The 144179-nt window shown below is 40.5% G+C and overlaps 1 protein-coding gene across 1 annotated transcript; it reads left to right on the top strand.

The window, feature by feature from the left end:
* Positions 1-4908: 4908 nt before the first annotated feature.
* Positions 4909-74957, top strand: TMEM200A (transmembrane protein 200A). Its single transcript, XM_045843485.1, has 2 exons — positions 4909-5857; positions 72026-74957. Exon 2 carries the CDS (start codon positions 72042-72044, stop codon positions 73518-73520), a length of 1479 nt encoding a protein of 492 aa, XP_045699441.1. The 5' UTR covers positions 4909-5857; positions 72026-72041; the 3' UTR covers positions 73521-74957.
* Positions 74958-144179: the final 69222 nt, after the last annotated feature.

Here is a 144179-nt window from a genome sequence, read left to right on the forward strand (position 1 = left end):
ACTCATGTTCATAAAAAAAAATGAGGGAGCTAAAAGAAATGACATATATGATATTTTAAGATTATTTTCCAGGAACTTTAAAAACTGAATGTAGTACTTGAAAGAAAATTTGACTTATTCAAGTTCATTATAGCTCATTCCCTTAAAGAAACGAGTGTTTCAGATCAGCCGTGGTGTAATGAGCAATGATTCTAGTGTCAACTCTGGTCAGATAGCTCAGCTGGTTGGAGCATTGACTTGATAAGGCAAGGTTGCAGGTTCAGTCCCCAGTCAGGGCACATATAAGAATCAGCCAATGAATTACTAAATAAGTGGAACAAAAAATTGATGTTTCTCTCTCTCTCGCCCCTCTTTCTGTCTCTCTCTTCCTACCTCTCTTTCTCTAAAATCAATATAAATTTCACCATGGCTTTAAATAAATGCATTAAATGACTATTGTAATAGAAGAGATGATTGAATCTGATGTTTCCATGGAAAAGTGAAGATATCAATATTTCATTATGTCCTAAAATAAATATGTGGAATAGTATTGCCAGGGCTCCTTAAAAGCACAACTTAAACTGTATTGTATTTTACCAACATTGAGGCTTAGTTAGGGTCTCTACCTAAGTGTAAATAATTATTGTTTACAAAGTCATTTCTCTTGGCAGTAGAAGGCATGCATCCAGATATTTATACACATTTTACAGTTCAAAATACCACATCACCTAGTTCTAACTTAATGAAAAAAAGAGCTAATATAATTTTAAAGAAAGACCTTATCTTTTTTTACTTCACAACACCAAACTGAAAGATTTGGTGGATTTTAAGTTTTTATTGTATTAACTAATTTAATGTGAATGTACTGTTGACTAGATTGAGCACATAATTGGAGATTAAATTCTTTTAAGTGTTAGGTTGAGAGGGCACCTCTCCTTGGTAGAGGATGTAATACTCACACCGTGGTTGAGAGATGTATTGAACATCTGCTATGTGTCAGGTTAAGTGCTTTACAAATACTGTTTTATGATCACTGAATCTATAAAACAGTACTGCATTATAAAGATATATAATAATATTGACATTTATGGATGAGGACAGTGAAGCTCAGAGTGGTCAGTACAAGTTGAGATTTTACCCTAGTTGTTTGATTCAAAGGCTATGCTATGAACAGCACACTGCCATCAGCAAATTAAATGTAGCTAAAAAGGCAACATTGGGCCTGTGCCTCCAGAGGGAGCTAATATGAGGGGTGATATAAGTAGAGCACCAGGAAAGTTGCAAGGCAACATGAACTGTGTCCTAGTGCAGCACTTCTCAAATTTTAACAAGCAGACAAGTCGTATGAGGATGCTGTTAATTGCAGAGTGTGGTACAGGTCTGGGTCGCGTCCTGAGATCCTGCTATTCTAACAACTCCCCAGTGATGGCAATGTTGCCCATCCAGAGACCACGATTCTACTAATCAAGAGCTAAAGCCCAATGACCAATTCAGCACCACGGACAGAGGACCAGGTGCGCTACCACCATCACCTTCTCTGACATTTCTTTCAAATTTCTTAATATCTTCTGTGGTTGGATTATGGTAACAAAACACATAGATAAATTTTTTTTAAAAGTTACTTCTTGGATTTCTATCAGCTCTTTGGTGATCCTCCCCTTCATATAGGTACAAATCTGTCCGGAGAAGAGAACTGGGGCTTCAGAGAGGGCGGAAGGTGCCCCTTTTGCATTTTTAAAAGGTATGTTGCCAGTGCTCCTCGGGTAAAAAAGAATTTAATAAAGTTTATTATCAAGTAAGGAAGTTAATACAGAATTCATAAAATATTTAAGTAATATTACCAGCCTCAATATTATAAAATATTTACTTGAGAGGGGTAGCACTCTAACTTGCACATTTGACAAACAGAAATTAGCAACATCTTTTTGCTGCTAAATCTACTGAACTCTTTAGTCAATTGTACATAATAAGAGAGAAAATTTTAAAATATGTCAAAGTGCTAATCAAAATCAGAGTAAAAATGATTTTAATATTTTAAAATGTGTTTCTGCTCCCTTTTTTCCCTCTCTGTATTTGTTCCACCAAATTCTAAAGGATAGAATCAGACAGGTCATTTTCCTTGGTGGACATTGTTTTCATTTACACCCTACTTTGAAACAGCAACTATGGCTGCTAGCAGCAATACCACTGGGACTTTAAGACTATCAATCTAGTTCACAGCTGGAGCAAAATAATTCAGATAACAGTTTGGAAAACAATTCAACTTCTTTTCCTTTGAATATATTTTTGTTTTCTGGTTGAGGACCCCATTCTCAAGTCTGGACATGCTATGGGCTACACTTATGGCAAAAGAAAATGGGTATAATTTCACATAAATTTTCTAATAGGCCCTTCCTTAGCCTTGTTACATGACCTACTTAAGAATACTTACTGTTTTGCATTCCACTGTATGTTCAAAATTAATTCATTAAACTGTTGTTGCTATCCATTAGGTTTACATTTGTATTGTACCAAGAGTGAAAATGTTGATCTTCCTATTTCAACATTTTTCTCAAATTAATTCTTGATTCCAGAGAAGAGCCTTATGGCTTTTTTTTACTATGTTAACAGAATTAAAATAAGTGTGTGTGTGTGTGTCTACATGTTAAGGAGCTATGTCACAGGTAAAGAGTCTTACATGTATTATTTCATTCAATTTGCACAAAAATACCTTGCAATGGGTACTTAGTTCTGACTTAAGGGATGGAAGAAATAAGGTTTGAAGTCCCTCTGTAAGTAGGTAATTGAGCCTGAATCTCAGGGAGGAGTGCTCTCTTTCACTATGCACTCTTATAAGATGGGCTTGTTCTAATGGAAATTTATACATCTCAGAAGGATATGCAAAAAGTATTATGTGTGGAGTACAGTGCAGCTTGATGGTAAGAGGTCCCATCCATTACTTTAAAAGTGGGTATGGGGCTTTGTTCAAAATTTATTACTGGCATGGTATATTCACTGGGATTTTCTGAGATGAAGAGATACTAGCCATTAGCAGAGATTAAGTAATTTTCCTGAGTTTGTCTTGAGCATTCGATGCTTGAGAAGAATTTGTAACTAATATCTCAGGGGTTGCTAGGTCTACTGAACTGTAGATAATCCTCCATTTAGAAGACATGTTACCCTAGTGTTTTCTGAGGCTGATAGTCATTATTTTTAAAATAAATGTAAATAATTCCCTTTTGGTGGTCTTATGTATGTAGTCACCTTTCTGTTACTTCTTTTAGGGCTGAATCATTGAAATTTAAGTAAGTTCAGAAATGAGGAGTCATCAATATCTGTGGCCACTAGCATGTGCTAACTCTTTCATCAGTCTCTCTTTGAGGAAGGCTCAATTATTCAATGTCTAAGATGGTTAGATGACCGTTTTAAAATTTCACTGCTTGTCTTAGATAAGATGTCTTGCTTAATGATTTCTAAGGACACTCTGAGCCTGTTCCTCATTATTCCCTCGGAAGCTAGTGACCATAACCTGGAGGTGTCCACTGCCAGGAGCTTTGTAGAAAAGGTGACTTCAAGGTATTTCTTTATAAAATGTAGAGGTTGCAACTAGAAGCAAGACCTGGTAGAATCACACACCTTTGATGGGGTGCCTGGACAAATGTGTAAGAAAACCTAACAGAGTGAGCAGGTGGCTGTGGGCTAAAATGTACTATATGCAGGTGGGGTAAAAATAAAACTACAGATGCTTTATAGCCATGACTCATTCTCCACATCCCTCCCAACCTGTTTAGTTCATTAAAAAAAAACATTTTGATTGTGAAGTTTTTACTAAAAGTGTCAAATCTCCAAGTATTGGTAGTCAAGATAGAAAGATTGTACCACAAGCAATCCATTTCTACAGCCTCTTACCAAATTTCCAAGATTTTTTTTTAATGTGGAAAGTTTTGCATGGAATTCTCTCTCTTCCCCTGCACCTCCCCCCGTCCCTCTCCCACTCACACATTTTCTGCCTCCAGAAACAAACTCCTCTTGAAAAAGGAGTTCAGCAGACCACACATCGAAATACACAATGCACTGCACCAGAATGGTATACTTACCTTCTGGTCTAGCGATTGTCAACATTTTTCATCTCGAGACACACATGAACTAATTACTAAAATTCTGCGACAAAAAAAAAATTGAATCATTTACACTGGACGGCTATGGTGTTGGCTGTCGTCATTTAAAAAAAAATTATTTGACAATGTAAGGGAAAAGAAGTCAGCGTCCCTGACTAAAGAGTCAGGTATCGTACATTTTAAAAAGTTCTTACGGCACATCAGTTGCAAATCGCTGCTCTAGGCCATCACCTGAAATACATTCAGGAGACACACGGGCACACGCCACTCCCAAGCGCTGGGACCTGGGAGCCCTGGTGCTCTGACGTGCTCTGGGCTGTGGCTGGAATAGCCAGTATTCCAGTTTTACATGAAACTTTACTTGCTGAATTGACTTGGAATCATCACTTCTGCCTCTGCCCTCTTGGAGGTAACTGTCACATTGGTTCACCCTGTGAATAAGGCACAGCCTCCGCTCACTGAATGTTTGGGGGGAAGGAGGAGTAGTATTTCTCGTTGGCTTTGGTGTTTGGAGTTGAACCTCAGTACTGTTCTTCGTAGCTCTCAACGATCCACTTCATGCTCCTTGTCCCTGCCACTTTCCCAGAGCCCCTTTCCGGGCCAGACTCGCGGTTTCTCCGTGGGGCGCTCCAGAGCAGCGTGGACAGTGCGGGAGTTTGCGGTGTCGCTCGGAGCCGGTTTGGCTCCGCTCGCGCAGCGCCCGCGCAGCCCGCCAGGGGGACCCCGGCCCGCCCGGCGGCGTCTGATAAGAAAGACTCCTAGGGGCGTGGAAGCGAGGCGCCTGCTACAGGAAAACCGGATTCCGCCGGGACTGTGCCACAGCCCTGGGGACTGGCGGGTCGAGATCTCCCGCTCCGCTACCCGAGGTTCCACCCCAGAAAGGGCGCGCCCTGCGGTGGGTGTGTCCCTTTCCATCCTCCGGCCTTCCAGCCCCGAGAAGACCTCCTGCAAGCGAGTATTTTATTTCCAAATATAGGTCTGGTCTGGGTGACCCTGGCTCTAGAAGTGCAACTTTGCGGCTGGGGCGCGGGTCTGGGGGTGGGAGTCCTGGAGTGGGGAAGAACAGATCTTGTCTGCACGGATCACTAGGAGGCGGGACACGGCCGGGAGTTCCCACGGGTCGTGGGCGGTGGCGAGATTGGCTCCGGGCAGCTGTCGTGCGGCTACGCTCCTGGAAGCCAGCCTCGAACCCATACACAGCCCCCCACTGGCCTCTTAGGTACTTAGGGCGGGAGATTTCGTTGGGATCCGTCTGGAGCCGAGCGGAAAACTTTTCCTTTCCCAGTCCCACGGCCTCTTTTGTCTTTCTTGGCGGCGGCGACGCCAGAGCTGCGAGTCCCTGACCCGGCCCAGCGCGCCCCGCCTGCTGACCACCAAGGGCAGGAGCGCTGGGATTCCTTGCTCCCTATGGCGGCGGCCAGAGGGCCCCCGACTAGTGGGAGTCCCAGGCAGCTGAGCGCCCTCCCCTCAGAGGCCCAGGCTGATCCGAGGGTGCGGGAGTAGGGACGCCCCCGTCCCCCCACCACGGTCCTGCACCCCTCGCCACCCACCCCTTTGCCTGACTCATCCGCCCCCGGTGGCCGCGCGGCATCCGCTGCCCGAGCCCCGCCGGGATGGGGAGGAAGACAGCGGCTGCCTGCGGCAGCCGAGATTTCTGCTGATGCCCCCGACCCCAACGCCGCCTCCCTCGCTAGCCTCCGGAGGCGCCAGACGTCCCAACAGCTCTTGGGGTGAGAGCCCGGAGAAGCGACTGTACCTCCCAGTCCCCGCGCTCAGGACAGGTGAGGGGGAAGGAAAGGGTGCTGTCGGGGTGGGGAGATGGGTGGGCAACAGCGGCAGCCGAACCAAGGCGTATCTTCACCGCCCCCTTTCCCTTGCTCCAGCTTCCAGAGTTAGGGTAAACACTGTCTCCTGAAGTTTGGGAAATAAACTAAGTCCACCATCCTCAGTTCTAGACTCCCCGGTCCCTGGAGCGCAAGACCAGCCCTGCGGAGCAGTCTCCGAGCGCCCGGAGCCTTGGCGCGCCTGGCTGGGCTTCTCCAAGCTACACCCTCCTTTGTTTCCGTTCCAGAGTCAGCTTTCTCTGTAAAGGTGTTCACAGCGTTAATTTATAGTAGCCCTTGGCAGGAGCAAAGTGTGTTCAGGGGCTCCTAACGCATTATCTGTCTGTGGTAGTATCTACATAGGCAAAATGGAGAGGCGAAGCATTATTTGCCAAACTCAGCATTACTCTTCTCCCTGTACAGTCTGTCCTTAAGAGAAAGGGCTGAGGGTTTGCAAGATTGGCCTCATTAATCATTCTTTTGCTATAATTAATTGTCCAAGCCAGCATTTCATATTGGGTGGTTGTAAGCTCTCTACTGTGTATTTTCTGCCCTTAGGTTTACACTGAAAATTGTGTGTGTGTATTTGTGACAAAAGAAAACAACAACAATTCATTGTTCAGTACCAGGCGTTGGTAATGTCAGAAAGTCATATGCTTCACATCTGTGTAATTTACTGATTGTAGTCAACCGCGGAACACCATAGTCTGGTGTATGTAAGAAATAAGTATCCTGAACTAGTGTCTCTTACCTACCTTGCTTTTTCTTCCAAAGACCTTCAGAAGTAGTGTGGGCAGTTGTATATATTGAAAACATTTCAAGAGTCAACAACTGTTCTTACTTTTTGAGTAAGAATATTAAACTCTTTTGGTTTTGCAGTCAAACCAAGGTCTGGGGTACAGTAAAAGCTGTTGACTTTGATGGTTTGTCATGCCTTGCATTGCGGTAACACTTACTACCCAAAATGACCTTCAGTTTAGTATTTGGCTATTGATACTAGAATATAGAACCGTTTTGTGAAAAGTAGGCTAAATTTTTAATCTTCTTAAATCTTACTCTATTTTTCTGCTACTGTTTACCCACCCATACAGAAGCACTGGCTCGTAGTTTTATGCTTTTCAAACAGCTTACATGAAGAGAAAGTGTCCTTTTAAACAAAATATTTCCACTATGTGGAAATACAGTTAAATGCTTTAGCAATTTAGTGTTATGGGTTTTTTAACTCTTTTTTTCAAATTTTATTTTGATCATTGTTCAAGTACAGTTTTCTGTCCTTTACTCCCATCTCTTTTTACTCTTAAAAATATATTCTGAGGTGTTAGGAATGATTTTCTCTAAGGAAGTCCTAAATAGAGAGCCCACAACTGTGAGATGATTTAGCTGTAATGTGTAACCCTGGTTATATATAGCTTTGTGTCCCAGGCTGGGGAAGCTCAGGGAAGGAGAGTTGCCGCGTGGGGCGGCTCTGTGTGCAATTTCCAGGCAGTTGGTGCAGGAAGGTTTTACTTGTTGCTTCTGTGTCAGGTCCAGGTAAGTGCATGTAGAGTCCCAAAGACACCTGTAATCAGAACGGGTTCTGAAGGAAAGATCATTGTGAAGAAGGGTGACCTTACTTGTTATTTTAACTCGGAGACACTTTTAGTGAAGATTTTGAATGCACCAAGAGTTCGATTGTGGTAGCTGGACTGGTGTACTTTCCACATTTTGACAACAGCTTGTTGGGCAGAGGAAGGCAACTACTGATGTATAGGGGGAGTAAATCCGAATTGTTTGTTTAAATGTTCTCATTCTCACATTGACTCTTCTCTTAAAGGAGAAGAAATTCACCTTTAGCTTAGGGAAACAGGGAAGAAGAAAGATAAAAGCAGATGTCACTTTTTGTATTTCTGAAACTAAATAAGTAGAAGATAAAGTATGTCCTCATGGTGATGCATATTGCTTTTCTAATAGAATGTAGAGTTTAAAACAGGAGGTAGTTTAAAAATAAATTTCATTTAATGTTACTCTCTTTAAATAGGAGACAGCATGGGAAGTCTTCATCAAGGGAAACACAATTGGAATAGGAACTTGTGTGGAGACAAAACAAATCTGCAGTGATATGACCCTTTTATTTTATTGAAGAGTATATGAATTGCAGTTTTATCAAGTGTGCCCATTTCAGAACTTAAGGTCTGTTTTGTCTGCAAAGGTGTGACATGTACCCAGCACTGAGAAAGCACAGATGAACACTTGTAGGGTCAGACTCCCTGCTGCAAGACAAGGTAGCTACTCCTATGGGAGTTTACAGACTGCTGAAAAGGGGACAGGAAAATGTGCCCCAGTCACTAGGGTCCTGGGGTGGCCCTCGAGCGTTAGGGGTTGCCAAAGGCATTGGAGGGGGAATTAGAAAAACCAAGTTGTTGTCCTGGCCAAGCCACTGATCATGTGACCCTGAATACATTCCTCGGCCTTTCTGAGACTTCGCCATCATTGACAGATCAAAGCTTTTGGACTGTGATCTTTCCATCCTCTTTTTAAAATACTGCTTGACAGTCCTAGAGGAATTAAAGAGAGGGAGAAATCTGAATGGAGTGGAGAGGTGTTGGTGCCCTTAGTAGAGTTAGGGTGGGGAGAGGACACAGGGAATGGGTATTGTGATGATAGTAGGAGGTAAGGAGATCTGACCTGGGGCATCTGGCCCATCTGTGTTCACAATGCACAGTCAAGTAAATATAAATACCAGCCTTCGCTTAGTACTTGATGGTTTTCAGTGAGTTTTCACAAGTAATGGCAAGTGATTTTCACAACCCAAGAAGCAAGTAGAGCAGAAAGGTGATGAAACCGGGACTAATGCTGCACAGTAGCTCGGAGGAGCAAGCTCCGTTGCCTTTCTGCAGGATTTGTAGAGATAAGAGAAGCTAAATAGGACATGCTTTGGAAAGCTTGTGGAAATGGGAGAGAGTGATAAGGTTGGTGTCAGATTTTAGTGGAGGTTCAAACTTCTGAGTAAAAATTTAGGTTACATTCTGGAAGGGAAGGGTCTCTAGTTATGAAATAGAGACTTGAAAGTCTCTTGAGTTCTGATCGCTGTTGAAGTTTAGTCTGATGACTCCTGTCTGTGCTTCCTGTCAGCTCACCTCCCTCTCCTTCTCCAGCAGGAATTCTGGGGATTTGATTATTACAGAGTCATTGATAAGACTCTTCCAAGAGCTTTCAGTGCAACCGGTAAAGGGAAATACTCATATAAAGGTGTGGATTTTGGGGCCATTGTGTTGTGCATTAATGGGATATGTTCGAGTAACAGGTTATGCTTTGAAAACTTTATTGCTGGAGGTGAAATTACACAGAAGTCACAGAAATTCCTTCCTGCAGTGTCCTCGTTGTTTGCTCAAAGCATTAGGTATACCAAGGGGGACAAGCCCCTCCCCCACCACCCCACTCTGTGTTCCTGTGGAAGAGAGTTGGTCAGGATTCATCTGGTTATACACTCGAGCGTTAACTAGGTTAAGCAAAGAGGAAGATTTATTGGCTCATGTGACTGGAAAGTCCAAAGGTGGACTTTGCTTCAGTCACAACTGAATGCCAGAAACACACAATTTTGTCAGTGTTCTTTCTTTCCCTGCTTCTCAGCTCCTCTTCTGGGTGAGTTTCATTCTGAGGCCCTTTTCCACGTGCCAAGAAAGATGATTGTCAATGGTTCCAGGCCTGCATCTCTGGGTGTTAGATCCATAAGAAATAAGAGGTCCTGTTACTACTAGTTCCCATTTACAGAAATCTCCTGGAAGCACTTGGATTGACCCTGCTTTGATGTCATTAAATGAGACTCTGTGCCCATCAGAGAGGGGTACCATGGTAGCCTTGGACTGGGCCATGTGCCCAACACTGTGTATATGATGCTAGTGGTGGGGTGGAGTAGAGGAGACTATTAGGGGCACCATGACGGACAGTTCTGTCCACTCACATTGAGGTGTGGTTCTCCCAAGTTAATGATGTGGTCAATCAAAAACAACGGACTGCGGCTGTTAAAGAGAGTTGCCCACTCCTTCTTTGGGACAGTCACCTGCACTGTGATATCAAATTTGCACAGGGAGACAACTCAAATGCCATGCAAATTCCAGAAATGGGACCTTCCTCCCAGCCAAGGCAAAGCCTGGTGACGAAATAATGCCCCTCATGTCTTGACGTTGCCAAAAGGACTGCAGTTCACAGAATAGTATTGCATGAGGAACCCACCATTTATCTATATCTGTGTACTTTTAGCAAACACTTTGTGCCTTATTTCCAGCTTAGGAATTTCATTTCCAGAAGCCCTGGTCACTTAGAGATCATGAGATCGGAGGCTCCTACTTCAAGCATTATACATCAGTGCAAGTCTGAGCAGGGAAGTGAAGTGATGGACACAGAACTATTGTTTATATACATTCGTTGGGTTTGTGGGAGATGGGCAGAGGGGAAGCAGCAGGCTCAGATTAGGGTTATCACTTAGGAAATAGGTCCCAAATTAGAACACTGGTGTATGTGGACAACATTAGGAAAGTCTGGTGAGGCTGTATGTCAGGATGAAGGAGCATCTGTATTAACAGGAGCATTTTTGTGACGAACTGGATCAAGAGGGACTAGACCAAGTAGATGGGCGGGGCCAGTAGGTGAAATGGCTGCGTATTGTGGGCAGGTTCACAGCAACCAGACTGTGTAGAAAAGAGGCCTGTGGCCACCAGGAGTCCTAGGGACAAAACCTTTATATGTATAGCACTCACTTTTATTGAAGACCTACCTAACAGATTAGATCCCATGCTACTACATTCATTATGTTAAACCTCATAATAGTCCTCTAAGGTGAGAAAACTGAAAGTCAGGGAGGTAAGTAACTTTCTCAAGGTTATGTGGTCATTAAATGGTGGAGGTAAGACTCAAATCCTGGAGGTCTGAAACAAAAAGCTGTGCTTTAAGACCCTGTGCAACATAACCTCTCATGCCGAAGGTCAGAATACAGGGTGGCAGGCCGATTGAGGGACAGGTGCAATGTTGTGCCGTCTAATAGGCAACCAGAGTGCCAGAAGTTCAGTTCAGGCAGAGAGGGTGGGATAGAGGTTGTCAGGGTGAAGGTGCAGAGCAGCAATGCTCAGAGGCTAACTGGACAGGAATGCCAAGTTAAAATAGATTCTTGGTGTGGGATCTGGGATGAAGCAAGGAAAGTGGATGGGAGTGGTTTCAGGAACAGGTGGGCAGTTCTGTAGAACAACTAGGGCTTAATTGTTGATCTGACAACAAGAACTCTACCATCTGCTCTGACGTCAAATATTCATCCTAATATAAGTCACTAAGAATATGGAATGGGCGACTGACTCCTCCTGGGGAGACTGGGTTCTATTAGTAGTCAGTCCCTGTAAGGAAAAAATAGCTAGCAATTAGAGTATTTTCCATGCACCTTACATACATAATCTCACTAAATCTTCATGAGAGACCTAGGAGGGGAAATATTAGGGCTGTTTTTTAAAAAAACCAGGAAATGGTGGGGGCTTAGAGAGGTTGTTACTTACTCAGACTTCTGGAGCTAGACCAGAAGATGACCAAGTGGCCATGGATACGCAGCTCCATCTGAATCTAGACCTCTTCCTGGGTCTTCAGGGAGTCATTCTGGTCCTCGCAGGGCAAGGTCAGTTTCAAATTGGGCCATAGAAGTGGGGAAAGCAGCAGGGGCATATGTTTGTACAGGGAGACCATGAGCTAACTGTCGGACATCTGGATATAAAAGATGAAAGCAGGTCATCTGAAGACAATGGTCTGGCAGGGTTATATCCGGCATTGGCAGAAAACCTAATAATCTGGTACATTGTTTTCCGCCTCAATACAAGATCTCTGTCATTATGTAAGATCCATATGTCAGCAAGTCAGATGTTTGGACAACTTAATTTTACTTGCTGATTTCAGTTGAAGAGCAGGGACCTCCGCCAGCTGCTATGGCCTGGATTTACCTTTATATGTACAGGTACACATGATAAATAAGAAATAGAGAGGGAGAAAGAAAGAGAAAGAGAGTGAGGGAGAAGAAGAAAGAGAAGCACTAACACACACTGAATGTGTTATAAAGGTCTAAATGAAACTATTTACTAATGGAACACCGTTGTATCATTCCCCAACAAATGCAAGGTCAAATTTGTACCTGCTTAGATGTATGACTGGAGGTGGGTCTTCACTATGTGTAGTGGACTGTGTTTATATGAGATAAGAGGAAGGGGAATGAGAAGATATGTGAAAAACCGTATTTGAGGCATTTGTGAGAACTCATAGCCTATTTGGGGAGGTAAGCAACCATGCATGAGACTTTTAAAACAACACAATGGAATAATATGATTTTTAGAGTTGGAAGGATCCTTTAGAGACTAATCAAGATTATAGTACTAGCTAACATTATGAAATACAAACATAACAGTAGCAGCTGAATGTAAGTGTTATGGAGACTAAAAGAAATGGAGCCATCTGAAACCTGGAAGGTTTCCAGGAGGAGGAGGTGAGTTCTGCTGAATACACGTGGGCAGAGAGATGAAAGGAGAGCATTCCAGGTGGGACTGAGAACTTGGCGACAGTGTGCTGATTGGGGCAGGGGGGTGGTTAAGGGAAATAAATGGTAATGAAAAAATGCAATAAAAATAAATGGAAAAAAACAATAATAAAAAAAAGAACTTACCAGTGCTCTCCAGCCAGATACCACCAGGAAATTACATGTAGTAAAATAATGTTTGCTGCTTATTGTGGTGAGTGAGAATACACACTATAGGGAAAAGTGGGGCATCTCTGTAAGAGGGTGTTAGAAATTAGTTATTATGGGATTTGGGCTGTGTTAAGTGCTTTGGGAGAGAGATTAAAGAAGCAGGGCTTTGCTCTGGATTGGAGCAGGGATAATCCTATGATTTTATTTCTTACTAAATCTTACCTAAAAGGAGGCAAGGCCAGAGAAGCTAACACTATAATCGGCAAAGAAGCATCAGGCTCTCAGTAGCCAGATTAGGGAGACATTGGTCATTTTGGGGTTGGATGGTGTTTGTGTTTTTGTTTGTGTTCCAATATGAGTACTGGTGGTCTTGTTTCTGTCCTGATCCGTGATGGTCATGAAGCATCCTTGTCTGGTGTGGCTGTTCTGTGGTACCATTTCTGTCTAACAGGAGGACATCAGTCCGTAGCTGTGGGTGCCAGGCCAGTTCCCAGGTGTCAGGAGCTACCCTGCTCTTTCAAAAACTGGAAATGATACTCTAGAGTATATCACATTCCATGCACCAACCAAGATTTCTATTACAATAGGACTCTGTTGAAATGATTTTTTAGATAATGCTATATAGTACTGTGATCTTGATTACTCTTTAAAGATCCTCTCAACTCTAAAAATCATATTATTCCAAGTTGTGTTGTTTTAAAAGTCTCATGCATGGTTGTTTACCCCTCTACTCTAATAACTGATTTAACAGGATTTATTAAATGGCCACTGTTTACCCGGTGCTGTGTTAGATTCTGGGGATGTCAGGATGGCAGCGATCTCAGGAGTCTCATAATCTAATGGAAGAGCCAGATATAAACCAATGATCGCAGTACATTGAAATGAAGCCGGTAGAGGTAACAGAATAGGTAAAGAATGCGAGGGTCTCTTGGAATAAAAGTAATGCTGAGCAGGAGCAGGCTCTTTCGCAGATAATGAACTAATCACAGAGGTGCTGATAGGTTGGCAGCTGCTGTTCCTTTTTGAGAATCAATATTTTTGGGCTGAAATTCAGGGTGAATCCCCCCCAAAAATATCTCAGTACTGATTTTGGCATAGGAGAGGCACAAATTTTCACTCAGGGAATGTACATGTGCAAGTATTTGTAATATTGTAGAGTTAGCATTTCTGAAGTGATTTTATTATTTCTAGTCATGAAAGCAGTACATGCTCCCAATAAAAACTTTGGAAAATATATTAAGTATAAAATATCAAGGAGAATATTTTCCTATAATCCAATGACCCAAAGGCAACCATAGCATTTTGGCATTTTTCTTCCCTTTTATTTTTAATGAATTTTTCCATAGTCAATAACATATTACAACCTACTCTGTTTGCTTAACTTCATGTCCTAAATATTTTCCAACTTCCAGGCAAGCTTTATTAATGTCTGTATAATATTTGATTGTATGGATACACCATAATTTATTAGTCATTCCTTCAAAATTGGACCTTCAGGCTGTTTCCAAATACGTTATTATAAATGGCATTTTGATGAACTCTACAGATTTCTGATTACTTCTGTAATGAACAAGATCCATGGGAAGGGTAATTCCTGGGTCAAAGGTAATGAATGTCTTAAGATACTTGATGGTTTAATGCAAAACTGGTTTGTAGAATAGGGGAATTTGTGATTAACAGTATACAGAAATACCCCTTCACTATACACTAGGGGTTTATTTGTTTTTAAAATTAAAAAAAAAATGTACTACCCACCGTGGTTGGGTAGCTCGGTTGGTTGGAGCGTTGTCCTACACACCAAAAAGATTACAAGTTAGATTCACAGTCAGTGAACATGCCCTGGCTGGTGTGGCTCAGTGGATTGAGTGCCCGCCTGTGAACCAAAGGGTTCAATTCCCAGTGAGGGCACATGTCTGGGTTGTGGGCCACGGCTGCCGTGAGGGTTGTGTGAGAGGCAACCATGCGTTGATGGTTCTCTTCATCTCTTTCTGCTCCCTCCCCCTCTAACCAAAAACAAAAAGTTAAATCTTTAAAACATCAGTAAGCATGTCCTAGGGTGAGGATTCTTTTTGAAAAAAGTTATCACTTCAAAACAAGTAACAGTTTATGCTCCCAACTGATTTTGTTCCTTTGTTACCAAAAATTGTCTTTTAGAATGTATACCGGTAAAAGATTGTGACGAACCACTCAATTAAAAACATATTTACAAGTGTTCTTGACTATGCAGATCGGGGCCCCCAACAGAGAGAAGATCAATGCGTCTCAGAGTCAATGATATGCACGTTCTGGGCGGGCACTCGGCGGACCATAGTGCCGAGCACCTGCGAGGGACTTGTGCTGATCTTTCACATTTGAATGAAATATTGTTAAATATAGAAAAATGATGCAGGACAGGAGCCCCGCTCTGCGGAGCCAGCCCTCTGCTGGCCCCACGTCTGCAGCTGGGCGGCCAGGTCCTTGCAGTCCGGAAAGCCGTAACTGCTGTGCACGTGGTCCCTACGCTGTCCGGTGGGCTGTGACCCAAGTAAGGGCAGACCCGTGTCTGTTTTATTCCTGCGTGTGTCCCCAGAGGGTGGCCCGGGACCAGGCTGTGCCGGTAGGTAACACATATGGTAAGATGTGTTCTGATGTTTGATGTGAGAACGGTTGGGATTTCCCGCCCTCCCTCCCCTGACCCCACTGGGGGACCTCTCCTCCATTGGTCACTGATTCCCTCACCGCAGGCTGAAGATCTTGAATTTGAACCTTCTGATTGCCTTCCCTTTTCCAAAGAAGAGCCACCGCATCATAGCATCTAGTTTTCCCAGTGATGAACGTTGACTCCTTCCACAAGCTGGAGGAACTTGAATGTCATTTAAACTGCGAAAGAGTTTTGTTGTGGTGTGAAAATATTGCTTGAGACTACAAGGGAACTAGTAAACTTGCCCTAGTGGTCAATGTGAGGTGGATTTTGAGTGCCAGTGTTAATTTTTCCACAACTGCTATTCTCCTACAAAAGTAATTCACAACTAAAATGGAAATAATTTTGGTTTTCTTCGAAAAGTTGAAGGAGAATATTATGCCATTATGACTCCATTTTCTTTTATGGACCTCAGTCAGTAATTTGGAACAAAATGGTTTTCATTCATTTGTTCACCAAATCATTATTCAGTGAGAGTCTCTCAACAGCTGCTATTAAATGACACTAACTAACTGTAAGATGTGAGGCACATCTCACACAATGATAATATAGAAAACCATGTAGAAAAGCATGACCTATCCATCTATTATTTGCTTTCTAATAAGACATGTAAAAGTTCTCATAACATGCATGAAATAGAAAACACAAGCCCTGTGGGAGGTTCACTAGTTAATAATTGATTTAGTACATGTTCGGAGCCTGCAGCTCGGAGCAGGGTGGGGAGCCCGACACAGGTCGTGGTGCGCATACATTCTAGTCGGGGAGGACGGGCGGCAAAGGAGTGAGTGCGTTTCGGGGGTGGGAAGGGCTAGGAGGAGAGTGAAGGAACCTGATGTGGCAGACCGCCTGGGCTCCTCCAGGCAGTGGTTGGGGAGGGGCTGGTTGTGTTTGAGGCTCTGGAACTAAGGCCTTAAAATAATCAGGGGCCAGCCTTGCCTATTTGCGTGCAAAGGGGGTAGGCTTCGTTCTCAGTTGCAGTGGGAAGCCGTTAGCAGGCTTTCCTTTCGGAGTGTGACAGGTGAGGTCACTTACTAGAAAAGGAGTCCAGGTCAAGAATGGAAAGTGGTGCCTCTTCACTGTGATGATGGTCCTGGGGGTGGGGGCAGAAGCAGTATTCACGTTTGTCACTCCCTGTAGTGGTGCTCAAAATGTGCCGTGTGTCATGTGTGACCAGAGTCCTTCCATAAACAGTGTATCCACCTTCAAAGGGTTTTTTAATATAAATAAAATAAGAAATAGTATTATAAATACTGTCTTCTCGGTAAGATGTAAATACCTTAGTTCACGGCAAAGATTTTTGTTCTGTGAAGCATATATTTTTACTTTTCTAAAAAAGATTTTATTTATTTATTTTCAGACAGGGGAATGGAGGGAGTAGGTGAGGGAAAGAAACATCCATGTGTGGTTGCCTCTCGCACACCTCACTGGGGACCTGGCCCACAACCCAGGCGTGTGTTCTAGACTGGGAATCAACCCAGCGACCATTTGATTCTCAGGCCAGCGCTCAATCCACTGAGCCACACCAGCCAGGGTGAACCATATATTTTTGAATTGTACATTCTATACATTCAGTAAATGTTTGTTGAATTAATTATGTTGAATCTTCTCTAATGTCAGGAAAAAAACCACTTTAGCATATAAAGTCACATTTAAACACAGTGTTTTTATGAAAAGACCAAATAATTTTTTGAAAAAACTTAGATAAAATGTTAACTGTATTCTGATATTAATAATATTTTAAGATTATATTCAAAATGTTAAAAATTGAAATACTAAAAATTAAAATACACAGCTATAATTATTTTTATGTTTCTCCCCACCCCCACCCCTTCAACGTAGGGAGAACACTCTGAAAAATCCATCTGTTAGATCAAGGTTTCATTATCATCAGTTAGTCTTATCACACTTTACTTGGCATATGTGAAAATTCCTTATTTATTTTGTGAGTTTCCCAACCTTTGAACTAATCTCTATTCAGGAATCTTCTGCTAACACCTGCAGGGTTAGAGCAAAGCTGAGAGTTTTGAAATAAGAAAATCTATAAGCCTCCCTGATTCTGAGCTTAAGGAAAGGGGATGGTAGTGAGTGAAATTGTGGATTAATTCACAAGAGCTTCATATTCAAAATTTGGTTAAGTGAGTTCTAAGAGCCATTGCAAAAGGAAGACAAAGATGAAAAAGACAGCACACGCCATCCGTCTCCAGGTAACAAGGCCACCTGTGTCCTCGTTCTCATTTCTACTCGGGATTCCCTGCTCTCCTGCCCCAGCTACCAGAGGCCCACTGTTCATTTGGTAGGTGTTGGGGGACTCAACCCCACCTGCCACGCCACAAGCCCAGCCTTCCCTTCTTCAGCCTCCTGGAAGGAATGGGGGTTGGAGGGCTATCTTGTGGCTCTCCTGCTTTGTGGTCCAGGGAACTAAGCTGCTCTTCCCAGCCTTCTCCCTGGCCTTCATTTACTCCTGCATCATTGGATGCGAAGATTCTCAATCCTACTTCCTTTTTCGTTTCTTGTAGATCATCACTCATTCATTCATTCCTTTATTCATTCAAAAAATATTTTCTGAGTACCTACTATGTAGTATTTTAGGTACTGGATATACGTGTATAACAGGAAACAAAACAACGTTTCTCTCCTTATGATAAACATTGTTTCTATCCAAAGTTTCTCTACATACCAGTTGGAGGAGACAAGCAATGCACATATTAATTTTTTGTGACAAACAATAATAAGAAAAATGAAGCTGGGCTCAGGGACAGAGAGCACATGGGATGGGAAGTAGTAGGGTATAGTCTCAAAAGCCCCTCTGATGAGGTTTGACATTGGACAGAGACGTGAATGAAGGGAAGGTAAGAATCGTTAGAATGCCTGGGGAGGACAGTATCAGGCAGCAGGAATAGGAAGAGCAACGGCCTAGAGGAGTCAGCAGGTGAGGTAGGAGTTGGCTTGGAATGTTTGAATAACAAAGGGCCAAGGTGATTCAAATAAAGCAAGGGTTCATGGAGAACTTTGGACTTTATTCTGAGGAACAGGGGAAGCATCTGCTGGGATCCTAACCGACAGTGAGAGCTTTGCTGGGCTGCATCCTCAAGGTCATTACTAGTCTCAGAAGGAAACAGGCAGTGAGTGGAGGCCTGTGTGTCTGCATTCATCACCTGCTTGATGGGCCTGAACTCTAATTCAGGGTTCTCAGAAGCCGTGTAATCAAATAAAAATGACATTGATATAGACCTTGAAGCAAGCATAGCCCAGAGAATTCCAAAGCCAATGGGAGTTGTTTTACTTTGGGTGTGAACAAAATTTTGCTGTGATTTTGAAACAGGGTGCATTCACAGATTCAGAGCATGAGAGCTGAGAGGAGGCATTTTCCATCCAACAGTGAGAAATATGAGGCCCGAGAGGCCGTTTGCTTTTTCTAAAGCCCATTTACCAAATACTAAATGCAGGTACAGGATTAAAATCTGGCTTTTCACCACCTCATCTGGGCCCTTGAATAATTATGGCGAAACACATCCGTTAAGGAAAAGAAAACCTGGAAAATTCAGGTTGAAATTCAGGTTGAATTAGCTACTAATAAGAACCAGGGCTGCTGGGGTCAAAGACTTGGTGTATTTCCAGAAAACCTCCTTAAACGTCAGCATTCTTTTGGTCAGAAGATACTCACGGAGCACTTACTCTGATGTAGGCACCGGGTGTGTGTGATGCTGGGGGAAATGCTGTGAATGGGTCGGAGAGGGAGCTTATACTCTGATAGTAGGGGCAAAAACAATTACATCATGAGTAATGGGTGTAATTAGTGCCACAAAGGCATACAGGTTGCTAAGAGAGAGGGCTGAGTCACAGGGTTAGTGAATGCTTCCCCAGGAAATGTAAGATGAGATCAGAAACCAGAGGAGCTTGTCTGGAGAAGATGCGTGCCAGAGAGAGAAATCCATGCAGGCAGGTTGAAAAGGGAAAGAGTTTGTGTTTTGTGAGGAGCAGAAAGAAAGCCCTGTTACTGGATCATAGTGAGCAGGGGAGAGAGGGTAGAAGGACAGGTTACCAGCTGGGCAACAGTCCACCACGTAGTGCTGTGAGTAAAATGGGGAGGGTCTGACACTTGATCCAAAGTGCAGGCTTTGGAAGAAACAGGAAGGCCAGGAGCTGACCTACATTCACACAGAGCTCCAGCAGTTTCATGATGAAGGAGTTGGAGGAGGCAAGAATGCATGAGGGAAGAGAAAACAAGGCTTGGGCTTGGGTGGCAGCACTGAAGATGGAGAGGAGAGACAGTGAAGAGGTTTGTAAAGCAGCATCAGCAGACTTTGGTAACTGATAGCACGTGGGAAATTGTGGCCCAGGACACGCCAGGATTTTAGCATGAGCAAGTACGTGGATGGTGGAAGACTATACTCAAGTTCCATTCATGAGTTCAGGTTTGGACGTGCTACATCAGAGAGAGGTGCCTGTGAGACATCCCAAGGCAAAGCACAAGTAGACATTTCCACAGATGGGTCTGGAGCTCTGATGAGAAATTTGGAATGGAGACATAAATTTGAGAGTCATTAGCATGTAGTTGGTGATAAAGCTGGGGAGAGAACAGAGACTGAGCAGAGAAGGTGACTTAGGAGCCCACTTTGGGGATTTCCACATTTATGGGTGGCTATAGAAGCCTGTGGAGACATAGCAGCCCTGGAAATGGGAGAGGAGCCAGGGGTGGGGTGTCATTTGTGGGAGGTGTACATGACATTAGCATTGAAGTTTGGCACATGCCCCTCAGTGAGCCCTTTCTGAAGATTTGGGTTCCATTTCTTTCTCCAATTCCATCCACCAGTGAAACTCTAATGTTGTCTATAGCCTTCCAACTTTTGGGTGCAATGAGATTAGAAACTAGCTGAAAATTTTTTTTTATTTCATGTCATAGTTGTTGATACTGCATAAGGACAGACTAGATATACCAGTCATACTTTCACAAAAAAAAATAACAGAATAGCACATCTGAAGGTCAGTTGCATCATGCTGATTACTAATCTATTTTTACTATCAATTCTATTGCTGCCTTCCAATTTAGTAGGTCTTTATATATTTTAAAGGATTTGAATATACTTTAAAAAATGAGACATAATTGATATATAACACTATATTAGTTTCAGATGTACAACATGGTGATTTCATATATTATGTGTATATTGCAAAATGATTACCCCAATAAATCTAATTAACACCCATCACCAGAATAATTAATTTTTTTTGTAATGGGAATTGTTAAGATCTACTCTCTTACCAACTTTCAAATATACAATACAGTATTGTTAACTATGTCACCACGCTCTGCATAACATCCCTAGGGCTTGTCTTATACATTTATTTTAGAGCATTACTAGGTCACATATCATCTTTGTGACAGATGTTTTTAAAAACCACAAATAGAGTTTTAGGCTGTTTGCTTTTCCTGGACATTACAAGGGAAGTATGTAATTTAAAAGAGGAGTGCTTGAGCAGCTATCAGAAGACTCAGAGGATTACCCTGGCTCTGATCACAAAATCCATTTTAGCTCATTAAAATCACAGAGAAAAACACCTGTTACTGAGGGTGGTCTGTGATGGCCCCGGAGGGAGAATCACATCTTTGTTTCCGTTTCCCTGCAGAGAGAGACACACTGGAGAGCTGCTAGTAGTACAGGGAACTAACGCTCAGAAACAGACAATCCTTCTCATGTGAAGTATTGTCAAATTAGAGGTGATTAGCTACATTCACTTGACATTTTCTCTAATCTTCTGGTTTAGCCTTTTACTTTTCTATAGTTATTATATTTAATCATTACGATTCAGCAGTAACTTTGTTTATCAAAAGAAGTTATCAGAGTACTTAATGGTGCTTATTATGGCCCTAGGACCTTCTTAAGTTACGACCGAAAAGTGTGAAGTGAAAACTCTCCTGGACTGTCAGCCCTTTGGGAGTTAGCACCATGCCCACCAGAACCCGCTGCCATCTGGCCGCCTCGCTGACGTGGCTCTTCTTCAAAGATATTTTAAAACATATATAGTCAACTTTTGATTCTCTGGGCTATTTATGATTTAAGTGAGATTTTGTTTGACAGAGAGTCCCATTACCAGGGGTAGTTTGAAAATCATTGGGGAATTTGAGCTTTACCACCTAAAAGCTACACCAGGCTGGTCACATTACTTAACCCTGCTGGGCTCACTCGTCCTTAGCGGGGACGACCTGACCACCTTAGAAGGGTCGTTGAGGGTTACAAAAGGTCATGTCAGTGAAGGATCTGCACAGCGGGTGGCACGAACTCAACACTGCCCTGTGTGTTCACTTCTCTCCTGCTCCCTTCTCTCATTCACCCCCCAGGGTGCCCTTTGCACCCGTGCTCTGCTGGGTGAAACAGCTGTTACCTCTGCCTGTTATCTACGCTGAAATCCTTGCTAGGGGAAGCACTCTTTGTTTTTCTAGATCCACCTCTTCTGTCCTGTTTTCTCCTGCCTCTCCTGGGAGGGTAGGCTGTACCTCCCAGCCCTTTCTCGGTGCTTTGCCCACACCAGCAATTAAGCCTGATGCACTGAGAGTGATTCTCGCAGCTTCTGTCTCAATCTGATACCAGGAATGTAAGTCATGAAAGTGGACCTAATGTCTCCCTTGGAGCAGCGAAAAGAGTTGAATGGAGGTTGGAAGGAGGGTTTTCCATTAGCGGTGTCACCGCTGGCAGTGCTGCAAGAACAGAGCACACTCTGGCTCTAAGATGTGACCTTGAGCCTTTGGGACACCTGTGGATGGGGGTCTGGAGAAAGGCTGCAGCTCTCTAAGAAGTAGCCCTTCTTCACCTGCCCAGAGAAATTTTCTACCCGTCTTTTGGGGGAGGGGCCAAGGCAGCTGCACTAAGCAGGAACCTGTCTGCTGGTAAGTCTGCCAAGTTTCTGTTACTACGTTTCTTCTGTGGAGTCATTCTTCTGAGGCTGGGCTATCCAAGGCACCTGTGCTGGCCCCCTGGTGACTCCAGACCAGACGCAAACTCTCACCTGATGGATTGTGTGAGCTCCTCACAGTTGGGTGTGGGCTCCACTGTGCTCAGGACTCCTGTCCGTGGTTAGTGAACTGTTGAATTAGATTGAATTAGGGCAGCAGCTCTGAAGGGTTCATTAGGCACCTGTAGCATTGGGTACAGGAGAGTCACCTTGACCGCGAAGTTGGTCTTATCAAGTGAGGATCTTAACTAGTTCAGAGGAAGCGCTGTCCTGACCAGAATGAGGCAGCCAGGTCGGGCACGCTGGCACTCCCAGACTCCGCCAGATGGGGAGGATTAAATGGCAGTAGATAACCCAGTTCTTTTTTTGGCCTTATTCATTTTGATGTGTTGTAAGATCCATGAAGCCATTCTAATAAAATTTAAAGTTGAACGCTTGAATGCCTGGCGGCGGCAAATACCCTGGTTCCCATAACTCATAACTCAGCCCTGTCTTCTAGATATTGCTTTCCAGGTCTCTCTGAAAACGCCGATCGACGAATTCTGCCCTGTCATGCTCAAAACCCACTGTCTCCGTTTTTAAAAAAACCTTTAATGTTTTAATAAATCACATTTGGTAGATATAGAAATAAAAAGGAATATCAAAAAGTGGTGACTACTGTCTTTGGAATGAGTACAGAATTTTTTTTTCCTTTTAAAATTGCTTCTGATTAATTCTGACAGTTACCAAAACTTTGAAGGCCAATGAACCCAAAGAATAATTTACTTAAATAATACGAAAAAATCACTTTCTTAAGTACTTTCTCAACATTATAAGTTGATTTTACCTTTATTTTATATAAAATAAATTTCCCCTTTATGAATGTATTTTTTTAGTTTATTATAAACATTTGTCCTGGTATTGAAGTTTTTGTAAGCATGCCTTTCTAAAGGACACATGAATGTTCTGTTACCTATGTGTTTAAATTACAGTTTTTAATGAATAAGAAAGGGAATGTTAACTCGTGTGACATTTAGAACCATCCTTTGCAGTTTCCTTGATTTAGGAAAGAAAAGCATGTTTTTCAAATGTATCATTGGGTGTTTTGGCCTTTTCTGTCAATTTGAAGTGATGATCAAATCCCATTGCAGTTAAAGTTGTCAGAGGGCAGATAACTCTCCTGCAGACTTTTCTGACAATTTTTTCTCTTTTTTAAAAAAGATTTTATTTATTTATTTTTAGAGAGATGGGGAAGAGAGGGAGAAAGAGAGGGAGTGAAACATCAGTGTATGGTTGCCTCTAGCACACCTCATACTGGGGATATGGCCTGCAACCCAGGCGTGTGCCCTGACTGGGAACCAAACCAGCGATGCTTTGGCTGTCAGGCCTGTGCGCAATCCACTGAGCTACACCAGCCAGGGCAAGTTTTTTCTCTTTTTAGAAGTTTCATGGTGTCAGACAGTTTGGGATTGTTTTTCTTTGTCTTCAAATATTACAAAAGTTTACATTTGGAGTACATTTATTTACTACCTCTTTGCAAAAGAATTTATCTCTAGCACGGTGGTAGAGAGAAACACAAGAGACCATTCGGTCATTTTTAATACAATCTTTTGGATGTAAGTATGGAAGGAAGTAGTCAGAAGAAAAGTGTTTATCTAGAAAGGGAATTCGCTGGGTTAACATTGTGCGCCATGCATGTACTATACTTCTGGAGCATTACTAATTATGGAGATTACATAATAACACTTTACATTTCTTACCTCGTGGAGCCACCACAAGGCCTGGGGGTACCAGGGCTCCCACCTGGGATCACCTACCTGCAGGTGAGTGAGTGACCAGGGGGAATGACATCAGGGCTCTGGGGGCCTGATTGTCACCTGGAAGGTGGCTTTTTATGGTCATTTTTATAATCTGTTCTTCCAGTGATATAACGGAGTTCCTTTAAATTCTAAAGAGTTTATTGTCTGGGACTTGTCAGGCCATTCTTGTTGTTGTTGCTGCTAACCTTATTACATAAGGCAGTTGTCTGTTTTTGCCAAATCAAAGTTCCTCCAATAAATTCTTTTAATGCGCAATAAAGATAAGTCGCTGCCCTGGTAAAACATTCACTGTAAAAGTCGGTTCATAAATCATTTTGTAGAGGAGGCTGTTTAACAAGGTTGTTCATCCAAACACCCCAGAGGAAATGTCCTTATTGAGAAGCCGTTGTCTAAAGAAAACGTTATTTCTTTGCAGTTCTGTAATTTTATAATGACATCATGTTCTGCTTGGAGTAAAAGGAAGTTTATAACCTTTAACCAGCTATCCTTCACACCCTTTTCCATTTTCAAAACCTTTTCTAAGAGTCTGAGCATCAATCAACTCATAATGCTGTGTAATCTCACGTATTATAAATAAACCACAGGAAGAATTTTCAGAGGAGTTTTTACAGGTGACCTTTTTTTGCCCTTTGACCATGTTGTGAAAAGGAAATGAAACTCCCCTTTTCCTGAAATCATATTGATATTTTGGGGGAAATTGCTTACATATTTGTGAGAGGAGGGCTCTTAAACTTGAGCAATCTGGAATTTTCCTACGTTCTTTATTTCATTTGTGTGTATTTATCTGGGTTTACACAACAACTGACAAGCAGTCGTTGCTAAAAATATCTAAAGGATTGAAGGAGCTTTCTGGTTTCCCTTCTCTGAGGTGCTCCCAGCCCCCTCTCTGGAAGGTAAATGACGGCTAATGAAGTGAGACAGGAGCTGGAACAGGGGCAGGTCCTGTTCTCCGAACTCAGGGGAAGGGCGAGTGACACTGGTGTGACAGCATTTGCGTGTTTGGAAGTCTCTGCAGAAAGGGTAGCAGCCGCGTGTGCGTGGGGCAGAGCCGGCAGCTGCTCTGGACTGAGATTCTGCCCGTCAGAGCAAGTGAGGGCTGCCTAATAGTGCACCGTTCCCTGCCTGCTTTTAGGAGTTCCTGAAGGAAACCATGCTATTGTCAGCCATAGAAGCTGGCTCGTGGGAATCGATGGTCTTTTCAGACCAGTAGCGAGAATCTGAGAAGTTTAAAGAAGACTTCTAATCTCTTCATCTGAGATGTCATTGCAGCCTCCCCGCCGCCCCCCCGCCCCCCGCCCCGTGGATGCAGCATTGCACAATCTCTGTCCCTTTCCAACAATAAGGAAACCGTCTGGGTTTAAAAGCTACTCTAGGTGATTAACCCTGAAATACGTTTTCACACGCACCCACACAGGAAAAGAAAGAAAGAAAAAAAAAAACTAGTCAAAATATAATCTCAACAGATAGGACCTTGGACCATTTTCTCATATAGCAAATTTGTTTTGCATTACAATACTGCTGTTTTAAAACTGTGTTAAAAGGCAGTGTTTTTGTTTCTCCATCAGCATCTTGGAAGGCTAGGTCCCTGCAGGCCCTCCCTCACAGAGAACCTGTTTCTAAACCTTTCCATTGCGGCGGAGGCGGTCACGTAGCTTACTCCAAAGTGAGTGGGTGGAAGAGGGCTTCTTCTTCAGTTATCAATTCCAAGAGGAACTGACCTTTAAGGCTGTAGCTCTATTGTTTTGTGACCGAATGTCTCATGTGAAGGTGGTAGTGCAAGACGTGCTTGAAGAGAAAGAACGAGGAACCACCTGTCCACAACAGCCACCCAGACCTCTTGTGTTTATAATAAAAAATGATATTAACAACATTAAAGACCTTGGTTAAAATTCCCATAAATTCCTTTGTAGCAGAACATATGCTTTTGTTTGAATAGGGTTTTGAAAAGGTTAGGCAACCCTGGATTTTATGGACGTGACCACCTGACTTCTCAAGTTTGTTTACAGTTGTCTGGGCCAAGGGGACTTCAGTCTGTGGAGGGAATTCTGGACCAAAATCCCGGCACAGTTTCCACATCTGGAATAGTCATATTCCAGAAGCTGTCTGGCAAGTGCACTTGGGAATAGACAGGTTTAAACATTCTGTCTACAAGGGTTTCGAGCCCAGCCCAATGTCTGTTTATTTATTTATTTTCTTTTTGGAAGCTTTTGAAGTCCTGTTTGTTTGTGTTTTTTTTTTTTTTGTGAAGGAAGGAAAGAACATGTAAAATCTGAGGGTAGCTATTGTAATGTTTTAGAGAATTGGAAATATACAGTGAGTTTCTGCTTCTCAAAATGACTTTCTTTTCACAGATGGAGGTTTTCATGATGAGTAGTAGTGTGAGAGCGGAAGTGAGAATGGCAAGTACCACTCAGGAAAGAGGAGAGCAAAATTTTACAGTTCGCTAGCTTTATCATGCTGTACACTAGCGGAGGTCCTTTGGAGATCATTGTATCCACTTCAGTAATCCACATACCGGGGAAGTGGAGGAGGCGAAGTTTTAGGTGAATGATGAGGCTTGATTAAGAAGCTGGAAAATGTGAAAGGAAGTACGATTATTCTGGAAATGAGAAGGCTTGTATTAATGGTTTTCAGATGTAAGAATTAAATCTCCTTCTTTAAGGAAAAATAAGTTTAAAAGGAAATTTGCTTAAACTACAATATTAAGAAATTAGCTATTTATAGGTACTTCTAAAGTTGATAACTTCCAAAACAAATGCTCAAGAGAGGTGTTATATCTGTCCTCAGAGAAAGTGGGACCCAGTCCCTGGTGTGACAACTCATTGCTTAGGTAAGTTCTGTTTCTGTTGGTGTTCTATGTGCATTCTTGCTTATGTATATGTGTTTCACACATGTATAACATTTCATAATCTAAATTTATACATTCTTATTTTTTCTATTTATGATAAGGTAATTGATTCTTTTAGTGAGTGACATAATTAGATAATCATGCTTTCTCAATCTGGATATCAGAAATGATGGCTATTAATATTTTATATTTGTAAGTATATATTTGATTTTTAAAATAATTATGTTACTTAAAAAATTACATGCATCACTTGATTATAAACACTAAAACTACCAAGACTGGAAAAAGAAAGCATTTGAATATCCTTACTCAATGCATAATTATCACAATTTATGTGAATTATATCAACTAAAATCCATTGCATATAGTAGGTGCTTAATAAATCTGATAATGGATCGGGACTTCCCAGCAAGGAGCAGATGTCCACTAAGATCAGATGTCAGCAGAGTCCTTCTGGAGTCAGTGCTGAGATTTGTGAGGTTGCTCTGACCCTCCAAGGCAGCCTTGCGTGTTTGATTCCTCTGCCCTGGTCTTAGTTGGTTCTCCTTCGTTGTAGCAGGACTTCTCACCCTGCTCACTGTTTACAGTCTGGGCCATATAATTCTTTGTTGTGGGAGGCTGTCCCCTGCAGTGTAGGATGTCTAGCCACCTCTGTAGCCTCTAGATGTGTTACTAGATATCAGTAACACTCTGACTCAAGTTGTAACAATGAAAAATTTCAACAGACATAACCTCTTGTCCATTAGGAACAAAGTTGCCTTCATTTGGGAACCACTGTTCACAGCAGTCTTCCAGCATTTACACTTTGCCATGTACTAATCAGTTTGCTTGTGCCCTCTCCGCACCAGCCAGCCAGCCCCTGGAGGGCTTTGCTGTGTCTTTGAGCCAGAGCTCCCACACGTGGTAGGAGTACAATAAATACAGAAAGATGAAAAGGAACAAATACTTAACTAATCAGTTCTAGGGATTGTGTTGGTTCATTATATAGAGTGGATTTTTGTTTTCTTCTGGACCAAAAGGGTGAGGACTTGCCATAACCTCAAGTCTCTTTTCTGAGACCTTTAATGCCACCACATGCTCAGAGTTTTCTCTCCCACCATGCCCTGATCATTGACAGAATTATGCAGTGCACTCACTCCAAAGTAGAGGGTAACGTGGGCTTGGCTACCTGAGACTTTAGGCTTCAAGGTCCAGGCAGGTATGAAAGACACCTCTTTCTCTTCCTCCGTCAAACCCTGTAATACCTTCTGCACCCAGGTTCCAACTACCACCTGTGCCCTGAAGATCCCCAAATATGTGTGTCTGGCATAGCACCTTCCTACTAATTCCAGAATCACGCTTTCTAGCCCCATAAGAGACCTCCTCTTGTACAGTTTGTCATCCTAGACACAGAAGCCCCGTGTATCTAAAGCTGAACTCATCCTTGCGCTTCTTTTGCTCCTGTTAAACTTCCTTTGGGGTTCTTTATCCCAGAGACTGGTGCCGGGCTCTGGAGTCAGTCTTCTGTTGCCACAGAATGACTCAGTGTTACCGTGCAGATGATTTCCTTACTGCCTCTTCATCTGTCAGATGGATCCTGATCTCCCAGGGTGGTTGTGAGGCTTAAATAAGAAAGTATATGTAAATTAGTTATATGATGCATGTAAATTACTTACAAAAAAAAAAGTCTGTCCTGCTTAACAAATGGTAGGCGTTGTTAATTGTCTAAAACTTGCTTTAGCTGAATACCTGACAGCCATCTCTAACTCTGTCTGTCAACGGTTACCTGTTCACACAGGACAAAACCTTACATTTTGTTAACCCTACCTCCCATTTCAGTTCCACATGCCCTGTCCTTCCATTTCGAGTGCAATGGCTTCAGTGTAGGCCTGGCCTAGATTGGTACAGTAGCCTTTTAACCAGCCTTTCTTGCTTCCAGTTTCACCTTCGGTCTATCTGTGCATTGTCTTGCTGCCTGGGTGGAGATATTTCGTAGTGTCTCCTGTCGTCTTTGTAATGATGGTCAGCCTCTCCAGCACACGGCAGACGGCCCTCTGTGACCTGCCTGCTGCTTACTGTTCAGTCTCAACATCCATGTTTCCCGACACGCTTTAGCAATCTAACCCCATGCTTTCTTGCCTTCATACCGGCTGTTTCCTCTTCCTTGTTTTTCTCCCCTTTTCTTTGTGGGGTGAACATCTATTCATCTTTAAGACAAAGCTCCATCATCTCTAAATGTCAGAAGCAGTGCTTGGCCACCCTTCCCTGAGGTCCTTGCTCCACCCTGTGCTGACACTCAGTGTGTGTGTATCTTCTAGCAGCTAACTTGCATAGCTTTTGTTTCTTGATGGTGTCCTTCCCTAAATGGTGAATTTTTTTAGATTGAATTCATTTTGGTTTCTATACTGAATAGCTAATTTCCTAGCACATACTAGGTTTGTTTAATAACTATTCCTTGTTAAATACAGCTAGGATTTCAGAAGATTGAGTGAAGCAGAATAGACTGACAAAATTGCAGGAACACAATGGAATTGGAATAAGTTGACAGAATACCAAGCAGTTCTGGGTGTTACAGCTTGCTGCCTCCTTTTAAACAGTCCCTGACTTTAAGGAACTTGACTTCATAAGGGAGAAAGACCAGAGGAAAAATAAATCAATTCTCACAATAGAGGGCTATTTAAAAAGGTATGAACCTAGTATCACGGCATTAGAGACGAAGTCATTTTTCAACAAGTGGAGTCATGTCGTTGCCCGAGGGCCAGAAATGATCAGCTCAGACATCAAAGGCAGGTATGCAGTGCCATATGTTTCACATCAGTTTCAAGCCTCCAGTGGCTGTAACAGCTGCACCTCCAGGGCTTGATCAGAGGTCACGTTTAGCAGTCCAGACTGTCTTGGGATCACATGGCCTGAACCACAAAAGGTGCTCGTGTTTTGGCATTTTCGACTTGAGCGTTATTAGATTGGTTTGCCGCTAAGGGCAGTAGTCTTAAGAGTCCTTTTTTCAAGAAGATTATTTTCAGGCATTTCATGCAAAGCAGGGAAACACACTGTTCACTTTCTCAGCACTAAGGGGTGACTCAAACATCAGTTAGCGACATCGCTAACCATTTTAACCTACAATTTTTACAAAGGAACCATATTGGTCTCCTTGCTCCAGAGAACATGTTTTTACATTGCTTGAATGCGTGCTTTTATAAATTACATTTGAAAAATCTCCAGCTGCTCTTTAGCTTTTGGAATCTCCTCTCTTCTGAGAAAGGACTTCCTTTCTTGATTTTGCAAGTTGATTAGCACACATTGCTCTGAAATTAGAGTCATAAATGAATTTCCATCCCCATTATGTGTACACTGCATTGCTGTTGAGGTGAAATAGCAATGAACTATGTCCCCAGCTGTTGTTAGTGATTCAGTAAACTGCATTTGTGAATTGGTTGTTAGGATTTGAAGTCAGTATTCACCTTTTCTCAAATATCTTACACCAGCCTCAGAGGATTTGGTTCTTGACTGCTCTGTATCCAAGGAACCAATACCCTTCCGCACCCCAGGCTGGATGGAGTCTGTGAGCCTGAGACTGCTTAAAGAAAAGTGCTGAACTTATGCCCAAGTAAGACTTTTGATCAAGGCCAGGTACGATTCTGCCGTTTGACACCTGTCATATTGAAATTCCCTACAGGAAGGAATAGTACTTACTTCTGCCAGCAGGTTCCTGCAGGAACTGGAATGACTCCCTGTAAATACGCAGAGCAGCAGGGGTGGAAGAGCTTTCCTCTCTCCCCATGCTCCTTCTGCTTCTGGCACAGGCCTGGGGATCGGCAGGGGCATCCCACCTCCGCACAGTCTGCTCTGGGGGGTGAGGGATTCCTCTGATTTCCAATTACCGGTTTCTTTACATGTGGGAGGACATTTTTTGGCACAGTTTATCCTCTTCCCTTGATGTCTGGCTGATGCTGCCCTGCCTAATTTATTTTTTGGCATCCTTTATGCATTTGTTAAGATGTCAATGGTATGTACAAAGCATTGGAGTGAAGGTTGAATTTACATCCTGGAGCTTCTAGTAGGTCTGAGGTATTAGAAGCTTTCTCTTTAGAATAGTGGTCACAGTGCTGGCTAAATAGAGGGGAGTGGTTGTGATTTACTTCCCTTCTTGCAAAAGTCCCCAGGCCCTTTAGTGAATAGTGAATCATGGAATCTCAAATTTATAAGCAGGTTGGGATCTGAAAGTTTGTGTCATCTGTTGCCTTCATTTCCCAGCTGAAGAAATTGAGGCCAGGAACACTTAAGGGACTTGCCCAAGGCCACCTAGCAACCCAGTGCTGGACCCTGTGCCAGAATTCTGGTCTTTCTTTGCCTTGTATTATTCTTACTATATTACAATGTTTTGAAAGTAGTGGGCATTCAGTAAATTCCTTTAGGTGTATCAAATATCTATCTTCATAGATCTTTCTGCACATAGGATGGAAAAGAAGCACCTCTCCCCCTTCCCATTCAAAAAAATTCCTGTAGCTTCTTAGCCATACTAGATGCATTGGCTCTGATTCTTGCAGCTAGATTGATTGCCTGGAAAAGGAGTCACTTCCATAGCTTTCCCGCTTTCAAGTGGTTGGGGCCCTTCGTTGAAATGCCAGCGCACTGAAACATGTCAAAGTCAATCTGTGGTTTGGGAGGCTGTGGGAAAGCAGTTCCCATCGCCTGCCCGGGACAGTCTGTTCTGTTATACTATCTGAAACATTCATAGCAGATTTGTGAAGGCATACTCAGGAAGAACATCTCACGAACTCTTTCTTCAGAGGGGATGCTTATATAAACAACTAATTTGAGTGAAAGTAGCTCAGAAAATACTTCAGGTTCTAGTTGAGAATCTTAAGTGCTCCATACATTTTTAAAAAGTTCTTAGTAAACTTGATATGAGGAAGTGATTTTTTTAGAAAATAAAAGGTTAATAATAATTTAAGTTTCTGTTCATAATGATTGTTTTTATTTTTTACTTTTTCAATTCCAGCTGACATTCAACATGATCTTAGTTTTCAGGTTTTGCAGCAGAGTGGTTAGACATTTATATAACTTATGAAGTGATCCCCCTGGTAAGTGTGGTCCCCACCCGGCACTGTACATGGTTACTACAGTATTATTGACTATATTTCCTATGCTGTTCTTTGCATCCCCATGACTATTTAGTAACTGACAATTTGTGCTTCTTAGTCCTGTCTCCTTTTTCATCCAGCTCCTTAACTCCCTCCATCTGGCAACCATCACTTTGTTCTCCGTGTTTATGAGTCTGTTTCTGTTTTGTCAAAGGAATTGCTTTTAAACTCACTGGTCAAATGGAAGTTTTGTTGGTAATGATGCTAAAACAAGCACACCACACACTTCCTTGACTGTATTGTGTTACGTATCCAAAAAGTTAATTCGGGTGGCACCAAAGTCTGGTTGAATTTACGGCAAATGCTGCCCACAACAGCAGGTAAACTCTGGCAGCCGTAAGAGTGTGGTCACTGAAGATAAGAATCGTTTTTTGACAGCATTCTAAAACAGGCAGGGATATGAAGCTTGTGATGGCCCCATTAGAGGCTACAACTTCACCCTTCAGCATCCCATTTTCCTGGAGTAAGCGGGAAGATGACGAGAAGGGATATTTGGTGTTGCAATTATATTCAAAGAAAATTATCAGATCTATTTACTTATGAGCTTGTGTGCAAAATCAGTATAGTTTAATTATTTGGCTTAAAAATACCTACTAAAGTTTTTAGAAATTTCTCCTCTCAGACTTTTTGGGCTCATGTTCCTGATGTTTGTGTGCGTAAAGCCAGCAGCGTCTTGCACACAGTAGGTGTTCTGCAGACACTAGCAAGTGATGTGGGAGATGATGTGGGAGATGAAAACATTTAAAAAATCTTCTGCAACATTTATGTATGTATGTATTCTTGTTTAATTAATTTTTATTGGAATTTTGAGAAATTCCTCAGGTTTAGTTTGGATTTTTTTAAAACTAAGAATATTCCAAACTGGTGATGTAAAAGTTGTAAAGAATCAAATTTCTCAAGAGAAAATGAGGGAATTGGTTTTTTTGTGATTGTTATTGTTGTTGGATTTATAAAAATAATATTTATTTCTCTTTTTAAAAAACAAGTCATAATTTATTAAAGTGTAAAGAAGTAAATGAAAGTTGGCAGTAAGTTCTCACTCCAGAGAAATTGTCCATATTTTGTGCATAGCCTTCCTGACGTAAAAGATTCTATAAAATATACACGCATTAGATATACACATACACACTTATGTACTTTATGTATTTAACAAAAAGAGAATCATCCTATACCTGTTTTTAAACTCCCATGGAAAATGGGAATAGGGTGATTAAAAAAATGGTAACAAGTTTAAGAAACTCAGGAGACCTAAATGAAACCCACAATCACCTTTTCTATTTATATATTATTAGGGATTTACTAACTGGTTAGGATATACAATGGAACTTTTTATTATACTTACAAGAGTTATTTGGGCATCTATTAAATTTTAAAGAAGCTTGATTTTTGTGTTTATTATTCAATAAACCTGTATTGATTACCTGCTATGTTCCAGAAAATAATTTGTGGGTGACATTTTGGCTTATTAGATTGATCCATGTGAAATTGCTGATGTTTTTTGACCTTCTTTCCCTGCAGACTCAGCAGTTTTATCTGGTTCCACCTGATATCAACACAGCTTCATCCTTCTCCCCTCTTGCCTCCTTTCTCCTTCACCCCCAGTTGCTAGGAGGAAGCTTCAAGATTCAATAATTTACTTTCTCTTCTAGAATTTGATTCCATCCATTATTCCTATCTTTCTATATGTTTGATACTTTCCCTTTATTTTTGGCTCTTGTCCTTCGGCATATATAACATAGCTGAGATTTTTCAAAGTGTATATAGTTTATTGTGAAACACACTGTAGATGCAAAAAAGAAATTGACGTCTGTGCAGCTTAAACAACTCATAATGAACTCAAGGAGTTTTTATAAATCCTGTATTTACAATTTACTTAATTTTACAGAAAATTGATAGAAAGATTACTAAGCATGTATGTTAGTCCCTAGCTGGTATGGCTCAGTGGATTGAGCTCCAGTTGCAAACCAAATGGTCATCAGTTCAATTCCCAGACAGGGCACATGCCTGAGCTGCAGACCAGGTCCCCAGTAGAGGATGCACGAGAGGTGACCACACATTGATATTTCTCTTCCTCTCTCTTTCTCCTTCCCTTCTCTCTAAAGATAAATAAATAAAATCTTTAAAAAAGAGCCCTGGCTGGCGTAGCTCAGTGGATTGAGTGCAGGCTGCAAACCAAAGTGTCACAGGTTCGATTCCCAGCCAGGGCACATGCCTGGGTTGCAGGCCATGGCCCCCAGCAACCACACATTGATGTTTCTCTCCCTCCCCTCTCTCTCTCTCTCTCTCTCTCTCTCTCTCTCTCTCTCTCCCTCCCTCCCTTCCCTCTCTAAAAATAAATAAATAAGTCTTTAAAAAAGTATATGTTAGATGAAGCTAAATATCCCACCTGTTAGAAATGTTATTTGTATAATATCTTCTTAATTTACTGTTAAAATATTACCCATTGCACTTGTCTACTTGTATGTAAGAGCCATTCTTCATCTCTTCTCTATCCTTCTATATCACTTTTACTATAATTTTTGCATCCTGGTCCTGTTGACCACCCTCTATCTTCTGAACCTGCAGTGGTTTAATTTCATATTATTTCTGTCCCTGCTAGCTCTTCGTCTCTCCTTCTATCTCTGGGTGCAGCCTCATCAGGTAAAAACATTGGGAAAAGCACATTGATGGAAAGTTCTGTCTTGGATTCCTCACATGTGACTGCATTAGTGATCACTGGTGATTAATTTGAACTCTATTGATGACTGTAACAAAATATTCCTGAGAATTTTTTATAGTTAATTTTAGATAACATCAGATCACAGGTTTCCTTTTCAGTTGTTCAGAGTGTCTGACCAAAGATGATACCACTTTCATACCAAGTGAATTCTAGATACTCCAAAGATGAATTCTTCTTTGTTATTGTTATTATTTTGATAGATGGTCTCAAGAAATAGTTCTCTCTCTTTTTTTAACTTCAAGGAAATGTTTTCCTGCTCATTTACATTCAACAGTCAGAGTGTTATTTGAAAGAAGCAAATTATGTGTTTTAAAATTACAGAATTTTGAATGAGAAATGTGTAATCTGTATAAGTTGTATTTTTAAGTGAAAAAGCATGGGTCATTCTACCATTTTTTAGTGAACTCTTATATGAGAAACTTTGAAGAACTGCTCTTACCATGTACATCCACTACTGCCACAGTTGGTTTTAATTTCTTTTCTTTTCTTGCATTTTTTTCCTTTTTAGTGAAAAAGGAAAGGGGATGTTTATTTAAAGGTTATTCAGATTTAGAATAATGGCAGATTTCTGCTGTTTAGTCCCACTCCCTTCAAAAATACCCCAACACACATAGTCCTGCCTCCCTTTGCCAGCCCAGGCCAGCTTCAGAACACACCACTCAGGTACCATCTTTCAGAAGAGCAGAGGTCTGCAGATCAGCATTCTCCGTCACAGTTCAGCTCCAAGCATCTCTCATGGTTCTGGGTGCCCACACAGGTCCCTGCAGCTCCATCAGCTCTGCCACTGCCTTCTCCTGTCAGACCTTCCCTCCCTGCCCACCTAGTGGCTTGATCTCTTCTTACAGTCCCCTCTCCATTAGTTGACTTAATGTCACGGTAGGAGTCACTCTAACTGAGAATGAGGAATTGTGTGCATGTATATCCATGTGAGCAGTCACCCACCTCTGATAAGTGGATTGCTCAGTGTTGCTGGTGAGAAAGGCGCCACTCTGTGGATTAGTGCCATCACACAGTTGATTTGGTCTCCAGCCCCTCGAGCTTTCAGCGAGGCCCAGCTGCCCTCTGTGCGCCCCACATCCTCATGTGCCTCTCCCATGCTGCTCACCCCGCCCTCCTGGTCTCCTCGCCCGCTGAGTCCTAATCCAGATGACAGACCCCCACCAGGCAACACCTCACAGGACTGTTGCCACTCCACATAAGGGATGGACCCATGTTTGGTTCCAACTCACAAAATCCGCAGTTGTGCCTCCTTCAAGAGAGTGCATGCTTATCTTCATCCTTCTATCATTCCCTGACTTCCAGGAACAGACAGCCCTCTTCCCCACAGTTAATTCTTCCGCCTCAGGAACCTGCAATCCTTTCTCTTCCAGGACCTGCCTCCCTCGTTATCCTTGTCATTCCGGAGCTTTTGTTTCCAACTTCCGCCTTGGCTGCATTAGCATGTTGCCAAGTGGTGTCTGTCTTTATATTTGATTTTGAAAACTACCTACAACATACCACATGGATAAAAGAGAAATATAAATTATTTGGCAGTTTAAAGAATAATGGTGTAACAAACACTACCCAGCTTAAACCTAGGCCCTTTACAACATATCTGAAGGTATTATGTGATCAGATCCCTCCTCTCTCCCCCAAACACTACCCTGAATATTATATTATCCTCATCCTGTAGTTCTTTATAGTTTGATCAGGCGTGTTTGTATCCCTTAAAAATCTTTCCTTTAGTGCCACATGTATTTAACATCATAATATAAGTTGTCTTCTGAAACTAGTTCTTTTTTAAAAAAGATTTTATTTATTTATTTTTAGAGGAAAAGGAAGGAAGGGAGAAAGAGAGGGAGACAAACATTGATGTGAGAGAGAAACATTGATCGGCAAGAAACGTTGACTGGTTGCCTCTCGTTTGTGCCTTGGCTGGGCACCAAACCACCAGCCTAGACATGTACCCTGACTGGGAATTGAACCAGTGACCTTTCCCTTTGTGAGACAATGCCCGACCACCGCACACCAGTCAGGGCTGAAACTAACTTTTTCCAATCACAGTTACGTTAGTCAGATTCATCTCTGTTAACATGTGTTACAGGAGTTTCCTCTTACCTGATTGCCATTTTCCAGGTGCGCTGTTGTAGACTTTGTACCTGACCTGGTGCATAATGTCCTAAATTACAAATGAAATAACTTTACTTCTCGATTGTTATTCCCTGAAAAGAGCTTATTTTGTTTCACTTGGTCAGCCTTGTTGCCAGAGGCAAAGGTCTTCTGTCTTAAACAGAAACTGAGTCCCCTCTCCTTAAATGTCTGTCTCTAACTAATGCTCTGTCTCCTTTCCTTCAGGACTAGAATCTTAGAGTAGTTCATACTACTGACTCTCTGTGTCTTAGCCTTCCACCTAGCCTTTGTTTGCCATCTTGATGGTCCACCTCTCCATGATTTTTAAAACTTTCTCCTTTGGTTTTCTTGACAAAGCTTTTAATAGATTTAATAGGTTTTTTTTTCTTTTGCTAAATGTTAAACATAAGCTTCAAAGGATTTATACTTTGGTTGTCTTGGTTTTGAGCACACTGTATCTGATGTTAATGTAACATTTTATATTCAAATGGGTACAGTGAAGGCTTCCTTATACATTGTCAAAACTCCTGGAATTATAATTGTGTTCTGACAGTCTCATGATGCCCTGATTATCAAGTCTCTGTAGTTTAGGGGGTGGGAGGAGAAACTTGATCTTGCATCTAAAAATGCTTAAATGCATTTTAAGTTCCTTCTGAATAACAGTGATAGAATCAAAATCAATTAAAAAAATCTAACAATATTTCCTTTTATTCAGGTATTCAATTCATTTTGGATGTGGTTCAGGCATCAAGTTTGTGAAATATCACAATTACCTGGCAGCGGGATCAATAAGTTCTTTTCATTTGGGCAAAGCTTTTATTGTAGTGTGGTTGGTGATGTTCAGCAGATCTATTTTGTCTGCATTTGCAAAGTTTAGCCAAGAGAATTGAAATAATGATCTAAGTAATGCAAATCCAAAACCTTCTTTTGCCTCAGTTCTCTCTATTAAAATGATTACCCAAATAGTACAGCATCAATCACCCACTTCACTTTACACCTGTGCACATGAAGAGACTTCATTTGGACAACATCAGAAATGCCTGCTATGTTTGAAACACTGGTTGGTGCCGCAGGAAACTCAGAGCTGAATAGGAGATACAGCCCTCAAGTTGTCTCCAATCTGGAGGGGAGAAAACCCCGAGTAGACACATCATTTATACTGTAGATCAGACTGTAAATAGCATTTAAGGAACAGAAAAAGTATTAAAAGGCTCATGTGAAAAGGGAGCTCGACTTCTCACAAATTTTGGAATTTATTCTCTTTGAAGGATGTATAAGAGGCTACATCTCAGACCTGCTCTTGGAATTTTTTATTCTCTATCCTTTTTATTTTTATATAATGACTTGAATGATGTTATTTACGTACCACGTGTGTCCTGACATTGGTGATAAATGCAGTTCATTCATCAGACCTGTTTTGCGTACTTACTGTGCTCCACTAGAGTGTGTGGGCAGGCATACAGAGGTGGGTAAGATGCAGCTGGGAAGTTCTGAGAGTAAGGAGGCAAATGTGGAAACTGTATTCCCAGTACACAACAAAAAGCGCCCACTGCACACAATACTGTAACGGCGCAAAGCAGAGAGGTGTGAGCTCTGGTTAGGTGGAGCAGAGAGCACAGGCTTCAGGGCCCAGGGGGGGTCTCGAAGAAGGAATAGAAATTTACCAGAGAGACACAAAGGAGAGCATTCCAGCTTTTCCATGCACCTTTTGAGGATTTTTCTCCAACCATTCCTGGGGTCGAAGGAAGTATATGGTGAACCTTCCCAGGCTCTGTGACTAGTTCTGCAATTCCTTCTGTCTTCACCTTCTACCAAGTTCTACTTTTTACTTACTTTCCATGAATGGATTTGGCAGGTGTTGCAGCTTAGACTGAGTAGGGGAATCAGACACAAGCAAAGAAGGGAGCTTGTGAGAAGTTGGGGAGGCAGACAGGGCATGAGGCACGTGGGGAGCATGAGTAGATGTGTGTGGCTTGAGTATAGGTAGGGCGTCTATGGAAGAGAGGTAGGAAATGGAGTTGACCAGAAAGCACGGTCCACATACCCACTTTGCCAAGGAGTTTGGACGTTATTATGTGGATAATGGGTGGTTGGAGGGTGAGTTTGAAAGGTCTTCGAGTAGCAGAGTGATGTGAAAAGACTTGTGTGGTCAGTGCATATTGTTTAGCTAGTCTTATTGTTTCTGCATTAAAGCTATGATGAGGTGTGCCGCTCCTGTCTCTCTTCATGAGGCAACCTGATGCAGTAATTGGCCAACAGCTGGCAGGTGCCAGGTCTTCTGTTCACCATGGCATTCCCACAGGGCCACACCGTCTGTGGGCTGCTCCCAGGCGAGGACTGAGCATGGTGGGGTCCGTGGAGGGGCCGGTGCTGCCCAATGCAGGAGTCTTCTAGCGGGCAGTCTTGGACTGAGTTTGGGCTGCAGAGACTACATCGGAGCCTCAAACATCTTGAGGCTCCTCCTATGCGATCCTTCTTTCTCCCTTTCCATTCACTGGTGCCAAGAGTTTACGGTGAGCTGAAGTAGGATTTCTCCGCCTGTTTCTGCACTCTACCCCCTTTATCCATCACAGGTGTTTCCCCCAGTAACCTTTTATACTTCTAATTCTGTCTTGACATCTGCTTCCCATAGAACATGAACTGACACATGGTGCCTTAAAGTCTATTTTTAAATTTTAGTATATATTTAAACGGTTATTTATGCTTTACTCTGTGACCTGGCATACTTTCCTTTATAAGAAATAAACAGTTTTATGAAGTCAGTGGTAATCTTAAATAAATTAACTCAGATCGTATTGGACCTCTGGGCATACAAAGCTTCTTCGCACAAGTTTATCATTTCAACGACCTGGGATCCAACAGGCTTCTGGAGGCTGAGTGTAGAACTGCCAGCCTTGCTTAGTTCTACTGAAGTTCACATCGTGGCAGGATTGGCTCAAGTTCAAGGAGTTGATGGACAGGAAATGCTTCAGACAGATATGATTTTTCCCCTGCCATTCTTATAAAGTATTTTGATATCTCATGACTAGCAGGTGGTTAGATAAAAAAGGAAGATAATTCTGCATCTTAAAAGCCTGTGGCTTACAATTCAGGAGGACAGGATTAGTTATAGCCAAGTGCCGTGTGATTTTTAAGGCAGTTTTTCTCCATGGAATATTGTACCTTATGTATGAAAGGCACTTCTCTCTCTCTTTTTAATAAAAATTCACTGTGTAAGTAGAAACATTGAATCTCGTTCCTGAGCTAGGTTGTAATCTCCAAACATCAGAAAAGTGTGGAAGTTAATTTTTAGTTTTTAGAAGGTCTGTCATATTTACTGCAGTTTATATAATATGGCTGATAGCAAAATTGTACTCTACATTTATGTAAAATACATTGTGAGGTTAAGTATCATGTTTTTGAACTAAGACGAATGTGTTTGAGGTAAGCTGTGAAGTTGAGCCTTATCTAATCTCCTGGGCAGACCTCTGGGCATCCCTGTGACCTGGGCCCCTTTGTGAATTCTCCGTGAATGGGAGTTCCCTGTGTGGTCCAGGACTGAAGGAGAGGTTGAGGACCATCCTCTTGGTTTTGGCTGCACTGCTTTGCTTTTGTCTTACACATTAGAATCTGTTCTGTAGGAGATGATGAAATGGCTGACAAAAACACAAAATCTGGGGAGTGAGAAAATGTTAGATACCTTTACCATTAACTTTTACATTAAAATTTTTTTTTAACTCCAAATGACATCATTGTGATTGTGGGCATTTTCTAGTAAGTTTTCATTTAAAGAGAACACATAGTAGTTGCTTATATGAGAAAAGAACCATGTAAAGAAAAATATCTTATTTCCGTGAAGTTGTTTAATAGTGCTAGGAAGTCTGTTTGGTGAGAGGTCTCCTCTGCTACCGTAATTTTACAGTACTAGGAACCGTGTCCAAATGAGATGCTGCTCTTGTCCAGTTTAAACAAGGCTAAATGATAATAAAAAATGACAAAAATGACATGACAAAAATGGTCACTTCAAAAGCCCAATTGAAATGTTAAAAACTTATATGTTAATTCTGATTAAGATTGCATGTGGGCAGCATGACCTTCTTATTTAATTAAGAAGAAGCTTTCAGTGTTGTTGTCGTGCCAGGGAAACCACAGTGGGTGTACTCTTGGCTACAGTGAGGAGGCTGCCTGTGCCAGGTGGGAGTTTTGGAAAATCAATGTGGCATCTCAGTGGACACTGGAGATTGGTTGCAAACCAGTAATTGACTATGCTGGGATGAGTGGACGGGCACTAAGGAAAATCAATGCCATTTTTTCAGCTGTTTATTTTATTTTTTTAAAGATTTTATTTATTTATTTTTAGAGAGGGAAGGGAGAGAGAAAGAGAGAGAGACACACACATCAATATGCGGTTGCTGGGGGCCGTGGCCTGCAGCCCAGGCATGTGCCCTGACTGGGAATCGAACCTGTGACACTTTGGTTCACAGCCTGCTCCTCAATCCACTGAGCTACACCAGCCAGGCTTAGCTGTTTATTTTTAAAACTCATGCTTATAGTAATTTGCAAGTATAGCACACAAACCTTTTTTTCCTAAACCATTGGAAAACAACTTGTTGGCATGATATCCTCACCTTCAAGTACTCGAGTGCACATGTCTTACACACAAAGATATTCCCTACAAACTACAACATAAGCGCCAAGTTCAAAACATTAGTATCGATACATTACTACCATCTAATCCTCAGACCCCACTGGAGTTTCTCAAGTTGCTTCACTAATATTTTCTGTAATAAAAGGATGCAGTTCAGAATCACGTGTTGGCTTCGGTGGTCATTGTCTGTCTCCTTCAATCTGGTGTGTTTCCTTTGTGTTCTCTGGACTTGCATGACCTTGAAAGGCCAGATATGGTAGAATGTCTCTCAACGTGGTTTTGTCTGGTACTTCCTCCTTGTTTCAGATTTGGCAGGAGTTTCACAGAAGTGGTTTTTGGGGAGGAGAATAACTTTTCCTCTGCCTTCTTTGGTTTAGTGTTTGGAAGTTGGCCAATTAAACCAACAAAAGACAGATTAGCAAGAGGAAAGAAAAATATTTAATTATGTATGCACAGGAGTTCCCAAAGGAATGGGACTCAAAGAGCCACCTAGGATTTGGGGTTTACATTACCATCTTAATGGGGAATGAATGGGAGAGCTGGAGGAGCACTTCTGGGAGAACAAATGACTTCTTAGCAGCGAAGTGGTGGGGTAAAGGGCACTTACAGATAAACATGATTTTTTTTTGGAAAGATGAGTGGACCCTTAGAGAATAGATGGGAGATACGATAGTATCTGAAAGAGGAGATTGGAATTGTTCCCCTGGATGGTATTTATGATGAATTTTTCTGAGTTCTTTTGGGAGGTTCTGCTTTAAGGCGAGTAACAGATTTCAAGAACTCAAAAGCCTTTGGATGAAAACAATTTTTAGTCCACAACAGCTTATTCTGGACCCCACCACGGTGTTGTGTCTCACCGTGTCAGTTAGTGGCCGAAGTCAGGTCATCTCATGGTGATGATGGTCACTTTGATCACTTCGTTCAGGGGTGTCTGCCACTGTCAAGTTGCACACTGCTTTCCATTTTTAATTAGTGAATACTTTGTGAGGGGGTACTTTGAATTTATGCAAGTATCTTGTTCTTAAATTTTCGATTTATTTGTTAGTTTACATTATTATGGTCTCATGGTTTAATGGGATTGTTACTATCACTTGTTTTGTTGTCCAGTTGTCACCTATTTGTCCAGTGGCAGATAATTCAAGCTGGATTCTGTGTCCTTTGATATACCTTCATTATTCTTTGAGCATTTCCTTGCTTTTTGGAGGGGTAGGGGCACACGTTGTTCTGACATCGATTTATACTTTCCCTGCCCTAGCTCTAAAATTAGCCTTTTCTCCCAGATGCCCTGATTCCTTATAGTGGAGAATGGTATTTAGAAACCTAGATCTGGAAGACAGATGTGTTCATCGCCATCAGGGTGCTGCTGCTGCTGCTCAAGAGACCTGCTCAGCACATAATCAGCCTCTCATCACTGCTGCCCGCATCCCACCCCACGGGGACTCCCTCCTCGGAGTTAGTGCCCTGATCCCCTGTGCTTGGCCATTGTGCAATATCATCCCTTCCTCACACTGCTGAGAGGTCAACACCCGTGTCAGGCCACCCTGTCCTTTTCACAGGAGTCCCGTCTCACTTGGCTCAGGCTCTGACACCCTGTGCCTGCCCCAGTCCCACATGGAAGTATCTCTTGCTCTGCTTGGGCTCTGAGATGCTGCCTGGGCATCCCCACCCCCTCTCTGTGAGGATGCCTTCTTTGCCTTGCCCAGATTTGGACACCCTGGCTGGGACTGCCACCCTTCTGAGCAAACACCTTCCTCATACTAGCCAATTTCTGACATCCCGTTCTCCGCCACCATGGCTCTCCCACTCCTGTGTGGCTTTCTGCCTTGCTCAGTCCCACCAAATGGCCTTAGGAATGAATTATTCATGAAGGGGAATGGGGCTTGATGTCATTTTAAAACATTGATATAGAAGTTACCAAGTAATTTTCTACACTCAAAAGGTCTATGGTCGTATTTTTCCACCAAGACTGTGGAACATATAATTGAAGAAAAATTATTGCTTAAGTCTTCTCATGCCAATTTATTTTTTAAGATATATTTTTAATGTGAAGATATGTATTTTAATAAGGGCAATGTCTGATGTTTAATTAATCGTGCTTTCAATCACATATTTATAGCATGTCTTCTCCAAAATAGACTTGTGCTCTAATTACTTAGGAGTAAGTTGTCTGCAGAGGATTTTGTGTCTAAAGAACTCTATGGTGAAAACTTTAGAATCAGGTACCAGCAAGTCCTCATTTACGCTCCATCAGATCTGTGATTTTTTTTTTTAAGAAAGCAGAAACCCTGATTTTATTTATTTATTTTTAGAGAGGGAAGGGAGGGAGAAAGAGAGAGAGAGAGAAACATTAATGTGTGGTTGCTGGGGGCCATGGCCTGCAACCCAGGCATGTGCCCTGACTGGGAATCGAACCTGCGATGCTTTGGTTTGCAGCCCGCGCTCAACCCATTGAGCTACACCAGCCAGGGCAGACCTGTGATCTTTTAAATTAAACAAAGGGTCAAAGGCACTTCCCATTGTACACAAGGGGATGTATATTCATGACTGCAGATTTATATTTCCAGCCCAGATCTTGGCCCTGGAATTGCTTACAAAGTCCTGTACTTTGGACTTCCCTTGTTATTGAGATGCTTGTGAAATGTCAAAATGGACATGTCAAGCAGGCATCCCCTGGGCTCCATGCTCCTATAGCCAATGCCTCTGTGACATCTTCATTTTGATGTCTCACAGGCTGCTCAAACTGAGCATGCTTACACCTGAACTCTTGATTTCCAATACCACCCTCCCCACACAGATTTTCTTCTCAGTCTTCCCTATCCTCATGAATGGCACAACCATTCTTTAAGCCAGAAATCTGGAGATGTCCTTGGTTCTCCTCTTTGTCTCTTATGTAGAATAGGTCAGTGCCACAGAACAGTCTGTGGTCTGTTCTGTCCTCAGCACCTCCTGTCCCATCCATTATCCAACCCACCATCACTTCTCACCTGGGCTCCTTCTTCCTTCATTCTTGTCATCTTGTGATTCATTATTCTCACAACTGCCAAAGTGATGTCTGCGTATCAGATTATGTCATTGACCTGCCTCCACACACTTCACCACCCTATGTACAGCCACATGAGCAGTCCCTGTCCATCCCCCAGTCCCACCTTGTGCTGGTCACCCCTCACTATGCCCTGAGCACTTGACCTTCTTTCTAAATAGAACCTTTAATCGTCACACTAGAACCTAATGCTTGCTGATGACTATGATTTGAGGACGGTTTTCTGTTCTCTTACAATGTTATTTATTTTGTACTTGAAGGAGAATTTCAATAGCAATTAGTATGAAATAGTTGTTAAACTTAATTCACTATTAAGAAAACAATAAGAAAGAGTCTGCTTCTGACTGCTTCTAAAATAAATGTCTTAATAAAAATCAATGTAATTATAACATTTAAAATATAAAAAGTAAAAAAGCAACAGTGTTTATAAAATATTCAGTATATGAAACACTTTGAAACCCAAAATAAAATGGAATTCAAAGTATTATTGTTATCAAATTGTTACTAGTTTAATTTTCACATAACTCATTTCAGAAAAGATGATAAATTTTTATTAATGGTGTTTGTAAATACTTTAATAATTCCTTATATGTACATAACAGTTGCAGTGTACAAAAATGTCATTCTTGAATTTCCAACCTCATGAGTACAGAGAATTGACTTGTGTAGCATCTCTTGGCAAAGACTCTACTTGTATTCAATAAATATTGTTTGAGAGTATGCTGTGCATGATGCCCTATGCTAGGAATTTGTGAACAAAACGTTTTCTTAGAGCTCATGATCTAATGGAAGAAACACATAACAAACAAATACAAACAGGGTTGGAGGGTTAATTTTCTCTTGCTCATACATGGTGTTTTCCTGGAGCCAGGAATATACTGAGCTTCCAAACCAACCTCTGGAAATGAAATACAAAGGAAAAGGTGAGTCAGAGACTCTTAGCATACTAACGCATAGGAGATAAATTACTTGAGCCAATACACACGATTTTTATTGTTCTATAGATCTTCTGTCCACTATCACTTCATCCAGAGGCGAATTCATTAGCATGGGAGGACTTGGAAATTTATCATCTAAAGAAGCAGGATAAAGGGGGGAAGTGAGCCAGGAGGTAGGGACCATGACAGATGGAAAGAACTGAGGTTTGGCCCAAAGGAGAAGGTTTTTTCTTCTCCTACCAAGTGTGTGATAAGGTGCCCAGGCAGGAAGATGAGCAGAAGAGAGGAAGGGCACCTCTCCCACCCACAGTTTGTTATGTACTCTGGAGACACTAAAAGAGAACATTGGAACCTGGAGAGAAGAATTGTTCTATATGTCCTCCTCAGTGCTGTGGGCTTGACTTGCCAACATCATGCTTTGTTATTAATGAAGTGTACCATTCTTTGGTGAAGAAATCAGCTCTTTATAATTTATAATTTAAAGAGAACTACATGTCAGAAGTTAGGAAAAAGAAAAAGTCTCCATAACATGATAGATACTTAAATTTTGAGAGGATACTGGGACTTCTTTGAGTCCCATATGCAGTTTATTAAATTACAAAAATTTGTCCACCCTTCCCCCGTTTATAAGATCTGCTTTCCTCTACTTAAGTGTCATTGGGTGCCTCCTTCCCTGACACCCACAAGACAATTCCTAAGGGTGTCTCAAGTTGTATCATTATGTAAAAACAAACAAACAACAACAGAAAACCCAATTGCCATTTGATATATATAGAGATTCAAGGATGTGAAGATCAAGTTTGAATTGTTCATCATTTTATCCCTGGCACCCAGCAAGGTGCTTTAGACATTGCAAATGCTCAGTCACTATTTCTTAGGTGGATAAAAGTGAATAAATGAATCGAATGAGTAAATGAATGAAAGGCTGGTATGAGGATTACTCAGATACTTATTTTTGGTGTTGAGTTACTGTGACAGCTGGAGTTCAAAGAAACCAAATAATGAAAATTTGAGCACAAGTGGGTGGTACTTTTTAAAAGTTTGTTTGAAAGTATCATCAACAGTTTTGTCTACTCATAATAAGTGGACTTGGCGATGTATAGATATATATAGAAAAAGTCTTTCAGGTGAAGAAATTTAAACATGTTGATAAGCTCTGAACTAGAGGAAAAGGTTTTTTATGTGAATGTATATAGAATGTAAAGTCTAGAAAAGATTTTTCTTCTTTTATTCATATTTAAACAGCTCTTTACATAAAGGCTAATCCAGCATACAACTTTATACTCATTGGAAATTTGCAGACCTACTAAGAATGCAGCAAAACTAGGAAGTAGACATGCACCAAAAATATAAACAGAAAAATTAAGTTAAATAGATATAAAGTCCCCCAAATATGTATACCCAAAGTCTTCATCCCAACTTTGCCTGTTCTTAGTTTGCACACAGTATCAGTAAATGTATTCACTTGGCTCTCTCATTTCTAAGGCCAACCCCCCAAACAAGAGCTGGAAGGGAAAGTTGTAGTAACCACTTTCCCAATGGCAGCACTGGTTGTCAGCAGTGTCATCTTGCCTCCTCCTGACTTTCCTGGACCCCTACTTGTGTGGCAGCACTAATCACCTTTGCCTAGTGGCACAAATTATGCCTTTAAAAAGTCATTTCCCATTCTTGATCTTGAGCTTCTTAAGAAAGCACCTTGATTTTCACAGGTTTTCAGTGTATTGCACAAAACCATGTCCTAGTTGGTATTCAAATCAAAATGAAGCAAAACAACTCTGACTCATCAAGACAAAATTAAATCATGTTTAGTATTGTTTGAGCAGCCTGGAATGAAGTATTACATTTTAGAAATGTTTTCTTCTGTAATAATGAAAGTAAAAATTATCTTTGAGGAATTGGCTAATGAATTTCCTTTGGCTCCTGAAGCCAAAGGACCAGGCATTAAACAATACATTTACCTGGTGACCCTGCCCCTCTCTGTTTTACTAAGTTATTTTTTATCCTCTTAGGCTCTCGGTTTATTTATGTATAACACTGGAATAATAATAGCACCCACATGTATCAATCAGAACATGTGCCATGACAAACAACCCCCAGATCCCAGTGATTTAAAATAACAAAATGTATTTCTCATTCATGCGTGTCCATTGTGGGTTGACCCATAGCCCTTCCGCCTCATCATTATATGAGAACCTAGGGCGATTGATTTTTTTATTATCTAGAAGTCATCATGTCAAGGGGAAGGAATCAATGCAAATCACATGCAGCCTCTTAAAGATTTTTGCTGAGAAGGGACACATATCTCTTCACTCACACTTCACTGATCAAAGTAATCTGCCTTTCTTGTCCACTTCATGCAGTCAGGAAAATGCAGCCCAACAGTGGGTCTCTGGCCTGAAAGGAGAACAGGCCATATGTTGGTAAAAGAGCTCTAATGAGCACCACTTGGTCCCATTCGGATTGTCAGGAGGCTTCTAGTCAAGATGGAGGCGTAGTTAGACACAGCTCACCTCTTTGCACAACCACAGCAAAAATTACAACTAGACTACAAGACAAATATCATTCAGAATCCTCAGAAAATCAAGCTGTTTGCAAGTCCAACAACCAAGGAATTAAAGAAGTCACATTCACCCAGTTGGGTAGGAGGGGTGGAGATGGGGAATGAGCAGTCCCACACCCATATGTGGTGGATAAAAATTAGAAGGGATACCTCAGGAATGATGATCCCAACCCCACAGCAGACCACCCAGCCCAGGGTTCCAGTGCCAGGAAGATGAATCCTCATACTTCTGGCTATAAAAACCACTGGGTATTGGGGTGGCAAAAGAAACTGCAGGATTCTCAGGAGTCTTCTCTTACAGGGCCCACAATGGACTTAGGACTTACACTCACTCCCTCTGGGCTTTAGCACTGGGGCAGCAGCTGGCAGTGGCATATGGGAAGAAACCGAACTATCCGGCATCAGGGTGAGTGCCAGGGGATGTCTTCCTCCCAGATAAAACTCCAGAGGCCAGGCAGTGGCCATTGTTCTCTTTCTGAGCCCTCCCCCACACAGAGCCACAGAACAGCAACACCATGTTGGAGACTCCATCAGCCTGACTCATATGGTTGCCCTGCCCTGGCGATTACCTAAGGCTCCACCCCATCCAACTTACCAGTGTGCTTTTCTGCAATAGGCCACACTACTAAGACAGGGAGTCAAAGCAGCTTTACCTAATACATAGAAACAAACACTAAAATGAAGAGACAAAGAAATATGATCCAAATGAAAGAACAGAACAAAATTCCAGAAAAAGAACTAAACAAAATGGAGATAGGCAATCTATCAGGTGCAGAGTTCAAAGCGCCAGTTACTAGGATGCCCAAGGAACTTCATTGGGCACTTCAACAGCATAAAAAAGACCCAGGAAGAAATGAAGTTTATACTAAGTGAAATAAAGAAAAATTTACAGGGAATTGACAGTGGAGTAGATGAAACCGAGAATCAAATCAATGATTTGGAACATAAGGAAGAAAAAAAAACACTCAATGAGAATAGCGAGAAGAAAAAAGAATCCAAAAAACAAACTAACAAACTAACAAACAAAAAACAACAGGCTAAGGAACCTCTGGGACAACTTCAGATATACCAATGTGTTAATCATAGGGGTGTGGGAAGGAGAAGAGGAAGAGCAAGAAATTGAAAACTTATTTGAAACAATAATGAAAAAAAAAACTTCCTTAATTTGGCAAAGGAAATGGACATACAAGTTGAGGAAGCACAGACAGTCCCAAACCAGGTGGACACAAAGAGGACCGCTCCAAGAAACATCATAATTAAAATGCCAAAGGTTAAAGATAAACAAAGAATCTTAAAAGCAGCAAGAGAAAAGCAGAGAGTTATCTTGAAAGGAGTTCCCATAAGGCTGTCAGCCAATTTCTCAAAAGAAACTTTGCAGGTTACATGTAACAGGCAAGAAGTATTCAAAGTGATGAAAAGGAAAAGCCTATACCCTCAATTACTCTACCCAGTAAAGCTATCATTTAGAGTTGAAGGGCAGATAAAGTGCTTCCCAGACAAGGTAAAACTAAAGGAGTTCATCATCATCAAACCATTATTATATAAAATGTTAAAAGGACTTATTTAAGAGAAATAAGAAGATCAAAACAATTAAAATGGCAATAAATTCATAGCTATCAACAATGGAATTTTTTAAAAAACAGGAAACAGGCAGAACAGAAACAGAATCATAGATATGGAGATCATTCAGAGGGCTATCAGTTGGGAGAGGGCAGAGGAAGAATGGGGGAAAGGTACAGGGATTAAGAAGTTCAAATTATAGGTACAAAATAGACAGAGGTTTGTTAAGAAAAGCCTAGGAAATGGACTAGCCAAAGAATTTATATGAGTGACCCATGAACATGAACTTAGGGGGGATTGCCAGAGAGAATGGGTGCTACTGGGTGGAGGGTGCAGTGGGGGAAAAATTGGGACAACTCTAATAGCATAATGAATAAAATATATTAAAAGAAAAGGATTGACACACTATGACTTCCTGCCAAGATGGAAGTATAGGTAGACACACTGTGCCTCCTTGCACAACCAAAATAAGGACAACAATTTAGAAACAAAATAACAACAGAACGGACAGAAAATTGAACTGTATGGAAGTCTGACAACTAAGAAGTTAAAATAGACACATTCATCCAAACCAGTAGGCAGGGTGGAGTCAGGTGGCGAGGCGGAGAGGGGTCAAGGCACAAACAGGTGGCACCAGGCGGGACGGCAGCAGGCAGATCCTGGGCAAGGGGTGGCAATGGGCAGACCCAGCGAGGTGGCAACTGTGAAGTGAGGCACTGCGTGCCAAGTAGCTGGCTGACCAGGTGGTCCCACATTCACACACAGATAAACCAGGCGAAACTGGGGGGCGAGACAGACCGCACAACCCAGGGTCCCAGTGCCGGGAAATAAAGCCTGAAAACACTGATTGAAAACACCTATGGGGGTTGAGGCCCAAGGAGAGACTCCCAGCCTCACTAGAGAGTTTGTTGGAGAGACCCACAGGGTCCTAGAACATGCACAAGCCCACGCACATGGGAATTAGCACCAGAAAGGCCCAGTTTGCTTGGGGGAAGCGGCGGAAGGGACTGAAATCCAAGTGCCATTGTTTCCTCTTGGACCCTGCCCCCACATACAGTGTCACAACCCAGCAATTGGGGCGCCCCACCCTGGAGAACACCTAAGGCTCTGCCCCTCATACATAACAGGTGCATCAAGACAAAAAAAAAATGGTCCAAACAGAAGAACAGATGAAAGCTCCACAGCAAATACAACTAAGTAACAGAGAGATAGCCAACTTATCAGATGCACAGTTCAAAGTACTGGTGATCAGGATGCTCATAGAATTGGTTGAATCTGGTCACAAATTAGATGAAAAAATGAAGGCTACACTAAGTGAAATGAAGGAAAATGCACAGGGAACCAATAGTGATGGGAAGAAAACTGGGTTTCAAATCAATGGAAGGGACCAAAAGGAGGAAAGGAACAACCAAGCAGAAAAGAATGAAGAAACAAGATGAAAAAAAATGAGGAGAGGCTTAGGAACCTCCAAGACATCTTGAAACATTCCAACATCCAAATTATAGGGGTACCAGAAGGGGAGGAGGAAGAGTAACAAGTGAAAAAGTTATTTGAACAAATAATAAAGGAGAACTTTCCCAATCTGGCAAAGGAAATAGACTTCCGGGAAGTCCAGGAAGCTCAGAGAGTCCCAAAGAATTTGGATCCAAGGAGGAACACACCAAGGCACATCATAATTACATTACCCAAGATTAAAATGAAGGAGAAAATCCTAGAAGCAGCAAGAGCTAAGGAGACAGTAACCTATCAAGGAGTTCCCATCAGACTGTCAGCTGATTTCTCAAAAGAGATCTTGAAGGCAAGAAGGGTCTGGAAAGAAGTATTCCAAGTCATGCAAGGCAAGGACCTATATCCCAGATTGTTCTATCCAGCAAAGCTTTCATTTAGAATGGAAGGGCAGATAAAGTGCTTCCCAGAGAAGGTCAAGTTAAAGCAGTTCATCATAACCAAGCCCTTATTTTATGAAATGTTAAAGGGACTTATCTAAGAAAAAGAAGATTAAAAAGCATGTATAGTAAAATGACAGCAAATTCACAATTATTAACAACCACACCTAAAACAAAACCAAAAACAAACTAAGCAAACAACTAGAACAGGAACAGAACCACAGAAATGGAGATCACATGGAGGGTTAGCAACAGGGGAGTGGGAAGAGGAGAGAGGGGGAAAAGGTATAGAGAATAAGCAGCATAGGTGGTAGGTAGAAAATAGACGGGGAGGGCAAGAATAGTATGGGAAATGTAAAAGCTAAAGAATTTATGACACATGGACATGAACTGAAGGGAAGAGTGTGGGTGGGAGAGGGTGTGCAGGGTGGAGGGGAATGAAAGGGGGAAATGGAACAACTGTAATAGCATAATCAATAAAATATATTTAAAAAAAGAAAAGGATTGTCAGGAAGACTAAGTTAGTGACTTAACACTAAGCGCAAAGCTTGGCACCTTACAAGAACTAGGTAAATATTAGGGATAGTTATGACTTACATTGGTTACAAACTTTATTAATAATGATGACTTGAAACCTTGTTCAGCTTGTTGCATGCAGTATCTCTTAAGAAAATGAAACGCATGAAATAAAACCTGTCTGAAAAAATGTGGGGCTGCATTACTTAACCTTGTGTGACGGAAATGTCTCTGTGCTACACAGACAGAACATAATGACTTGGATGACTTACGTGTAACAGTGGCCAGTTATTCTTTTCTACCCAGATGGGAAATTTGTGATTTATAAACTGCTGAAGAACAAAGAGGATTGGAATGCTGCATTTCGTTTTATAGAGCTTTGAGTGTCCAGCCTTGTTTCTGCACATTCCATGGCACCATGTTAAGCTACAAAACACACAGACCTGCTTAAGGTTCACAGATTCTTCCAGGTTGACAGGAACCAGGCCAGACTGTAGTCAAAACATTTCAGGCAAAAACAGATCCTTTTGGTTGTTAGAGTCCTGTAGATGGTGACCCCTCCTGGAGCAAGAAGCCTCCCTAATCCCAGCAGCACAGCTGGACGTTGTGTCTCCAGCCACATTTCTTTCTCTAATGGCATTCCCTTTCTCTGACTGGCTTATTCACTCAACATAATGTTCTCCAGGTCCATCCATGCTGTTGCAAAGGGTAACATTTGCTTCTGTTTTTTGGTCAAGTAGTATTCCATTGTGTAAAGCTCCCATAGTTGTTTTATCCACTCATCCACTGATGGACACCTGGGCTGCTTCCAAATCTTTTTTTTTTAAGATTTTATTTATTTACTTTTAGAGAGGGAAGGGAGGGAGAAAGAGAGAGAGAGAAACATCAATGTGCGGTTGCTGGGGGCCGTGGCCTGCAACTGAGGCATGTGCCCTGACTGGGAATTGAACCTGCGACACTTTGGTTCACATCCCGCGCTCAATCCACTGAGCTGTGCCAGCCAGGGCTTCCAAATCTTGGGTATTGTAAATAATGCTGCAGTGAACATGAAGGTGCTTATATTCTTCCAAACTAGGTTTTCGGATATCTTTGGATAAATTCCCAGAAATGGAATTGCTGGGTCATTAGGCAGTTCCATTTTTAATTTTTTGAGGTAACTCCATACTGCTTTCCACAGTGGCTGCATCTACTCATATGTGGAATCTAATGAGCAAACTGGACTAACAAGTAAAATAACAACAGGCTCATAGATAGAGAAATGGGCTGACAGCTCTGGTGGGGTAGAGTTGGGGGTAGAGGAATGGAGCAAAAAAGAAAAAGGACTCGTGGACATGGACATAGTGTGGTGATTACAAAAGGGGAGTGGGGAGGGAGAGGTGGTTCAGGGTATAAAGCAGATAAGTGGTAATGGAAAAATACAATAAAAGTAAACTATTAAAAAAACCAAAATAATATTCCCTCCCCCACCTCATTTCACCCCAGAAAAAGAGTCCTGTTTTAGAAGAAATGCAGTCAGTAGTTCCATCCTCCCATTTCATCTGAGCCGAGTCTGAGCCTGTTGAGGAAACTCGTGCATCTCAGTGGCCCTCAAACTTGACCAGGCCTCAGAATGACCTTGAGGGCTTGTTAGAACAGAAGTGTGGGTGCACCCCGCATTTCTGATTCCACGGGTGGCAGTGGGCCCGTGAGCTTGCATTTCCAACAAGCCCCCGTGTTACACCCACGTTGCCACATTTTGAGCAGCACTGCTCCATCTGCACGAACGATCTGGGCGCCCCTTCCTCCCCTTGCTCCCAGTCTTCGGTGTTCTTTCTTTTTCTGGTACTTAGTCTGTCATGTCACTTTTGAACTGTTGGAATGATCTTATTTCTCTCCTTTTATGATGTCATAATACCAGTGTTCCCTTTTATGCATCTGCCAAAATGTTTTGATTGTTACGGATCATGAACTCTTAGACATTGGAACTGTCTCGTCCCTGAAGACCTCATGGAGAGAGAAAGGGGAGGGAGCGCCTGCCCAGCAGTTCTGAAAGCTCTGCTTGGTTTCAGTGAGTGTAAAACACTACACACAATGAACGCACAGCACCTTACAAGGGTAAGATGGTTTTCTCGTAGCAGAGACATTTGGACCTTGTAACCAACTGTTTAAAAAAATCTATGAGTGTTTTTGTTATACTCTTCATAAATAGCTTGTTAGCTGGTTAGCCTTTTTGAAATCATTTTAAAAAGATTTACTTTAGCTCTATTGGTGAGAGAGAAAATTAGGGTGTCTGCAATTTTTCACAAGGAATTTTATCAATTAGTTGACTTATTTGAACTATGAATTCATAGTTGCTCATAGTATAACAACAAAGTAATTTGACTTTTGAAAATAAAGGCATACATTAGCCTAAAGAAAAGTCCAGAATTTAAGCTATCTCCTGTTTGCGATGTTTATTAATAGACAAGCAAATAAAATTTCTATTTAGTTGGACCACGGAGCGAGCTCTTCTCAAATGGCTAATCAGGACTTTTCCTTCATGTGTGTTCTTCCTCAGTGTGCCTCCAGCCTTCAGTGAGCAGAGCCGTGGGTGCAGCTCAGTCCGAGGGAGACTGGGGGCCCCTGTGCCCCTTTCAGGATCTGTTCTCCAGCTCCTTGTTCATGTGGGCAAAACATATTTTTCAGACAGAATTGCTTACCCAACTGTGGTTTTTATAGTCAATTAACTTATTTTTTGAACATTTCTTCCTGTCAGTAAATGATTTTCTGCATTTTTAAGTGACTACATAGTACTTCTTTACTTGAATGTACCATAAGTAGTTGATCACACCACTGTGTTAATATAACTGAAATAAAAAAATACAGGTTGTCAGATTACCCTTTGGAAAGACAGAGGAAACTTTTATATAAACATTGCTAAAAATAAAAAAGCTTTTGCTGATATTTCCTCAGTTTATATTTCTCATATGATATATTAGGGGGAAAATGAAATCTTTAAACTGGGTTTTGAAGTATTATCAATCAATTTAGGGTGATAGGAGCAATTTTTTAATATCCTTTTAATTTTGGAGACAGATGACCAAATCTGTAGCAATAAAGAGATAAAATGCCAAAACTTATGACCCAAAGTAGTATGATACTTAGGAAACTAAGTAGACTATCTCCACTGTAAACCTCCTTTTGTGAACATTTGATTTTTATGTTATTTGTGCATTGGTTTGGTTTTGGGGTTTGTTTTTTATTATTTCTCACACCCAGCCTTGTTCATTTTTATAGAAGTGGGTTCTTTCTTTTTTTTTTTTTTAAAGATTTTATTCATCCATTTTTAGGGAGGGAAGGGCGGGGAGAGAGAGAGATACACACACACACACACACACACACACACACACATCAATGTGCGGTTGCTGGGGGTTCTGGCCTGCAACCCAGGAATGTACCCTGGCTGGGAATCGAACCTGGGACACTTTAGTTCCCAGCCTGTGCTCAATCCACTGAGCTACGCCAGCCAGGTTAGAAGTGGGTTCTTATAAAGGTTAGAAGTTGAACTCATTTTGCCCTACCTAGCACTTTCAAGTTATTGAGGGCATAGCATGATGCTATGCAGTTCGGAGATGCATTTGATGTCTTTTCTTAAATGACATACTTTGTTCTTATCTAAATAACATTTTTCTCACTGCATTCTAAATTCATAATCATGAACTCTTCCCTCTCACCCTCACCTGCTTGTTTTCTCTCAACATTTCCAATATGCCTCTGCCTGCCCCATTCCTGTTTCTGATAATGTACAGTATGATGAAGGAGAAATTACATATTCTTTCATTTGAAACATTGTTCTTCTAATTCCTGGTTGTGTGGCATTGAGCAAATTACTAACCCTCTCTGAGCCTCAATGAAATGGTATACATTTCTCTCTGTTAAAGAATTTTACTAAAGATTAAACATGATTATATGAGGGGGGACCCCCAAAACAGGAATTAATTTATCAAAAAATTGTATATTTATTCTTACATATTTAAACTTCAGTCACCTTCAAAGTACTCTCCATTTGATGCAATCCACCTATCGGGACTTTCCACTGCTCATAACAATTTTCAAATTCATCGATTTTGATGCCTTGTATTAACTGCTTTTCTTATTTTTTGCTTTACTTTTTCCACATCAGTAAAGTCCCTTGAGGACTTTTTTCTATCCAGAGAAACAAAAGAAGGCACTCAGGGTGAGAGCAGGTGAATAAGGAGGGTGGCTTGGTGGGGGGGGCGTTATCCCATTTTTGGTCAAAAACTGCTGAACACTCAGTGTGGTGTGGGCTGGTGCACTGGTAAATCACCTGTCATGAAATGGGCAAGTGCTCTGAAAGACTCCTAAGAAATCACTGAAGCTGAACACAGCCTCCCACAACAGCGCCAGCTGGCGCACTGGTATGGGTGGGTTCCTGGAACACCCACGTGGTGGGGGAGCCTGTACTACAAGGGGCCTACCCACAAGAAAATTACGGGGTTTTTTGTGTCCCTGCCTTGTATAAATCTTAAAAATATCGGAAACACACTTCTCACTTTTCATTCTTTCTTCTCAATTTTCATACTCACCCCCAAGTCTCTAAATAAATAACTTGAACCTCTTGGCAGTTCTCCTGGAAAAGATTCAAATTAAAACTTTTTTCTTTGCTTCTGGAATTCATCATGATTACAAAGTCACCATTTAACTAATATTTACTTTGATCTCAGTAAGGTTGTAAACTTTAGTTTAGTCAACTTTATTCCATTGAAATCTGAAAGAATCCTAAAGTGACCTTTGAAGCAAGAACATAGTCCTCAACTATTTTATGAGAAGGGATTACTGTCCGAGATATCTTAGGTTCGGCAGGCAGGGCTGGGTAGGGGCAGCTGTGATAGTGATCAGTGTCTCTATCAAGTAAGATAAAGATTTCCCTGCTGAATTCAGTCTCTGCTTGGGGACTGCGGAGAGAAAGTTATGCTTCTTAGGTCTAAACCCCCAACCGATCTGAATTCATGTGGGTCTGTTTATGCTGTACTTGTGACTAATCTTCCCTCTGTTTCCTGGGAGCTCCTCTCCGCTTCCCTGCTTTTCTTCTTCCCTTCTCTGAAGATAGCTCTAGGATCACCTTCTTCATGAGGTCTGTTCCGCCCATCCCCACTCCTACCCCTAACCCCTTAGCTCACTGTCACCTTCCGCCCTTGTCATCCCATGAACTCTTCCATCTCTGTGCAGAAGACTTCCCAGTACTGGCTTGTCTCCTCGCTTCGACGCACTCAGCCCAATAAGATCACAGAGGATGTGGGATTCACATTAGAGCTCTGGTACATGTTCGGTGTTCAACGAGTATCAGTGGAACGCAGAAATAAATGTTTGACATCACAGGCATGGATTCCTCCGATAAAGGAGCATGGAAGGTTTAAATGAGGATAAGATGATCCGGATTAAAACAGTACAGGCAGAGCTAAATGAGATGAGGGAAATTCTCTGCTTTTCAAACTAGAAACTTGAATGAATTATCCTTCTTCTGGAGGAGTTAGAAATGTGATTTAATTTATTTAATTACTTGATTTCATTAAAATATTCCGATTTAAGAAGAAAGAAGAGTCTTCTTCATCATTCAAAAAGTAATGCCAAAATAGTCCAGACACCCTATAAATAAATGGTTTAAAGCAAAGGATACTGAAGCCTGAGCAAGCTGAGGAATTACTTCAGTTCTGTACATGATTTTCATTTTGAAGATACAGACGGTTCAGAAGTAATGTAATTGCTACAGAAGTTGTATAATAAGACCTTGGGTTGGAAGGCCTATAAAACAGTCACATACAAGTTACATACCTTCTTGGACTCTGAGCTCATCCGTATATGGGGGATGTTGATAAGTACTTCTCAGAGTTTTGTTAAGAGGATTTACTGAGCCAATATGTGAATAAGCCAACAATGTCTGATTAATCTTCAAAAGGCTACAAATAAAATTTTTGGTTTAGCATGTAATTCTAGCAAATATATAAAATCTTAGAAAATTGTAGTAAATTATGTTTGTGGATCTGATATCACTAAAAATTAAAAATGTTAACAAATGCCAAGCAGTTGTTTATAAGGCACACACATATCAAAACTCAGTATAAGCCTACTAGTATTAGATTTTGATGAAAAAAAAGTCAAGATTAAAGTCTTTTCCAAAACTCAGATTGAAGTCACATGAATTTATAGGACAGCTCAGTCTTGGCATAAACTCGTCTTAAATAGGCCCCAGGAGTGTTAATGCCTTGAAGAAAGGTTCAATGTAAATATACCTTCTTTAGGTTCAGATTAAGCAGGGAAATGGCATGCATGGGGTGACCCTTGAGCCCAAGGGTCTGCCTCCTTGGGCAGCACCTGCCATGGGCCCTGCACACCAAGGACGAAACAGGGTAAACAGAGGGGGCAGAACAGAGATTTAATTCCAGGATGTGAAAATCAAATAAGATTCTGTCTTCCTTTGTCATCCTTGTGAGATAAACGTGCCTCAGGTTAAGTGGGGGACCCTTTCCTGAGCCCCAGATTGGTTTTCCTCTCAGAATGAAGCTGGAGATCTTTGTCCAGCCTCAGTGGCTACATGCTTTATGAGAGGAATAATTCTGGAGTTGCAGAATATTCTCAGAAAGAAGCTCATTTCCGTAAGTGAGTCAAGTTGTAAGGTGAGAGTCTCTGAGGGTCACCAGTGAGGCCAGAGTTGGGGGAAAGAAAGCAAGCCACACCTCCTCTGAAGGCAGAAGGGAGCTGTTTGACTAAGGCAGGGGCACCCAGGGCAGTTGAAGCTTATCAATCCTGATAAAAGATTTGCTTTACAATGCACAGCATCATCCTGGAGCATATTCTAGATACAAATTTCTTACAGGCAGGTACCAATTCTTAATTCATGTTAAGATTATCTTGTACCCAATAAACATGGGGATTTTCTGGGAAGGCAGAATTGTGTCCTGTGCTTTAAGATTATGATGTATCATAAGCAAGTCTTTTTTCTCCTGAATTTTTGATTTAGTCTAGTTAGTGATTTTAGCCATTTGCTCTTTTCTCATGTTTTTAAATGAGTCAGCCTGCCTACTTATCCAAATATGTATCAGGTAGGTTTGCCTTTTACTCTAATTTTCTGAAGTGCAGCATCCTCTTTTTGCTCTGTATTTCACTAGAATTCCAAAGTGGAAATGGAATAAAAGCAGCGCATGCTCCTTGCAGCAAGGTGAATAGTGCGGTAACATACAAAGTGAGAGACGTGTTACCTGTCGCCCACAGTGTCACTCTGTAACCAGAAGCTCTGTTACTGATGATGCTGCCGTACACGTCTCTTCAGTGCATAGTCAAACCGTGTTCTGCACGGTTGGCATAAACAGGGCCTTCCTCCTTGTTTCTGTTCTCCAATCTACAAAATACGATGTGAAAGATTTCCCTCAGTGGCACATGTGAATCCTTTTAAATATCTCTATCATATTCCATTATATAGATGTAGCATAATTGATCTGGCCAACCTTCCATCAGTGTGCATTAAGTTGTTTTCAAGGGGTTGCCATCACTATAGCATGAAATGTATACTTTTATGTGTATGTCTGTGTACAAGTATCTTTTAAAAGGTTTTCTTTACTTAATTTTAGAGGGAGAGGAAGGGAGAGAGAAAGAGAGGGAGAGATCTGTTAACGTGCGAGAGATACATCCATCAGTTGCCCTTTGCGCACACCCAATTGGGGTCCTGGCCCGCCACCCAGGCATGTGCCCCAACTGGGAATCAAGCCAGTGTGACCTTTCTGTTCGCAGGCCGGCAGTCAGTCTACTGAGCCACCAGCCAGGGCTTTATGTCTACAAGTATTTTTAAAGGCACTCATAGATGTGAAATGGGGGTGATGGGTATTTAAACTTGTAGAAGTCTTTCCCAAATTACGTATTTTTTGGACTGTAAGACACAATCCCCCCAAATTTGAGAGGAACTGAGGGTGCATCTTACAGTCCAAATGTAGCTTACCTGGCTCACTGTGGTGGGGGGTGACCTATGTTATTTATGTCATTAAATATTTTACCACATTTTTTGCTTCAAAATTTTTTTCCTATTTTCTTCCTCTAAAATCAAGGTGCATCTTTCGTCCCAGTGCATCTTACAGTCCAAAAAATTCTATAAATTTTAAAAAGTACCAATTCGTCCTCTCATTGCCAGCTTATTAGAGTTTGTTTCCTTACACTCCACCAATAATGGGCATAATCAATCCCTCTTTTTTCATTTTTTTCAGCTAGTGAAGTTATATTTTTACTTTTGAAATTACTTTAGCTTGCTCTTCTTCACTTACTATGGAGTTACGAGGACTCTTTCCATTTGTTAACTGGACAGTTGTATGTTTTCTTCTGTGAGTTGGCTATTAACATCTTTGGTCCATTTTGGTCTGGGACTGCTCTCTCTCAAAGGAAATAGCAGTGAAGCAAATCATTACAAAGTGTAACAGCTATTTGAAGCTAAAAATATCTCAGGTACAACCCAGAAACACCCTCCCCGAGTAGAGGGTGGTAACCTGCACATGGTATTTGGAGGCATGGCTTCGTCGTCTTTTGTTGTGTTAGTCTTCCCTTGAAACCACTTTTAGTACTAAGTATTTCTTCCTGTCTTTTTTATATTCCTAATGTCATATGCAGTATATCATTCTTCTGAACTTTCGCCTTTCAGCTAATTTATATAGAGTCAGGATTTGGTAGATAATTCAAGTAATCCTAGCAGTCCCAGGAGACAATTCCTGCCCTTACATAAATGTTTCTTAAAAAGAGATGGAAAGAAGTAAGGACCTTATAGAAAATACAGGGTCCAGCAGAAGTAACACCTGATTGAGTATGGTTGGTAGGGTAATAATATGGGTGTAACAGTTTATCATTTTCATTTGAACATTTCACCTTAAATGTCCTATGGTGTGCTTGAACGTTATATTGTTATGTTATAGAATTACATGCTTATGATTTTGTAATAAAAAGGAGTGTTATTTGTGCTGGACCCTGTGTGTAAGGGTTACCTATCATTTCAGATAGTTAATGTTTGCAATAATTATCCATAATTTTCTCCCCCCCATACAGATTTCTCCATCTCTTCCTCTTCCTTCCTTTCTGCTCTTTGCCCTTCTCCTGCTCCTTCCTGTTACTTCCCCCATCTTCTTCTCCAGGATCTGAATCCATTACTTTTGTCTCCTGGAATTCTAGGTAAAAAACTCTAGGTAAAGCAGGCATTGAATGGTACTTTTTCAGTGGTGAAACAGTAGGCAACCCACTATATGTAGGAGAGAGGAAAGGATGCCCTTGTCATCCTTGTTTGCGTGTTCACCTTTGTTCTCCAGGTAGTGAGTGATAACAGTTGGAAAAGAACAATTGTAGATTTGAAGTTGGGGAAGGGAATATTACTAGATCTGAATGATATAATTGTATTTCTAGTTCACGTAAGAGAATGAACTGAAAACTTTTTATAAAACATTGATCAAGTTCAGTGAAGTAGCTAGTACAGAATTAATGCACAAAAATCAGTAGCTCCCTACATCCAAACAGCAACCACTTGAAAGTAGAAATGGCAGTGGAAGAAAGCACACTGATATACCATGGAAACCCAGTGGGAAACGACCCAGGGAACAAACAATAAGAAATAAGGAAGACTTTATCTTAAAAACTGACATAAAAGAACACATTTTAGATAAAATCTGCAGTGGTATAACAATGTCAATTCTCCCTGTGTTTATGTAGAGATTTAGCATGACCCCAATAAAAATACAAGATTTTAATCAATCAAATTCTGAAGTTCACAGGCCACATGAAACATGTAAGGATAGACTAAAAACACATGACAAAGGAGAATGAGAACAGTCTAATCTTATCAGATAGTCAAATATGTGTTACAGTATGAATAGTAATTAATTCAGTTTAGTTCTGGCAAATTAATAGATTAATGGAATAGGATGGTAAGGCTTTTATAATACATCATCTGTATATGGTATTGTGTGTTTAACCCCCGAAGTCAAGTCTCTTTCTTTCACCATTTACCCCCTTTACCCTCTTTTATCCTCTCCACCCCCCTTTCCCTGTGGTAATCACCATACTATTGTCTGTGTCGTTGAGGTTTTTTTTCTTCCTTAATCCCTTCTCCGGTTTCATCGCCCCCCACCACCACCACCTTCCCTTCTGACAGCTGTCAGTCTTTTTTCTGAATCTGTGTGTTTTTCTAATTTTAACCGATGTCATCCCAATAGCTTCAATCAAAGTGAAAAGGAATGGTAAGTCTTACTATTGACCCAAATGCATGAGATCTATTATATAGTACAAATATATGAAATTAATATGTAATGAAAGTATGTCATACCAAAGAAGGAGATATTGATTACCTATAAACATACTAGATTCTAGCCTCAATTCTTATACAAAAGCAAATTCCAGATACATAAAAAAAATTAGAATGTAAAAGAATTAGACCATAAAATGATTGGGATAACTAATGGAATTTTTAAAAACATAAACTTAGACTGTTAAAGATCTTTCTAATGGTTATACAAAGACATCAATCAACATACTGATATAGTTAACCACATACAATTGAATTTTTCTTTTTGATAAAAGATACAATCAAGAGTAGTAAAATATAAATTAAATATGTTTTCCAGACATATCACCCCTACAGAGCAAAGTCCTTCAATATGAAAAGTGCTTTTATAAATCAATTCTATAAAAACCAAATGAGAAAACATCTCCCCCTTCTCTGGAAATAGTTGCAAGAAATTCTAAACTGCAGGAAGGGGCCCCAGGGGAACCGCTGGTGGAGAGACTTAATGCTTTACTTTGTACTGTGGGGATTTTACCGTAAGCACAAGTCGTTTCCAAGATGAAGAGAGAGGAGACATACACACTGACCAACATGTGCTTTTTTAAATTGGACGTCTGAAAATGTGTTTTCCTCAGTTCCCCTCGCTGCCACCAAAGGGTTCAAGTAGGGGAACAGAGGGAAGAAGATGAAAATAGAAATAGTCACATGCACTGCACAGCCTCCCTTCTTGGAGCTCCTCTATAGGACCTGTAGAATGTGTCCCTCAAACGCTAAAGGCCTTGTGTATTTCCGGGCTTACTAGTCTCATTCTTGTGCCTGGTGAGGAGTTCGGTCTTGCCGTTCCTCACGAGGCCTCCCCTTCCTTACACTTCTTTCTGTCTCGCCTTAGGGGCAATGCTGCTCAGATTTTACTTAAGAAAAAAAAAGTAAAATTCTCCAATGGAAATGATGTAGTTCAAACTATCTCCTAATGTTTTTCTAGGGTTTTAAAAATGCTAATGATAGCTTTGAGCTACCACAGGTTGGCAAATTCGAAGTAAATTTGATGTGTGTAACTGTGGATTAAAAGATCCACAGTGAGAGATGATTCCTTATTTGCAGTACAGAAGAAAGATCTTTTGCATCCTTAACAGTGTTAGCACAACTGGGTAACCTGCAAAAGTGATAGGCTTATACAAAATGATAGAAAGTGGCACAGCTGGAGTTGAAACTTACCGCTGCCCTCCATGGTCCTCGAGGGCTGTTGGCAGTGTGGGGGATTTTTCCAGGCATTTGAGATCACTGGAAGGAATATTAATAACTATTATAATCTCATTTTCCAATGTTGTCTCCACCAACATGGTCATCAGACCTCTAAGTGAAGTTCCCGTACCTGTTCTGCAGAGGTGGGATCTGTATAAAAGTCTAATTTGTGATTTTAAATGCTTCAGCTCTTTAACCGGGGATATCTCAGCTAATTTCCTGCATTTAGTAAATACGTGACTCTTTAGGGATAGCTTTTTCACACCAATTTCAAGTCGACTTCCTGCCAGGAAATGCATTGGAAAGGGAGTGTGACAATCATTGTAAGAGCTTGTCCAGATTTAAAGAATTGGGGTACAGGGCGTGGAGCATATTTCTACTTTGGGGAAAATAGGCTTCTAATTTCTTCTGCTCCTGCAGACAATGTTTCCCACTGGGTCTCAGCGGGGGATTTTTCTAATGGCTCATTATAGATCCTTTATTTGGCACCCCGAAGACTTTTTGTGTTCTGTGGAGTTTATAGAGAGCAATTGTTCCATGTCATTGTTACACAGCTTATAATTGGTTTGGGCCCGTATTTTATAGTTTGTCAGGGTGGCAGGTTTGGAAGGCATTAGGAACAAAGAACACACACAGTATAGATTTCCAAGTGTATTCTCTACTCCTAGCATTTTCTGCACGCTTAGGAAGTACTTCACCAAAAAATGATATTTTGTATTTAATGGCTTAACTGTCTTTCTGCTAATTATTAAAAAGTGTTCTACTTCCTTTTAATCCCAGCATTCATTTGGATGTAGAACTATACTGAGTATTAGGAAACCATTCTCTCCAAAACAGACCAACAGAGGCCTTCAGAATATACCTAAAACCATAGCATGAAGTTATTTTCATACAATTAACATTTTGCACATTTTCACTTACAGCATTTTCCCTAATCCCCATATATCTCTGTTTTTAGCTTTTCTATGCTCAAGTGTCCCAGTGGGAGGAGGATGGTGCTTGCAGAATTGATCAGGTTGCTGATGCATTTGATTCAATGGCGTCATTAAGATGAGTAAAAACATCAGATGAACTGCTTTGGGTTTTTCTGCCTTATTTTCATTATTGCTGTTGTTTTTGTTACAAATCTTCCAATCTGAAACAATGGAATGAATTAAAAGGAAAGGCATGCTTTATTTTTTCTGTACTATAGTCCCCACCTGGCTCTCTCTCATATAAATTCCTCTTTGCAATTACCAGATTATTCGTGCTCTGCTGCTAAAATACACAGATTCCACTTAGATAGTGTTTGACTCTACATCCCAGCACAAGCTTGAAGTCATAATTTCCTTTCCACATGCAATGAGCCATCATTAATTATTTGACTTAATATATTAAAATATATTTTTGGTTTGCCTCACTGAGTGATGAAAGAATTAATACTGGGCAATAAAGAGTTAATAATATTAGCTTGTTTACTGAGAAATTACTGTAATTGACACTGTAAAAACTTTCTATATATTACTTAATTTTGTCCTTAAAAAGACCTCAAAATCAGGCGTAGCTGATGTCACCAATGCAGACCTCAGTTCCCAGACACTGGGCTGTGATTGGCATTCATTATTTCCTTCTCTTTCCAACAGGCCTAGATGGACTGTTGCCATCCTCATTTTACAGATGAGGAAACTGAGGCACCAAGGGGTTGAGTCAGTTGTTCCAGCTGGGCTATGAAGTGGGGTGTGCCGTATACTGTGTATTAAAGAGGGTTTTGCCATCTTACATGTGGAAGAACTGAGATAAGGAGAGTTTAAAACAACGTATCCAAAGTGGCATGGCTATCAAATGATGAAGCAGAAATGGGACCCTTGTTTCTCTGATTCCAAAGTCCATGTACAAAATGTTTATGCTACACGTTAGAAAATGATTCCTATTCCATCTTATTTTTTAAAGGTTAATATAATTGAAGTTTTAGTCTCCATAGGCATTTAGTCTTTGAACTCTGGTAAAGATATAGGCTAGAAATTCTGTTATAAAAGTTTAAAATGATTCTATGGGGAAGAAAGTTCTTAAACTGTTCTAGCTTGAACAGAAAGTATTTCCATCTGTCACATTTGTGGATACCACATGGGGGTTTTTATATAATGTTTTTGTTTGGTCCTGAAGGCATAGATTAATTTTTACTTTCATTTGGCAGGCCTCACATTCTGGCAAATTTTAAAACTTTGAGATATAAATTGAAATTCAGCCTTGGCTGGTGTGGCTCAGTGGGTTGAGTGCTGGCCTGCAAACCAAAGGACTGCTGGTTCAGTTCCCAGTCAGGACACACGCTTGGGTTGCGGGCCAGGTCCCTGGTAGGGAGTGCACGAGAGGCAACCACACATTAATGTTTCTCCCCTTCTCTTTCTTCCTCCTTTCCCCTCTCTCTAAAAATAAATAAAAAATATTTAAAAATAAAAAGAATAAAATTCAAATGTATAAGTAAGACAATGTTGAGTATATTTAAAATAATTGGTGTACTTCAATTGAGAAAATAAAGAGACACCATGAGACAAGGACCCTGGTGAAAGAATCAGAGACAAGGATGAATTAGAATCTGTCTGTCTGGCAAACTCCTGTTGATGCACCACGCCTTTAAGCTTGCTGGTTCTTGGAAGCCTCCCCTGATACCTCCAGATAGTGCAGAAGAAGACTCTTCAGTGTTTCCCTAACTCCATCATAGGCATGAGCTCATTTCCTTTTAAATTACATTTTGACTGCTTTCCCATTGGACTCCAGACTCCTAGAAGTCAGAGTGTCCCTAGTGTCTAGCATATTTCAATGATATTTAAGCCAGTTCACAGTCAACAGATAAACTTTCTGAGCATTTATTACATTCTAGGCACTTTGTGAGGCACTGGGATAACATAGAAAACAAAGGACTATTTCACCAAAAATGAACATTGCAATGAAGCCTGAAAAAAACTTGAATTCCAGTCCTCTTCTTCCTGCTAATTCATTATTGGAACTTAGACAACATTCCTGGTCTGTAGATGGCTAAAAGGAGTATCTGATTCAAAAACTTCTAAAGTCTGTCAGCGCTGCAAGCCTATTTACTTATCATCAACTCAGATGTAAGTGTGTGAATGCATCTGGAACCATAGCTGGTGCACAGTAGGCTTGCAGTATGGTCAGAAGAGAACCTGCGTGTACAAGAATAAACTTCCACGAGAATGTGAGTACTAGAAATGGTATAGGTCATTGCCATGAAATGCAAAGTCCAGAATGTGCTTAAGCGTGTAAACATGGTCAAGGACAACAACAATACAGCCTTAAAAATGATCAGAGCAAGAATAGGAGAGACTAAGCCTGACGATCAGATGGGATGGTGTAGTGTTAACACGTGACATGCAAGGCAGAAATCTCATTCCAGGAGAGCACTTCTGACTGAAAGGGTAAAATAAACATGGTCTGGAGGGAAGATGAGCCCATGATAGGTGCACAGACTAACAGAACGCTTGAATGAGTGGAGGGGTCTGCACCTGCACTGAGAAAGGCAACAAATGGGATTGAATTCCTGCTGATGATTTATGAGAACTGCGATGAATGGGTGAGATGGCAAAGGCCTGGAGACAGCCCTGCAGGACCCTGGTCTGCACAGTGAAGGAGAAGGTGTGTTGTGCAAATTTTAAGCCTGGCAATCTTGAGAGCTGTTGCTAGTAAATTTCGGCTGTTTTGTGAACACTGGGAATGAAAAATAGAATGATAGATATGTAGCCAAGAGTTAACCCAATTTTTTTGTTTGCTTTTTGGTTGTCAGCAGAATATATACATATGTCTTTTCATTTGACTTTTGATAAAAATAATAAAAATCATGAGAATATGGAAATCAAGTGTGGCTGACCTTCTAGTTAGGTTTATTAATAACTGGTCAAATGAACTCCACAAAAAGGTAGCTGCTGATCATTATTTATATTCTTGGGGCCAGGAGACACCCTCTGAGCCCTATATCTATTGTACTACCAGACATCAGTTCTCTCCAATTACCTGAATGAATATTCACACAAATTAACAACATCTCCCTAGAAGGAGATCTCTACCAGAATGCCACAGGGCTTTCTACAGCTACATTTTGGGTGAAGCTTTGAATCCAGAGACTGGTCAGCAAAAGCTGTACCCACGTTAACAAAGGAAAATTGACTGTAGACAGATTTTTTGTTTTTCTCTTTGAGGAAATAAGTCTCTGCTCGGCCCTGTTGATGAGGATGGCGGAGAGCAAAGAGGACTGCGGTGGGGGGTGGTCTCTCCTGAGCCTGAGCCTGCCCCTGCACACACGCCAAAGGGGATCTGGACAGGGGTGGGAGGTCCTGGCCCTCCCTAGGACAACAGTCCTTCAACCTCCTCTCCACCCGGTGGCTTTTCCCATGTGGTCAGTGTGATTTGAGAAATGACACTTCGTTGCCCGATGGTCACAGTTTTAAAGGCAAAGAGTATTCTCTAAGGTCTGGTGTTCTGACGGGAAGAGGAATCAAAAGAAATGAAATGGACAGGGAAAGAAGACCTCAGGGAAAGCAAACTTGGAGGCCCGTGTCCGTTTCAAATTCTGTGAGAGCACAGGCTCTGGAACCCCGCTCCCGAGCTGCGCGACCTTAGGTGTGTTACCCAAACTCTCTTAGCTCCGGTTTTCTCAACTGCAAAACAGGGCTCATAGTGATTATATCCACTTCCAGAACTGTGAGAATAAATACGCTCTCACACCTGCAGCACTTAGAACGGTGCCTGGCCATAAGCAGTGTGTGTTTGTATGTTATAGCATTACTATCATTGTTATTGTTAAAACAGAAGAAGGCCCTCCACACTGCCACCTCCACCCCACCCTGCAAAGTGATAAATGTGTAGGATGTGGCTTTGCAGCATAAACTGAGAAGTAGACTTTGGCTGCTTTACTTATACAGAGCAGTTTGGACCAGGCAGACACCGCAGCTGCAGAGGCAGAGGCCTGTGCTTTTACTCCGTCCAGGGTGCCTGATCTCACAAGGCTTCTTACTGCAAAACTGCCCTTAGCGTCCCCGTGCTCTTTTCCAATATCAGGCCTGCATGGTTATGTTCATCTACAAATTGAGATTGATGTTCCTAAGGTAACGGCAGCAGTGCTCGTATCTTACTCTGTGTTGTGTGTGAGTGTAAAATCAAGCATTTAGATGTGACGAGTCCTAATTTCCGAGTCCTGGCCCTCCTTCCCTTTCTGACTTACCTGGTTTCCTTCCCCAGTGCTGATCTGTGTGTGAAGGCAGGCCGGAGCTCTGTCATCCAGCTTTTCTTCTCTTTGCCTTACCTGAAAGGCAGTTCACCTGATCTTTACATGTTAGAGTAGAGCTGCCTGCCAGAAGGCTGTTGCCAACGCCCCCCTAATTGAAATGTCCCTTCTAGGGGTTGTCCCATTGTTTTTGGTGGATGTGACAGCTCCTTCATTAGGGTCTAAGCTTTTCAAACAGTGGCTGAGTTTGCACACCTTGCCACCGTGCCCTGAGTCACAATGGAGGCCCAGTGTCAAACTGCCCCCAGTGGAGTTAAAGGAGGACAAGAGCTCCCAGCCTGAGTTTGCTGATCCTGGGATCAGGGTGGCCTGTCTGGACCTCGCCAGGGCTGGCTCACTGGAGAAGCTATGTGTCGCTTTGATTTCTCCCAATTTGATTCTTTAGTTCTAAACTCCTCTAGGAGTCTTTTCTCCTTTCATTTTTAAAATAAATTGTCATACTCTTAAACTGCCCTTGCTACTTCTTCATGTCTTGTCTAACCCGCTTTGCTTACTCACAAAGAAACTCAATCCCTCATGACTCTTTTCCACCTTCCTAGTCCAATCTATCTTTCAAAATATGTATTTTTCTTTTTCCGCCCCCCTTTCTCCATCAGCCTCAGGAATAGAAAATGGCACAGCTTGCAGTGAGTGTCATACCGAGTGGAGGAGGACTGCGAGTCTGCAAGGAACGATAATTCGCGGTGGTTGTTTTTAAACCAGGCGAAGGCCTTTTGCCCTTGTTTTCACTCGATTTGGAAGGATTTCAGCGTAAACCCCATCCTGCCATATGGGAATAACTGAGGGAGATGCCTGCTATCTAATAAGCATTTTTTCCCCAAACACTTAAAACTGTTTTTATATAAGAAAACATAAGCTGACACTAAGTTCTGTTTTAGGCAAGGTTTGGGGGAAGTTTAAAACTGTAATATGTGTACTTTGATAAGTTCTATAGACTGGAGGTATGAGTTACAACACAGTTTGTTCTTTGATCATTAAACTCTTGTTGTCCCAGCTACACTTCAGGGAAGGCTGGATTTACTCACCAGCTTGTTCCGCCAGCTGAAAGGGTGGGCACCATCACAAGGGTAGGCTGTTTTTAAACATGATTCAGAAATCATACATAGAAATTCGAAAGGAGAGCTCGCTCTCACAAGACTCGTTGCTGTGAAGAAACCCGCTCAGGTATTCACCAGAGACATTGTGTGTCTTAAAAATATCTTCCATCTCCTACTAGTCAGATTTGGCAGCTTAACTTCTCATTACAAATAAAGACAAATATTTTACCAGCCCACAAAATGTTGCTTTCTGTTTGGCATTAACTTTGTTTATGTTTTTAACTAGGAAATTTAGAATACTGACGTGATGGTCATTCAGCAAATCTCAGGAGAAGAATTTCTCTCGTGTTGAACACTGTAGTAAATATGTCTTGAGCAGTGGCCATGTGAAAGGTGCTATAGTGAATGTTTCTGGTGATAAAGATATGAATTAAAGTTGATGTTTGGCTACAAGATATGGGAGAACTAAGACTATAATACAGTGAGTGCCATAGAAAACTTGCCAAAATGCTCTGAGGAATGAGAGCTCACATGGATTTGCCGAGTCAGTCGGAGAATAAAGGAAGTGGAATAAGAGCTTTGATGACTAAGCCAGATGTCAACATGTGAAACTGGGGGGAGTGGTAAGAGGGTTCTTGATGCATTATGAACATTATGCATCATGTAACCTTGAAGCATTATGAACAAAGTCTCTGGAACAGTGTAATATGGACTATAGATGGTTTTTAGTTTTATGTAAACAAAAGGGTGCAATTAGAGACAAAGCTAAATTTTATAGGTTTGAAGTGCCAGATTAAACTTCGGTAGCTAGGGGAGAATATTTTATCCATTATTCCACTCTTTAAACAACTTCAGAGTTGTGTGTTTTAGATAAATTAATCCACCTTCAGTGACTAAGCTTGATTGTGCAGGAAGAGAAACTGGAGTTTGGAAGACCAGTTGGGAGGTTATTACAATGGTTTAGTAAGAGTTAGTGAGAGCTGCTGGGGCTGGGAAGAGTAGGTTGGAATGGAGGGGTAGAATTGAGAAACATCTTGTAGTAAAAATTTCTAGGATTTAGAACCTGATTGGAAGATGAGAAGAATAAGAAAGAGTGGAGTTAAAAAAGACTATGAAGAGTCAAGCCCGAGAACAACACCATTAAAAAAGTTGAGTAGTGCCCTGGCTGGTGTGGCTCAGTGGATTGAGTGCCGGCCTGAAAACCAAAGGGTCTCGGGTTCGATTCCCAATTGAGGCACATGCCTGGGTTGTGGACCAGGTCCCCAGTTGGGGGTGCACAAGACCACACATTGACGTTTCTGTCCCTCTTTTCCCCTCTCTCTAAAAATAAAAATACATTAATTAATTTTAAAAAGTGAAGTAGTGCTGGCAGAAAGTAAGTTCAGCTTTGCTACTGGTGCTTGAATGTATGTATATTTCTCACTGGAGAGCTGGAAATGTGACATTGAAACTCAGGCTATGATTTGAAATATAAACTTGGGGGTCATTAGCACAAAGGAAATGGCAGAAGGTGCAGGAGTGGATGTGAGTGCCAAGAGAGAGTATAAAGAGAAGATGGCCAAGGACAGGACTCTCAGGGGACGATGGTCTACTTTTAGATGAGGAATGATGAGCCAGAATGGAAACAGGGAGGTCAGGGAAGAGCCAGAAGACTTAGAATCATTAAAGACTGGGCAAGAGTTTCAGGAAAGGAGGGGACAGTAATATGTATAGAAATAGAGAAGTAAGGAAGATGAGAATTGAGAAATTAAATGTGGGAGTTTATGAGTTCATGGGTGACTTTCACAAGAGTGGTCTTAGAAACGTGAGCTGCTGGAATGTATTTTCTTTTTAAGTCTAGAGTTTGTTTGGGGCCTGTCAAGTGTTTTGGATTTTCCCACTTCTTTAAAATAACACAGATGACGAGGATAGAGTGTGTGTTGGTGGTGGGGGAGGTGGGGTAGAAAGTCTTGTGGTCATGATCAGGGGACTATTGTATATAAAAAGCAATAAAATTAGTTAAGTAAAATAGACCTCGAACTTGCATTTCATTAGTAATAGAGACACTAATTCAGCCAAAAAAGGAAGTCTCTAGGATTTTACATTAGTAAATAAATCTTCTGCCCAAACTATGTCAATTAAAAAACTATTCTTCTGCCCCATTTCATTATATGGAACAACAACAGCAACAATATATAAACAATTGTTGAATTTATGAACATTCCCCAAAACATATTTAGATTATCATCTTTTTCCCTTCCTTCCAGAATAAAAGACCGAGCTATGATAGCGACTGGTGGAGTGATAACCGGCCTGGCCGCCTTGAAAAGGCAAGACTCGGCCAGATCGCAGCATCACGTCAACCTCAGCCCATCGCCCGCCGCCCAAGAGAAGAAACCAGTCAGGCGTCGGCCTCAGGCTGATGTCGTGGTTGTTCGAGGCAAAATCCGGCTTTATTCCCCCTCTGGTTTCTTCCTCATTTTAGGAGTGCTTATTTCCATTATAGGAATTGCGATGGCAGTTCTTGGATATTGGCCCCAGAAAGAACATTTTATCGACGCCGAGACCACATTGTCAACAAACGAAACTCAGGTCATTCGGAACCAAAGTGGTGTGGTGGTTCGCTTCTTTGAGCAGCATTTACATTCTGATAAGATGAAAATGCTGGGCCCTTTCACAATGGGGATTGGCATTTTCATTTTCATTTGTGCTAATGCCATTCTTCATGAGAACCGTGACAAGGAAACCAAAATCATACACATGAGAGACATCTATTCCACAGTCATCGACATCCACACGCTAAGAATCAAAGAGCAAAAGCATATGAATGGCATCTACACTGGTGTGATAGGAGAAACAGAAGTTAAACAGAATGGGAGCTCCTGTGCGTCGAGACTGGCAGCAAACACCATCGCCTCTTTCTCAGGTCTTAGGAGCAGTTTTCGGATGGACAGCTCTGTCGAAGAGGATGAGCTTGTGCCAAATGAAAATAAGAGTTTGGGGCATCTTATGCCACCTTTGCTGTCTGACAGCTCTGTCTCTGTCTTTGGCCTCTACCCACCTCCTTCCAAGACAACTGATGATAATAAGACCAGCAGCTCTAAGAAATGTGAAACCAAGTCAATTGTGTCATCATCCATCAGTGCTTTTACATTGCCTGTGATCAAACTTAATAACTGTGTTATTGATGAGCCCAGTATAGATAACATCACGGAGGATGCTGAGAACCTCAAAAGCAGGTCAAGGAATTTATCCATGGATTCCCTTGTGGTCCCTTTGCCCAACACCAGTGAGTGTTTCCAGCCCATCAGCATGGCACTTCCGAGGAATAATTCCGTCAGAGAGTCATTGTCTAGTCAATACAAGTCCTCCGTGGCCCTTGGACCTGGGGCTGGACAGCTTTTGTCTCCCGGGGCTGCCAGAAGACAGTTTGGGTCCAACACATCCTTGCATGTGCTGTCATCACATTCAAAATCCCTAGACTTAGACCGAGGTCGCTCCACCCTAACTGTTCACGCAGAACAACGGAAACATCCCAGTTGGCCTCGGTTGGATCGAAGCAACAGCAAAGGATATGTGAAACTCGAGAACAAAGAGGACCCGATGGAGAGGTTGCTTGTGCCCCAAGCTGCAATCAAAAAAGACTTTACCAATAAGGAGAAGCTTCTTATGATTTCAAGATCTCACAATAATTTGAGTTTTGAACATGATGAGTTTTTGAGTAACAACCTAAAGCGAGGAACTTCTGAAACAAGGTTTTAATGTTTTAAAATACATAATTTTACAAGGCTATATATTTTAAAACTATTTTCAGCAGTGGGTCCTTGTTAAAGCACTGGTTATAAACATTTTTAATCAAATGGTTTGTAGTATATTAGAACTGGCTGCTTAATTCTGTCATGGAGATAGTTGTATGCTTGGGTTACAAGATGCGGTACTCTCTATTATCACATATGATTTTATTTTTTTCCATTCCTTTGAAAGCATGATCTCTTTTATTAATATGAATACAAAATACTTCCACTTGAATTAAAGCTCATTTTCTTTATTACTTTTGATTTTCTCATTAATGATCACATTCATAGAATGAAGTGTCTGCTTTTGAAAAGGTATACTAGGAACCAAAGTGTGGACTAGGAGTACCAAATTCAGGCCCAAGCCACAGTATTTATTTATGAATGAGTAGGAGTGCAAATCTTAGGTGTGCTTTTCTGAATAATTGTTTTTGCATAGAATTGGTTAGATTATTTAAAAGGAAAAAATATCTAGCTTCTGTGGGAGCTAAATAACATGAATTTGTTTAGTTCTCTGTGAGCTAACTGACATGAATTGGTTAAGTTGGTAGGTAGGTATTTTTTTAACATCAGTACTATTTAGTAATATTTTATCAAGAAGCCATATATTCAGGAGTTATGGCTGAGAATGTAAGATATTCTTTGAGGTAAGAAATCAAATGCTATCAGCTAGAACTCTAAGTATCCAGAACCAAAATTTCTTTGCAACTGACTTAAAAAATGAATGGACCAATTAAGTTTTAGAAATGCTACCTTAAAATAATAATATACAAGAAGAAAATATTAACTAATGAATTAAAATACATTGTATGCTATTTAATGTTAACTAGTCTCAGTTCCTTTTGCTAGTCATCTCTATTATCATCCAATATCCACTCATTCTCATGTTCTTATTTTCCCCCAATATTTTTTAGATCCTGTGTTTTGGAAAATAATCAGCTAACCTTGACATTTCTTTTTATCTTTGCATATCACTAGCTTGGTGATTTAAGAAAATTCAGTCACTGATAAATTGCCTTGAAATTGACCTTGTGCTGGAAAGCCTAATAATGACTCCAATGACTTTCTTATGATATAATACATTTTGGGGATTGTGGTTCTCAGTTATTGAAGATAGTAAATATTAAAATGGATGTTTCCATCAAAAATTTTTCATGTTTGCCATTAAGGTAACATATAATTTTAAGAATTGTTTAATGGAATACTTAGGGAACTTTACAGGCTTTTCTCAGTACCTAAACATTTCTGAACATCAGTATTGCACTTGTTGTAGAAGAAAAGAAGGAAGATGTATTTCTGATTGTAGGTTCCCACAATTCCATCTTGTGTTGGCATCATGAACTTGAGGCACAGTGTTACTTATTAGACCATCGAGCCTGTGTACTGTAATAGAGTGGGCTCAGTATTTCACCATAAAGCATTTAATAAATTTCTTTTCTTAATAAAAATGTGTGTTCTTCATACATTTGCTATAATTTTTTAAATAAAATGTAAATTTCTGTTTAAAGTATTGCTTTTCAAATTTTCAGACACATTCTCCAGAAGGCGGTTAATACTCTAATGCATGTACTGGGTGCTGTGGCTTTTTTATTTTGCTTCTTTCAGATTAGAGAGGTAGGTTCCTTCACCTATTTAATTAAGCTATTTTCATATTTTGTTCTCTTGATGTGATGGTTAATTTTATGTGTCATCTTGACTGGGCTAAGGGACGCCTACATCTCCAGGGTATTTACGAGAGAGAGATTAGCATTGAATCCGTGTCCTCACCAATTCTGGTGAATATCATGAAATCTATTGAGGGACTGAATGGAACAAAAAGGCAGAGGAAAGGCAAATTTGTGCCTGAGTGGGGACATCCATCTTGCCCTTGAACTAGAGTGTACACGCTTGACTCCTCTGGTTCTCAACCCTCAGGGTTGAATTGGAAGGAACTACACTGCCTTCTTTCCTGGGCCTCGAGCTTGCAGAAGGCAGATCGTGGGACTTCTTGGCCTCCACAACCATGTGAGCCAGTCCTTTCTTATGATAATCTCCCTGTATATGTCTGTATCCTATTGGATCAGTGTCTCTGGAGAACCCTGACTAACACACTTAGGATCATTTTCACTTAAAATTTCATCGACTTGAAGAAAAATAACCAGACATATAGTATCTAGCAAAAGTCCGTGATACAGATTTAAAAACAATGGCTCTCAGCACCCCTGAGGTGACAAATGACTGAAGTCATGTAATTTGCTCAGTTCACGCCTGAAAGAGCTCTAACAATGTGAAGAGGATTAAACAGCATGGGTCTTGGGGGTTGCAAATGAAAGAATTGGGGCGTAAAAAGCAATGATTCTTGTTCAACCTCTCTCCATCAGAAAACCTGAGTTTTATATTTACCAAACAAATCAACTTTATTAAATGATAAATAATTTCCTCATTTTAAATTAATCAAAGATACGTTCTGTAATTAAAGCTTCGGATGAACATGAGCTAAGTGATGCTACTGTATTGGAATTTTAATTAGACTATTTCTACATTTCCCTGAGGCTTTTGAAATATTGACAATTATTCAGAAACTCCATCTCTTCTTGTGGGAAACCTCAGGAATCTGGATCATGGGCCAGCTGCTGCAGGATAAAGAGTTTCTAAGGCTTGTGGCCTGTCCTGGGGCCTGTTGGTTTTCCAGGGCTGCCATAACAAAATACCACAGACTGAGTGGCTTAAACAACAGAAACTCATTTTTTCACAGATTTGGAGGCTAGATGTCCAAGATCAGGGTGTTTGGTTTCTCTCGAGGCCTGTCTCTCTGGCTTGCAGATGGCTGTCTTCTGTCCATATCCTCACGTGGCCTTCCCTTTGCGCATGAACATCTCTGGCCTTCTTTCCTCATAAGGACACCAGCCATGTGGGATTAGGGCCCCATTCTATAGGCTTCTTTTCACCTTCATCACTATTGTCAAATGCGGCGCTCATCTCCAAATACAGTTACATTCCAAAGTACAGGAGGTTAGGACTTCAACAAAGGTATTTGGGGGTTTACAATTGAGCCCCTAACATGAGGTGTGCTGTTGAAAAGTGGGAGAGTTGAGCAAGTGTTCTTAGCGTGCAGGTGCCCTACGTGAGAAGATCACAATATGCCCCCAATGACCTTGCCCCTTCTCTCCATACAGCCTTGAGTAAATCACTTAACCCCCCAATATTAATTGATTCTATTTCAATTGATTTCTTAATTTTAAGCCCTTAGATTCCTCCACTGTGAAATGAGAGGAGTACGAACATAAGCTGTAAAGTCCCACCTCCAAAGGTGCAGGGTTCCTAGTGCCCGGAATGAAGATCTTTCTTGCCTGTCTCCATCTCTGCGGCAGTTTGCTTGTCCAGTGAGGGGCAGCGGTAGAGCAGACTGCTTAGATTTATGGATGTTGGAGCCAGAGGACCAGGATTTGCACCTGGCTCTTCACATTCTGGTCATGTGGCCTTGGGCACTGACCCAACAGAGGTGCTGAGAACTACTGAGACAAGACCAGTGAATGCCACACTCCTCCACTGTTGTACATTAAATGAGTCAATGCTCATAGAGGGTGCCCGAGTTGGCATATAGTGAGCATTCATCATGTATATGTGCTATTACCATCTGAAAGTGTTACCTAAGAGCTTTCAGACCTTTACCTTGTCCTCATCCCAACCCCATGTATATCCTCTGTGGTAAGGTGGAAAAAGGCCCTTAAAAATGCCCATGCCCACAATCCCCAGCACTGTGAATGCTACCCCATATGGCAAGATGGACTTGCAACTCTAAATTAAGGATCTTGAGATGAGGGAGATTATCCTGGATTATTCAGGTAGAACCAATGAAATCATGGAGTCCTTATAATTAGGAATGAAGCAAGGGAAGATTTGACTACAGAGAAGATGACATGACCAAAGCAGAGAAAGAACGGATGATTCCAACTAAGATCCTGGCTGTGAAAACGGAGGAAGGAGCCAAGAAATGCAAGGGACAAAGGTCTAGTTGCAAGGAAGTGCATTCTGCCCTCAGAGCCTCTGCTGGAACCAGCCCTGCCGACACCTTGACCTTAGCCCAGTGAAACTGATTTTGGACTTCAGGCCTCCAGAGTTATAAGTGAATAAATATATGTTACTTTAATCCACTAAATTTGTGTAATTTGTGAACAGCAACCATAAGGAACTAATACATTCCTCCAAACCAAACGAGCTTTTACAGAGCAGTGAGCCAGCTGTCAACCGACTTGTAAGCAAGGGGAATGGCAGCTACACCAGGTGAAGGCAAGTGGCCCAGACCAGGGTGTATGATTCACTTTAGATTAACCTTAGCATTAATAATCTTAATGTGAGCATAGTAATTTAAACAGAGCTTCTTTGAAGCAGTAAATACTGATTTTGATAGATAATAAAAATATAAAGCCCACAGTTGGTTTAAGAGTAGGCATCAGTTGTAAAAGCTTTCAGGCCCAAAAGAATGTCTGTTATATAATTTTAGAAAACATAGTGGTAATATAAGTAAAAAAAAAACACTTTTAGCACGACTTTGTATCAAAATGGATATTATATTTAACACTTGCTAGATGAAGGTAAGGCTTTAGTTGTTTCAGCAGTTCAAATTTAACCTATTTTAAATCTTATTGAAACATACCATGAATAACTAAAAGAAGCAAAATATTGGATTGGCCAAAAAAGTCTTTTTTTTTTTAAAGATTTTATTTATTTATTTTTAGAGAGGAAGGGAGGGAGGGAGAGAGAGAGAGACATAAATGTACGGTTGCTGGGGGTCATGGCTTGCAACCCAGGCATGTACCCTGACTGAGAATCGAACCTGCGACACTTTGGTTCGCAGCCCGCACTCAATCCACTGAGCTACGCCAGCCAGGGCCAAAAAAGTCATTTTTTTCAGTAAGATAGAGCCTACTCTTTCTTACTAAGACAGAGCTTACTCTTTCAGTAAGATAGGGTCTAGCAGAGCCTACTTGTCTTTAATATCATTCAAACAATTTTGTTAGATTGTGTTGTGACAGCTGTCATATCAGTGTGCATTTAAAAAAATCAAAATTGGTGAATTTTCATGTAGCCATTTTAATATTGAAGTTAGAAGGAAATAAGCAACATTTTTGGCATGTTATGCTTTATTATTTCAAGAAAGGTAAAAACACAAATAAAAAACACAATAGAATATGTTAGAGCAAGTGGGAGATAGCCAACATACTCAAAATATCCACATCAATAAAGTTATTGGTGAAAATGAGAAATGTGTTTTTTAAACTAAATGGACTTTTTGGCCAACCTTTAAATTTTTAAAAAATTTTCAGTTTACCAAAACTTTAACTATGGTATTCTAAATACGAAAGCTGTGGCTTTCCTGGTGATGTTATGCAACTGCTATGGCATCCAGAGTGTTCAAAGATCTTCATCACTTGTTTTCTGGGTAAGAACCAAAAGAGTAACCGTACACGGATCCGCCTGTCTTTCTCTTTCAGGGAATTGCCATTACCCTTTCCCCACCACACATGCAACCCTGTTTGGAACCATTTGTCAATAACGGGGTGTAACCTTGGTATTGGATTAGATCCCTGTTTAATGATCTCAGACCTCTAATTGTAATTCAAACTGAAGTAATTCTGTTGGTTTTCCTCTATATTCTCTTTCTCTCGGGGAAGGTAGCCCAAGGGGGAAAAGGCCAAATCATTGAGGTGGCTTTTATTCTCTGATGTCATTTTGAGGTAGTAATTTAAAACTGAGGCCCACCCAAGAACTGGGCTCAGTCAAGTAAACAAATAAAGTCACTCAACCTTTATATCAGGTCAGCAGGTCAATTTCTGTTCTTGCAACACGTCTTTGGTAAACTTATTAATGTTTATAGTTCTTCTTTTGCTGAAAGTGTGAGAGAAAATAAGTAATAAATTAGATACAGGAAATTTCTACACATGGGATTTTGTCATTCCCACAGCATAAAGTTAGTTTTCACTACATTGTATAATCTTAAATGTCATGCATTCTCTTCTTATTGTTTTTCTGTACTATTGGTTGATTCAGTAGCTGTTTTATTATAGAAATGATTGAGAAAATGACTCATTTTTGCCTTCTCCTTTATTAAGTCAGCATTTAACACAGTGAGATTTCTAATAATTCTCTAATTCTCTCTCATCATCAAACAGTATAGATGTGTTTCCAGGGACATGTATACTCTATAAATTAAATTTAGAGATTTGTGTTCATAGTGCAATTGTTTATAATCTAGACAAGGCCACAGTATTTGCGGTACAAAAGATCGGATGCTTGCTAACAGAAACAAAAATCTGGAATTTAGAAACAATAAGGACATTAGGGTTGACATCCAGTAGAACACACAACTCAGTGGCAGAATCAGCCCTTGCATCCAGGACTGTTGACTCCCAGTATCCCCATCAATTAAAACCAAACCAGGTTTTTAAAAAAGGTTTTAAAATGTTCAAAATCTGATGAATAAATACGGCTTTATTAGGACTGATAAAGAGAAAAATATCTAAGTTTCAGGCAGAAAATATAGGTTGAAATTTTCATCACATTTTAGGGCAGTGTGTGGGGGGTTCCTGGGGGGTGATCTGTACCAGGGGCTGACATTAGAGATGGCACAGAGTGTGGAATGGGAATCTTCGTGTTTGTTTTATGCATCGGTTTCCTGTGTTTTGATATATATTACCTATATAACTGCCATGAAAATTATGCCATTATGTCCTTCTGAGCCATTATATTCTCTTTGAACATGATCTATGAAACTAAAATGAGTCATTTATATCCATATTCGATAAACCACATGTACTGGAAGGAAGGCAGGAAGACGAGGAGGAGGGAAGGAAGAAGTGTGGGTTAGGGGCATAAAGGAGAGAATGACACGTTTTCCCTGATTATTGAAAACTCACGCACAGCAAAGTCATTCTATTTGTGCATTATTTTGGAATAAAACCAAGCTTATAATTTTTAATCCCTGAAGCAATGAAAAAAGTATTCTTAGTTGATTTTAAAATACATTAAGAGTGTTTATTATTCAGTTTATTAGAGTCAGTCACCCTAAGGGTTAGTGAATTAATCAGTAATTTTAGTAATTTAAAGTTGTCAACCAGTGAGTCATCATAACTCAAAGCTTTTCAGAGTTTGTTATTTTAAAAAAAAATGAAGTCACTTTTTTGCACTCATTTCCTGTGTTCATTAGACATATATCTTTCCCTAAAGCATTTCAAACTTCCAAATGAGCTAACTTCTGTTATCATTTACAATGTTCATAACCTTAGAAGAATGAAGTTGAGAAAATGTCTTTCAAAGTCTATTGCATTTTATGAGTTCATCATTATATTTTATTACTGTTTCAGAGCCTTAAGAGGATAAAATAAAATATATATGAGTAAAAAATATGAACATTTAGAAGTTGGGTCATATTCAATATGGGCTACAATTAATTATCCCACAAACATGCTCATTATCATTTAACAGATAGGAAAATTTTTTAATGAATACTCTAAGTGAAACATATTCTTTTAGACATGTGAACATTACCTTGTGTTTAATACTGGCTAGCAAGATGTTTAGCACCTTACAAAGTAAATTTAATAGAAGTCATTTTTTTTTTACTCTGGAGTTCTGGCAATGACAGACACTAAGAAATTCTGATACAAAATTATTTGATGTTTAGAAAATTACACCAAAGGAGTCTAGTCTTAGACGTATAGCCGGCCCTAAAATATTTAGTATTTAATCTGTGGATCATTCAGACTCTTCTCTTTCAACTTATTTTATTTATTTATATATCTCATTGTTTACTTTTGTTCACATGACTTTATGGTTACGTTCTCTGCTTGGTAGGTTAAAGGCGAAGTAAAATTCAGTATTGACCATTCTGCAATGTAACAGTAATACTGCCATGGGCTCATAATGGAATGGAGAAGCTCTGTAATGTGGAGTATTTCTAACTATATACTTTATATGAGTTACCTTTATTCTCTCATTCCTGTTGCCATAGTTAACCAAGAGTTGACTCTTGGCCAGAACGAAGGTTATTTATTGCCAATTCAAGTATGCCAATGGATTACTTATATATTGGAAAGTCCAGGAAATTCTGGAATTGATTTTAACGTATTCTTTGTATACTCCCTTGTCAATATTTCTCTTTTTCTAAACTTCAGACTTTATTCATCAACATGCTTCAGAGTATTGCCTCGCTGGTACACATTGGCCTCACAATGCATATTTATACAATTAATTTACTTTTTAGTTCATGGTGAAAAATATAGCCTATGTTTTATTGCCCTACACTTATGGGTCAGTTTGCAAAATACTCTGTGATAACAAAGGGAGAACACATGCAGCTGGTTATACAAGTTTACATTTTATTGGACTGTAAGGCGTGGACTGGCTTATAAACCAATTGCAGGAAGGGAAAGGAAGAATTAATCCAGTGGTACTTTTGGTTATTTGGCCTTAGAATGAATAATAAAAATAATTTCAAAAGATGTGTATATCCTTTGAAAACTTAAAAAAAAACAAACAGAAAAGCTATTTCTGAAATGCAGAAGGAATTTGGTAATTAAAGAGCTGGTCAATGGCCTCTTTGAAAATTAACTTTGTACTTTTTGTCCCATATATTTGCCTTTTAACATTAAGGCCCAAGTCCTATTTGAAATAAAGCTGATATTACTTTTTACCAGTGAAACAATTATCCATAAGCCAAAAGAATTACTTTCAGTTACTGCATCTTGGGAATCTCAGGTTATAGTCCCCAAGTGAAGATCTTGTGATTGGTATAGCACATCTTTTTCATTCTCTAGTCTCCCAGGAAGCCCAACATTACCTGAGCATGCAAATTGCTTTCATTTCCTAGATGTAAACCCAAAATAGGAACTTGCTCTTAATGAACTTTTATGTATATGAGCTAACAGCAGATACCAAAAGAATGAAAAAAGATATTCAAGATGCAAATATTCATTCTTGCAAGTTAAAATTAATCCTGACATTATTAATTTATAAATGGGTAAAGAAATAGATTGTTTAAAAAGACTATAAAACATCTTACACATTCATACAACTTCTGTTAATGGCATTGGGAACCAACTACAAGACCTGCACTCTCCTTGACACCTTAAAGGAATGTATCAAAGAAAAGATAATGCTCCTTAGGATGAAATATTTTAAGGTAGACTTTGAAAGATCTGTGTACATCAGAGAAATATTTTAAGGACACTCTTGTTGCAGGACATTGCAGCCAAGGTTAAGACAGAATCAGGAAGAGGTAAAGCCCGCTGGCTGCGTGGCTGCCTGGAGTATCAAGTTTGAATTGATGAAGAACCAAAGATAAACTGGAAAGAAACATGGGGCTTCAGATTAGCAGTAATTTTAAAAGCCAGGCCAAGGAACTGGGCTTTAGGGTGGTGGTGAGACTTCCTACACATAATGGAAATACACTGGGAGAGATTTTCTAGGAATATAAACTTGGTGGTGGTTTGCAGAGTGGACTGGGGCATATTGGAGGCAAGGGGACAAAGAATGCTTGGACCTGGATCAAAGTAGCACCAAGGAAAAGGGGGAAATGTCTGATTCCTAGTCATCATCCGACCTAATTCATCATCTAGTCTGCTTGTTTCTCTCTCATCCTTGGTTTCCAGAACATGGGTATTTTTCCCACTTTACTAGTCCTGTCCGCTCAGTCTCCACGGCTGACTCCACGTTGGAGAGCTCTGCGGCTTGGTCCTTGCTTTTCCTTTCTCCCATGTCTACCCTCATTTGGCGATGTAACAGCTTTTATTTTATTTTACATTTTATTTATAAAGTGCTCCTGCAACTTGATAAGAAGAAGATAAGTAGTCCAACAAAAATTTGCAAACTTCGTATGAACGCTTCATAAAAGAAGATACGAAATGGCCAATAATCACCAAAAAAATGCCCATAATCACTAGTCATCAAGGAACTGCATATCAAAACCACAGTGAGATAGCACTTCACACCCCTTAGAATAGCTATAATCAAAATGACAGAAAATTTAAAAAGTGTTTATGAGGATATGGAATAACTGAAATTCTCATATACTAGTACAAAAACATATTCTATCTATCTATCTATCTATCTATCTATCTATCTATCTATCTATCTATCTATCCTAATCAAACATCCCTCTTGTGGCTTATTTGAAGCTGCCTCTGTTTAAAAAAGAAGAAGTTCAGTTATTTACTATACATCCACTGTCAATGCGACCTAAGAGAAACAAGAAGGTAGAATGGTGCAGAAAGAGAAAAAGTTTTTGTATTTCTCCATGACAAGTCAGAAACAGCAACTTTATTAGGTGGTCTCTCATTATTCATTGCAATCTTGGATTAAATTTTTTTTTCTTGCACCCACCACCACCTGCTTTTGGCAACCACCAATCTGTTCTCTGTATCTATGAGATTATTTTTTATTTTGCTTCGTTTTGTTTTTAGACTCCACATGTAAGAGGGATCATATAATATTTGTCTTTGTCTGATTTATTTCACTTAGCACAATGCCCTTGAGTTCCTTCCATGTTGTCACAAATGGCATGATTTCATTCTTTTTTATTGCTAAATATTCCATTGTATATGGGCTTTTAAAACTATCTAATGCCCATGACTCTCAAACTTTTCCCTTTATTCCAGAGTCTTGTCTTTTCCACTTGGAAGTCTAATAGGCAAGTGAAATTTAACATATAAGAAACTGAACTCTGATCATTCCTTAAACCTAATGCATTTTTGGTCTACCCTTCTCCATTGATGGAAATTCCAATGTTCTAACTGCTCAGCCCCAAACCTTAGCATCATTATTGACTCTAAACTTTTTTCACATCCCATATCCAATCTTTCAGCAAATACTGTTGGCTCCATGTGCCTTCAAAATATATGCACAAGCCTCACATTTCTTACCCCTTCCACTGATCCAGTCCATCACCTCTCACCTGGAATTCTGAAACACCCACCTAACTCATCTTCCTACTTCTGTCCTTGCTTTTGTGTAGTCTATTCTCAACGTGGCAACCAGATTGTTCATGTGACTTGTCTCCTCAAGCCTTGCAATAGCTTCCCACCCCAGGCAAGGCCCCACATAATCTATCCCTTGTTACCACTCTAACCTCATCTATTACTCTCCCCATTACTCAGCTCTAGCCACTCACTTTTCCTGATCTTCATTGAACATAACAGACACTCTCCTGCCTTAAGGCTATCTGCAGTGTATGCCTTTTTGCGTCAGATCTTATTCTTCCAGATAGCTGTCCCTGCCTTAGATCAAGTGACATGCCTTCTTCATTTCAGAGGCTGAGTTAGTATTTCTGGTTTACTTTTTTCTCATTGTCTTTCCCTCTCCCAGTTTCCCAAGGGAGAACTTGAATCTTGAATGTGGGTTCTGCCTCATTTGGACAATGATGCTACTTCTTTTTTTTTATTTTTTTTTATTTATTTTTATTTTTTAAATTTATTGATTATGCTATTACATTTGTCCCTTTTCCCCCCTTCCCTCCCCTCCACCCTGTACCCCCTCTCCCACCCACGTTCCCCCCGCCTTTAGTTCACTTCCATGTGCAATTCTTATGAGTTCTTTAGCTTCTACCTTTCCCGTACTATTCATGCCCTCCCCCTATCTATTTTCAACCTACATTCTATGCTACTTATTCTCTATACCTTTCCCCCCCTCCCCTCCTCCCACCCCCCTGTTGCTATCCCTCCATGTGCCCTCCATTTCTGTGGTTCTGTTCCTGTTCTAGTTGTTTACTTAGTTTCTTTTGGTTTTGCTTTAGGTGTAATTGTTAATAATTGTGAGTTTGCTGTCCTTTTACTATACATGTCTTTTCTTTATCTTCTTTTCTTAGATAAGTCCCTTTAGCATTTCACAAAATAAAGGCTTGGTGATGATGAACTCCTTTAATTTGACCTTATCTGAAAAGCACTTTATCTTCCTTTCCATTCTAAATGACAGCTTTGCTGGATAGAGAAATCTGGGATGTAGGTCCTTGTCTTTCATGACTTGGAATATTTCTTTCCAGCCCCTTCTTGCCTGTAAGGTCTCTTTGGAGAAATCAGCTGACAGTCTGATGGGAACTCCTTTGTAGGTTACTGTCCCCTTATCTCTTGCTGCTTCTAGGATTCTCTCCTTCGTTTTTACCTTGGCTAATGTAATTATGATGTGCCTTGGTGTGTTTCTTCTTGGGTCCAACTTCTTTGGGGCTCTCTGAGCTTCTTGGATTTCTTGGAAGACTGTTTCCTTTGCCAGATTGGGGAAGTTCTCCTTTATTATTTGTTCAAATAACTTTTCCACTTGTTGCTCCTCCTCTTCTGGTACCCCTATAATTCGAATGTTGGAACGTTTAAAGGTGTCCTGGATGTTCCCAAGGCTCTCCTCCATTTTTTTAATTCTTATTTCATCATGCTTTCCTGCTTGGTTGATTCTATCTTCCTTCTGGTCCACTGTATTGTTTTGAGATTCAGATTCCTTCCTTTCTCTATTGGCTCTCCTCCGCGTATCTTCCTGCATCTCTTTTATGGTAACCTGCATCCTTTCATCTAAATTGCGCCCAAAATCAACCAATTCCGTGAGCTTTATAATCACCAGCATTTTGAACTGTGCATCTGATAGATTGGCTATTTCTTGATCGCTCAAAAGGATGAGTCCTGGGGGACTGATCTGCTCTGTTGCACTCATGTCTTATGTCTTTCCCTGTCTCTCCTTTTTTTTTGTTTTTTTTCTGGACTGGTCGCTCTTGTTAAGGTGGGGGGCGGAGCCTTAGGTGTTCACCGGGGCTGGGGGCCCCAGTCGCTAGATTGTGACGTTATATGTGGGGGCGGGGGCGGGGGCGGGGGCGGGGGCGGGGCGGGGGCGGGGCGGGAGGGAATCAATGGCGGCAGTTCAATTCTCCTGGGCCCAGACCTTTCCCGGGGCTCCTGGGCTGCGAGCTCTGCCCTGGTCCACAACCGCTGCCCCACTGGGTCCGGCAGCCGCAGCTTGCGCACTCAGGGTCCACCGCTGCGTTCCTGTGCCCCGATGGCTGTCGCGCCGATTCCGCGCCAAATTTCCCCCGACCTCCGTGCGTTGCCGACCCGCGCCAGCCCCGCGCCCGCTCGGCTGGTTGTCTCCTACCGGTCTGGATGTACGGGTCTACTTCAACTTCTTGGCTGTCCGACTTCCATTCAGATGAATCCCCTGTCGGTTCTGGGTGTTATGCTGACTGTATTTTATTGTTGTTCCAATCTTGGTTGTGCGAGGAGGTACGGTGCGTCCACCTATTCCTCCATCTTGCCGGAAGTCATGATGCTACTTCTTACCAGAAGTATGTCTTTCAAAATAGACATGAAATATTCCCCATGATCCTACCCTAAGATACCTAGGATCTTTCCATTTTTGAGGACCATGTGTACTAGGCATTGAGTTATGTATTGCAAAAACAAAGCTAAGTGAGACATTGCTTGCCCTTTAAGCAGCACACACAACTCAGAATAACAAAATTCCCCTTTCCTGCATGGGCGTAGTCACTGTGCTATGACCTTTATCTCACACCTCACTCTGGACACAAACCATCTATTCTAACTGGTCACCCTCCTGCCTCTCTGGCCTTTTCTAGCTCTGTGAGTGCGCAGAACCCCCTGCTGACAATATGAGGGATGAGGAGGTGGAAACAATGGATTCAGAATGAAGAGGCTAGATGAGGCCAGGAAGACCAAAGGCAAACAGTTTTGAAAAGACTGTTTCTGAGATGATCCAGAAACTCAGAAATTATTGTTGTGTCACCTGTAACTGAATGGATTTGAACAGATTCTGTTTCTTGCTTTTCCAGTGACAGGTCTTCTCAGAACTAAAATCATTATTAAAAGAGCAAAAGGAAACATCTTCCAAAACTTGAAACACAGAGTGATACATATTTTTAACTACTCTTGAAAAAGGACCCAAGTAAGTAGTACTTGACCCAGCCTGGGGAAACCCTAAGGAAATTTTGAATATGTGTCTGTTTATTATAGTTAAGCCTTCATTGCTCACCTTTTCCTGTCTCTACACATGTCTCTCTGGGAGCAACTTCCTTCATCCCCTGAGCTCCCAAGAGGAAAAAATCTAAAATAAACATTTGTGCCTATTAATTGATTGATTACACTTTAAGATAAACCCTTTTATCAATAACTGTGAAGTGAATATCTTTGTACTCTTTATAAGCAGGTGGGGCATGGGAAATTTATACTTCTGTGGCCGCTACTCTTCTTCTGAAAACTCCTTTCTCAAGAAGAGAAAACCAGGTCTGGCTCAGTTGCCAGAGAACTGTTTCAGGAACTGCTAGGAATAAAGGCGTCTAAGTCCCATATCTCCTGCTTTTTCTAGGACTTAGGACCTCTACACTGGATCCTTTACGTTCCCTCCATACGAGCCCTTCCCTCAACTCCTCCTGGTCTCTTCCCTGCCTGAATTTGGATTTCATTCTGTCTTCTCATCCCCTGGCTTATTTCCCATTCAACTTCCTAGCACTCTGTTTCAAGTCTTCTGGGCATATGCTTTATGGTTTTCATTACTGGTACAAAGAGGCCTAAGCCAATGTGGGCACAAATGACCATTAAGTATTTTTTATTGATTATAATACTCACCAATACACATCATTGTCTTAATTATTGGTGAATATTAAGTTAGTTTCTTATCTTGTTACCAGGTTATAATGAAGACAAGTCTTCTACCATATTCTGGGACAATAAAGACACCAATTCACAAGTAAGAGAAAAACAGTTTGTTCTATAAGCTTAATAAAGTCATAATTCTCCAAAAATTCATAGGCTCCTATTACACTATAGGGGAGGAAATAGTTTTCCTCAAACCTCTCTCAGTCCCTGTGTAGGTCTAGAAATGAAACTGACAAAGGCAGATTAACAGGAGAAAAGCATACACATTTATTAAATTTTTATGTGTACATGGGCATCTTCACAGGAGAATGAAGACCTGAAGAAATGACCAGAACAGGAAGGATTTATGCCTTAGACAAAGAAACAATACATTTGTGAAGAATTGATAAGACAAAAGGGTTTGGGCTAGAAGCAGTAAGTGATGAGAAAGGAACAGGTTTTCTTTATACAGCCTTCTTGGCCCTAAATTCTCTCTGGTGATGAGGATGTCTGATTCCTCCTGGTACAGAGAGGGTAACTTTCACATGTTAAATTTATCTCCTGCTTTCAAGAAAGAAGGATATGAGTGTGGGGGGAGATCAGAGTAACCTTCCTACTTCTGTGATCTTCTCAAACTTTTCAGCTTAAGATATTCAATATGCCAAGGAGCCGTATTTTGGGGCAGCATGTCCTGGACCCTATTAATACCTTGCATGACAGTTTCATTCAAGGGAGATGTGATAACAGTCTAAAGTAGTGCTACTCCAACATTTTGGGCTCAGGAATCAATCCTTTGCTCTTAAATTTTATTAAGGACTCCAGAAAGGTTTCATTATGTTTTATATCCGTGCGTATTTATTTTATAGGAAAATAAACTTTTGTAGAAGAAACACACATCTCTAAACACACTAGCTACCAGAGCAATAATGTTTTTGCATAGCGTGTAGCCTCTGGACAGCTCCAGCATACACTCCTGAGACAACGAGAGTGAGAAGAGCAAACACAGCCTTATTATTAGGAAAATAATTTTCATCTCATGAACCTCTTCCAAGTCTTGAGGCCCCCAGAGGTCCCAGAAACATCCTTTCAGATTCAGCAATCTAGAGTCAGGATTCAGTTATTCAAAAACTAGCAGATGCAACTAGAATCCTTTGACCCCAATATCTGGATGTAGGACAATTTAGAAATAAAACCTCAGGCACCATCCCTAGGGATGAAAGACAGAGAATGGAATTAAAGGGATCCCAGGGCTTCTAAGTCTGTTCGCGTCAGTGTAGGGATATCACCAAAACGTTTCAGCCAGTCTTCTTGTCGTGAACACCATGGGTTTCACAGTGGAAGCCCATCTTTCACAACCATTTTGCTTTTTAGAAAGCCACAAATTTTAGCAATGGGGAGTCCTTTCTAATATCATCATACTGAGTAGCAAAGCTTCTGTTGTTGCTGAGAGATTGAAAAAAAAACCCCGACTGCACTGCCCTCTGCATTGTTTTGGAGCAGATTTCAGATATACCATTGTACCTGTAATGTTTCAATAGCCCTAATTTAATCAAAACACCACTATCATACCAAAAGTATTTGTTTTTAAATATGATTAAATATTTAGTATTAAAATTTTCCTAATTGTTTCATAATTTTCTTTTCTGTTGGTTGATTCCTACCAAAATGCAAATGAGGTTCATACATTACAGTTGGCTAACATGCCTCTTAAGTCTCTTAATATTTCGGCTCCTCTTCCATTGCTTTTTCCTTGAAATTGTAGTGCTGAAGAAACCAGACTATTTGTGCTTTATTATTTTCCACATTCCGGTTCAGCTCATTGCATCTCTCTGGGGTTATTTCACAAGTTTCTCTTCCCCACATGTATCGTGTATGGTTTGTCTGATCAGTGAGGTTTTTTGGCAAGAGCATTTTATAGATGCTGCTGTGTACTTTTCCTGGGACCTAAGGAGGTACATGAAGTCTATGGTCTCTTTTGTGATGTGAAAATTATTCAGTGGGCCATTAAAATTATACTGTATTGGAATGGAGAAGTAATGTTTGCAGAATTAAATCTCTGAGGCTTCTGGGATTTTCTGCTACAAAAGCCATGCTACTCCTCACTCTTTATGCATCAATAGTAACATCACTTTTTCCAGAAGAAGAATTGTGAATTACAGGCACCAAAATAATCATCTTTGACATTATCAATTTTTAATAACATTTTCATAATGTAACCCTCTTTACTTCAAAAGCACAAGTATTTCTATTATTTTGTCTCCCTTTGATACTCAAATTTCTGACAGAGATAGGTGACTAGAACCGTCTGGTTGATAATGATTTTATTGTGTTTTAAAACCAAGACAGCCTAATCTCCAGCCAACCATGCCAGGTAACAAAGAAGTTTTTATTGCCTCAACATTCTATTAAGAACTCTTTTGTTTAAGCAATAATAATTTCTTCCTGTCCAATTTTAGACATTTTTGATAGCATCACGTATTTGGTGGTTTAGCAAATCTCTCTCAAATAAGGCAACCTCTGAAAAAGCCACAAACATTTGCATCAAGGATTATAATAACATAGCATCACCAGATTCTCAAAATATAAGGATTCCTAGCAAAAGGAAAAAAATAATAAAAGGTGCTCATAAGTTTTCTTTTATGTGTTGCTTATCAAACCTTCCTTTCCTCTCTGAGTCATTCAACACCCCCTCCAACTGAGTGAATAAAAAGTTGGTTGGTAAATGAAAACATAACTATTTACATTTTCTTCTTTAATATAAGAGACTTCTTTACTCACAGAGAAAAAATAATGTGATGATAATTCTTCAATGGTCTGGAAAAGAGGACTTTGCTTCATGTGTCATTATAAAAGTGTTAGCTGCTCTTTGTTTGATTGGGATTAATTTGGCCAGATGATGTGATTGCAACCTCCACTGTTAGCCCTGCTGCTATTAATCATCGCCAAGGTGATCTCAGTTTCCGTGGCAACTGTAATATTTATTTTTGCACCACAGCACTGGCTGGTCGCTGATGGTAGCATAATCCTGAAATGTTAAGCCTCAGTCATAAATTTCTCATTGCTGATGTTAGAAAAGCAGCTCACCACTTCCAATAATTAATCTGTATTCAGACAACTGGATTACAAAGGTGTTCTTAGCCAACCTGTCCTTTGGCTCCAGGGTATGAGACTTTTAAGATCCAGAGGGTTTTTGCTCACTGAAAAAGCTCCTGGTTGTGTCAAATATTTATTATAACTTCAAGCATACATAATGCATCACTATCGTATTTACCTGGAAATAGACTGAGGAGGTCTAGGTATAACTCCCTCAAGGAAAAAGAAAATAAGTATTAAGCATAACCTAACATATTCTTCAGAACAGAGGTATCAATCAAGTTGAACTGAGACTGAATTAAAGTTTCTGAATTTCATTAAAATTAATAAAATTTTGGAGTGAACAGTAAATGAGGAAAAGTCTCCAATCCTTTCTGTATTTATGAGAGGTAATAAATACTGTAACAGACATCAAGATTTTCCTAGAAAGTGTCCCAGGAACAATGGAAGAGAGTAGGCTGTCATACATCAAGAGGTGGATTCAAAGGTAGAAGGAAGCCTTTTTTGAAATATGGCAAAATTATAGGTTCTTGGTACCTTTGGATTACCAGCCTTTGTATTCCTGTCACGTTCCTTAAGTTCTTTTCATCCTGTGTGTCTTTTAAAATATCTGATCACCCCAATAGACTAACAAACTTTAAAATGTTAGCTCTCATAGGTTTAAAAAAAATCGTGCCATGTAATCTTCTTCCACACTGCCTGTGCTCACTGGACAAGGATTGGAACGGTGCCACAGAATGGCACATTGTCCTCTTGGAAACCTGTTCTTACCATCTCTGGAAAGGAGGCAGGACAAGGTGTGGTGGGGGCAGAGGGAAGGAAGTGTGAGGAGAGACTGAAGGGTAAGATTAAGCAATAATAATAAGCAATAATAATTTCCTCCCACTAGTCGGACCTACTAGTGTCCGACTGGCCACTTAGTAGGCTCATGCTGCTGTGGACAGTGGGAGTCCTAATCTGTCCTATAAAGAGAGCCAGCCCACTCAGTGCAGAAGTGTTCATTGCTGGTGCCTGATGGTGGTAGAGCAGACAAGGTTTAGGGAAGATGAGCACCCAGAAGGAGAAATTTATACCCTGTCTGCTTAGAGAATCCACTGCAAGAAGATGGAAGGTGAAACTTTATTCATAGCCAAAAGCACAGTTTAAAACAAAGAGAGGTCTCTTAGGTTGCCTACATCCAAACTTTTGAACTTTTCCAACTATAGTCCTTAAATTCAGAAACAGCGGGTATCTCCAGATATGAAAATGTGACCAAACAGAATGAATTCTATTTGAGTCCCTGTTACTTCCTCCAGAATGTGGACAATTAAGTTGTTCTATTTAGTTATTTGTTAATGCTTGCAATATAAAGGGAGGTAGTGGGGAGGCAATGTAGAAAAAAAAAACACTGCCAGCATTGAACACGGTAACTACGTCTGCTTCTCTGTCATGTTTTTAGACTCATATAGAAGAAAACCCCCAAAGAACCTCAGACTGGTTTCAAGGTCCACTGTCATCATGATAAAAGGAATCATTTGAATTAGACATGAATGTAATTATCTCAGTTCTCTTGAAGAGAGCACTTTAGCTCTGAGGTAGCTATTCAGAAGGTGGACACTCCTCTGGGGAAGCCTTTAAAATACATATGATTGATGTGATTCTTTAAAATCAAATGATTTTATGAAAGCAAGCTGCAGAGTCTGGGTTCCTGCTCTCTACTGGTGCATGGAATTTGGGTTTCCTGATGCCACTCAGGGAGTTTTGCCCGTGTGTGTGTGTGTGTGTGCACACACGCTCGAGTGTGTAAAATGAGCCCTTTTGGGTGAAAACAAAGGGAAATCTGCTTCATTTATTTTTCTTCAACTTTGAGCATTTTCTTATTGTGTAATGGATATTTCTCTGCACAAAGGAAAACAGTAGCTGGAGTGGAGTACTTACAAAGTACAGGGCACAATGGCCTTGGATTGAAAGCCTTGCTCTCTCCACTGCACTGCCTGCTGCACGGGAGAAACAGGTATCAAGTGCTTTGCTTATAGCCCATTCTCCCCCAAGGATAAATATAAGTGCAACAACCTGAAGCAAGTCCAAGAAAAGCCCTCATTCACAGCGTTTCAGATTTGCAGGTTGCTAACAGGAAGACTTGGAGAAGAAGGTAGGAAAAGGGGGAGCAGGGGGTGGCTCCATTCTCTGGGAGTTCCGTCTCTGGCCAGGCCTGAGGACAAGCGCTGGTCCTCTCGGGAGCATGTCCTACTGGAGGGGCATGATAGGTTTTGAAAACAAATTGTAGCTCAATTTTATGCTTTAATTGGCATTTTCTATGTTACTTGGGAAATTTGAACTTGGGGGGGCATTTTCTATGTTACTTGGGAAATTTGAAGCAAATAAAATGTGCTAATAATTATAAAAATACATTGTCATGGCCTCAGATCGTGCCTCAAGAGGCACTGTGTTTTCCAGACCAAATGAGAAGGGAAAAAATGAAGTAAAAGATGCCAAAGATGACCGAATCATGGAAGCACAGAGCAAACAAATACAAATAAATTCTAATGTTAATATATTTGATTGGACACTAAGACTGTAGGATCCCATCAGAATACCATGTCTCTCTGTCTCTCTCTGTCCTGCCCTTCCTCTCTCCTTCCCCCACTCCTGATTTAAACAAACCAAGCTTGCTTTCTCTGTTTCCTTCAGACACTCAGCTCTGAAGCCACCTTCCTTCCAATCCCGATCTTCCTTCTCCTCCAGGTGACTAAGAGACCCCTCAGGGTCTCTATAAAGCTCAGGAGCCATAGCCTCCCCTGCATGGATGCAGAGCTGGAAAAATCACTGGGATTCATCCTCCTCACCTCCTTTTATTTTTAAGCAAATGAATTCAGATGAAAGAATGTCTTAGAGGAAAAAAGAAGGCATGAAAGGGAGTACACAGTGGAAGGGAAGAGTACAGAAGAGAAAATCAGATGATACTGAACTGTTTAAAAGGCTCTGGTCTACCTACATTCATGCCAGCTGGGAGAACTACTATTCTCAGTCCCTGGGGGAGCCAGGGCCTTGCTCTTCTGCTGGGCCTCTGGGGGATGGTCCAGCTACTCTATCCACAGCCCTCCTCATCCTTACCCTTAGGACAGCCCACCAAAATGGCAGAAGGATATGACACTGATACAATAGAAGCCTGAATTACAAACCAAATCAAAACCATTCTAATAGATTAGTTGTTATTAATTAGATTAGGATAGATTCTAATAGATCTATAGAAGCCTGGGGACTTTTGTCCCCTTAGAGAGTTTTTTCAAGTTGAACTCTTTGGAATTTAGGCTGCTCATCATGTAATGGTAAGAATGTGGATTATGTTCTAGAAGGGAGACCCGTATTCAGGTCATGATTTTGCCTCTCAACTTGGATTTCCCCATCTGCAGTGGAGTGCTTTCCTCCTGTGGCTATCGCGATTCCATGAGGTAAGGCCCATTAAACGTGGAGAAAATGCCTTACGAATGTAATCTGTTGTTATTGGCAGAGTCAGGCCCGAAGAAAAATTTTTAGGCCAAGTCTTTGTTCTGTTTTCAGTTCTTCCACATCTTATTGGGCAGCTTCAATTCTTCCATGCCCAGAGGAGTGTCCGTGTACTACATTCCCCGTAACTATCACAGCCAGGACTCTGACAGCATAAACTCCTTCCCAAAATTAACCAGGCACATAGCACCAGTGAAAGCCTTGGGTGGCAAACTTCACACACACGAAGTTTCCATCCCAGTGATTCTGGAGTGGTCTCTAAGACTCTGTATGTTAATGAGCACACTGGGTGTTTCTGATATAACAATTATGTTTTGAGAAAAACTTCTATAGACACATTCTCTATAATGGCAGTTCACAATTGGGGGTGAATTTGTCTCCAGGGAAAATTTGACAACGTCCAAAGGTGATTTTAATGGTCACAACTTGGGAGGAGGTACTATTGGCATGCAGCAGGGAGAGGTCAAAGATGCTGGTAGATATACTACAAGGCACAGGACTGCGCCCAACAACAAAAAATTATCTGATTCAAAATACTATAGTTTGAGCCCTGGACAGGTAGCTCTGTGGGTTAGACTGTCATCCCTATACACCAAGGCTGCAGGTTCGATCTCCAGTCAACATGCATGCAAGAATCAACCAATGAGTGCATAAATAAGTGGAATAACAAACTGATCTCTCTCTCTCCCCCTCTCTCTCCTCCCCGCCCCTTCTTCCCTCCCTTTCCCTCTAAAATCAATAAATACAAAGTTTTTTAAATGACAATTATAATAAAACTGAGAAAACCTGCCCTATAGCCACACTGACCGAGTCAGACCTTGGTCCAAAACTCAGGACATCTGCCTTTAGTTTACAGTTGCCCACTTTCCCCGACCCCTATGAGCTCAGTCTTAGGAGTTTACTACAGAGCATTCTGAAAACCTGGGTACAGAGATAAAGGATGAAAATGTTGATTTATACCTGGCTCTCTGGGGGCATTTATACTCACAGGTTTGAGGGATAGTGATTGGCTGCTATGTGGCAACTCCTGAGTCACTACTGCATTTGGCAGACACACCGATGCTGGGAAGATTTCTCTGTGGATTTCAATTCTGCTTGCAGTTCTGAAACAGTGGAGTTGGAATCAAAGTAGATGGTAGAAAAGATGGTTAAATGAGAAAGCTGTGGAGGCTTTGCTGACCAATTATGACTGTCTCATTTCAACTCAACAATCAACAAACAGTGCTGTGCCAGGCAAAGTGTAAGATACAGGGGAGGATTCAAAATTGGCTAAGACAGTCCCTCCCTCAAGAAGTCACAGCCTCGGCTCCCTCCACCTTCCTTCTCTCTGCTGTGTGCTTCCTCCTCACCTGCTCAAAAGCCTTTCCTTATGACTCACTTCTACTTATTGGCTGCTTAGAACCTACAAAGCTAAAAGGACCTACAGAGACCAATCTAGAACAGGCAAACAGCTGTATCCTTCTTTATTGGAGGTTCTGCTAATTTATCATTTACAAACAGCTTGCGGTGGAGCTATCAAATACTGAATTTCTATGTACAAGAACTATATGTTAATGCCTGTCATTTGTAGAAAGCACCTATTTGCAGATGAGGTTACTCTTCCAGTTCAAGTGTAATAATTGTAGGACTATAATTTGCCTAGGGGGGAAATGCAGAAGGCATTGAAGGGCCACACACTGGAATCCGAGTAAGGATGGCAACCCCCGCTGGTCCACTCGGACAGCATCAATAAACCCGGAGACCGCCCAGGTGACCTCTGCCACACTGAGAAGCTGGGGTACAGTCAGAGCACACAGAAAACCCCTGGTGTTTCTCTTGAGGAAAAGAGTTACTCAATGAAATCATATCTACCCTCCTTTCACCCACACCATGTACTCTCCTGTGCATTTCTTTTAAAAGAGAACCTCACGTTTCTGGGCTCTAAGTTCAGGACAGAGACTACCTTCTCAGGGCAAGGGAGGCTGTCTGAGACTGGTGCCCAAGAAGCTTCAACAGTGGGCAATGTTCTTTTGTTCTAAGTGGAGTGTGGTGAGTATTTGATATAATTATAATGCGCCAGCCTTCATTTATGTGTTATCAATTTCCTTGGGATATAGAAAATATATCAATGTAGTGAAAAACAAAAGTTCCCAAGATTAATTCTTATGACCAGCCAGATGTACATTTAGGGTTGTTGTTCCAACTATCATTGTTCTTGCTTCCAAACACTTATTCCTCTGTTACTCCTGTTCCCTCCTCCTAACTCCTTTCTCTGTGTCTTTCTAGATCCTGTATCTCCACCTGCCACTTCCTCCCACTGCCTCCCCTGCCCTTCTGGCTCTGTGTCCCATTTCTGCAAAACCTCCTACTCTTCCTCCCACAGCTCCAGCATCTGTGAGGAGGGCGGGGCTGGTGGGAGCAGGCAGATTGTCCACATGGTACCTAAATCCTCAGATGTTTTCATACTTGTTTAAAAGTGTTTATTACCTAATGTTTTGCATCAAGGATTTGAGAGTATTTGCAAAGACGCATAGAATATAAAAAGATTCAAAATATGGAAAGAATCAGAACAAAGGTCCCACCATATTCTTGGGTTGTGTTGGAATTAAATTATTCTATTATCAACTCAACTTAGCTGCATCTATAACCCCCATTGTTACAGACGGGTTCCAGGTTAGAAATGGCCAAAAGGGAAACTTTTGAGAGCCAGACTGAGGAAGCAGAATTAAGCAGCAGCTTCCCTCTCTGAAGGTCCTGTGGTCAGAGATGCTGGCAGGTTCTAGTCCCAGCTTACTCCCCTCTGCTTCTCTTTCAGTGATTTTTCCTGACCTTTGAGCCAGTTTGATAAGCATACCAACATGTCCCTAAGTCTGTCTCTGGACACTTGCCTGTGGACTTCTCCACCAGCTCCACTTTTGCTTCCTCTCCTATGGCTACATGGCCTTGGCTTCTCAAACGGAGGAAGGGTCAGCCACTCCACTGATCCTCCAACACCCTTATGAGACCGTCAGATCTCCTGTGCCTTTCTGCTCCCCACAACTGTGAAAGGTCTAATTCCTGGAATAAGTCAATTGTCTCATAACTCTTAGAGATTTGGTTTCCTAGATTGATTCAGTGAGAACAGTGGTCAGGACCAAAAAGACAATGCCAGTCACATATTCCCTTTGAAGCACTGGCTGTGATCATCATGTGGCTGCAGGGCAGGCTAGTCCACCAGTCTCGCTCACAGAGAAGGACACTGACGCGCGGACATGTCACCATCCAGGTCACAAGGCTGTACCTGCAGACACAGGACTAGCACTTGTCTCACTGATTTGTATCATTTCAATTTTTTAACAACCACTATAGCCATATTTTAGACTACTGACTTTCAAATCAGTTTGCTTTAAAAAAAATGTGTCAAAGGAGTAATTAGTACTTTGACACTGCTTGGAGCATTATTTAAGAAAATAAAGAACTGTTATGATTGTTTAATATCTGATAGAAAACTAGGTAGTATATCATACAAGTGCTAAATTTCACTTTCTTTTAAAAAATCTACAATAAAGGTCATTGTAATGAAAAATTCTGAGCATACAAGAACCTGAATCTAAGGTTACTATGGTAACATTACTAGCAACGTTGTATTAATTTTGTGATTCACTAAAAATATTAGCATCTCCAATTTTTTATTTAAAAATAAACATTCACCTCAAGATCTTCCTATTTATATTTTTAACAAGTAGATATATAGCCTATGGAGGTTTTTTTTTAGCTGTCATTAAGATACACACTGGAATTTCTTCACTTTCAGTTTTGAATTTTTTCTCCTAAAATCCAATTTGCATTCATAAAAATATAAATAGAATATGTCTGGATTGAAACAGCAGTAGTTACAGCAATAGTTGAAATTATTTCTGGGTATGAAAGAAAGAAAAGACGGAGGTTGTGTGAACCATTGTTTCTGTAGCTCCCTCAGCAGGGCCCTGGGGAAGACATGAGCCCAGCAGTCCTGGCAGCTCTAGCTGCTGGTCCCTGGGGCTGCTCGTGAGGCGGTCATGGTCGGGGAAGGTGCTCTGGCCAGAGGCCCCTTCGTGTCACTCACTGACTGGCCAACCCTGAGAAAATCCTGTCACCACTGCTCTGGTATGTTTTCTTATTTGAGAAATAAAAGAATAAATCTGGACAGCCTTGGATGCATCTTGCTATTCTTAAAATCCATTTTTTGTAGTGCCAAGATATAAAATAATGGTACAAATGAAATTTTATTAGGGATATTGCACTGGTATAAATATATTCTGCTTTTCCCTAATTCATACAATTGTGATTTTGTCAAATTTCTAGATACGGTGCCAATCATTATTAAAAGTTAACTTTTTTAGGATGCCTATCATGCAGAATTCATCATCAGAGCAGCTCCATCTCCATAGAGATTTTCTTTCAACAAAACACCCAAAGTTGCCTCTAAAGCAGGTCTGGCGTATGCTGATGCAGACGCTATGGCTTGGTATTCCAAAGCATTCACAACCTCCCTTTCCTTCTTTTCCCTACTGCAAGAATCCAAAAAAAACTATTAACACTCAGCTCCCCAGACTCTCTTGTATCTGGACTGACGATATGATCCAGGTCTGGCCAGTGAAATTCAGGCTGAAGTCGTGAGAATTGACTTAGGAACACGTCATAGAAGAGACAGCAAGCTGGCTTCTCTTGTGTCCTTCGGCACACCTCCCTTCCACCTGAGACAAGGACTCATAGCTGAGAGGCACAGGGCTGCTCTTGCCACCATGAGGCCACAGCCACACTTGAAGGACGGAGGAACAACCTGTAGGAAGTTGGGCCCCCATAACACCTCTGAACTGTTGTCCGGCTTTACATGCCTCAGGCTCCTTGTTAGGGAAGACAGAATCCTCACCGGCTTAAGCTTTGGCTGTTCTATGGCTCGCAGCCAAACACAGTCTGATACATGTGGACTCTGTGAGCAGTGTTAAAACAGGGCTCTAACTTGCCTGGCTTAAAGTGGGCAAAGGAGACAAATAAGTGTAGATGACTACTCCTCAATGCTGTTATTCAAAGCCGTGGATTTTAAATATATGAAGTAAGAGCAACAACAGTTACAACAGAAAGCAGAAGGGATGCCGCTGCTTTGTAGAGAGGATGAGGAGCAAAGCCACAAACCCATGGAGGTAAGTTGAGGGAAACAATGATGAGGTTCCTCCTGAAAGAAGTGGAGAAGCAATTCCCTCCTCTCCTTGACCCTCTATGTGGACCACACCTACAACAGCACAACACTTTTAACAGTTTCATTAAAAGGAAATACATATTTTTAAAACTTAGATCATCACAATTCCTCTGTATCCATCATGACTCATTGCTCACGTGGGACTATCCTCATTTCTCCACATTCTCAACAACACAGATGGTGTCCAATCTTTGGGGTTTTTGCCAGTTGGACAAGAGGTTGGATATATAACACCTTGGGTTTTTACTAACTTTAATAGACTGAATAATGGCACCCCAAAGATGACCTCATGCTTCTAATCCTAAGAACCTACGAATATGTTACTTTACTGGGTAAAAGAAATTTTACATGTGTGATAAGTTAAGGATCTTGGGTAAGGCACCTTGAGATGGATTACTTCCTAGGTGATGGGGATGAACCCACTGTAATCACAAGGATGCTTACGAGAGAGACGAGATGGCCCAAGTCAGTAAAGGGCCATGTAATGACGGAAGCAGAGAGAGAGATCGAAAGATTCTGTGCTGCTGGCTTTGAACATGGAAGACAGGGCCATGAGCATGAAATGCAGGCATCCTTAAAAAGCTAGAAAAGTCAAGCAAATGGATTCTAGAGCCTCCAGAAGATACAGAGCCCTGCCCAAATCTTGATTTTAGGACTTCTGACCTCCAGAGCTATAAGATGATATGTTGTTTTAAGCCACTAAATATATAGAAATTTCTTACAGTAGCAGTAGGAAACCAATACAGAGACATTTTGACCTCAGAAGAACCTACCTTGACTAATCCAAACTGGCAATACTGAACTATGTCCAAGATCAGCTTCAGATAGTTTTGCATTTTTGGAGTTTTGTTTTCCAGCTTTATCAATATATTATTGACATATGCAATATGTGCATTGTGATGATTAGACACATGTACATATTGGTAAATGATTACCCTCATAAGGTTAGTTAACACTTATCTATATATACATTTTCTTTATCCATTAATCTATCAATGGGCACGTAGGTATTTCCATGTCCTGGCTCTTGTGAATAATCAGACAGTTTCAGGTAAGATTCAGGCAGGCTTCTTTCAGAGGCCTTCCCCTACCTGTGCCCAACTCCTCCTTTCCACCGTGCCTCCCTGCCTGGCTCTCTCACTCTCCGTGTCCCAGGCCTCTCCTTTTCCCCTGCTTTCTGTCCTGTTCTCTGTCCTGTTTTCTCAGGGTTATGGGCTGTTTCCTGTGCACGCTAGTAAATGACTTGTCAATATAGAGTAAGGTTTTGGAGTCCAGCTTTGGAATTGCGCTGGTAGGATTTGGCTCCTTAATGTTCGTATGGTCTTACACAAATTCCCCTGGGCAAAGAGATTCCCCTATTTCATTTATGAAATAGGGATAATAGGAGTATTTTCTAGGGATGTGGTTGAGATTTAAATATTTGTGAGGTGTTCAGCATAGGCACATAGTAACACTCAATGAATATTAATAATAAATGCTGATGACTTATTATTATTTCATTTAAGTCATTTGGAGTTTAAAAGGTCTTTTTCAAAATACTAGCTTAACACAGAACTTTTGATCTCTTATTACAGAAGTTCTTCATGTGACAGACTAATTTGAGTGATATTGGGAGCCAGCAAGACCTTTTCTGGCTCATCCTATCCATTGGTCAACCTATAACTATGCATTAGTCATCTTCAACATCCTCAGTGAGGCAGTAAGCCTGGGGGCAGGGCGTCTGTGCATGGTGAGGAGGCCCAGATGGATAGGAGCATTTCTTTACCGGGAGTTCACTGTGTCTCAGGCTGGCTGGGTTTCTTCTACCAGAGTCATCCTAACCCCCACAGATCATCCATAGTACTGGGTGGGGCTGAGCACCCGCAAGAGTGGTGGGGTTGGGGCAGTATAACTTGGACTGCAGTGAGAGAGGAACTTGCTGCATTTGGGGGCTGGTTCTGCTCTGTGCAACAGCTTCATTGCCTACTTACTGTGGGACCCAAAAGAACACCTCAGAGGCCTTTGAGTAGCTTCTTCCCACAAAAGGGTGTGGTTTTCTAAAGCCCATAGTATGATTACCTGTATCCCTAGCCTATAACAGTTTCTCTCTTCTATTAAGGTTATTTTCCAATATTAAATGTTCTCGTTTTAGTCCAACCAATTTAACTGACCATCAGGGGTAAGTTAGAGGTGGAACAGGAACTATGAATTAAAAGTAGAATTATTTCCATTGATGCCAAACAAGAGTGACAAACGGGTAATTAAGGCCAGCATATTCCTAATTAAAACTCTAATCACGTCAAGTTTTTCTGACCCAAATAGAAAGCCACAATTCCTACTGCTTAATAAAAACAAAATTCTTACCAATCAATGCTCTATTCTAATACTCATTCACTTATATAAAATAAAGGTCAATTGCCCAGTAATATCCACTCATGGATTGCCACCCACAGAAAAAAGTGGTGGGAGGGAAAAAATTCATGTGATGTTGGTTTTCTTGCCTAGTTTTCCAGCTTTATAAAGTACTTGTGTCTGTGTGATGACTACGCCAGGAGGCCTTGATTGCAGCCCATTTTTGTATAATGGATTAGAAGCAACTGTGCTTTTTTAACTATTATAATATAACATTGAATGGTAGCGACAGGACAGCCAGTCCTTTGCTTTGTTGTCATTATCGTAGTTGGTCACACAGAGAGTATACAAGTGCATCCAGCCCAGTTTCTGAAAGTGCCTCCACTGCTTATTGCCAAAGCATTGTCAGACACAATTCACGTTCCCACCTCTCAAATTTCAATGCTACTTGCAAACACTTAGGAGCAAGATTTTATACCATAGCCAAATCACAAACCACGAAGATATCAAAGGACCTGGCAGCCGACTGGTGAAGCAAAATGCTTCCCTCCAGATATTTAACTACTTTTCATGTTAGAAATTTTATGTGCTCTGCTAATTAGCTAACTGTGAATGAAAAAGACACATCTCACAACACAGCAGAGGATGGGAATAGCTTATACAGCATAATGGAAGATTATGTATATGGTTTTAATCAGAGACAAAGTTGTTGGTGAGTCAAGTTTAGTAATGAGATGGTACTTGAGGCAAATTCCAAACATCAGAAGAAAATTTACTTGGAAGTGCTCTCTGAAAAGCAGAAAGGACGCCTTAGTTTATTTCTCCCTGCAAACAAGGATGAAGTAGTATTGTGGAAGGGAGTGAGATGATTCAGAGGTTACACTAAGACACTTAGAGTCACTATAGACACAGCTGACAGTTGGCAGGTGATACTTATCACCTGGTTTTTGTTTTTTGGTTTTTCTGGTTTCCTTTCCCATCTGGAGCCCATTGTCAGGGATACTAGGCTTTCCCTTTGGATACCTGCACATTGTTGTCCCACCTCCTAGAGGTCCCACCTACCTCTTTACCTGTTTCACAATATGGAACATTTCAGACCCCAAGCTTACTGTTATTCACCCAAAACTTGATGGTTCTCTTCTATTTTTCTCAAAAAATATTTTTATTCTGCTAACCATAAGGAACCTATTTAACCTAAAGTGTTAATGACCCTTAATGGTTTCACTGTGTTATTACACCCTGTTTCCTTACGCCCCCCGTCGACCACTAAGTATTTGATTTGCAATTGAAAAGGTGTTTTCTCAAAGTAATATCTGAATGTCACCATATGTTAAACCAGAAAGTGGGGGTGTAAATTGTCACTGAACAAGCACTGTCCCCTCTGAGCTCTCACACCAGTCTCACGTGGGGCTGCTAGAGTAACCAAAATTCCCCACAGCACATACCCCCAGCATACAGGAAAACTTTGTAGTTGGGACAGTCATGGCCAATCAATACTAACGTCTTGTAGCTGCAGGTGGAATGAGGCAGGGGAACATGGGCTCGAGGACCACTAATAGCTGTGGATTGATGAAAATGTCAAATCTCTGCCTCTTGTGGTGCAGATTTGCATATGTGTAAATGAGCTAATTTTTCTTTTGTGTCCCTAACATATCGTAAAGAATTTTTAAATTGGAATTTTTGCTCTTTGTTAAAGGCCAAAATTGTTTGCAAAAATGCAAATCTGATTATGTCGCTATGAGGCTTAATACTTTTCAGTGCCTTTTTGTCCTCTTTTTAATAGAGACCAAAATCTTTAACATGGCCTAGGAGCCTCTGCCTGATCTGGCCCAGGAGGACCCCAATGCCTTTTCCCTCTGCTTCTTTGCCCCACTCTCCTCTCGGCCCACTCATTGCTCTCCACTCTTTCTGAGAATATGATACGAGGCTTGTTACAATGGTCAGAAAGACTTTATTCAGGACTATTGCAATAGGTATATCAAATAACAAAACCAAAAAACTTTTAGTAACAGTTTTATTATGTTAGGTGCTTAGCTAGATATTAATAAAGTAAGGGAGCAAAGGGAATCAGACATATTTAAGTATAATCAACTGGGGAGCATAAGCATGTTTCACCAGGAAATTATAGCTTCACACACTCTTCAGGGGAATGCAGCATTGACCTTGCAAAGGGGATTAACACTCTCCCTGCTCCCCTTATACAGAGAGGAAGGCTTTTCAGTCTTCCTGGTCCACTTGTCCAGACCATGGGAGGAAATAAACACATGCGCAGGACAGGTCAAAGTGGTACGGTGGGAAGAGCTTGACCATAGAGGCCTGTCAGTCTAACCTGGGAAAGAGATTAATCGGCCAAGAAGCAGACTCATCAGAAGTGTACAAAAGCTTGGGAAGTTGATTGGCTGTTTTAGAAAAGCACCTGGTCCATCCCAAGCCCAAAATGACATAATACAGTTTAACAAGGAACCTCTCAATCTCTCTCACTCCAGAACACATGCTCACCTGTTTGTTCACCTATTCTCTTGGTAGCAACCATGCAGGTCTAGCAGCTGTACAGGCTCCAAACACAAGATCCAGGTGGGAGCCTAGATACAGTGGCACAGCCGGAAACAGTGTTACGCTACCTGGTTTGGGACTTAGACTGCTTAGTAGCTGCCTGTGGGCACCAAAGACTAAGCTTTAATAGGAAACAGAAAGCCTGGACACTGGCCTTTGTATTGGCCTTGCTGAAGGCGTAGTTGGACTTTTTCCATGCAGGATGGACAGAGATGGGACAGAAGAAACCTTCTATTTCCACCTGAATAAATCTTGCCACACCACAATCTCCCATGCATGGGTCCATGAAATGTTTTTCTTAGGATCCCATGAAAGATCTCTACTTCCACCAGCAACAGTTTGATGTCCTTTGTTCAAAGGAAAATAATCCATGCATTGGGGATGCACAGTGACTCGAAAGCAGTGGAGTACTCTTCCCAAAGGATTTTAGGCAAGACCAAATTTTGTAGAATATTAGGAGAGGAAACATGGTGTCTTGCAGCCTGTCAAGGTCCGGCAAGTTCCTGGGTTAGGGCAGATGGGAGAAAATGCGTGGAGTCGTGGGGATGTCTGGCATGCCTGTATTCAGGGGTGAGCGAGCCATGCACGCTGCAAGCTGTGTGTCCTCCCACCAGAAGCCCCTACCTCCTTATATACTAAATACAGACAAAGCCTACAGGGGGCCAAAATACATTGTATAATGCAGTGAGATTCTGTGCATGCGCGCCCACTTAATGCTATGGGAACGGTTTATTGGACCCAGTCTCAAGCCTTTGAGAACACTACTTATCAGGCACATTCTCAAGGTTATGGGGAACTGCTTCCCTTAGTTGCCCAGACATCCGGGTGAGGAAGCGACACTCCCTCCATTTACCCTACACATGGAAATGTGCTAGGAGGTTGGAAATTTCCTTTTAAGGTAGCAAGTCCTATTTTCTAGGGTAAGCTTATTAAAACTGAATTAGAGGGTTCTGATTATTGTGTATTAGATTTCCTTGACAGGTGTTTCCTGTAAGTACAGGCTGACTTAGCTTTACCTTTGTGATGTGGGACTGGCCCTGGGGCCACTCTCTTTTGTGGGTCCCAATATGCCACTTTATTAGGTGTCAAGACTATCACAGTAGGGAACTATAAAAAATATCACAATAAGCCACCTCAACTCTTAACACAACAAGAACAGTGAGGATTTATCATCAGTGGGCAGAGAGGAAGTCAGCGATGGAAAATACCGAAATGAGATATCAGAGTCTGGGGGAGGCTGGTTCATGCTAAACTGACTCAACAGGATTCTTGCTGGGAGCAGGCCAGGGGGATCAGACACCAATGGTGGGGGATTCTTTCTAAACTGATTTAGCAGGATTCTTGCTAAAAATGGCCAAAGACAGGACTAGAGGGGAGGAGGGACTAGAGGGATTAGAGGCAAGGTCAAGGATGAGTGAAAAAGAGGTCAAAGGAGTGTAACTACAGCTGGTAAAAGAGAGATTCTTTATTACTCCTTTGACTCCCAACTAGTCCCCAGTCAGGCCCTTCTGCTCCCTGTTCTCCTTCCTCAGAGGGAACATTCTTCCCTGCCTCCCCTCCCCCAGCATCTGCTCATCACTGAGATCTCAGCTCACAGGCCCCTTCTCCTTTGGAAGATTTCTTCTATCTAGCAGACCCCTGGCTACTTCTTCCTAACTGAAGACAGCCAGAGACCTTATGACTGTCTCCTCCATTAGCAGAGCATATGAGGGAGACTCTTTTGTTATCTTTTTTTTAATGTTGTTCAAGTACAGTTGTCACGTAGTATTCCATTATATAAATGTACTATAGTTTTTTGATCCACTCATTTACAGATGGGCACTTAGGTTGCTTCCAGCACTTGGCTATTGTAAATTGTGCTGCTATGAATATAGGGGTACATAAGTTATTTTGAATTGGTGTTTCAGGATTCTTAGGGTATAATTGCAGCAGTGGAATAGCCAGGTCAAAAGGCAGTTCCATTTTTAGTTTTCTAAGGAAATTCCATACTGTTTTCCACAGTGGTTGTACCAGTCTACATTCCCACCAACAGGGTACTAGAGTTCCCTTTTCTCCACATCCTTGCCAACACTTGTTGTTTGTTGAAGTGTTTATGATGGCCATTCTGACTGGTGTGAAGCAGTGTCTCATTGTGGTTTTAATTTGAATCTCTCTGGTGGCTAGTGAGAACTCTTTTTACAGACTCAGCCTGTTGGCACAAAGATATCCCCCACCATTGGAAGCTGGGTGGTGAGAGCATAAATACAGACAACACACATTGTCAAATCCCTGGGATCCTGCTTGGGTATCTGCTTAGAAGTTTTAACCCAGTTAATGAAAATGATTTGTTATACTATTTTGCAATTTAAAGATAAGGGAGTAAAAAAATGATGTAATGGACTCAATTTTTTGATAAGATCCAAAACCCAGTTAAATGTGATGCTTTGAATTCCTAGTTCTTTATTTAGCTCCAAACCATGCTAATGTCTGCATTGATTTAAAGTGCACTTATAAATTGTTTGCCTATTTCTTGCAGAATGTATTTGGTTAGGTTTTTTAATAACAAATAATACAATTAATTTAATGGGACAATGAAATGTTTTCTGGAGTGTTTGGTGGTATTCCACCAGCATTTAATGAGGTGCTTTGTGTGACCATGTTTTTCTAAGCCATTTGACAAGGAAATGCTTACAGCTTTTTTTAAAACAGAGGTAATTGGGTTTGGTCTTTATCATGTTGGCTCAATCTCTGAGCCTTCTTTCCTAATAATCATAACTGAAAACTTCAGGAAAGTTCTATTCTGAGTGACTCTAGGCTCATAAATATTTTACCATAGATGATTTTTCCCCAAGATAAAATGACTGTTTGACACCATTAATTTTCCCTTTTGTTGTATAACCCCCATTTAAGATTTTTGAATTGGAAACACTAAGATGTTTTCTCTTGTAAAGGTTCAATAAGTTCTTTGAATCATATATTTGCTATGTAAGCCCTAAGATGACACATCAATGACTGAACAGTTTAAAATTCTGAAATGACTGTTTGGTTGATGGGCTGAACTATTGATTACAGTATCTTATTTGTCTCTTTCAGTATGAAAACAATCCAATTCTGAACCTACAGTGATGCCCAGAAATGCCCAGAATCAACTCAGCAGTCTTTGACCACCCATATAGAACTAACTTACATTGTTTCCTCTTGGCCACTGTTTCATTTATTATTTTTCAAGCCCATAAAGCATGTCATAAAAATGTGGAGTGGATTGTTACTATTGATTATCATTAAGGAGAAGACATGATCTTAAATTTGCCATGAAATAAATATCATATATTTTAATGGGCCAGCCAGTTGTGAATGCTGCAACTGGGAGCTGACAGCCAATTTCTCGAGCAGATAATCATAATCATAAAAATCACTCACACTTACTGCTCATGTACTGTGTAACAGGTATTGTGCTCAGCTTTTGTATACATTTGCAGTATAATCCAGTGTTTATACTGAGTTATAATTAACAACTGGTGGAAAGGTTGTGTTCAGGCCATTACAAATGTAAAAAGCATAATCAATACTACAATTACTTCTATTTTTTGTTAGTCAGGATAACTTACATCTTTTGAAACACAAGAAACATTAAAATGAGGGTACTGGATTTTTTCCAAAATGGAGGAATGCATTGAAGAAATTGAGGTATTATCCTGAAGGTACAAATAACTATTTATAAAGCAGAATAAGGTCAATGTCACCGAAGAGTCATGAGCAGATCTCAGCTGGCTCAAGAAGGGTAATGAGATGGACTGAAAAATAATCTTCAGGAAAGAGGTCACAGTGAAAGAGGTTTTGCATGGCTGGTTGATGCAGACACGGGCCTGCAGTGTCTGAGTCATTACAGATGAAATGAGACATTCACACTGACTACTGAGTCCAGTGGAGGAAAAGGGACAGCGCAGCTTTTCTCTCAAGGGGAGCAAACCATGGCCTCCACCTTAACAGGCCTTTATTGGTTTCTTGGCACCTTACACGATGGTCCTCATTTACTATACACAGGTTTGCTTTAGGTGGTTACCTTTTACAGAAAACAAAGAAGCCAATGCTGTTAATCACATCACAGAAGAGGGATATTTGCAAATGCAAAGGCAAAAGTGGTTGAACCAGTTACACTCATCCTTGGAAGGTTTAGCATGGATTTTAGGAAGTTACTCTGCAGTAAATGTCCTCAATTCAGGGTGAGGGAGTTTTTTTAGCAAGAGCAAGACTCATAGCAGCCTAGGCACATTGCAGGCCTGATTCCCCATGGGAGAACCTATCCATGGGTGTGGGTCCTGTGCATCTCCTAGTGGGAGCTGGGCCCATGCCACACAGAACGGTCTCCTACAGCTGGTGACATTCTTTTGTTTTGACAAACGAAAATTGTCATAAATCAAGAAAGGAGGGTGATCGATGTAAAAGAAATAGCAGTTTTGGAGGCAGAAAAGGGATTAGGGGATGGGTTGATGAGCAAGAAGAAGACAGAGACTGAGTGATAGCCAGAGGAAAAGTAGAAGTGGGAGAGGAGCCTGTTTCATCAGCAGACTGAGGAGCTCAGGATTGATCTGCGAGGTGGTGGGGGTACACAAATTAATCTTGCAGGGATGCTTTGAAGGCGCAGGTCTGGGAGGGGCCCGTTTTGGAGAAAACCAGATAGAAGGCTATTGCAACAGTCCAGTGACAGGTAATGAAGGCCTGGGCCAGGGTGGTGACAGTGATCACAAGGATCTGGGAAACAATCAGCCTGCATGTGGCTGAAGATCCTGATCACCATATCGTCAGTCCCCAAATTAATGGGTAAATGAACAGAACTGTTCTCACCGTTGTCAAAACACCTAATGGTTTTATGTTTAATTCAGCAGATCACTTCCTGTATTTGGTCCAGAGTAAAAGTCTTTTTTGTTGTTGTTTACTTTTAGTAGAAGCAATTGAAATTTTTTCTGAGTAATAAACAAGAATTCAAGTTGGAAAATGCAAAGAAATGTTTAGTTTATTTCTCTGAGGATAAAGAGCACAGCCCATGTGTGAAATCAAGGTTAAGTGTATGCCATGGGCACGAAACCCTTTCAGGTGGTGCTTGTGTGTGTCTGTGTGTGTCATGTGTAACAGAGTTGTGCCATACATAACTTTCTGAAAAAAACAGCTGAGGCAATAATTCTTACAAGATTGACCCTTTGTTGAAATGCCACAATTGATTTTGAGTTCTCAAAATGCACAAAGGCAAGAAAATGTGTTTCTGATTATGGCTGTAACAGCAGAAAAGTCCAGTACCTGCCATACAATTATTCATATTGCAATTACGTTTTTAATTAAGTTACATTCACTTTCTAACTCCTAAAAATGCATTAAACATATCATGCTCTATAGACTCACTCATCAATGTTGCTAGACTCACTTATTGATGGGAAAGATTGAATTTGACTACTGCCATTAATTTTCAATTTTAGAGGAAACCTCTGGTGGGTAATGGTTTCCTTTTAATGTTCTAATTGCCTTCCAGTGGTTCATGCTGTGTAGGTTTTCTCTAAATCTCCTTGCCAACTTCCTATTTTTCTTCATATGTAATACCCTGAATGCCAGGAAAGAAAAAAATGGGAGTCCTGAAGCTGAGGTGGAGGTGGTATATAGAGAGAAGAATGTCCCCATTTCTCCATCTACTGAGTAGCTTCTTTTTCTCCCCTTCAACCTCCATCACCTGTATAGTTCACTTGTGAACAGGTACACATTCTCCAAGAACATCAGAAAGCTGAACACACATGGACAGACTTTGATAATTATATTCAGATGAAACTTGCATCCAAAAATTTCTGAGACCCACTAACTGATTAAGCGTTATCAATCAACAAAGTGTCAGTCAATAATCTGTATGAGATTGGTACAAACTAATTTTAGGGTTAGAGATTTTTATTTGTTTTTTTCCCAAGTAACAACGAGCTACAATAAATTTGCTCCCTTGTTCTTTCCAAAGTGTTATCCCATAACCACATAAAAAAAGGCTTCACACACGTGCACACACACACACTGATTTGTGTTGCTCCCATAAACCTCAAGTACAGTAGACCCTTTGTCCAAAAGGGAAGCTCTCATTCCCTTTCCATCACCTCCAAGACCTGCTTGTCTCCCTGCATTCCATGTCTCAGTAGCACCGTCGTGCTGTTGGTTACCGCCCTCCAGCCAGAAACCAGAATTACCCGAGAGCACTCCCTGTCCTGCTCCCCTACCCTCAGCATCCAGCTCCTAGCAAATTTACTTTCTAGATACTTTTGGAATGCATACTCTTTTGTTAATTTCTACCATCACTCTCCTAGTTAAGGCCCATCTTTTATCCTGGAAGAGAGAAATCAGCCAAGCCCACAGCACTTCTAACTTACAGAACTGTAAGATAATAAATTTCTAATGTTTTAAAATGTTAAAATTGTTCATACAGGCTGTCTTTTCAATTCTATTCAATTTACTGTTTTAGTTCAATATATGTGTTTTGACTGTCTCTTGTTATGCTCGATACTGGTGGTTTTAATTATGTGCCTGTGCCACATTTGTATTTATATTTACTTACATGTGTGAATATATTTATACACACACACACACACAAACACACACATTTAGTGATCATTTATATGTATATTTATTTGATCTTCCACATCTACCAGAGTTGTCTAAATAGCCTAAGTAAATCTGTTGTTCCCACAACTGTGCTAAAGTTTGAAGTCAGTGGGGAAGGCAGCTGTGAAGGGAAAAATAATGTGAAGTGAGGGAGAGAGAGAAGGCAAATTGGAACCAGAAACTCAGACTGGAATTCAGATAAACTGGGACCCATATTGCTTACTCAATACCCTCAAGCCCCCCAAATCGATGATGATGTGTTCTTCTATGGCAAAGCTAAATGCACACCTGGCCTAGGAGTCCGAGAAAGTGAAGAAAGATGTAATGGGAGCTGGAGCAGCTACATGCCTCTTGTTGCCCCATGCAAACAAGGTGAGCCAGCATCTAAGCATCAGTGTGTATAAGCTGCAAGAGCACTTGGTGCCTCTACACATACTTTCTGAGATTTAAAGCAATGTGGTTGCCTCTTCTGCCTTCTAATCTTGTGCAAAATATCTCTTGCTAAAATGGTGAAGCAGGAAAAGGAATCCTGGGAAGTATAGTCTCAACTTACCTAAGTTGACACAACATGAATTCTCTATATTCCACCCATCTATACCCACTTCCTTTAACCAGACTTACAATAGGAGATGAGATCATTGCTCAGTTTAACATACTGTAACAATCTTCTCAAGTAACTGCAAACATGGTAATCCCCTTCCCCAGGGAAGATGCCCAGTGTGTTCCCATCGTTAGGTGGTGTTCATTCTTCTTCCAGCTTACACTGCCCCTTGAAGTCCTGTGACTTAAATATTAAGATACACAGTTAGCTCCTACTATCATATATTAGATGCTAGAAGATTGGGGCAGACTGAAGACAAATATATATCTCATATCAAAATAAGGAAGAAATACTCAAACTATATCTTTTGTTTCTATACTGGTCATGCAGTCACAGGTGGTGATTAAAACTATCATCTTCCTCTTTCCAATTTTTTTGCCCTCAGCAAGCACTTCAAATGGCCACAGTTCACTGCCTGGTAGGATAACCCAAACCTTCCTTCTTGAAGAGTCTGGGCCTTTATCAGTACTGCCTGAATTGAGTCACTGTAGTTTTTCATTGAATTAGTCATAGAACATGGGAGCACTCCTGAGGCACCCTCTGAGATCTCTTGCACCCCAGACATTCTCCTCCCTGCTCCCACTGTGTAGAAGCAGCTCAGTTTCCCTTTAATAATCAGGATCAAGCATCCCATCCAATACAGAAACCCCTTCTTTGCCTGGTGATTTGCTGGCACAAGTGAATTAAAAATGTCAATAGTAGCCTCAACTTTCAGTGTTGTGGAACCATGGCTGTGTTGTCTAGTGGAAGAATTTCTTACTTGAAAATGAAAATATCTGATAGTATCAGAGTTATAAGTCATGAGTACAGGAAGCAAAAATGTCACTAGTTGATTTCTAGGGAAAGGAGCTATACCATTTCAATCCTTTTCATTCCTGGACCTGTGAATCCTTGCTGTGGGAGAAACGGCTCTGTTTAATGGTTGTTGATTTAGAGCATATAACGTACATTGGAGACAGTCACCCCAACCCTGGTGTTGCCATTCACAGCTGAGTCTTCAAAAAGCCATTCTAGCTTTTCCTCAGGCCAACTGCTTCAAGGTGTTAAAGGATATAATCATACTAGTAAATTCCATGAATTCATTGCTTCACTGGGTTAGCTGTTATCACTGGGAACAAGATCATTGATGATTCTAAATCTAATCATATCAGAAAATCAATTCTAGATCATGTAAAACCAATTCATAGAACCCGCCCTTACAGCTCTGTGTAAATACTTCCAGTATCAAAGTTTGCATTTGTCAAGGTTCAATCAGAGAAAGAGAACCATTAGGACTTAGTAATGAATTTGGTGTTACATATTTGTGGGAGCTATTAAACGGTATCTGTAAGATTGCTGTCTTTACATCTGGTGCTAGAGTTTGAGGCCACGGGGAAGAGGAAATGAATGGGAAGATGGAGAGAGAGAGAAGAAAACCTGGACCCCCTAAGATGGACTGGAAATTGTGTTGGTCTCTCACTAACTCTAAGCTTCCGTTCTGGTGGGTATTCTATGGAAGCTAAAGGCCTGGAAGTCAGAGAAGCTGAGGAGGATCTGGCAGGAGCTGGAGGAGATGCCTGCCCAGTACTGCCTGCCCCACACCAATGAGATGAACCAGCAGATAAATTAGATTACGCAAGGGCTTGGGCCACCATATCTCCCAGCATAAATCAGTATGGCTGTGGCTTCACTTCTGCCTTCCAAATCTCAGCCAAAGTATCTCTTGTAGCCCTTGCTAACATGAAACTATTTGGAATTCTGGAACATACAGTTCCATCTTAGCTAAGCTGGATTAATAGAAACCCATCAGCATGTATGACTTTTACAGCTGACATTGTGAACTAAACTGGCTTCACTGAATATGACGGCAGTCCTTCCGATAGTCGGAGGTAGCAGTGATACACTGGTTCTAACCTTTTTTGTCATAGTGCTTTAATTCTTATTCTGTGAAGTGTACTGGTTATTCTGATTATTTTTAGAGCTGTTGTTGCGAACAGTGTAAACCCATATTAAATAACCAATATCTACTGCTCATGGTATATTTTGTTGAGTGGGTGTGCCAGAGAGAGTGTGCTAAGTTCTGAATGGAACACAGAGGGACAATTGGACAGTGGCCAGCTGGCTTTCCATCCAAACATAGTTCAAAGCAGACAGGATCTGTTTCTTGTTAAAGGTTTTTTAGCTCTAGGTCCCCAAACAGGTTTTTTAAAGTGACTGTAAACTTACCTTTCCAAATGCATCGTTCCCTTTTGGTGATGTAGCATCAATAAAGGAATAAAAGTGAAGAATATTTGAGGATAGCACTGGTCTCATGTTGCAGCTGTTGCTAGACATTGAGGGTTCTAGTGGAACTGTAAGGAAACAATTCTCTTCTTTTTCAGATTCCAACCAAACAGAGGATAATCTCACTGACTGTCAGCTTCTTTAGTTGCTGTTCACCGCTAGATTTCAAGGCTTACACTACAGTGATCAGGTATTTTAGAGTAATGGGACCTTATTCTCACTGAGTCTTGGGAACTGGCTGTGAGGGCAGATGAAGCAGTATGTATGGTGGATACCAAGTGCACTTGTCTGTTCTAACTGCTCCAAGATGAGCAGGGTGGCTTCGTGTACCTACTCACCAGCAGTGACCAATAAGAGACCTATATTTGTGGGAAAGTAGGCACACTTATGGTTACAAAGTAGCAGGAAGTTAGGAGGAGGGCTGGAGTGAATGAGCAGGCACCTCATCTGATTCCATGGACATGTCTGAGAAAAAAAGGACTGGCTAAGCGTGAGCCATGTGCCCTGCCCACCAAAACCCTGGGCCATTCTGCTCCCTTTGAAGAGGAGGAATAAGAGGCCAAAAGAAGCCTCCCCAGTACTCACTCCTTGGGGATGGGGAGCAGAAGTCCCTCGTTATGAAAATGTGAGGGGTAAGGGATAAGGACAGCCTCCGACAGATACATAAATCTGTAGAGATCTTAAATCTTAAACTGTTTTCATATAAACCAGTCAATCCTTATAATCATTTTGTGAAGAAAGTTGTTTTTGTACTTGTTTCATAGAATCAAGTACATCTTCTCTTCATTTACTGAAAGGAAAGCCAACATCTGAAGAGGTTAAATGGCTAACGCAAGTTCACACAAATACCATTGTTCCAACCAGGACATAAAACTAGGTCTTCTGACAGTGATTACTCTTTTTGCATCACAACATGCAATTTTTAGAGTGCTAAGGAATCTCAGAGGCGATGTTGCTCAACCTTCAGAAAGCGAACCTCAGGTGATGTGTGTCTATTAAAGTTTTATCAGGGAGTGCAACCCCAGAGAGGCAAGCGTGAGGGAGAGGGGAAGTTGGATGGAAGAGGAGTGAGAGCCAAAGGGAGTGTTATTGACCCAGGCACTGCTTTGCAGCCAGCTGAGTGCATCTTCTTTGTCAGGCACTGGCCTAAGGATTTTCCATGTAAAAACAACTTTGGCCTTTGCAGTAACCCTGAGGTATGCACTATTATCATCCTCATGCCACAGATTGAATGTTTGTGGCTTCCAACCCCTCAAATTCATATGTTGAAACCTAATCCAGTTTGTCAATATATTTGAAGGTGGGGGCTTTTGAAGTGTTTAGGTCATAAGTGAGATTAGTAGTCTTAAAAAAAGAAAGGCCCAAAAAGCTCCCTTGCCCCTTCCCATGTGTGTGAGCTCACAACAAAAAGATAGCCACTATGAAGAAGCAGCTCTTACCAGACACCAAATCTGCCAGCACCTTGGCCTTGGACTCTCTAGCCACCAAAACTGAGAGAAATAAGTGTTGTTTAAGCCATTTAACTTATGGCATTCTGTGATAGCAGCCTGAACAGACTAAGGCAGCTCGTTTTATACAAATAAGGCAACTGAGGCACAGGGAGGTTAAGTAACTCGCTCATGGGTATTCAGTTGTAAATGTCATGCTGGGATTGAAAGCCGGCCGCTGACTGTAGGTGCTGCACACTCCGGCCCTGTGCTCTCCCACCTCTCTGGTGGCGGAGCCTTTACACAGGGGGCTAATGGAGGAGGCAGCGTGCGGCCCATCCTCCCAAGGCTGAAGCACCGATTTGTATGTGTGTGAATTGTACGCCACTCAGGCTAGAAAGAAAGGTGCTTTAAGGCAGAAGCTGTTTGATTTAAATCTACTGTATGAGATCTATCTAATCACTGGGTGATGCAAGGATTTTCTGTTATATTAAAGGCTGTTTTTTTTTAAATTTTACTTTGACAAGGGTCAGGAAGCAGAGAACAAATGCTGCGTTCATTCTTAAGATAAATTGTTTACGAGTAGCATTTTGATCAAAATACATGTAATCATAGAAGTTTCAATATTCAGCCATCAGCCCACTTATTTCTCTGGTATTTATTTTATGCAACACAATCCTAGAACAAAAAGCAAATACGAGAGAATCAAGGTCGTGGAGTCCTCTTAATGATGAGAGGGATAACAGCACTACACAAAATCCCCAGATCACCGCAGAAGGAATCATGGAAGTGTTTTCGTTGATGCTAACCACTCTGAAGTCCGTGTCTCAGAAAGGTCTCAGCATAAAAGGCACTTGAGAGCCGCAGTCTCTCAGGCACAGATAGCTCTCAAAACACATGACGTTCGTTGTGATGAGCATAATTCATGCTCCTGCGATTTCTTGCTTATGGGGCTTCTTCGGAGATTTAGTAAATCTTCAAAGAGTTCAGTGGTCTTCGAGTTCAGAGGAGCTGTATGAACACTCAGGAATATTACGAGATAAAAATTGCCCGAGAACTCTTAGTTTTTACAGAAGCATTCTTAGTTTTTCAACCTTTCATTAACCTTATGTAGAAGACACAGGGATGATAACAAGCTATCCCCAGAGTTTTGAAGTATAGTCATTTGTGGAGAATAGCATTACATAAAATCAATTTATAAAAAGAACACCATTTGCATATCTAAAGCTGTACTTAAGTCAGCGTTTTAATTTCTTTGGTTCCGACAATTGTTTAACACTCCATCAAAATCAGGGGCTTTAACATTTTTATTTAATATCGTGTTCCTAGTGCCTCGAACAGTCTGGTTGTTAGAGATGCACAATATACAATAGATTGAATGAGTGGATGTGAATGACTCTGAGACAAGGAAGCATTTTCATGCGATGTGTATAAATAATAGCAGTGGTATTCTGTACTCAGTGCTGCCCATGGGAGAGTGAGTAATGACCAAGGGACAGCACCAGGAGCAACCCACATTCTAACAGAATGAGGAAGACTCTCTTAATGGAGGCACCTTATACTAAAGATAATATATATCAGCCCTGTATTTTGGATTCATACCAACCAAGTCATATTCTGAATATAATTTTGCTTCCTAAGTAACTCCTTATTTTAGTGACAGAATGCACAAAATTTTGGACTCAAGCATTTTAGTCTTCTTTGTCCGTGTTATTTCTCCATTAGAGCTCTTTTAATGAACCAGTCTCCTATGGACTCGACTAGTACAGATATACCCAGAAAGGTCTTATCAATTTTGAATGTACTGACAAAAATGACCTCCTAGCCCTGCAAAGTTATAGGAAGGACACTTTTTGGAGGAAGACAGATCTGAGTTTAATTCTTAATTCTAATGACTTAACATGTGGGCTTCAAGGGGACAGATTTTCCGAGCTTCTGTTTCATGATTTCCTGTTATGAAAATGTGGGCAGTAAGGGGGCTAAGATGAGATATAACAAAGCTCCTATAGGTGGCTCCTTCTGCAAAGAAAGACTAAACAGATTAGTACTTGCTATCCCCCAAATGATGCCACCTGCCAGCATGCCACCAGAAAAGCTAACAAGTATTCTAGATGACATTGCTACTCTTCCAATTTCTATTGAGCTGTCCTCGATGTCAGAGCAGCGTTTTCATGACTCCAGGTGGTAGCCCAGGCTTGATCTCATCAGGTGTTGAAGGGCCCACTTAACCGACAGTCAGCCCTGTCTAGCCTCTGTCTACCAGTCCTGTTCCTACCAGCTGGTGGATCTGGAAATAGACTCTTTGCCCCTAGCCTCTTGTGGACCTTAGGGTCCTGCATGCCTTTATAAGTCAGGGTTCTCCAGAGAACCAGAACCAATAAAGATATATAGGTACATAGAATGAGATTTACTGTGTGGAATTGGCTCATGAGCTCATGAGGTTGAGAAGTGCTACAACCTGTTCTCTACGAGCTGGAGACCCAGAAAAGCCAATGGTAGAGCTCACAGCCCTGAGAACCAGGGAGCTAATGGTGTAGTGTACAGTCTGGATGGGAAGGTCTGAGAACCAGGAACACTGAGGGCACTAAGATTGATGTCCTGGCCCCCTAGTCAGGTTGAAAGTGAATTCAACCTACCTCAGCCTTTTCGTTCTATTCAGGAGGTCAAAGGATTGGATGATGCCCAGTCACATTAGGGAGAGTCATCTGCTTCACTCACCCCATCAATTCAAATGCTAATCTCTTTGCAAACTCCCTCACAGGTACTTCCAAAACCAACATTTAACCAGGTATCTTGGCATCCCTGGGTTCAGTCCAGTGAACACATAAAATAAAGATCACAATGCCTATCAAGTTACAGCACCCGAGTTACCATTGTACTGAAAGCTGGCCCTTGACTGGCACCTGCTGCTTGGCCTCAGCCATTGCTCACTTACTGTCTTTTCTCCACCTCAGGGTTCCAGACCACCTTAAAGCCAGTGCTATAGTGGTTAAATCACTGATGTATAAACAAATACATCTCACCTTACTTTTTGATATTTCTAGTGGACCATAAGAGTCATATTTTCATGGTATAACAGCTTTGCTTTTTCACATTTCTTTACATGGGAGAGGAAACAGATGGTTTGTATTTGCTGAGAGATACCAATATGCAGATTAGCTTTAAAAACTGTAATATTGCTGAATATGTTTCAAATGTCAAAATTATAAACAATTTAGGAAATTAGAGACTTTATAGTAGGCCTGAATATTGATAAAAAAACTTCCTAATTGTACAATTTATTTACTCCAAGAAGGTGTGTATTATTGACCATAGTTCTAGTCAAAAGAAGAGTTAATTCCTGTTGCTAATGTGTGATCACTTCGGAGTGTCCACTCTGGGGATCAGAGCCCGAGCATTTCTCCAGCCTGTGTGAGCTCTGGAAACGGTTGACCGGACAGCTTCCTGATCATTGTCTGCCTACTTTCGTGGAGTTTCACTCCTAAGTATCCACCCACCACCTATTGCTCAGCAAAAACTCAAGGGGACTTCTGTTAGCATTCTGCGCTCTTTATCTGTGCTGTGTTCTCTTCAATAGAGAAGAGAACCTTCTGTTCCACCTTCAATAGACCCCCTCAGCCTCCCTAAAGCCTGATTTCTTCTCGGTCAACTCACTGAGCTGCTGGGCTATGTCTGCATTCCCCTTCTCTGCTTCTATGGTCTTGACGCTGGTTTTAGCCAGAAAACCACCCAATCACAGCGTTCCACTTGTTTGTTTCCCTTTCTCAGGGATGGAAGTGATGGGATGCCTATATATAGCTAATGTCTGACAAAAGCTGTTACATACATTTGCCGATATAAGTTTTTGTGGGAGGAGGTTAAGTCCTGTCTTTGTTACTTCATCTTGGCTGAAAGTAGAATTCTTAAAATGTTAATTTCTGTATCTTGCCTGCATTCTAGGTTGTTACTCAGAACCCTTATTTTGGAAAACATGTTATAGTGTTAAATGGGAATTCAGCAAAGATAGTAACAATTTGAAGACTCAAGCTGAGATCAATTGTTTTAAATAGCTAGACATAAATTCTTCTCAACTAGGCCAGCTTTAGTTCAAGCATGATGAACTGGAAAACTGTTCGGTGTTGAGTGCATCTTTTTGCCTGTATTATTCTTCAAAAACCCATATAGAATTCTAAGCTTTAACATTGGGGCCATTTCTCCTGGGTCATCACTTTCATTTCTTTAAGGAGTTCAGTTGCCCAAGAAGGAGCACTCGTTCTGCATAGATGTTTCCTCTTAGTCATGACAACGTGACTCATGGAAACTTACAGCTTTATTCACTGTTTTTATTTAGCTACGTAGTGTTTTCAACTCATAAGCTCCGAAAACGTGATGCCTTCTTTACTTTTCCTTGAGTAACAGCTCTATCTACTAAATGGCAGGCATCTTGAGGTACTTATTTTTCAAGCCTAAAGGCAATGAATGAGACAACTAAAATTAAAAGATGTATGAACTGCCACCACCCAGGGAGAATTTAAGACTTTCTAAACAATTCATTTGATATCGAGTCTATCTGGAAAATGTCTGCCAATTCCATGCAGCTGCTAGTTTGCTCCAGAGTAACATATTTGGTGCATGTAATTAAAGAAGAGCACGGTATTTTATTTCTCTTTTGCTCTGTTCTTTATGCGTTTATTTATTTATTTTTACTTAAAATTCCAGTGCTAAAAATAAAATCCAAGCCTTTTGGGGAATAGCACTAAAATTGTTGAGCAACTTTATTCAAAACATTTGTTGTTATTCTGATTCTCTCACCCATACAGGTGTGTGCATGATGGATTAATTTAATAGACATTTTATTCCACAGTTTTCATTATCAGTGCAGGCCAAGTAAAGGCCCACTCATAAATTGATTCATTCATTTATTCACTCAGCAAATTTGTACTGAGTCTATTATTATGATTTGCACTGGTGAATTGAATATAGTCTCTGTCCTCACAGATTTTATAGTACCAAATCAGAGCTGAACAGTTAACCTATCAACAAAAAATGAATAATGACAAAATATGATAGATTGTGATGGAAACAAAAGCCCTTGTAATAGAGACTCACAGGGGCCAGCAAGCAGATTCTTTGGTAGAGCGGTCAGTAAGGATTCTAAAGGTGACATGGAAGCTGAGACAAAAAAATTAGAAGAAGCCAGTCATGCAGAGATGGGAGAATTTTCCAGTCAAAGAGAACTACAGGTACAAAGGTCAGAAAGACTTGGTATTACAAGGAGCTGAACACAGGCATGTGAATTGACTATAATGAGCAAATGAGAAAGCAATAGAAAAAGTAAGCAGGTCCCAGATTATTTAGGGCCTTTTGATAGAGGTAAGATGGCTGGATTTCATTATAGATGCAACAGAAAGCTCCAGAAGGAGTTAAGCCAAGGAGTGACATGAGATATTTTATATTTTAAAAACACACAACTTATAGTGGGGTGATTGTTTGGGGAAGGGAGGAAAGTCAAAGAGTAAACCAGGGAGGTAATTATTATTGACAAAGGGGATGACAAAGGTGTGGAACTAAGATATATTTTGGTTGTAGAAATGGATGTGCTCATGTATGTTGCCATTTGTGGGTATATGTAATCTTCTTTGTTAGTGGAATCTAAAATAATGCTGAATCATACAACTAATAACTGACTTGGATTCTGTAGTATTTGGTATGATGCTTGCCATAGACATTTGATCTGAAATCCTTACTAAATTGGAGAAATTTACTTCTATTCTTAGTTTGATAAGATATAACCATAATTAGATATTGGACTTTACCTGATTTCTTTTTTTACTTCTAGTAAGAAAACCACATTGTATCCCCTCTGAGCAATTAATGTGGAGAATTATATTGATATACTTTCTGATATTTAACTAACTTTGCATTTCTGTGATAACCTCATTGCTGGTGCTGTATTTTTTAAGTACACTATTTAGTTCAGTTAGCTGGTCTATTATTTAGAAATTATGCATCTATGTCCATCAGCAAAATGAGTCCGCGGTTTCTTGTGTTGCTTTCGCTAATTTTGAAATCACTACACGGAGCTCATGAAATAAGCTTGGAAATGCCTTTCATTTTCTAGGAAAATATGTATGAGTCACCATTTAACTATTCCTTGAAATTAGTAGAACTGATAAAATAGTACTGTCTTGGCTTGTAACTTTCTGGGATGAAAATTTCTTTAAAACAACAGTTTCTATGTCTTTAACACTCATTTACCTACTCAAGTTTTCTGTTTCTTTTTGTGCTGATCACTGGCATTTTATTTTTCTTTGGAAATGTGTATGTTTATGATATTTAAAAACTTTATTAGCATAAAGTTATTTACTTTTAAAATTATTTTTAAACTTAGTTTTATTTTTTCAATTTATTTATTTTGTATTTTGTTTATTTTAACCTTTTTTCCTTTGAAAAGTCTTGCCTAAGGTCTATGTATTTAATCTTTTCAAATAATTTTTTTTGTTATGTATATTTTTGTTCTTCGGTATCTTTTTTTAAAAAGATTTTATTTATTTCTTTTTAGAGAGGGGATGGGAGGGAGAAAGAGAGAGAGAAACATCAATGTGTGGTTGCCTCTCATGTGGCCCCCACTGGGGACCTGGCCTGTAACCCAGGCATGTGCCTTGACTGGGAAATGAACCTGTGATGCTTTGGTTCACGGCCTGCACTCAATCCACTGAGCTATGCCAGCCAGAGTCTTTTCAAATAATTTTTTTATTAAGTGAACTGAATTTTTATTTCATTTGTTTCTGTCCTTACCTATATTTCTTCTTTGCTTTCATTTTATACTACTGCTTTCTCTTTTTCTGATTGATTTAATTGAAAATTTAGCTCATTTTATTTTATTTATTTTTTCCCGTAAGTAAATTATATTTTATTGTGGTAAAAAACACATAACATAAAATTTACCATCTTAGTCATTCTTTCCCATCTTAACCACTTTTATTTTTTATTTTTACTTTTCATTGTTGTTCTATTCCTGTTATCCCAATTTCCCCCCATTGCTCTCCCCTGCCCCGCCCATGCCCCCCCCCAGTCAGTCCCCATCCTGTCATCCATGTCCATGGGTCATGTATACCTGTTCTTTGACTAGTCCCTTCCTCTTCTTTCTTCCCTTCTCCCCTCCCTCTGGTTGCTGCCACTCTGTTCCTTGTTTCCATGTCTCTGGTTCTGTTTTGCTTGTTTGTTTGATTGTTTTAAATTTTATTATTGTTCAAGTATAGTTGTCTTCGTTGTCCCACCACCACTTTACTCTACCTCCCCCACCCCCCACCCTCAATGACACCCTCCTTTGGCTTCAACCATGGGTCCTTTGTACATGTTCCTTGACAACCCTTCCCCTTATTTCCCCCATTATCCCCCTCCCCTCTCCCCTCTGGTTACTGTTGGTTTGTTCTTTATTTCCATGTCTCTGGTTGTATTTTGCCTGCTTGTTTGTTTTGTTCATTAGGTTCCATTTATAGGTAAGATTATATGGGGTTTGTCTTTCACCACTTGGCTTGTCTTACTTAGCATAATGCTCTGCAGTTCCATCCATGCTGTTGTGAAGGGTAGGAGCTCCTTCCTTTCTGCTGTGTAGCATTCCGTTGTGTAAATGTACCACAGTTTTTTGATCCACTCATTTACTGATGGGCACTTAGGCTATTTACAGCACTTGGCTATTGCAAATTGCACTGCTATGAACATTAGGGTGTATAGGTTCTCTTGAATTGGTATTTCAGGATTCTTAGGGTACAATCCTAGCAGTGGAATTGCTGGTCAAAAGGCAGGTCCATTTTTAGTTTTTTGAGGAAATTCCATACTGTTTTGCACAGTGGCTGCACCAGTCTGGATTCGCATTCCCACCAACAGTGCACTGGAGTTTTCTTTTCTCCACATCCTCGTCAGCACTTGTTATTTGTTGATTTGTTTATGATGGCCATTCTGATCAGTGTGAAGTGGTATCTTATTGTGGTTTTAATTTGCATCTCTCTGATGGCTAGTGATGCTGAGCATTCTTTCATGTCTTTGGGCCCTCTGCATGTCCTCCTTGGAGAAGTGTCTGTTCAGGTCCTCTGCCTGTTTTTCAATTGGATTGTCTTCCTGGTCATGTGAGTTCTTTATATATTTTGGAGGTCAAACCCTTGTCCGAGGTATCATTTGCAAATATATTTTCCCATATGGTTGATTCCCTTTTCATTTTGCTGATGTTTTCTTTAACCATGCAGAAGCTTTTTATTTTGATGGAGTCCCTTTTGTTTATTTTTTCCTTTATGTCCCTTGTTCTAGGGAACATATTAGTGAAAATATTGCTGTGTGGAATATCTGAGATTTTCCTGCCTATGTTCTCCTCTAAGATTTTTATGGTGTTATGACTTACATTCAAGTCTTTTATCCATCTTGAGTTTATTTTCCTGTATGGTGTAAGTTGGTGGTTGAATTTCATTTTTTTTTTCCATGTAGCTGTTCAGATTTTGGAATTCCAATGGCTTCAGCTCCATTTATGTGTTCATTTCTGTGCAGCTTCTCGTTCATGAGGATTTTATCTTGGTTTTGAACCTGTATATGTATATGTATATGGCCTCACCCAAGGATATGTTTATCGAAGAGAAAGAGAAAGCAAGAGGGAGAGAGAGAAACATCAATGTGAGAGGGAAACATCAATCGGTTGCCTCCTATGTACAACCTGGCCAGGGACTGAATCCACAACCTAAGTATGTGCCCTGGACAGGAATTGAACCTGCATTCTCTTTGGTGTGTGGGACAACACTCCAGCTGAGCCAACCTCACCTGGTCCAGGATGATTTTCTATTTTATCTATTATTGCTCTCAGTTTGGAGCATAAGCTCAATGCACAAACTCAGCTGTGCTATATTTACCTGAAGCACAACCACAGGAATTTACATTTCACCTGAAATTTTATTTAATGTGAACTGATGAACAAATCTTTGTGAGTGAAATAAAAATAGCTGCCCAATACAAGAAGGGACGATTCATACCATATGATAACCTGCTAAAGACATATATCAAACATTTTAATTCATTATGTTTTTTAAAACTTCATGTGTAATTGGGTTTTCTAACAAGGCATTTTATAGGGATACTCACATTTTTTAACATGCTAAAAATGTTGTGAGATATGAAATTAAAGTCTTATCACAGCTATTTACTGTTACTGCCAACAGCTGTTAATAAACACCCCCCAAAACAACAGCAGCAGTGAAAAGAAGCCCATCCTTTACCACATAAACAAGGTATCACATGCAGTCAGGCCACAGAAGCAAAAGGTTAATGCACCTGCAACCTCCACACATACTTCATCCCCCTTTCATATTTTAAGAGGAATTGTACTGCAATTGCGCAGGAGAAGAACTTAGGGAAATTAACTGACAGCTTTGCAGGGTATCACCTATAAGTGCACAATAATGATAAATGCAATATTCCATCATGTTTTCTTCCTCAGTTCTATTTCCCTGAAATTCCATTCTTAGCTGAGAACAATACTACACCTAGTTAATTATCTCTCCTGCCTACACCCTGATATGCTACACCATCTGGTTTAGCTCTGTGCTGCCTGGAGAGGAAATTTGCCTCTCTTTTAGTTCCCATAACAAGAGTGGACAGTCAACCCAGGCCAGTCAGGACTCATGCTGCATTGGGGCCCTGTCGTGTCTTGCCTGTTGCCCACATTTTTCACACTAACACATCATGGCCAGGTTCCATGTCACGCTGTGCAGTGTCGAGGCCGTCCTCATGTCTCATGACTGCTGTGTAAATTCATTTTTACCCGATTCATATGCCACTGCACGAGATGAGCACTATTCACTTAAAAACTGGCAGGGTCAGGAACGGAACACATTTTTCTAGAACATGCGTTCCACATCTTAAGCATTAATAAACAAGTTAAACAAATTTGATAATAACTAATCATATTTTCACTATTGACTTTACTTCTGTGAACAAATCAATAAAAACATGAGAATTGAGACAAGTTGTACATATGCCAAATCTAAAAAAAATACCCAATTGATTGCTGGTCTCTCAACATCAGCACTGTTGACATTTTGGTCCAGATAATCCTTCGACCTGGGGAGCTGTCCTGTGCACTGCAGGGTGTTTAGCAGCATCTCTGGCCCCAGTGAGATACGTGCCGGTAGCCAGCCTGCCCTCTAAGTCAGGATGACCCAGAATGTCTGCTGACACTGACAGCTCTCTCTGAGGGTGCGTAATTCCCCACCTCCCTACTAGAAACCATGGCTTCAGCTTGATTTTTTTTTTTCAGGATATTGGTATTTTTCACCTTCTAACTCTTCAGTTTCCTGGTACAAACATGACCTTAGAATTTTCCTATGTGGACCCAGCCACTACAACACAACTTTTCTCCTTCTCTATACATGGATAATAAATGCTCTAAATTAATAATGTGAAACATTAACCAGCTGTCCTGGTCTGTTTCCTACCCCTAGTTACTCTCATACAACATAAGAGCTACCATTTGCCCAGAGACTGAGAGGAGAATTTTCAACGTGCAGCGAAGAAACCCACTTCAATGCTTCTCAGGCTTTAAAGCGGTTTGTGGAGAGCCAAAAACCGAATTTAGATTGACACCTCAATTTCTCTAGTGACTAAAAATTCATTGAGGCTCTATTTAAAAAAGCAATATGAATTTTGTGACCTATTTACTAAAGATGTTTACATTTCAAGACATCTTGATCCATATAAAATTTCAATGTTCCATGTAAATTAACATACAAGCAATTCATATAGAACTCTATAATGCTTTACAAATTGGCCAATACATAGATATCTTAGACCTGAAATGAATCATTTAAACACAATGTTTTTTGTTTTTTAAAAACATTTTATGCCCATTTTCTTCCCATTACCATTTAATTCCCTTATATCCCCTATCTCCCTGCAATCACCACACTGGGGGGTCCATGTCCAGGAGTCCTTTTTCCATTTTGCTCAGTCCCTCCACCCCTTTCCTTGACCTTTTCCTGGAGGATAGCTTAGTTTCCAAAAGCAGGCTGATTGCGATGGCTTTCACATTAATTTGAGTGCTGTTCTTGTGCACATTTTTTTAGGCTTCTTTTAAAAAATCCTGATATATGACAATGTAACAATCACCTCAGTATCTTCAGATTGTCTCTGCAACTTTTAACTAGTGCTTTGAAGTGATTTTCTGAATTACTACTGTGTAGGAATATTGTATAATTATAGCACAGTCTGCAAGCACCAACGATGTTTGAATAACAAAGCAAATTAGAAACACTAACACAAAGAGTTAGATGTAAATCCATAGGAATACGGACGTGTTGGATGGTGTCCATTCCACAGATATGACAAGAGCATTTTATAAGATTATCTAAGGAAACAGACTTGTTTTAAAGGATAATATTTAGCACTGTATGTGAAGAGATAATTCACATCTTTTTTTATAGGTGTAGAAACATACAGACAAGAGGTTAGAAACAGAGGAACTAATTATAACAAACACATAGTTATTACTATTATTTATTAATTCTATATTTTTATTATTTTCTTGGAGTTTGATAAGAAAGACAGGTAGACAGAAGACAAAGGTAATTCATAAATTAATAAGTATAATTAGTAAATACACTTTGAAAGATGTACAACCTGCTGGCAATCACATGCAAGGTGGGACAAAAGTAAGTTTACAGTTGTTTGTATGGAAAATAACTCGGTGATTTTAATCATGCAGCACGGGGTTTGGCCTCTTGTCACCCTAATATATGGCCCAAAGATTTATGTTGAAGGAAACAGGTTTTTATTAACAGGGCTCCAACTGTGGAGGGGCTGAGAGCACTCCCGCTGTGATCCCTTCTCTCCCATGAGACCCAGCACTTCTCTTGCTTCCCAAAAGATTACAAGCCAAAACCATGCCCAGAAGTTCCCCATTTCCTCATCTGCCCTTTTTCGAGCTTACACCAGCCATGCAAATAGATCTCCCTCCTCTCTGGAATGTGCACTGTAGGTTTTAGAGTAGCCATCTTGCAGCAGCTCTCTCTCCCAGGATCTGGGTGCACTGCTGTCAGTCTCCATGTAGCAGTCAGGACCCGTGTGCTGTGGTGCACAAGATCACAGTGTCCCGAGGCTGGAGCCCAGAGAGGCACACATCACAGCGTGGGACCCTGCCTCCAAGGCTGAACTTCCAACCCTGCGAGGCCTAAGCCCCTGGTGGGCGTGGTATCTGCCTGGTCCCATGAGTGCTCCTGTCCTTGTAGGGAGCAAGGGCCAGAGACCAGGACTGTCCAAGTGCCAAAGCAAGAGAGCCCAAGCCAAGAGCCTGCACCCAGCACCAAAAGCCCAGAGAGAGAGGGAAAACGCGGGGCAGGGAGAGAGAGAAAGCCTGCATCAAACTCCAAAGCAAGAGAGCTTCCACAAAAGCAGGAGAGAGGCTTCTCTGTGACTGTGGTTTAAAAAAGGCCTTCCCCAAATCCCACGTTTGCTCCCAGGAAGTCATTGGGAGTGTTTTTCAACCAATGGCCATGTTTGTCTTTTCCCCCTTCCCCAGGGCAGAGTCTCCAGTCACCCTGAGTGGGGCGTCCAACCCACACAGCTCTGCAAGTGCTGTGTGGCCTGTGTCAGGAGCTAGTTGCCCCAAGGCTTGAGCTATTAATCTCCAGCTCTGGTTTCAGTCCTGGGAGTTCTCTGCCCCTCCTCCTGCCAACTGCATTGTGTTATACTAGCCTCTTGCCTGGGGCAATTCCTCTTTTTCAGGCAGCCCCTCCCTTTGCAGAAGGCAGGCTGCTTTAATCTTCCACTTCCCCACCCCCTTGCTTTTTCACTGGATTTGGGTAGCAGGTTCCCCTGGACCTGGGGTCTCTCCTGTTTTCCAGCAACCTCAGGTCTGACCTACCCAGTTACAATACAATACATGTGTTTTGCATACTCACAACTGTAAGCCTACTTGTAAATATATATGGAAATTAAACCAAGGTGACATTTTTGTTTTGTGTCTATTAAATCAGAAAGAACAATGGTGAATAATGATGACAGCTTCTTCCTAACTGTCATACATTGCTAAGACATTATTAATTATTTATTTTTGGAAAACAGATTGGGAATTGTTTAAGAGCAGTTTATTTCTATTTTTTTAAAGATGTTATGTATTTTATTTTTAGAGAGGGGGAAAGGAGAAAGAGAGGGAGAAAAACATCAATATGTGGTCACTCCCCATGTGCCCTCTACTGGGGACCCAGCCTGCAACCCAGGCATGCACCTTGACTGGGAATCAAACCGAAAACTCCTTTGCTTCACAGTCCAGCACTCAGTCCACTAAGCCACACCAGCCAGGGCTAAGAGCAATTTTTAATATCCATTAATTTTCAAATAAACATATAATTTGACCCAATTTACAGCACTAAAATTTATCTTTAGGGACTATGTCCCTAAAACTAGAATTTCTGAGTCAAAGATACTTTATCTTCACATTTAAAAGATTGTAACAATTTATTTATCAACAAATACACCCAGAAATCTATATTAAGAAAATAAAATCTAAGATACAGAAAAACTATATAATTGATAATATATCACTGTTTATTTATGCATTATCAATGTTTATTTATAAACTATATAACTGATAATAAAAGTATATATCAACTTTATTTATAGAGAAAATCTGAAACAAGCCAGGTTTCATGTAATAGGGAAACGTTTATGTAATTATGGAACATCCACAGGATATAATATAATACAAGTACTGAAGCATATATCAAGTTCATGTGATATGTAAAATATAAAGTAATTAAAATAAAAATCAAACTAAAAATATTTAGAAGCAAGAGAAAGAGAAGAGGTAAAAGTGATATGACAGCAAAAATGTCCGCCTCCCTAACACAAAGCACACACGTGGAGGCAAGATGCAGCACAGGGAGGCATTTCGACTCTTCAGCATCTGGGAGTCTTGTTCTGTTAAAAGCAGACTAATCAATTCCTACTTGCTTTGTTGAGAATTTCAAGACTAAGGAAGGAACAAGCAGAATGACTCATTCTCCAGCAGGATATAATGTAATACACAAGGACTTTACTGTTCGCAAAGCAAACTGCTTCACATATATATTCACAATGTTTCATCCCAATTTTCACCAGCCTTAATAATAAATAACTATTTTAGGATGTGCAACTGATAGAAATCTCAGCAGTTCGATGACTGTACCATTTTAGGAGTCACGTGATCAAAGAAGAGAAAATCAGGATATAAAATTATGTTTTACCAGACCTTGTAAAAGTCGATTTCCGAAAGCTCAGAGGGAACTGGAAGGTGAGAGATGAACAGAGTAACAGGGAGAAGATGGCTTAAGAGGTTCTACAAAGCTGAATCCTGGTGCTGCGGTGCTCAACATGCAGAAGTGTGTGTGAGGGCATTGAAAAACCAATGTGACTTCTCGGAGTGGAGGACACGTTCAGAAATGGCAAAAGAAGAGACAAAGACAGGGATGCAAAAAGGACGGGGGACAAATGACAGTTCAGCTAGTGGGACTCAATTCTGAAATGAACTGAGGTCTGCTCTGATACTAAGGATAAAGAAGTATTAAAAACATGGAAAGGAGAGGGTCACATATTAGGTCATGGGGATAATTTTAACCTAAAACAGTCAGAAAACAGCATCCTCAACTTTACTGTTTCTTAAGTCACCTCTATCAAGTATAGTTTTCAAACTCTGGAAGGTAAGAAAACCATAGTGAGGAAGGAAGGGAAGCATAGATTTGGTAGTACGGTGACAAGGCATCTGGTAGTTTGCTGTGCCCTCGAGACCAACCACACAAGCACCTCCCCTGGAAGCTGTTTAGAAACACAGACTCTCTGGCCCACTCTGGGCTTCTTAGGATTAGGATCTGCATTTTTAACAAGATCCTCAGGTGATTTCTATTTCTGGAAGCACAGGGCTAAACCGAAGGGAGGTTTCTGACATTGATGTGTGGAGGAAAAACGGGCCACCTCCTGACCTGACAAGCTCAGGGGAGGCCAGCACGGCAGCCTTACAAACTCAGAGACCGAAAGTGACCACAGAGGGTGGTCTGAAATTAAAAGTTCCTAACTGAAAGCAGTTCATGGCAGTAGTCATGTTCTAGAACACTTGTCCCCCCTAACAAAGGTCAGTCTTTACCTTAACTGAGCTCGTCTGTTAGCTTTTTTAGCATGTCTGATAACATACCTTTGGAATATCAAAGTAATTTCCTTCCCTCACCATCACCCCTCAAAGCCCAGCCACCACACCAGAGCAGAGACCAGAAATCCCCTCACTGTTACTATTATCATGTTGTTAAGTGTTAACCATCCTGTACCCACCTATGTAGAGGTATGTGTCTATCTGTTCCATTTCTTGTCCAATCCCAATGATTTCCGACTTTGCTTTCTCCTGCCTCCCTAATCTGTCACCAATGGATTTCATGTAATGCCTTTCACGTCCTCCTTTGATTGTAACATATAAAATAATGTGTAGAACTGTCATTCTCTAAATCTGTTGAGATTTTGCTTCCCGGCAATTGTCATCAGTTTGGTTCAAATAAACTCATAAAAATTCTTACAGATTTGGGCGTTTCTTACGCTGACAGATGCCTCATGGTTTTCCCTTGTTGGATGTTCCCTTTCGATGATGCCAGAGGCGTGTTTATCTAGTGAGCTTGTGGAGCAGTGCTGGGAAAGCTAGCTTAAAGGCTCTATGATGGAATCTAGATATAAAAAGTCTCAAATCAATAGGGCAAAGTAAATAATACAGAAACATGTCCTAATATGTAAAAAAACACATTAATGTAAAATTAAGGAAGTGTTGTAAGTCAATTCAGAATGGTTTCATTAGTCAGTTATGATGTTGGGGGAATAAGCTATTTGAAAGAAAATATCAAATTTGATCTTTATTCATACCATACCCTTTAATAACTTTGAGACAGTTTCAAAGAGTTCAGATTTAAAAACAAAAACCACAGAATGAAGAAAATGAAGTGACTATCTGCTTCTGTAATTCATAAAACATTTTAAAGCATTACAAAGATGTCAACAGACTTATCGACTTAAAACTTAAGAACCTTGCTTTCATAAACTATCACAAAACTAGAAGACAAAATTAGTGTGTCGATGGGGCAGGAGATACGTGGTGCGACATGACACAGGCTGCTGTCCTCAATTTACAAAGAATCCTGAGCCAAACACTAAGATTCCAAGTACAAGTCAGCCAAAGACACAAACAGGTAATTCACATGAGAAGCAGGAATGAGTAAGAAAAAGATTCAAACTCACTACAAATGAAAGAAATTCACATTAAAATGAGTAACCATGACTTTTCACACACATACAAAAATAAAGCACAAAAATATCATCAATTCTGGAAAAGGTAGGGTCAGATAAAGTGCCAAAGACAGACTCTACCTCTCAAGACATTTGGCTGTGAAAACTGACACTAGTTGAACTTTTCAAAAAAAAATAATATGTCAGATTTCAAAATGATCATCTTTGGCCCAACAATTCCTCTGACATTAATTTTTTCCAAAAAAAATAAGCATAGATCTGGAAAATACACAAAGATGTTTTCACTTAAAAAAAATGCAAACAACCCTGTTGGGAACTGCCCTGTCTGGTTTCAGGAGCTGTAATCCCCCCCCCCATGGCTCAGGCTGAGTGTAAGTCACTAAGGAGACAAAGCTTGTCTTCCTGATAGGAGCACTGCCTCTGCCTCTTTTACTTCATCCTGCCTGGCCCCCAATACTTGATCGGTTAGCCAACGATGGGTAAGATTCCTCAAGGGAGGGACAACCTAAGACAGGCACAATCATGGGGGGCCCCAGGGAAGGACTTGGGGGCTAAAGAAAAGGAGTGATGGACCCTTGCCCCTTGGCTTTGACATAGCCTAAGTCCTAACATAGCTTAAGTCATTCTGTCTTTGAGAAGTCTCCTAATCTCTGGGCTACCTTACTTCCCCTGGCTGACTTAAGCCTGAAACAATGCTGGTGGTGGGTGCCACCCTGTGTTGGAAAGGGCGGGTTTCCTAGGGCAATCAGGCCTAAGAAAGAATATGTAAAATCCTGTGAAACCTGCTTTGTTTAGAATGCTCTCAATTAAATGATAAGGGTCCAAGCAGGAAGTGAGTTTGTCTCCCAAAGTTTTATGGCCATCTAGCTATCTGACCCTGACTCAAAACAGGCTCTCAGAGTTCTACCTATGTTATCTATTATTTGATTCTTACTGCCTGATAATGATTAATGAGCTTTGTGTATACACCCTGTATTCCTATGCAAATTGAACTCAATAAAAGCTTCTCCTGGCAAGGGTCGGGGCACTCTGAGGCTTGCTCTCCGTTTCAGAGAGAAGTCAGAGAAGTCGCGCCATCCCTGTTCCTCCACCGGACTCGATAGTCTGTGTGAATTTATTTCGTCTCATCCATAACACCATGGACAGTGAGGGCCTGTGTCTGTGTCACAACCCAAAAATCTATCAATAGGAGAATAACCAAATATGTATCATCCATGAATCTTATTATATCATACAGATATTAAATATTCTTCAAAATAAATTTTAATAAATATGAGAACATGTTATATACTTAAGAGAATAAGATAAAATAAAACTCTACATGTGATTTTATAGTTCCATGTAGTACATTTATAAATGTAAAAATAAAATCAGATTTCTTTTGATTATAGCTTTGATTTTCTTCTTTAGAAATGTCAGTATTTTTCTATAGAATATCTTCTAAAATAAAAAAAAAGACTAGTAAAACACAAATAACAAAAATAGTAACTAATATTTATTTTAACATTTACTATGTTTCAGACAATGTGGTGGTTTAAATGAATTTCATTTAGTCCTATAACTCCCCAATATATGTTGGTATTTGATATGGACTAATCTGAACCCTGCTATAAAACTCCATAAAATAAAACTAACTGACTCAGAATATTTGCTTTGTTGCTAGCATCTGGAATAGTGCTCAATAAAAGTGTATTAAATAAGTATATTGAAGTCAACTGCATGCAATTCAGTAGACTTACATGTCAGGCCCTTCTCTTAGGTTCAGAAAAACTGACAAAGAAAGGCAGAACCAGAGAAGCCTGACTTTGCATGGCTCGTGTTCTCCGTCAGCCTTGAGGGCCTCAGAAAGCCTGAAGTTCCCTGCAGTGGGCATGCTCTTTGATCACCTGACCGCAAGGCTGAGGAGTTGAATTTTCCTTGGAGTGAACACACGATGAAGTTTCCAGTACCTTTGAAATCACTTTAAAAGCTGTTTTAAAAAAATTGGAATGGAAATCTCATTTATTATCTGCAGTTTCACATTCCAAAATCACTGTTAACCTTAAAGCCAAATTCTTTTTTTTTTTTTTTGCCTTTGAATTTTTCCATTAAAGGAAGATTTTCTTAGAAGCAGATTGAGAACTCTTAATTTTTTTTCCAGGAACAAGGGAGACAAAAGACACTCACTGGCTGAATTCCACAGCTAGTCCTGAAGCTTTCATTGTCAAGAGAAGAGGTGATACTTTCCTCTCAATATCAAAAAAGGAAGGAAATTCTCTTACACGCTCCCCGCTGCCTAAAGAGAAGGCACATAAGTGTGGCAGTTGTACATTTCAAGCATAGGTATATAAGAAATATCACTTCCTCCACCTCCCATAACTCAACTTCATTTTTGACTGTGAGGCCCGTATTCAAGCTGCAGGCAGGATATGAGTCACTTCTCCCCCAACCCAACATGTGTATGAGTTCTGGATGGCCGGCGTGCACGGCAGCACCAAGGTGTGTGTGTGGTGTATCCCCTGTCTGCATGGCCCCATATCTGTGCTATGCTTCTTATGAGGGCATTTGGGAAGTCTGATACCCTCAACATTAGACCTCCAGGTCCTAATGGGCCCCACCATGCTGACTTGCTGCTCAGTGGCCCCACCCAGGGCCCTCACCTGTTGTGCAGGCACCTACCCAGCTCTCTTGTCTTCCCTCTGCTGAGTGAAGGCCTTCCCTGTTTTCAGGTGGCCTTTAAGAAATGCCCCTTATTTCCCTTCATTTCTTCTAAGCTACTCTGCACCTTTCTCAGACCTTCTTTATCAGGTCTTGATGCAAGTCAAGAAGTATTACAGACCACATTTTCCTTCTCGCCCTCTCTCCAAGATCCTTTACATGAGAAAGCTAACAGGGTCCCACATGCCTCAGTCCTGAGGAAGAAACCAAAGTTTACAAAACGGAAGGAGAGATAGTCAGCTACTTGGGAGACAAAGATTGGTATTTGACATTGGGGTATATTATTAAGTCCCACATTTTATGTGGCATGGTAGATGGGACGGTGACTCTGCCCAGATACCAATTAAATACAAATTAGATACCAATTTAGCAGCAGAGTATTTTAGAGTATGTATGTGTCATAATTTATTTACCTGTTGGTAGATATGTAGCATGTTTCCATTTTTTTGCTATGGCAAGCAATGAATCAATAAACATTCTTTTACATGTATTATTACATATTCTTGCTTTTATTACTATCATAAATATTTTTGCAAGTGGATTAGTAGTTATGCACATTTAAATTTTAAAAGTCTTGCAAAAATTATTTTCCTAAAATGCTATGTACAAGTTGACAACCTTGTTAAATGCACATGAGAATACCAATTTTCCCCACACCCTTGCCATTCTAGATGCTATCAATCCTTTTTGCCAATCTGATGAATAAAAAATTATAAGGCATTTTTAAAATTTTGTTTCCTCAACTTCTAGTTCATTAAGCATCTTCTAATATATTCATTGTTCACATGCAATTATTTTTCTGTGAATTGTCCTGTTTATACTCATACCCAGTTTTATCTTTCTTTTCTAAAGAGATTTTCTTGTTTTTTAAATAAGTGCTTTTTTTCTCAGTCTATCTGAGTTTGAGTTTTAAGCTAACCTTTCCCCATGAGTTTCACAGCTTTTCTGTTAGGTGTTTGCAGTCGCACAGCTGTCCCAGCCTCTCCGTGCTCTGTATGTTTTGTGATGATACCGTATGCCTTTGACCAGCTGAAGGGTAATGGTTGTAAATTAGACTTCAAATGACATTAATATTGCCACTTTTCTGTTTTTGTTTCATTTTCATGTGCCTGATTTTGCTGTAACTGTTTATCTCTTTAACTTGAAATATTCCTTTTTATTTTATTCTAGATGTTGACTTTTGATTTTTAAATCACTCTGAGACTACTTTCCTGGCTGTGTTGTTGAGATGGTTAATGAAATACAGTAGGATGTAAAAATACCTCCTATTGTGCAAAGGACAGCAGCACTCAGTGAAGGTTAGTTTCCTATGTTATTTTCTTGTTTCCTTTCTCAGGGCTCCATCAAGGGTATGGGTGTACTTTCAGGAAGACCAGAGTGGACTGAGTTGTTGCAAGGAATCTGTAACTGATTAAAGTGTGCTACAACTGTCCTATTTGGGGTTATGATAATTAATAGCGATTTCTGTGGAATATTGGAAGCCTGTAAGAAGAGAGCTAGTTGAGCGAGAATTTGTCAGCACTTTTCTCTTGGTCTCCAGGATACTGGTGTTTTGTTTATAGACAATTAATAAGATTCTACAGATGATAAAAGAATCCCTCATGGATATATCTCTAAAGCTACACTTGCATACACCCACAACCATGTCACAAAGTTGCATATTAATAAAAGGAAAAGAAAATCGAAAAATGTAACAAAAAATGTCTTCAGGGAGAGACTAATTGGCTGTTTTATAAAGACGTTATATAGAGATTTTTGTTGCTTTGTGGTGATGGGTCATATGAATAAAGTCCTTTACAACTCCATTTCTATTTAAAATAAGATACCACAGTGACCAATTCTCAAATTATAGTGCTAATTAATTCATTTTTACTGTACAATAATAGAATGCAGTGAAAACAATTTGACACTATAAAATCTGCCTAATTAGAATCTGAGTCAGTTCACACAGGAATAGATTTTCTACCCTATATTTAAGGCAAATATTTTAAAATATATTTTACAACAGGCGAATTTTATAAAATTATACTCTCATTCTAATACTTATATGCCAGCCATTTGATACGACAAGTTACTACCCTCATCTGAAAATTTTCTGTAAATCATTTGCTCTTTGGTTTAATTGCCTTAATAAAACTTTCCTGGGAGATAATATAACTATTAAGATCAATAACCTCACTTACAAGACAGTCATGAGAGGGGTCTAAATACACACCTAGTTCAATCCTTTCTTTATAGGGAAGCAGAGGCCCTGAGATTTCAGAATGTAAATAGAATGTTTCCTTGTGATTCATAAGATAATGAGAGGAAGAACTATGGGAATTAAATTAAATAATACATGTGAAAACAGATAACTCATTACCTAGTACTTATGATGTACCCTGTAAAAGTTATTTGTACTCATATGTGTCCCCACTGATTAAAAATTTTGTTATGAAATATGCTAGACATATCCATAGTTCAGAATAAGAAATAAGGTGCTACCAATGCTGTTGAAGCCCCTCTGTGTAATACTCTAAGATACTGCCCTATTCCCCCCAATTACCTATAATTTGGATATTTAATATTTAGCATATTTCTGATTTTATCATTTCTTTATGATTTTAATATACATACCAAAAGCATTATATTTTACTATTTATATGTTTTAAACTTTATGTAAATGCTATAATACCATATATCTTGCAAACTCATTTTTTTCACTCAACATTATGTTTAGGGGATTTATTTTTGTTGATTTAATTACCTCTAGTTTATGCATTCATATACATTGCTGTACAACATTCTGATCTATGAAGAAATCACAATATAAATACTTGGTCTTCTGTTAAATGTCTTTTATAGGAGGTTTCCAGGTTTGTTTGTTTTTTTTGCCATACAAATAATTCTGCTGTAAACATTGGTGTATGTTTTCTTATATATATGTGCAAGAATTTCCCCAAGGGATAGTTTAGGAATATAATTTTGTTGAGTTAAGGGTGTGTGCATCTTCCATCTTACTAGATACTGTCAAGCTGTTGTTCAAACTGGTATGTCAGTGCAGAAGAGTTCCTGTTGCTCCACATCCCTGTCAACCTTTGGGATTGTCAGACAAAAATTTTAGCAATATTCAGGGTGTGAGTTTGTATCTTATTGTGGTTTTAATTTGCATTTTCCTTGATCATCTTTTTCATTGGCTATTTGGCTATTTGTGTTTTCTTTTTTTGGTGAGTTGGCCATTCATATATTTAGCTCATTTTTCTATTGAATTGTGTTTATTTCAAATTGATTTTTTGGACTTGTGTGTGTGTGTGTGTGTAAGTGAATATATATATATTCTGATGTTAATTTTTGTGGGGTTTATGTGTGAAAATATCCTCTGAAATATGGTTTGTCTTTCAACTGTACCTACGATGTTTTTGTTGTAAAGAAGTTTTAAATTTTATTATTTGCATTTAGTCTTAATGTTTGTGTATTTTTAAAGATCCCTCCAACTTAAGTTCACAAAGATTCTCTAACACCTACAAATTTAAATATTTTAAAATAAATTTAAATTTTTACTTTTTACATTTAAGTCTTTAATCCACTTGGAATTCATTTGTGTGCATTGTTTGAAATAGGAATCCAAGTTACATTCTATTCAGGTATAATCCAATTTTCCCAGGACTATTTCTTGAATCTTTTTCCCACTGCTTTGTAATGTTATATCTATATATGTTCCTGACTTACCAATTACATTTGTTTATCTCTGAATTAATATCATACTGTCATTGTTATGTAGTTGTATAGCTCTATAAATTAATGTCTTGGTATCTGGTAAGGCTAGCCACCCTTTGCCTCTGATTTTACTGTGAATCTTGATTTCTTACTTCCTTGAGAGCAAGTGATTAACTCAAGCAAAAATTTCAGAGAAGTGTCAGACCTCGCGGGAGACTGGCAGATCGCTAGTCAGCCCGGGGTGGTAGAAGAAGCACTGAACACTGAGTCACGAGCAGTGAGAATCGTTGTGATCGCAAACGCTCTGGGATCCAGTTCTCTCCTCTTTAAATGAGTCTATTATTGGTTAGTAAAAGTTTCTATTTTGAGGTAGGGAAGGCAGCAAGGCTCATGAAAAAGAGAAAACTGTATATAGAAAAAGGAAGTAATAAATTTTATGGGACATCTGTGTGTAGGTAGCTGAGAGTGGCTGGATGGCCTTCTGGAAAGGACAGACACGGCAGGTTATGTTCAAAGCCATCTGTGGAGAAGCAGTTTTCCAGTGGGATTTAGATGTCTTTTCTGTAGCTTAAAAACAACAGAATGCCTCCCATGGCTGGGCCACAGAGTGGGCTACTTAGCCTTGAAATGAAACAGAAGCACAGGTATAAAAAAATCTAATGGTTTTAAGGCCAGGTTAAGTTGAATTAAATATCTATACATTCTTATATTTATGCAATTGATCCTTGAGATTTCCTTCTCCTAGGAAAATAGTCATTGTACCTGACACAGCTGACAGATCTTGTGTCATAAAAATCCAACAGGATGGAGGAGTACTTGCCATTAAAGGATGATAAGAAGAAAGTCACCTACATACACGATTCAGGGAAGGGAAGCTCTTTGATCTGTACATGGTAGAAGGGATTACCAGCAGATGTGTTCCCCTGTTTAGAGCTTCCATGATGAATTTTACTGTGTTTGTAAATTTTGGCCATACTGCCTGATTCAGGGCCTAACTGCCTTCCTCAGTTTAGATCTATAGACCCAAGACCAATGGCAATACTATTAACATCATTACTTTTTACTTTTTTTATTATTCTTGCTTATTCTATTACAGTTGTCCCAATTTTTTCCACCACTTTAACAACCAGCCCCATATCAATTCAGGGTTCCTACTGGTGGGTAGAGAGACATGAGATAGAATTATGGAATTTAACCAGCAAACTGTATTAAAGGCAACTGAAATTAAAACTGAAAGCTGTTCCCATTCTTTTTTGAGAGCCTGTAAGAAGATGTCGGAATCTTATAAATTAAAAAAGTAAATAAAGTGTATGAATTTGCTATAAAAATGTCTAGCCTTTGTTGACTGATTTTATACTTCTGGCAAATCTATGAGATGGTTCACATGTCTTCTCCATTTCACAGGTATGAAAACAAGGTGCAGAAGAAGTACTTGCCTAAGGGACTGAGTGAATAAGGCAGAGCTAGGATGCAAACCAGAGAGCCTTTCTCTTCCTCCTTCCCTCCATCACCGTGCTTGTTTTTACTTCATGGCCTTGATGTTGGATTGTGAAGGGGTGTTCTGATAGAGACTCTAGTCCAACAGTCTGAATTCACACTCACAGTGTCTTCTTATAGTGAGACAGTAACCTCAACTTCTTTGATGCTTTTATTTTACATTCTCATAGTGCTCTGAGCTTCACCTCATTATGTCAGAACATATAGTTCATAGGAGTTGTGGGTTAATGTTTCTATTCTCCTGCTGCATACTAGGCATTTTGAGAACAAAGACTCTCATTTTCTCATCTGTGTCTCCCCAGGGATTAGCACTGTGCCATGGCAGGCACGTAGCGCATTTTGGCTGAGTGAGTAAATGAAGAGCAGCTCCACTGTAAATGCCTTTAACGTTCTTCATTTTACCAATAATAAAACTGAGGTAAACTTGACTTGCCCAAGACCCACATTCCCCATGTGGTAAAGCAGATGCAGGACGTTGTGCCCAGAATCTTTACCCAGGGCTCTTTTCACCGTGGACAACTTAGATCTATGAATGTGAATAGGAGGAAAGAGGGAAGCCGCCTATAGGGTGAAAAATTCCAGATATTTTCTGTTACCTAGCAACACCACGAGAAACATTTTGTTTCAGTTTCGTCACTCATAAAAACAAAGGATGGTACTATTAATATGTGACTCACACAAGTGCAGGGACAACCTCATTGTCTTAGCACCTGGATGAACCAAGTAGCTTTAGTAAGTGTTCCCACTACAGAACCATTAATGAGGCAATTTGTGGAATCAGAATCCCCATACAAACCAAAATCAGACAAATGAGTTAGTACGTTGGAAGATTTAAGGAAAATGAAGTTCTCAGTAGACATGGAAATGAGGCTATGCCAGGTATTTGTGACATAGTAAGTTCGTCTGAAACAAGCACTATGACTCCCTCTCACGTGGAAAACTCCGGACATCCTGCCTGTCCACTGCGTGTGATCACGAGGGTGCTGACAGGCAGGATGGCTTCATTTGGGAGGACTCTCTCCTTTTCCTCACCCACTGTGGAACAAGACATGGCCAGAAATGTTTTCCAAGGAACTATAAATTTTTTTTTACTGATTCTTATACTCTGAGAAAAAGGGCAACAAATGAAATAATTTTTTTTAAAAATATGAGATGCTCATTGTACTGAAATGTGATATGTACATCTCATTCCTCTTACTATCTCTCCTAGCTGTCTAAATGACCTCTTCCCACACTTGCACTTAAAAAACTTGTAATGGTAAATTTTGTGTCAACTTGACTGGGAAAAGGGATGCCAGACAGCTGATAAGACATTATTTCTGGGTGTGTCTATGAGGATTTTTCAGGAAGAGATTTGTATCAGTAGATTAAGTAAAAACATCAACTTTTCAACAATATGGGTGGGCACCATTTAACTAGCAGAAGGTCCAAATAAAACTAGGAAGAGGAAGATGAATTTTCCCTCTCTTCTTGAGCTAAGGAAGACCCATCTCTTCCTGCCCTCGGATATTGAATCTCCTGGTTCTTGGACCTTTGGACTGGGACTGAATTAGATCACTGGCTTTTCTGGTTCTCCAACTCACAGACAGCAGACTGTGGTATATCTCTACCTCCATAATCCAGTGAGTCAATTTCCATAATAAATCTTATCTATATCCTATTGGTTCTGTTTTTCTGGAGAACTCTGGGTAATATAAAACCCTATTCTTGGAAATACTGGCACTTCTGCCCTCACTCTGTATTCAGTCCTGACCTAGGTCCCTGCTTCAGTGACATTGCCCTGAACTTTCTGCCTTTTGTGACTTGGCAGCATCATCACTGAAGGCCCCAAACTCTGGATCAAAGCCAGTGGAACTTCTTTGGTCCTATGCCTGAGCAGAGGTGGGAGGCACTTGTGGACTCTCAGCTTCTAGATGCTCCTCCAAGTACCTAATAATTGAGTGCTACTGATGACACTGTGACTAGGGAGGGTCTTGTCACATGGGAGAAGCAACATCGTGTGCTGCCACACATTCCTTCTTATATGCCTGTATCAGCATTTCAGAAGAACGTGCACGACCACTCTACTCTGTACAGACTTTGGGCTCCCCTGGGTCTGGCCACTTCCATGACGTCTCAGACCCACCGGGGACCAGTGCTGAGGGACGCCAACTCGTCTCTCTGCCTCTGGCTGCCCTGCATCCCACAAGAGCATTTCTGCACAACCAGAAAACAAGTAGTCACATTCCCACTTTCTCTTCTTCTTAACTTTGAGAAAATCCCTTGGAGGAGGATTCTAGTCAGGACTGGCTAGCTCCCCGAGACAGGCGAGCTCCAGAGAAGAGCAGGGGACTGGGAGAGGGAGTCCCGGGCCCCAGGCCTCGGCTTGGACTCTAACTGAGACAATCACACTGTCACCTGATGGGGTATTTTTTGGTCCCTTCTTTTATAAAATAATGAAAATAAAATGTTCCCTTTCAGACAGATGTGCAGATTTAGGATAAAACCAATAACATGTGTAAGCTGACTCTGGGATTGCAAAAAGCACAGCGAGTAAGGTCATTACTGGGGTAATGATTGTCGCTGAAGAGTAAGGAACCCTTTATTGTCCTGAAAGCCAAAATAGTTTATGGATCTTCACAGAGTGACTATAATCTTTAATGTTTGTAAAGAGTTTCACAGAGCACTTTTCTATATATTATGCCACTTAATCCTCATATTGGCATTAAAATATGCATGGTCATTTTTCCATTTTTAAAAAAGTTGAGGAAACTGAGTTCTAAAGAGATTAATCTACTTTAGAAGGCTCGGCTGGTTCCAAGAGACATGAACTTTGGTCTTCTGACTCTCATTTTATTTTTATGACTCTTCTGTTTCAAGAAAATGATTACATAAAAAGTTGTATTAAAAAAGTGTTACATGTCATACTTTGTTATTTCTGCAAGACAGAAATATCCTGTGGGCATATAATATTCTGATTCCTTTCATAAAACCAAATTATCCTTGAAAATTATTAAAAGATTGTACTCAGATTCGTGTACGTGTTATGTGGACTGATACTTCCTGCAGAGGTTATTAACTGCTATGAAGAACATTTTTACCGCTCTCCTAGTTAAATAGGCTTCATCATAGAACCAAAAACAATACATGGAATTAGACAGCAGCTTTAGTAATTACAATTAAAACTAAATGTAAAGACATAGATGAAATATTGTAAATTATGTCTAAATGGAATCACTTTTCAGACAGCTTGTATGAAATATCAGTAGGTTTTCAGTAATAATAGGTTTGCTTGATAATTCTTATATATAGGCTCATCAAGAGTTTTATGACTGATGAATAAGAATATAATACAAATACTAGAATAGAACATTGTGTGTACATTACAAAAATACCTTTAAAGATGTTTTTAAAATAAGTATAATTTTTATTAAGTAAACAAATTTGGTATTTGAATTAATAAGGCCAAGTCTGAAGGATCTGTTTTCTCACCACATTAGGAGTGATTGTTCATTTATTCACCATCCCCAGGAGAGAATGAAATATCTGTGAAAATTAAATGGTGCATGGCAGACAGACCTTTCTGAAGACTGGTAACAGAAATGGCAGAATAAATATTCATCGAAGCCCCTCTATGCCACACGAAAGTTGTTCTGATAGGATCTCCCTACTGTGGCTCTTCACAGAGCCGTGCTTACAAATCAGATTACGGAATCGGCATTCAGTAAATGATCGTGTCCTTCTCCTTCCAGACGAGCACATCACCCCTGAGTTTAAGGGTGACAAAGGCAACATGTGTCTCTGCCATCTTTGCTGAAACTAGAGAGCTGAGAACAATGTTCAGAAAGCGGGACTGAAATCTTGCCTTTTTTCCTTGAAGCAGAGAGCATGTCTCCTGAATGTCCTCTGCGATGACTAGGATGAGGAAAGGAAAAGGGAAGTCATGACCAAGTTTCTAACTGTAGCTGTTTTTATAAAGTGTAGGGCCTTGAGCAAATCTCCAGGTTTCAAAAACATCAAGGGATCTAAAAAAACAGTAATTTGTGAATAAATGCATCAAACTCAATAATCTCCACTTCATTCCGAGCTAATATTCTATTATTATGTATGCATAAAAACTTTTATCTAAAATGCCTATTTTTAAATTAATATGACTTATTTAAGAAGATATGAGTGAATCCAGACTCACCATGGGATTACCAAGCTCCTTTGTACAATAGTTCCCAAACCTAGGTGATCATCAGTATCATTAGAGGAAGTTTGAAACCACAGGCTGCTGTGTCACCCACAGCCTACTGAACAGACCTATGGTGTGAGTCCCAGCACCCAG

The sequence above is a fragment of the Phyllostomus hastatus genome, unplaced genomic scaffold (assembly GCF_019186645.2).
Source record: "Phyllostomus hastatus isolate PE091 unplaced genomic scaffold, TTU_PhHast_1.1 phas_contig_40, whole genome shotgun sequence".
NCBI classification, from domain to species: domain Eukaryota; kingdom Metazoa; phylum Chordata; class Mammalia; order Chiroptera; family Phyllostomidae; genus Phyllostomus; species Phyllostomus hastatus.

Excerpts from the sequence above, each read along its gene's own strand:
- TMEM200A (XM_045843485.1), top strand. The coding sequence starts at position 72,042 with ATGATAGCGACTGGTGGAGTGATAACCGGCCTGGCCGCCTTGAAAAGG.